The sequence below is a fragment of the Dendrobates tinctorius genome, unplaced genomic scaffold, assembly GCF_039654945.1.
Source record: "Dendrobates tinctorius isolate UK_male_01 unplaced genomic scaffold, ASM3965494v1 ptg000265l, whole genome shotgun sequence".
Lineage (NCBI taxonomy): Eukaryota > Metazoa > Chordata > Amphibia > Anura > Dendrobatidae > Dendrobates > Dendrobates tinctorius.
This window is the reverse complement of record NW_027361932.1, coordinates 16,805,990-16,944,801: the sequence shown is the minus strand read 5'-3', so window position 1 is coordinate 16,944,801 and position 138,812 is coordinate 16,805,990. Positions and strand designations below refer to the sequence as shown.

General features: G+C 45.5%; 1 protein-coding gene across 2 annotated transcripts; it reads right to left on the bottom strand.

Annotated features, from left to right (window-relative positions):
* Positions 1–24,336: 24,336 nt before the first annotated feature.
* Positions 24,337–130,739, bottom strand: LOC141069531 (solute carrier family 2, facilitated glucose transporter member 9-like). 2 transcript variants are annotated; one of them, XM_073559171.1, is made up of 12 exons: positions 130,612–130,739; positions 122,901–122,999; positions 70,524–70,684; positions 70,047–70,171; positions 68,239–68,368; positions 67,464–67,612; positions 57,135–57,322; positions 54,166–54,276; positions 29,893–29,994; positions 29,708–29,783; positions 26,638–26,765; positions 24,337–25,349 (listed from the first exon to the last, which is right to left on the bottom strand). In XM_073559171.1, exons 1-12 carry the CDS (start codon positions 130,633–130,635, stop codon positions 25,164–25,166), a joined length of 1,479 nt encoding a protein of 492 aa, XP_073415272.1. In that variant the 5' UTR covers positions 130,636–130,739; the 3' UTR covers positions 24,337–25,163. The 2 variants fall into 2 exon arrangements, with proteins under 2 accessions (XP_073415272.1, XP_073415273.1); XM_073559172.1 differs by having other exon boundaries at positions 70,524–70,721; positions 130,612–130,649.
* Positions 130,740–138,812: the final 8,073 nt, after the last annotated feature.

Genomic DNA, 138,812 nt, shown 5'->3' with positions numbered 1-138,812 from the left:
CAACAACGATACGACCCAGTCAGGATTGCTGGTGCATCGCTAAATGGCCGCTAGTGAGCTGCCAAACAGGCAGATCTCACCAGCGATGCAGCAGCGGTCGGCGGTCGTCACTTACCTGTCACACACAGCGAGGGTGACGTCTTCCGCCCGCGTCCATGGAGTCGCTCGTCGGCGCCAGCAGGAAGCCGACGACGAGAAATGAACCATCCCATTCCCGCGCGATTGCGATATCCAGTGGGGAGCCAGGTCGGAGGTGAGTGTCACATGTAGCGAGATCACTGGCGACATCGCTGTTGCGTCACAAAATCGGTGACGCTTTATCGATATCGTTAGCGATCTCGCTATGTGTGAAGGGGGCTTTACTGTCAGTGAATGTAACATTGACTCCTGAGGATGAACTGACAAGCAAGCAAATCACTTATAAAACACAGGAAGAAAATATCTAATAAAATAAAAATAAACCGGTGCTCCGTGCTGGAAAAAGTCTCTATCTCTTAGAGCTGCGGACTCGGCTCTACGTCCATTTGTACTATAGTCTTTAGTAAGCGGCCATGTCCTCACAGTTTGTATAAAAATTGTGTCCAGTTTTCAAATAACCCATTATGAAATTAGTAGAGGAAAATTCCAAGGTTAGAATAGTCAACTAGAGCTGGGAGCAGCGGCAAAGAGCATCAGTAACTGAAGAACCTGGCAAAACAAATGTGCCTGCCATCTTGTGGCTACAGCTGATTATAGCTATGCAATGGACAACAAATATGATAACATGTAAGACAGTGGTCCTCAAACTTTCTTACCTTAAGAGCCACATTTTGGTCTAAGAGTAACGGGGTCTCGAGCCACATGCAGAACCCCCAGAGCAGTGATATCCATTTCTTGCTTCCCTCCTCTCACAATAATTACACCCATAGCTTCGTTATAATGACATCCAAAAGCTGCCACACCAAGGCAGTATATTTATATCCAGTGGATCCCACCTTACCCCCATCCCATATTCTCTCACCAAGCTCTCCCACCACACTATTACATCCAGACTTATGTACCCACCTGACCAGCAGTATTGTAGGGAAGGTGACCTGACGGATGGACAGACGTGTCAGAATGGAGAAAGGAAGGTTTGCACAGATTAGACACGGTGGCTCAGTGGTTAGCGCTGCAGCCTTGCAGCGCTGGAGTCCTGGGTTCGATTCCCACCAAGGACAACATCTGCAAGGAGTTTGTATGTTCTCCCTGTGTTTGCGTGGGTTTCCTCCGGGCACTCCGGTTTCCTCCCACACTCCAAAGACATACTGATAGGGAATTTAGATTGTGAGCCCCATCGGGGACAGTGATGAAAATGTGTGCAAACTGTAAAGCGCTGCGGAATATGTTAGCGCTATATAAAAATAAAAAAAAGATTATTAAAAAAAAAAAAAAAGATTAGACAGGTGTCAGTTACTACAGTGGGGAAACACCTGAGAAAGTGTAGTGGACGTGCAGTACCCTGGGTTGACCATTAGAGGGCAGGTAGGAGTGTGAGCAAAGGACTTGTCATCAGCTTAGGGCTTAGGAAACAGTTGGTCAGGGGGGGCTGAGTTACAGGGAACCAGGAATGATATAAATTTGACAGAAGGGTTCCAGAAAGTTCCAGTCCCCAGGGGGAGCTCCAGTGACAGGAGGACTACAACAGTTTGTGCACTGTGAGGAAAACCAAACCAGGGGGACTGAGGTGAAAGGAAGTCAGGGGGGTGGTCCTGGCAGGAAGAACCGCAGTATAGACGAGGCTCTGGGTGTAGGACACCGTATTTGGAACGACGAGACTGACCAGTAAAGTGCTGATGGTGTACGGGCCTAAGGCGGCCACAGTGACTGAGCTGACAGGATCGTCACAGAGTGAAAAAGGGGCGGTACGTATAAATACGTCCCTGGTGTAAAGTACGGTGTGTGAAGCAGCCCTGGACACGGAGGGCTGTGAGAAAGATATTGCAGAGTGCTGTGAGGGCCGTCAGTTGGACGGTGGAAAATAAACTTGCACCTGTTGCACCCGAAACTTGCCTCTATCTTGTGTCTGTACGTCACTGCACGGTATACAGAGGGACCACCCCCTAGCCCGGCCCACGACTCTACAGTATCATTCAACCTCATCCAGATCTGCCCTTTTGTGTGGGGCTACTCAGAAAAGTCACCATCTGGAGACCTGCTCTTCATAGCTGGTTTCTAGATCTAGTGCTAATGCACCGATCTGGCAGACAAGCGTGAGCCACACATCATGGGCCCGAGTGCCACAGATTGGGGACCCCTGATATAAGATTTAAAAAGAAACTATCACCAGAAAAAAACGCTATTAACCTGCAGATATTGGCATAATCTGCAGGTTAATCACGCAATTAACCTGCCCGATGCCTTCACTTAGCCAAATGCGGGGGAAGAAAATTAACCTTCCCCCTTGCAACGTTCCGTTTTTAGTCACGAGAGCGGCGCCAGCGCTGGTTCAGTCAATGCTGTTAGTATAGAGCGCGGCAGCTGTAGCTGCACCTCCAGCCCTGACTGACACTGGCTCTGCACTGGGGCCAGCTGTCAGTAAGGGTCAGGGATGCTCTTACAGCCGCCGCTCTATATACTCAGAGCAGTGATTGAACCCAGTGACTGAGATGGAACGTTGCAGGTTAGGGTGGTTTCACATTAGCGTTTCAGGGCGCAGCGACGGCCTGCGCACGGCCGCCGCTAAGCCCCGCCCCCTGCCGCACCTCCTCTGGTAGCTCTGTCTACCGGCACATGACGCTGCATGCGTCCTGCGTCCCCTATCTTTATCACTGGGGACGCAGGCCGTGCGCTGTATGCGTTTGGCGGCGCATGCGTCCTTTTGACGGTGCGCCGACCAGCGCCAAACGCAACCTGTGATAAAGATAGGGGAGGCAGGATGCATGCAGCGTCATGCGCCGGTAGGCGGAGCTACTGGAGGAGGCGCAGCAGGGGGCGGGGATTAGGGGCGGCCGTGCGCAGGCCATCGTTGCGCCCTGAAACGCTAATGTGAAACCAACCTTAGTAACGCTATTAACCTGCAGATTAATCCCATATCCCAGGTTCCTTTTAAGTCTTGAATGATTCACATACAGCAGATTTGTTTCTGCAAATACTTATTTTATTGTCTCATTAATCTGAATAGAACTTGCAGTAATGTAAGAGTTTGTCACTAAAACAAGAAATGATTGGAACTGATTTTCAGCTACTTAAGCCACCCTTAATAACATATAATGATTTTTATGAGAGTCAAATCAATGTGCAAGTAGGAGACAGAATGAAAAACTGATGTAAACTGTTGTTAATTTGTCATGTTTTCTAGTCAAGCTAGATCAGTTTCAGGGCAGCTGCAAATGAGTGTATGAAAAATCATCTGAGTTTCATGCAGAAAACTCATACAATTTTTGTCTAATTTACATCTGATTTTCATTCTTGTGTCATCCATGTAGCCATTGTCATGGGTTTACCGAGTCAGAGAGGAGCTAGAAAACCGCAGTGTCTGATTTCTCCTAATTCTGCACTGTTTAGAAGCACTTCACCTTCATATTAAATGGTGCACCTTTCTTTTAGCAGTGCAGGGGTTAATATGCCCAGTTCGAGAGCTCTTGGAAGCTCTCCTGCATTAGGGGTCTCCGCTGTGCACTGTTAGTGAATCCCATCTCCTATATAATCTTGGCCCTGGGCTAGCAATCATTGCCAGAGTTAGCTTATGCTGCATGGTTGGAGAAGGTTATTTTGTGGCTGTTGTTTGAGAAGGTGTGTGCTAATTCCCCTTCTTCTCCTACTTTTGCTTTACCCCATCCTCCACTCCCCGATGTTTACCTCTGCTGTTTGTATGAGTATATTTGTATTATTGGAATTTCCTTTATCCCTGTTTGTATTACCTTGTTAGTCTGGTTGGTATATTTCAGTAAACTACTAGTCTCCTCTTCCCTGTGTGGAGGAAGGTTACAGGCTGAGGGTGGATTCAGGAGCTAAGGCAAGGTTCATGGCCCCAGCGTCTACAACATCAGAAGTAATCCAGGGAACAGTAAAGCTAGGGCACCACTAGTGTTAGGGACAGAGAAGGAGCCCCTGGTCCTGGGACACCAGATAACAGTCGTGACAGCCGTTCTTTACATCCGTGTGACATCGGCGTGATATCCGTGAGACATCCGTGTGATCTGTTTTCATACATCTATACTAATTAATGTACAAGATCAAATAGAGTTTCCAAGATATATAATAGAAATTTATCCGTAAAAATAGGATGCCACTTGGCTGATCCTTGTGGTATCTATATATTTTTACGCACACATAGACTTGAATAAGTGAGTTTCAATTGAGAATCATAAGAAAGTAGTGCATGTTGTGATTTTTTTTTTCTCACCAACAGTCAGACTGGGATAGAAATCATTCATCTAAACAGCCTATTGAATAACATGGGTCAGTGTGCTGTCTCTGTGCTGTCAGCCAGCACACGTCCAATTTATACTCTTGTCTGCATGAGTCCTCAGAGTTATGAAAAGCAAGTATGAACCCAGCCTAAAAATGGTGGTGGGAGGACAGTTCAAGATGGCCGTGTTGTTCCAGTAGTTTTGAGGAATAGAGGAGATGTGATTAGGGATGAGCGAGTACTGAAGTATTCGGACTCGCTATACTTGTACCGAATATACCCTAATACTTGGGTATTCGGTACGAATAGCGAGTGCAATGATAGTCAATGGAAAATGCGAGTAATTATATGCTGGACCCTTCAAATCGGTCTGGGGGCTGAGGAAAACGCTAAAAAATGTGTAAATGTTAAAAAATGTATACTGTAAACAAATGCATATAACATGGGGGCACCTGGTTAGGGGCTGCACAATTGTTTTTACACCACTGCTTCACTTGAATGTGCAAACTATTTTAAGTCCTTTGGTTTTTTGCCGGAAGAGCAGGACTCGTACGCCACTTATGCAGTGCCAGTCAGTGATATGGGTCACCCTCACACCCAGGGCTGTGGGGTACTCGGTACCGGGCCGGTGTCAGGGGGAAAGTATCACGGCAGCTGTGACCCGGTCCGTGGCGCTGGGCGCCCAATGTCAATGGTGGTGTGTGGTTAATGGAATTGAATAGTTCGTGACGCCACCTGTGGTGTTCGGCAAGGGAGATGTTAAGCCGACGCTGCAGACAGATCCTCTGGGACAGATGGTGGAATGCAGCAATGGTGGTATAGCCCTCCACAGGCAGGGCTGTTGTCCCAGGCCAGTGTAGATGTGGGGACACCTTGATGGTATAGTGTCCGGCGCAGGGAACGTAGCAGTGCTGGCGGACGCAAGAAGGAATGGAGGACAGCAGGGATTGCAGTTTCAACGCTTTACTCACAGTTCTTGGTAACCACTGGTGCCCGCTTCCATGCCGTGTCCTCCGGGTCAATCAACCTCCCGGGTAAGTCAGGCTTCTCCTCTACAACACTCCGCCAACATGTACCTGTCCTGAACGACTCTATTGCGCCTTTAGTGTGAAGAGCTCCAGTACCGTGGTTACTCTGAAGTTCCTCCTGTCAGATGTTCCTAACAACTCTACTTGTATGACAGACAGCTGTAGCCTGATCAGGGACCTCCTGGATCCCGGCTCTCTATCCGTGTTGCTGTTGTGTCCCAAGTCTTGGATGGGAGTAATGCATTTACAGCCAACTACTCCACCGGTGTCTGCTGCAGAACCATAAGTGTCCATACAACCTCAGGGACCGGGCCCCGGCCTTGCTCTGAGAACCTATAGGCAGGGTTCCTCTTCCAACCCACAACTCCTCTCTGTTCTCCTACTCCTTCGTTCCACGCTGTTCCTTCTCTCTCTTATGGAAGCTTAGGTTGCAGTTCTACGTCTCTTTCCTTCTGTTCCTTTCCTAGGGAGCTCGTTCCACTAAGACCAGTCCTCAGTCTCTCCTGACTGCTTTCCTCCGCCTTGAGCTCCCCTCAGGCTGACCTCTTGTCAGCCTGCTCTCTGACTCAGACTCCCCATCTGACTGACCTGTAATTCTAAACTTTCCCACTCTTTTATATCTAACTCCACCCACCTCCCAGCACATCTCGTGTTACAAAGCAAGGACCCACGAAAGGTGCTCTGCTACCCTCTAAGCGTGGAGCCGCAATCTGGTCCATTGCTGAACTATCCTGTGTGTGGGTGCAGGTGTTGGAGTGTGGAAAGGAGTTCCCAACTTACCTAGTTGGTGGGGCACTACACCGTAGGAGAAGGTGCAGTACCTCTGCGGCGACTGAGCCTCAGGGGCTCCACATACCCCTCGTTAAACACAGCACGTCCGCGGGCTGCAAGACAACAAAGTAGACAGCAAAGAAACATACAAATTTTTATAATGCTGCATAAACATTTCTTATACTAATCTTCCTAGTATAGGAGGTACTCATCTTGAACATTACAAACAATCCTATCTTAAATTCTATCTAAAAATTTTAATTCTAAGTGCAATTCTCAATTCAAAGTGCTATTCTCTGTAACACATTTTCTCTCATTTTCATTGTCTCTAGTACACATTTATTTCTCTACTTTTACTGTCTCTTCTAGACGCAAGACGCTGACCGCAAGTACCTGGTCCGTCACCTGTCTACTTTCAATTCTTTATTCACATCACTCATCTCTAGATCAGACATTCCTAATTCTTCTATAAAAGCCATTTCTCAGTTACTAATACTCTTATAAAACACATTATCACATACTTCACAGTAAAACATTCAACAATTATTCTTGTAAGTGCTGGACACCGCTTTAGATTGTTTAACACGTGCTGGTGTAACGTGGGGACGGCACACCGAGAAAAATAGTGCCGGCTGGGAGCCGAGTATCGTGGGGCAGCCACAGCCAAAAGATCATGGAAAGACTCTGTCCCCACAAGCCTAAACAGCAACATCTCCATGGCTAGCAACTTGGCAATGTGTGCGTTCAGTATTTGTGCTTGTGGGTGCGTGGCTTGGTAATTACGCCTCCTTTTATACATCTGGGGCATGGACAATTGGACGCTTTTCTGGGGCAAACAAGTGGATGAGCTTGTTGTGGCCTGTGTCTGTGCAACCGCAGCTTGTGAGCAAGAGGTATGATGAGCACCTGTTTCCTGCCCAGCAGATTGATGAGGCCGTATCACAAACGACATGGCAGTGGTTTGATCCGCAGTCGCAGACACTGATTTGGTACCCTGTTTTTCAGCCCACCGACTAGGGTGCTTGGCTGCCATGTGTTTCTGCATACTGGTGGTGCTTTGGTTGCCTTTGCCCTGGCCTCTGCTCAGCTTCCTATGGCAGATGCTACAGATGACATTTGGTTCAGAAGGACTATCGGAAAAATTTTTCCAGATAGCTGCTGAACGCACCCTTGCCTTTACTTAGGGCACAGAGGGATTGCTCTTGGCAACAGTTGACACACTTCGCACTCTGCTCAAACCAGTAGCCCTTGGTGCCTTTGTTGGTGCTACGTATCCACCTTCATCCTCTGTGCTGCTGTGCTGGCTATGCGTGCAAACGGCCCAGGTCGGATCGGTGGTCTCATCATCGACCACCTCGTCGTCCATGTCATCCTCCTTCCGTGTTGATAATGGCGCTTGGACAGATGGCAACTGTGTGTCATCACCATCAGCCTTCACCTCTTCACCCGGTATATCATGTGGATGAAAGTGGCTTTCTTCAGGACGTGGGGTCAAATATTTGGCCATCTTCAACAGACGATACCCCCTCAGAGGCAACAAAAGGAAATGGATCAAACAGATCCTCGGAGTGACCAAGGTTGGGGTCAAATGTTTCCTGTGACTCCTGACCGGGTGATGAACTAGGAACAGGTTGAGAATAGGATGACCCAGCATTCTCTGTATGGACAGTAGACTGTTTTGTCATGGACGATTGGGTGCTGCTAGAACATTTCGTGAAGGCCTTATCAGCCATCCAAGACAATATCTGCTCTTGTTATTCTGGCTTCCTGGCCCGTTTATGTTCCAGACCGGGAAATTTCGCCAGGAAACTAGATGCATCAACCTTCTTCAATCTCCCAGACTCTGTGCCTTGTTGGGCACCAGCGACCCCACGTCCACATCCCTGTCCCTTCACAACAGCCTTTTTAGGAATTTTGGATTTTTCTGCCATAGTTGTAGATGTTCAGAATCAGATATTGGGGAACAAAGAGCTGTTAGTGCTTTGTGGAAGGTAGCACTACAGCCTAGTACTGCTTTGTGTTTTACAAACAGTACCGCAGCAGCAGAAAAAAATTTCCCTGAGGTTAAAGGTGAGATTACGCACCCCAGTCACCACAGAAGACAGCGATGCTGGCTGCGTGTCAGTTGTGCGGTACCGTGCATACTATTTGCTGTGATTATGTGAACGCAGCACGGCAGCAGCACAAAAAAACTGCCCTGAGGTTTAAGGCAAGAATACATACCCCAGACACCACACAAAACAGAGGTGCTGGCTGCCTGTCAGTTGTGCAGTACCGTGCGTGCTATTCGCTGTGAATGCAGCACAAAAAGCCTGCCCTGCAAGGGTTAATGTGACCTAAAAAAAAGCTGGGAAAATGTCACTACTTGGTCCCTGACCTTATATTTTCAGCTCTGAAAAGAGCTTTTGGGAATCACAGAGGATTTCTGGCTCATTTGAACCAAAAACCACAACTCTCTCTAGCAGCTGCTCACACTCTCCCTACACTAGCTGTGTTCTGCATGCAATGTGCAGAAAATGGCGGCGGCAGGCAGGGCTTAGTGCCAGGCTATGATTGATGACTCATAGGGAGCTGGGCGGCCAGCCAATTATAGTAATGCCACCCACAACCAAGAAGTGTGCGGCGTTACCGTGATTGGCAACTGCAGGGCGGGAGAACCGAATAGCGAGGCGAGTAGTGAAATACTCGCTATGTTTCGAGTACCGCGAGTACCGCACTACTCACCGAGTACCGAATACCCATGAATATGCTCGCTCCTCCCTAGACGTGATATGAGGCGATAGCTAGATACTGAGGATGGGTGAAGGGATGGGTTTTGGAGGATGATTATGATCGAGGCATGTTTGTAGCATGAGGAGAAAACATCAGTTCTTAGTGATTGGTTGAAGAGATGGGTTAGGGTTGGGAGGAACACTGTGGTGAGGTTTGGGATGAGGCAAGAAAGAGACTATGCAAAAAACTTTTTTACACACATGGATGAGACCTGTCAGTCACCTGGAGTAGTATGGGTAATAGTTGGTTATGGGACGCAGCGGACAATTCACTCCCTATAGACCCCAGCCAACTTTTCAAAGGATGTATTTTCTGGGTAAAAGATACCTCACTGCAGTCGGGCATCCAGGCTGTGATTCATACTGCCCGTGGTTTGGGCACAATTAATCTAATGACAGGTTCCCTTTAACAATGTTCTTGTCAGTGGAATGTGTTACTAAGCACTGATACTGTGAGCACAGTTTGGATAGTGTGCACAGGGTCATGTCTCATTGACAAGGGAATGCTCACACCTCTTAGTCAATTTATTATTATATTTTCAGGAGGAATAAGAGAGAAATGATACAACGCAAATTTCAGAGAAAATGCTCTCTTTTATGAAAAATGCAAGCACTAAAACAGACATTTTAAGATAGCTGACAGTTTTTTTTTTTCATGGCAGTTTTGTTGATTATGTGCAATAGCAAACAGAAGAAGTGTGAATGCAGCTCTGGAGTATAATACATGCATCAACTTTTTTTGACATACAAATATATATATCCTAGTTTATTATTATTATTAGTTTCTCAAGGTCTATAGAAATGATGACATATCCTCAGTATAGGTCATCAATATCAGATTGGTCAGATCCCAGCGGCCCCTGAAGTAATGGAAAGTACGCTGAACTAAAAATGGGTACTATACATTGCGTTGAGCACTGTTCCAACTTGATACACTATGTACGTCTAGGAATCTGCTAACACTTGATCGGATATTGATATATTAATAACCCATCTTAAAGGGGTTGTCTAGCTTAAAATGCTAAGTCTGCAGTCACTCTGTCTCACTGCAGACTTATGATTTTCCTCCAGCGCACACACTGTGTGCTGCGAGGATTTGCCAGTTTATGAGCTGGGACCAGTAGGTGCATATGCGTGTGTGGAGCCCTTTAGGGATAGATCAATAATATCATAATCCTGGAATACGCCTTTAAGTGTTTTCACATTAATTAAATATTAAGAATTTGTTTCTGTGGTAGCTCTGGATTCTGCATTGTGTCTTGTGTATGTGTCAGATCCTTGTTTCAGAGCCAATTGATGAACATTATTATTACGGTATCTTGCAATGTATAACAATTCTGCTCATACAGACACAGTGTATGGTAACAACATGACATAAAAGTGCCGCTGTTTGATGAGAGAATTTTTTCATTGTTAACATGTTGTTCACTTGTTCCGTCTGTAAAACTTGACCAATCACTCATTACATGAATAGTAACTGGAGGAAAGGTGTGACAAGTGACCTGCTAATAAGTAACTTTTTCAATTCTACCACATCAACGTGACTCAGCAAAGCAATTTATCCATCTAATATTCCTCTGTTAATATCACTAACTGTAGGTCTAATGTCATGTCATGATGACCAGAGTCACAAGAAATAATAGAGGAACCAGAAGAGCATATGTCTAAGAAACAGATAAAATTAAAAGTATACGACTGCATCAGAAGCATAGCCAAGCCTCCCAACCGTCACAGATCTAGCGGGACAGTTCCAATTTTTACAGCCTGCCCCGCTGTCCCGGGTAGGAGCTTATTTTTCCCACACTTCACTGAGCCGCCATACCCCCCCATTCACCGACCCCATCCATTCCTCGCCCTCCCAGAGACACATCGCAGCCCCTCACTGTTAAATCCCAGCAATGATGTCGCTGGGCTGATCTGTGCACACAGGACCTGTAATGAGGTCACAGGAGGGGAGGAGTCAGGGTCACATGATCAGGGGCCTCAGTGTATGCAGGACTCTGCTGTGCTGGTTGAGGGGAAGTTTATGTGTGGGGTCAGGATGGGGTTTACAGGGTAGATGTAGCAGATTTTGAGAGTCTGCCCCGCTGTTCTGAATGGGAGCTTACTTTTCCCGCAGACACAGGAGTACACGGCGGAGCCCTGGGGAGCACTTTAAAACTCGCATGTGACGTTTCACCGGAACTGATGTGCTGGAAGCTGACTGGAAATGAGGTAATTTCGGGAGGAGATTGTCAAGGAAGCATGGAGGCACTTCAGGGAATGCTTCGGATCCATCACCGTGTCCTCCTCCGACAGCGCGGACAGCGGGATTGCCTTGGAATCAGGGATGCAGGCCATGTGAGCGGACAATGATATGTCCTGCATCGGGTGGCTCAGGTGGGCATTACAATGGGAGGCGGGCTGCTATAGTATCTTTATATAATCTTTCTTTCTTTTTCTCTCTGTTTCTTTCTCTCTCTCTGTTCTTTCTTTCTCACTGTTCTTTCTCTCTCTGTTCTTTCTTTCCCTCTCCAATCTTTCTTTTCTTTCTCTCTGTTCTTTCTTTCTTTCTCTCTCTGTTCTTTCTTTCTCTCTCTCTGTTCTTTCTTTCTTTCTCTCTGTTCTTTCTTTCCCCTCTTTCTCTCTCTCTATTCTTTCTCTCTCTCTCTGTTCTTTCTTTCTCTCTCTGTTCTTTCTTTCTTTCCCCTCTTTCTTTCTCTCTGTTCTTTCTATTTTCTCCTCTTTCTTTCTCTCTCTCTGTTCTTTCTTTTTTCCCTTCTTTCTTTCTTTCTTTCTTTCTTTCTCTCTCTGTTCTCTTTCTTTCCCCTCTTTCTTTTTCTCTCTGTTCTTCCTTTCTATCTCTCTCTGTTCTTTCTTTCTCTCTCTCTGTTTTTCTTTCTTTCTCTCTGCTCTTTCTTTCTTTCCTTCTCTCTCTGTTCTTTCTTTCTTTCTCTCTGTTCTTTCTTTCTCTCTCTGTTCTTTCTTTCTCTCTCTGTTCTTTCTTTCCTTCTCTCTCTCTGTTCTTTCTTTCCACTCTTTCTTTCTCTCTGTTCTTCCTTTCTCTCTCTGTTCTTTCTTTCTCTGTCTGTTCTTTCTTTCTCTCTCCTTTTTCTTTCTTTCTTTCTCTCTGTTTTCTTTTTTCTCTCTGTTTTCTTTCACTCTCTGTTCTTTCTTTCCCCTTTCGTTCTCTCTGTGTTCTATCTTTCTCTTTCTGTTCTTCCTTTCTCTCTCTGTTCTTTGTTTCTCTCCTGTTCTTTGTTTCTTTCTCTCTCTGTTCTTTCTTTCTCTCTCTCTCCTTTCTTTCTCTCTTTGTTTTCTTTTTTTTCTCTCTCTCTGTTCTTTCTTTCTTTTCTTCAGTACCAGTCAGTGTGCCCACAGTACCAGCCACTGTGCCCATAAGGCCAGTCACTGTGCCCTCAGTGCCTGTCAGTGTGATGAGCAGTGCTAAATTTGTGCAGTTGGAGCGTGGACATTGGTGTGACTAGTTGTGAAATGGGTGTGGTTGGGCGTGGCCTAAAATTTGCCACGGCGCTCTGTGCGTGCCACAGCCTTTGTCCCTCTTTCCCTTCTTCAAAAGCTAGGAGGTATGGCATAGCTTGGGGTTTGGTTTAGGGGGCAAAACTTCTAAGTGGGCCCCTAACCAGTTAACCATGATTACAACTATGGTGGTGCACCCTTATAGTAGTGGATGTAAAAGAACCTCAATGAATGACCACGCTGTAACTGAAAAAAATCTCTATACAAAGACCAACGCTGATATTACTGCCATATGGTGACATATAGTTGTAGATCCCAGTGCTGCAGAACATACAAGAGATTACAGTACAGCTATTGATGGTGTCTTACAGGTGACGTTCTTTCTGGTGGAGTCATTCACTTTTCTTGTATTTTCAGGCCCAGGCGACATGGCAACTTCTTTCAGCCAATCCTCTGCTGAAGAGATAACAAATACACATCTGACTTCTCATATTTCCATCACTGTCCTCTTCTATTCTCAACCTGCACAAACTTCTGCTGATAGCCCAATACTGAGCCGCTGCTGCGGTATGTGTCCCTATTACTAGACCTACTGTGTGGTACTGTGTGCCATCTAATATTCCTCCTACTGGAGCCCTAGATTCACCTTTCATTGCACTCATAAATTATGATGCCAACAAAAGTGCTCCACAAACATAGATACCCTCATAGTGAATTGCTTCACAGTACCCTTCACATACAGTATGATGGCCCTACTGTACCCTACCCTTCAATTCCCCCGGAAACGTATAGTGACCCCAACACAGCATGATCCTCCTATGATGACCCCCAGACAGCCCATCATGCTATATGATGGACCCCACCCAAACATTCACACTGTATAATTGCTTGCATATAGTATAAAGGCTCCCACATAGCCCTCAAAATATTATAATAGCCCACACATAGTGACTGCTTGAGAAAGGTTCATTTGAACTGAAAGGTCGTCACGACATATGAGATAAATAAGTCCACTTATTTTGGTAACTGCACCAAATAGAGAAAATTGGAAGCATAAGCCATAAAATAGATAATTTTATTCAAAACATTTTTAAAATACATTAAAAATATGGGGACATATATGTCAAAAATATGCCACAGCATCAATCCCAAGATTATTTACAAAAGCCAATGCTATGGCTAGGTCACAAGAAAATGTCACACAATCTAATATATAAAGCTCAAAGTGTGTATGTATGTGTGTATGTATGTATGTGTGTGTGTGTGTGTGTGTGTGTATGTGTGTATGTCCGGGATAGGCATCCGCACCGTCGCAGCTACAGCCACAAAATTTGGCACAGTCACACGTCTGGACCCCGAGAGCGTCCTAAGCTATGTTGTGAGGCGAAATTTTAACCCCGCGTGTTCTAATTCACCAAACAATTTTGCCCCGTCTACATACTGGGGAAAAAGTGTGTGCGCGTCAAGCCCCGCCCCTCATTATGATGTCATAATGCCCCTATTTGCATACTGGGGAAGCAGTGTGTGCATATCAAGCCCCGCCCCTCATTATGATGTCACAATGGTTGCCATGGCGACGCTGATGTCATCATAGGTTGCAAGCCCTGCCGCCGCTCATTATGATGTCATAATGGTTGACTATGAGATGGAGGATGTGTGATGGGTATATGGGCACGGGACTATGGGATGGAGGATATGTATGACGGGTATATGGGCACGGGACTATGGTATGGAGGATATGCATGATGGGTATATGGGCACGGGACTATGGTATGGAGGATATGTATGACGGGTATATGGGCACGGGACTATGGGATGGAGGATATGTATGATGGGTATATGGGCACGGGACTGTGGGATGGAGGATATGTATGACGAGTATATGGGCACGGGACTATGGGCTGGAGGATATGTATGACGAGTATATGGGCACGGGACTATGGGATGGAGGCTATGTATGACGGGTATATGGGCACGGGACTATGGGATGGAGGATGTGTGATGGGTATATGGGCACTCGACTATGGGATGGAGGATGTATGATGGGTATATGGGCACTCGACTATGGGATGGAGGATATGTATGATGGGTATATGGGCATGGGACTATGGGATGGAGAATATGTATGATGGTATATGAGCATGGGACTATTGGATGGAGGATGGGTATATGGGCACTCGACTATGGGATGGAGGATATGTATGATGGGTATATGGGCACGGGCCTATGGGATCGTGGATGTGTGATGGGTATATGGGCACGGGACTATGGGATGGAGGATTATTATAATTTGTTATAACTAACCACAGTTAGTTACTATGCCCGGGCAGCGCCGGGCTCTTCAGCTAGTTTTGAATAAAATACATAATATATACAGTTGTGGCCAAAAGTATTGACACCCCTGCAATTCTGTGGGATAATACTCAGTTTCTTCCTGAAAATGATTGTAAACACAAATTCTTTGGTATTATTATCTTCATTTAATTTGTCTTAAATGAAAAAGCACAAAAAGAATTGTCCTAAAGCCAAATATAATTCCACACCAAACATAAAAAAGAGGGTGGACAAAAGTATTGGCACTGTTCGAAAAATCATGCGATGCTTCTCTAATTTGTGTAATTAACAGCACCTGTAACTTACCTGTGGCACCTAACAGGTGTTGGCAATAACTAAATCACACTTGCAGCCAGTTGACATGGATTAAAGTTAACTCAACCTCTGTCCTGTGTTCTTGTGTGTACCACATTGAGCATGGAGAAAAGAAAGAAGACCAAAGAACTGTCTGAGGACTTGAGAAACCAAATTGTGAGGAAGCATGAGCAATCTCAAGGCTACAAGTCCATCTCCAAAGACCTGAATGTTCCTGTGTCTACCATGCGCAGTGTCAACAAGAAGTTTAAAGCCCATGGCACTGTGGCTAACCTCCCTAGATGTGGACGGAAAAGAAAAATTGACAAGAGATTTCAACGCAAGATTGTGCGGATGTTGGATAAAAAACCTTGACTAACATCCAAACAAGTTCAAGCTGCCCTGCAGTCCGAGGGTACAACAGTGTCAACCTGTACTATCCGTCGGCGTCTGAATGAAAAGGGACTGTATGGTAGGAGACCCAGGAAGACCCCACTTCTTACCCCGAGACATAAAAAAGCCAGGCTGGAGTTTGCCAAAACTTACCTGAAAAAGCCTAAAACGTTTTGGAAGAATGTTCTCTGGTCAGATGAGACAAAAGTAGAGCTTTTTGGGCAAATGCATCAACATAGAGTTTACAGGAGAAAAAAAGAGGCATTCAAAGAAAAGAACACGGTCCCTACAGTCAAACATGGCGGAGGTTCCCTGATGTTTTGGGGTTGCTTTGCTGCCTCTCGCACTGGACTGCTTGACCGTGTGCATGGCATTATGAAGTCTGAAGACTGCCAACAAATTTTGCAGTATAATGTAGGGCCCAGTGTGAGAAAGCTGGGTCTCCCTCAGAGGTCATGGGTCTTCCAGCAGGAAAATGACCCAAAACACACTTCAAAAAGCACTAGAAAATGGTTTGACAGAAAGCACTGGAGACTTCTAAGGTGGCCAGCAATGAGTCCAGACCTGAATCCCATAGAACACCTGTGGAGAGATCTAAAAATGGCAGTTTGGAGAAGGCACCCTTCAAATATCAGGGACCTGGAGCAGTTTGCCAAAGAAGAATGATCTAAAATTCCAGCAGAGCATTGTAAGAAACTCATTGATGATTACCGGAAGCGGTTGGTCGCAGTTATTTTGGCTAAAGGTTGTGCAACCAAGTATTAGGCTGAGGGTGCCAATACTTTTGTCTGGCCCATTTTTTGGAGTTTTGTGTAAATGATCAATGTGTTGCTTTTTGCTTCATTCTCTTTTGTGTTTTTTCATTTAAGACAAATTAAATGAAGATAATAATACCAAAGAATTTGTGTCTGCAATCATTTTCAGGAAGAAACTGAGTATTATCTGACAAAATTGCAGGGGTGTCAATACTTTTGGCCACAACTGTAAATCTAATTGATTAAGAGAATGCTTGCACTTCAGTAATAAATAAATGTAAACAAATGGCCTTACATAATTGAAGCAGCAATTAGATAAATAATTAGGTGTGCTAGTCACATAGCAGCATCAGATACCAAAGTCAATGACGTATAGTGCCAGTATATTAAATAATAAAAAATAATGACGTTATATCACAAATCAGTGCACAAATATAAGGTAGGTAAAAATTATTACCATACCATGAGTCCAATTGGCAGGTATTAAAGACAGAATTGTCTCAAAGTGTAGTGCAGGAATGGGTGTTAGTAAATTGGCAGTGCAAACTAACACTAAAACATAAATTGAAGGTATCAGTAAAGTGCTGAGATGGTGAACTAACCATAAGAGAGGAGTTGCAGTGGCACATACAGACCCCGACGCACGTTTCACATTAGCTTGTTCTCTCACTTCCCCTGAGCCGCAAAACATGCATCGGGAGGATCAGAGCACTATTAACCCGCAGATTAACACCATATATGCAGATTAATAGCGTTTTTTCAAGTGACAGGTTCACTTTAAGTAATAAGCTCAGAGTGCCGTTATATTAAATAACATTGCCCTGACGGCCCCATGATAAATAATAATGCCAGCAGAGTACTACCAAAAAGTAATTAATATGCCTCTATTGACCCTGCAAAAAATAATGCCCTGAGTGCCCTCTAACAAATATTAGTGCCTGTCTGAAAGTAATAACGCCTCATAAAAAATTATAAACTCACCCCAAATTCCCAACAAGCCCATCGACAAATTCTTCTCCTTCTTGTAACATCCAAGTGCAGAGGTTGTAATGCGATGATGTCATCATGTTGCCTATTGTCGGATGCCGACATCCTGTCTGTGCCCCTACTGGCATGTAAGTTGAAGGCCTTAAACAGCCTGTAGCATACAAAATAGAGATGTCACGTGGACCCGTCCTGTGTGACGCGACCAGCAGGCCGGTAACTAAAACAACAGGACGCGGCACGTGATACTGTCCTGTGTGACACGGCTTGCAGGCCGGTAACTAAAACAACAAGACAAGGGGTGTGGAAACAGTTACAACGGTGGGCCTTGCGATAGGGAAAGGGGACGTGGAGACCTCCTGCACTCCCCTGAGTGAGTGTCCCTAACGTTGCCTATGCCGGTTCCGCACCGGACGCCGATCAGGAACCTGTCGCCCTAGCATACCCTACACCTATCCCTTGCTAGGGAGCTGGGTGGCACAGGCACTGGCCCCACCGCTGTACTAATACACACTAAGGAAAAAACACAAATGGGGAAACACAACTTAGCTTTACTCTGTTGCTCTTGCTCCTGGCAACAGAGTCCACCACCAGAATGCAGCTCTCCTCCTGAATCGCTGCCACCAAGCTCTGTCAGAGCTACAAGGAAATCCCCTATGATTCCTTCCACACCAGGACTAAGACAGTGCTGCAAGGAACGCTCTCCAGCTCCTTCCTCCACCAAGGATGGTTGAAATGAACACTATCACCAACACTGATTGCAACACCTGTGACTCTTTTATAGCAGAACCAGCAATCACGCCTGCATTATAATCATGTGCACTTAACTAACGAAACTAGAGTGCAATGACACTCACCACCACCGGGGGCAAACTTAGAACAAACGACACCACAGTGCAATAATCCTAATGGCCACCGGGGGCAAAAACCAACCTTAAGCACAGCTTAGGGAAAAAAAAGGTTACCTGTGCTATGTATCAGTCCTGATCTAGCATGGATCATGACAAGAGAGTAGTGAAGAAATAATTTTGCAACTTTTGGCATTTTACACCAGTCCTGGCTATGACCTGTTCTGACAATGTAGGAGGGTGAGTCAAAGGTGAGTAGAACACCAAAAGTGGAGTTAATTATGACAGAAAGGTACATCAGCGCTTGCCAAGGGTACAGTTCTTGCGGTGGCACACCATAGTAGACAGATGCACCAAATTCATCAAAGTGTCACATTCCGCTCAATTTGGTGCATCTAACTCCAGTGCTCTCTTTATTAAGACTGATGTGTAAAATGCAAGTCTTAAAGGGTTATTCCCATCTTCATATTAGGATATTATTGGGTAGTGCTTGCAGATATAAACAATTTTGCAATTAGCTGCATATTAAAAATGTCATCTGTTTTTGAGATCTTAAAACTTTTCTTTAGTTAATAACTTGTTTCCTTGAAAACCGACCACTGCTGCTAAACAGCAAAACATGCGCAGTGCTTACAAGCTCTTTTCTATTCTCAATAGTTCAAGATCAGCTGCAAATTTTAATAAGTCGTTAATTGCAGGAGGTCGTATTTTCAGTAGCACTATCCATTAACATTAATATGTTAAGATGGGAATAACACTCAATGAATTGAGGCCATAGTGTGTTTTTCAAATGACTGTAAAATGATCTGTGGACTTTGTATATCTCCCATCTCAGAGCTGTATCATTAGATTATCTCAGAGCAAATTTGTAATTTGTACTGCTGTTCCACCTGCAAACACTGGAGGTATAATTAATGAAAAAGGCTCCCCCATGCGATTAAGCCAGGGGGAGATGTGTGGCAACCCCCTACAATAGTATAGTCCTAATTCCCTCCCCTACACACCTTTTTACTCCATACTTGTACCTTCTGAGATTGTTGTAGGGTCAAGCTCTGTCCACCACGAGCTATTTCCAGAAGATTCTTCAGAGGGTTCGTGCCATTCTAAAGTTGTTCCTGATTGGGCCATTGGAGCTTTTAGCAGAAAGATTGATTTCAAATGGCGCTGTCGTACAGGGTCCGCTACCTGAACATTTCCAACAGTGGAAGAATTCCTGCCCTCCTGCCTATATGATATATCCAACTCGGAACGATCATGATATTTATTACGTGGCGATTAATTGGCCTAGCTAATTCTGGTGGACACGGTAGATTTGATGCTTTCATTGATTTATCGGTACGGTTACATTTTTGATTTATTATATTTTTATAATTTAATGGTTATCCTTAATAAACACGGTGACCTCATTTTTATCCAAAGTTGGTGGCTTTTCGTGTTATTTGTTAGATGTTTAGTTTAGGGGTTCGTGTCACCTTGTTGCTCTGATGGTGCAATATGTTCTACGGATGGTGACATACAAGCAAACAGGGAAAAGAAAGAAGTTAAGTTTTTATTTATTTTAAAATTTCAGGCTTAGAAAAGAGATGCTCTCCACAAATATACGTCACAGAGGGGATTAATAAATGTACTGCAAAGGAAAACTAACAATTCTTAATATATACAAACCTTTTGAACGTTAAAGTAGCATTTTGATTAGCTGCTATGATCATCTCTTCTTCAGGTTTCCTTTACGTGGGTTCGGATAAATCTCCCACTTTAAGTATTTCTTATATTATTGATAACCAGTATGGTGGATATTGCCGCTGCCAGATTATAAATAGGTCATACAGAGATTTTTAGCTTCCACACCTCATTCCTCACACCAGTTTACACACTGCTCTCTCTACATATACAATATATAGGTATATTGTTTGCTTACGTGAGTGATCTCTTTGTGTCTGCCTGTATGTGGCAGTATAGCTTATAGTATGTCTGGTCCTTAGAGATACTAATACAGGGTGATTCACTCTCTACTTTACCCAGAAAAATTGCCGTAACTTCTAAAAGAAACGGTCGACCATACTTAGATTTGGACTGTACATACTTAATAATAATAAATAGTAATAATCTTATTTATATAGCCCCAACATATTCCGCAGCGCTTTACAGTTTAACAGTTTCAAAACGCAAGTCATAAGTAACAACGTTAACAATGCAATAATTAAAGCAAAATAAGACGACCCTGCTCGTGAGAACTTACAATCTACAATGAGGTGGGGGAGATACAAAGTACAGGTGTGTATTTACAATGATTTATTTACAATGATGGTCCAGCCATCTTGAGGGAGTGAGAGATGGATGGAGATAGTGAATGGGCTACACATGCACACATACACATAGAATAACTTTGATTAGTGAACGTGATAGGCTGCTCTGAACAAATGTGTTTTGAGGGAGCGCCTGAAACTATGCAAATTGTGGATAGTCCTAATTTCCTGGGGTAGAGCATTCCAGAGGGTTGGCACAACACGGGAGAAGTCTTGGAGTCGGGAGTAGGAGGTACGGATTAGTGCAGAGGTTAGTCAAAAGTCGTTTGCAGAGCGCAGCGGTCGGTTAGGCCGATAGACAGAAATGAGCGAGGAGATGTAGGGGGTGCTGCACTGTGGAGAGCTTTGTGGGTGAGATCAAGTACTTTGAATTGGATCCTATAATGAATGGGCAGCCAATGTAAGGACTGGCGAAGAGCGGACGTGTCCGACTACCGATTAGCCAGATAGATCACCCTGGATGCTGCATTACGTATGGACTGGAGAGGGGATTGTCGAGTAATGGGGAGGCCAATTAATAGAGCGTTGCATTAATCCAGGCGGGAGTGGATCAATGCTACAGTGAGGGTTTTTTGTTGTTTCCATGGTGAGAAAAGGGCGGATTTTAGAGATGTTCTTTAGGTGTAAGTGGCAAGAGCGGGCAAGAGATTGCGTATGGGATGTGAAGGAGAGATTGGTGTCAAACATAACACCCAGACAGCGCGCCTGCTGCCGGGGTGTTATTGTGGTGCCACCCACGGAGAGGGAAATGTCAGATTTAGGGAGGTTAGTAGACGGCGGGAGCAGAAGAAGTTCAGTTTTGGAGAGGTTGAGTTTCAGATAGAGAGCGGACATGATGTTGGTTACTGCGGACAGATAGTCACTGGCGTTCTGTAGTACAGCAGGGGTAAGGTCAGGGAATGACGTGTATAGTTGTGTGTCATCAGCATAAAGATGATACTGAAAGCCAAATCTGCTGATGGTCTGTCCAATTGGGGCTGTGTAGAGAGAGAAGAGAAGGGGGCCAAGGACTGAGCCCTGAGGTACCCTGACAGCGAGAGGAAGAGGAGATGGTTCTTGAGAAGTGAGAGTGCAGCGAGAAACATTCACACTCTGAGTGGTCTCACCGACTTGTCGCCCCGCCGGTCGTCTCCACTATGAGATAGACTTGCATGCCATTATGCATGTTGGTAGTTTATGACTATGCTCACACAGTGGACATTTTCTACACCTGCTTTAAAACATCAGTTTCTCATTAACCAAGGCGGAAAGTATTCAGACCCTTTTAAATTTTTCACTCTTTGTTTCATTGCAGCCATTTGGTAAATTCAAAAGAGTTCATTTTTTTTCTCATTAATGTATACTCTGCAACCCATCTTGACTGAAAAAAAATGTAGAAATTTTTGCACATTTATTAAAAAAGAAAAACTGAAATATCACATTGTCATAAGTATTCAGACCCTTTGCTCAGCATTGAGTAGAAGCACCCTTTTGAGCTAGTACTGCCATGTGTCTTCTTAATAATGATGCAACAAGTTTTTCACACCTGGATTTGGGGATCCTCTGCAATTATTCCTTGCAGACTGTCTCCAGTTCTGTCAGGTTGGATGGTGAACGTTGGTGGACAGCTATTTTCAGATCTCTCCAGAGATGCCCAATTGGGTTTAGGTCAGGGCACTGGCTGGGCCAGTCAAGAATGGTCACAGAGTTGTTCTGAAGCCATTCCTTTGTTATTTTAACTGTGTGCTTAGGGTCATTGTCTTGTTGGAAGGTGAACCTTCTGCCAAGTCTGAGGTCCAGAGCACTCTTGAAGAGATTTTCATCCAGGATATCTCTGTACTTGGCTGCATTCATGTTTCCTTCAATGGCAACCAGTCATCCTGTCCCTGCAGCTGAAAAACACCCCCATAGCATGATGCTGTCACCACCATGTTTCAGTGTTGGGATTGTATTGGGCAAGTGATGAGCAGTGCCTGTTTTTCTCTACACATACCACTTAGAGTTATCACCAAAAAGGTCTATCTTCATCTCATCAGACCAGAGAATCTTATTTCTCAATGTATCTGAGTTCTTCATTTGTTTATTAGCAAACTCTATGCGGGCTTTCATATGTCTTGCACTGAGGAGAGGCTTTCGTCGGGCCACTATGCCATAAAGATTTGACTGGTAGAGGGCTGCAGTGATAGTTGACTTTCTCCCATCTCGTTACTGCATATGTGGAGCTCAGACACAGTGATCTTGGCATTCTTCTTTACCTCTCTCACCAAGGCTCTTCTCCCACGATTGCTCAGTATGGCTGAACGGCTAAGTCTAGGAAGACTTCTGGTGGTCCCAAACTGTGCTCTTAGGAACCTTGAGTACTTTAGAAATTCTTTTGTAACCTTGGCCAGATCTGTGCCTTGCCACAATTCTGTCTCTGAGCTCCTTGGCCAGTTCCTTTGACCTCATGATTTTCATTTGGTCTGACAAGCACGGTGAGATCTGAGGTCTTATATAGACAGGTGTGTGCCTTTACAAATCAAGTCCTATCAATTTAATTAAACACAGCTGGACACCAATGAAGGAGTAGAACCATCTCAATGAGGATAACAAGGAAATGGACAGCATGTGACTTAAATATGAGTGTCTGAGCAAAGGGTCTGAATACTTATGACCATGTGATATTTCAGTTTTTCTTTTTTAATAAATTTGCAAAAATTTCTACATATCTGTTTTTTCAGTCAAGATGGGGTGCAGAGTGCACATTGATGAAAGAAAAAAATGAACTTTTTTGAATTTATCAAATAGCTGCAATGAAACAGAGTGAAAAATTTAAAGGGGTCTGAATACTTTCCGTACCCTCTGTACAGTCCAAATTTCAGTACAGTTGACTGTCTCTTTTAGAAGTTACAGGAATTTTTCCGGGTAAAGTAATGAGCGAATCACCCTGCGCTTCCACAGTTTCTGACAGCAGTCTGATGTCTATTGGCATAATTCTGGCTCTACGAAGTCTACTATAAGGGAAAATTGGACATGTAATTTATTTCCTATCATTTGTTTCCCTTAAGTGAAAATGAACGAAGGGAAACTCATTTACAGATTCCATATACAGATTGTGAAACTAGAAGATAGGTTGGTACTTTGATATATACATTTCTTACTGATTTCTAGATAATATTTCAATACATATTATTACACTGATGAGCAGATTAAAGTATTAGGCTGGAGTCACACACAACCATTAAAAAATCGGTGCGATTTTAACGGTACGAAATCGCACAAAGATTTCTTGTCCAGGGATCCGTCTGTCATCCCATTTTCCGGCGATGAACCGATTTTATTCGCATCTAAGCATCAAATTGACATCCAATGTCAATGCCTGATGCTCTTTCCTGTTGACCTGGAGAAGTCTTGCGATTTAATCGCAAGTCACACGTGTGGTGCGTTTTCAATGAGATTAAAAATCGCATCCATAGACTTGCATTGGCGAATCCGATCCGAAAATCGGTGACAATCGCAGCATGCTGCGATTGTCTCGGTCCGAGGAACGGATCCGATAAAAAAACGCATGATGGGAGCAGCAACATAAAATAACATTGGGACGAATGCAATGCGATTTTTTATCGCATTGCATTCGTCCGATTTAATCGCTAATGTGACTCCGGCCTTACTCTCATGTTTGTTAATGGGAAATATTGCAAATTCTTTTGAAAAAGAAGCAACTTTGCATATATTATTATTAATCCTCTGCATCCTCAAGAGCAAAGTAATGTTGTATGCTACATTACTTCTCATTGCCTAGGGAACTTGCCAATGTTGCAGTCTAGCACCGGTGGCCAAAATGTGCAACGCTTACAAACTCTTTCCAACATAGTTTGTAGGTGCTGCTCTGAAGCGGGCAGAATCGCAAGAATGCCTCTGCTTGCAGCTTCGTAAAGCGCTTAGTTCAAGCCAGTGAGATGATGCCACTGATCTAAACTGTCAAAATAGCGGGAAGCCTGGGGAATTGTGCCCCCCTGCGGCAGATGAGACAACCTCTTTAAGGAATAAAATTACAAATGTATTATTTTTAAAAAATATGTTTTCTTTAATAATCCATGTAGACCAATGTGTACAGGAGCACTAACATGTTATAGCTGAAGTAACATTTTAATGCACATTTACATATATGGTAGCATTGTAGACCTGACAGACATGTTTTAAATGTTTCGACAGGAGGGATAGCAGAAGAATCTTATGTTCTGGGCAGCACCGCCTCCCAGAAACCCTTCCATGCAAAGCTGATATTTTGTCATGAATCCGTTCATTTTATGCTCATTCATTGCTTGTGCTATATACAGAATCAACTTAATGCATGTACTCTGGTATAACAGGAATGGCATGATTATATGCTGCATGCATCTATAAAGCTGGTAAGGGGATTTCTGTGTTCTCTATGTGACTGTAGATTACTGAATCATGACAGTGAGCATGCAATTCGTACACTGTCATGATTCACCTGTATTCCCAGTGCAAGTGGGTGGTAATTTATGTGTTCTGCATTGATTCTAGCGCCCACTGGATTCTCATCAGCTTATCTCAGTGTTCTGTTGAAAGAAGCAGATGAGAATTTAGTCGTCACATAACCACAAGTATTCAAGTCGCATGCTTCCAGTCTTGTGACTGGGATTACAGGGAAATTGTGACAGTGATCACATTGCACGCTCTCACGATTCGGTAATCTGCAGTCATGCTATGGTTTTTTTTTTTCTAGGCCTGGGAAATCCCCTATAAAGCAGTGAATATATTGGGTCTACATCATTTCACAATGTATTGTATTCTCCAAGCCTGTCCATATTTCATACACAGGACAACAAAACCCACCCCAGTGACAAGACGATTAATAGTTCATCATAGACTGGTGGAAAACTCTATAGGTTCTTGCAACTTTTTATTTTTAAAATTGAGTCTGTTGAATTCTGCTGTGATTTGCTGTAATGTCTTCCCCTTTGTCTCCGGAAGATAGAAAAAAAGGAATATACCTGAGATTACAAGACTGGCAAAAAAGATGAGGAAACAATAATAACCAAGAGCAGCCTAAAAATGAGAGAAATATAAATGAGAGAAATGAAGGACATGCCTACCACCAAAGTTACCCAGTTACAATCCAATGGAGCTCGATTGTGATTTTAGCTTTCCATAAAGAAGTTTGCTGTACTGGGCAATTTCTGCAGGTAAGACCAACCTGGATACCTGGAACGCTCCCGATAATCAGCTGTTCGGCGGCGCAGCTGCATGTGTTGCGGCTTTGTGACAGTCACAACACATGCATGGAGGGTCTGTTTGTTGGGCTCTCCATGCATGTGTTGTGACTGTCGCACAGCTGCGGCGCTGAACAGCTGATTATCGGGAGCGCTCCATGTATCTGGGTTCCCGATGCAGCTATTTGGTAAGCGCTATAGCTATTCGGATAAGCACTTATCAAAAGCTAATCAACCCTAGTATGGACATCTCTTCCTTGACATCTGCTACTGGAATCTTAGATTTCAGCAAGCTTCATTCTTTGTTTCGGCAGAAGAAAAGTTGCTGCGAAAGTTAGACTGTTCCTCTTTCCCAATTAAAATAAACATACAAGTTCAGTTAAAGGGAGCCTGTCGTACTGCTTTTTGGCTTTGCCTGCAGTTCGGCAAACCATGCTGCGCACGCGCGAGAACCCATTTGAATGCGCACGCGTGAAATCTCTACGCTATCTGCGATATTCATGGCAAGGACTGCATACAGCAAGCCGAGGAGGGGTGGGGTGAGGGAGCCGAAGCAACGCCCATCGGACCGGACCAAACACATAACCATACGGCGTGGGAGCAATAGAAAAGGGTTTTTATGGGTGATTTATGGGGAGTCAGGGGGTTTCAGAAGTAGTTGTGGAATGCATAGCTGACTCTCAATTAACTGATATTTTAAGCTGGTAGGCCAAAAAAGAGGTGACAGGTTCCCTTTACGCCATGCATGCTTGCCAGTAGAGGTGTGTAAGTGTGAGTATTTCTGCAAAAGGCGCTTATACTTTAAAATGAATAAACTAAAATGCCTTGAAATATTTGTTTCCATTTTGTAATCATTTTCATATCATTAGCATATCTATCTATCCTGTGATTTCCAGAGCTCTATGACATTTCCTTTTACATATTATATATAATGTCAATATCGAAGAGAGTATATAAATACAGACTGATCTAAACTGTGCATTCAGGGACTTGGAAACTCTAATTAGAGAGCATATATGCTAGCCTGAAACTGCAGTGCGATCTATGGACCCCCATTTGCATTCTCCTATTGAATTTACTAGTTATAAATCAAGAAATGTGAAATCTGAAAAGTGTATACTCACCTCAACGTATGGAAATATCATTCCTATCACATATAGTCCGAACCAGTTGATACAAGTAATGATTACAAAAATGGCAGCACGGGAAGAGTGACTGCATATTTCTATAACTATTGCAATAGTTAATGTCCCTGGAGAGTAAAAAAAAAAAAAAAAAGTCAGGAGTGTCATGAGATTCATCATATTACCAACATGAACAAGAAAACCGGGAAAAAGGTCATGGCAGTGATATCCAATAACATTACAAGTGAAAGAAAAGAGATGGATGCACTTATCACACTTACATAATATTCACGTAAAAACATGGTGGGGAAAGTCAGGAGCGCAGTCCGCTATTACGTTCAAATGTCTAAATTGCAAGGCAAAAAAATGAAAAAAAAACAACTCCAGGTCCTTTCAGGACAACCCTACTGCACCAGTTGTGGTTACGCCAACTCTTTTATCGAGTCTTCTGGTTCCAGTTCTACCCCACCTGTTGCGGTGCAGCCACTACAGCCTCTATTGTTCATATTGAACTTTCTGGCTGCATCAACGTCATGTGTCCGTGCTGCACTACAGGTACTTATTTAGACCAAGGACTTTAGGGATCCACCTCACCAAATAAGACTAAACAATCACAAGGGTCCTTTTAAATCAGAGGAAAACCATGAAAAATAAATATGATACAATCTTTCATGATTGCCCTCATGGCCCTCTTGATCAGTTGAATTAACCACTAGAGAGCAATTTTTTTGGGTGCAGTTACAGCCATGACCATATTTGCCATTAGTTACTAGATATGACAAGGTGTCGGCGCAGAGCCAGATGACCGAACAGTTTCTGACTATGAACATTTTTCCTTATCTCCTGTGAGACAAGGAGAAAGAAAGGGAATTGGAAGTGGGTGAGACTATAGAAGATAGCACAGGAAGAACAGTAAAGCTTCCTCTCCTTTTCTGTCATGCGAGTGTCGATTGGTGCATCAGTCTTCTTGCTGCTCTGCCCACCACTATAGGAGCCTCAGAAACTCACTCCAGAGAGGAAATGGCTGCCATGGTGTGCTCATGTATACATGTATGCTGACACCTTTTACTAGTAATTTAGATTCCGTCAGCAGTTTTAGTCTATTTGGCCATCAGTTTTATTCAGATCAATGCACAGAGCCGGAGCCAGGGTGCACAATACTAGCATAAATCAGCAACTTATGGCCTCATTGTGTCCCTCCTGTCTGAGAAGTGATGAGAGGTGCCCTTTGAGAAGAAAAGGGCTGATTTTGATAACAAAATTGATTGGGTTTTTCACTATATCCAAGACTTAAGACGGAAAAAAAAGTGTGTCAGTAGGCAGGCCTTCACAGGCCGTGTGAGCTGAGCCTAATTATACTATGGGCCTGGGGTTATAAAACTAAAGATGCCCATATCTTACCTGCAAAAATTCAGGAACCACTGCAATTAAAGTTTTGGAAACAATTAGGTAGGGACTACTGCATTTAAAGTTTAGGATAATGTCAGATCTGTATGTGACATGTATGCGGAAACTGATGATTGAATTATCATAGATTTTTTCTTTTGTAAGAGGTAGAGTGAGACTTAGTGATCTCTACACAGGAGATGTGGGCTCCCTTCATGACAGTCTCAGTGGCCTTCAACTTAGAAGGAAATGCAAGTAGATTATTTACCTAATATTTATGGTACAACTGTGCTGCCATCTATTATATAATCGTCTAATTCTGTCTGTAACGGAAATCCCGCGTCGCTGATTGTTCGCACCCGGCCGGCCGCGACCAATCAGCGACGTGGGATTCCGTTACAAACAGAGAGACAGACAGAATTAGATGAGGCCGCCCTCCTTTCCCCACACTGGCTGCAGTGGACTGAGGACCGGGCATGCAGTGGAGCAGGGAGCTTTGGCCGCGTCTGCACCGGAGGCAGGGCCAGCGTCAGCACCCGGCGCACCCGGGCAAGTGCCGGGGCCCTGGCGAGATGGGAGGGCCCACTCACGCTGTCCGGGATACCTGCCACCACGCCCCCCCATGCACCGACCCATCCTCGCCCTCCCACCGTTTTCTTCTGGCACAGGACCTGTGGTGAGGTCACAGGAGGGGAGGAGTCAGGGGTCACATGATCAGAAGCCTCGGTGTCTGCAGGACTTTGCTGTGCTGGTGGTCGTCATGGTGCTGGATGAGGGAAGTTTATGCGTGGGGTCAGGGGGGGTTTACATTGCGGATGTAGCAGAGCTGTGCGTGTACGGAGCAGAGCCGTGTGTCTATGAGGTGTACGGAGCGGAGCCGTGTGTGTACAAGGTGTACGGAGCGAAGCCGTTTGTGTGTACAAGGTGTACGGAGCGGAGCCGCGTGTGTACGAGGTGTACGGTGCAGAGCCTGGAGCCGTGTGTGTACGAGGTGTACAGAGCGGAGCCGTGTGTGTACGAGGTGCACGGAGCAGAGCCGCATGTGTACAAGGTGTACAGAGCGGAGCCGTGTGTGTACGAGGTGTGCGGAGCGGAGCAGTGTGCTTACGAGGTGTACGGAGCAGAGCCGCGTGTGTACGAGATGTACAGTGCGGAGCCTGGAACCCTGTGTGTACGAGGTGTACAGAGTGGAGCCATGTATGTATGAGGTGTATGGAGCAGTGCCGTGTGTTTTCGAGGTGTATGAAGCGGAGCCGCGTGTGTACGAGGTGTACGGAGCGGGAGCGAAGCCGTGTGTGTACGAGGTTTACAGTGCGGAGCCTGGAGCCGTGTGTGTGCGAGGTGTATGGAGCGGAGCCGCATGTGTACATACATACATATTCTAGAATTCCTGTTAGAATCGGGCCACCATCTAGTAAACAATAATTAATCAATTAAGATGCATTTCCCTATAATGCGACAGCCGCTGTCAACAGTGTGTGACCCCACTCTTAAATTGATCAATTATCATTACAATTGTTCAGAAATGAGCAAGTCATTATGATACTTGAGGACTTTAATGAGGGTTTGTTCAAGGTTGATACCTAGAGCAGCATGAGTTGTACATACAACACTAATTACTGGACAAAAAATGGCAACATTTGAAGAATATTCCACATTTTTCACAAGAGAAATTAATAAATACCTGGACCCATTCCATAGAAAAATATGAATAAGAAAATGAGCACTGCACTGCAATATGGCATCCAATGAGTCCAGCCCTGGAGTGAACAGATAATATACACTGTTTCATTATGCTTAGGATATCTTTTATATGTTAGGATGGGGATGGGAAGCAGTTTTGAGAGATGGACATTAATTTTTACTTGCCTGAATTGACAGAGTGACTGTGACACCACCTATCATAGTAGCCATCATTGCATAACTCCCAAGCAATAGGACTTTTCTTCCGTAGCGCTCTATCATCACACTCTAAAGAGAAAACCAGATGTAATAGCAAAAATAATTATTAACAGAAGAAAGACTTTAAGATCACATTCACACTATCAGCATTTGGTCAATATTTTCTATCAGTATTTTTAAGTCAAAACCAGGAGTGGGTGATAAAGGAAGACGTGGTGACTAGAGATGAGCGAATATCTTCGGCTCCCTCTTTATTCAGCAAGCTATAGTGCTTTCCTAACAAGCTGCCAAGGAGCTACAGTGATTGCTTCTGCTGATCCGCTGTTCGGCACCGCAGCTGCCTGTGTCGCGGCTGTGTCACAGTCACAGCACATGCATGGAGAACCTGTTTGTTGTGCTCTCCATGCATGTGCTGTGAGTGTCACACAGCCGCGACACAGGCAGCTGCGGTGCCGAACAGCGGATCAGCAGAAGCAATCCAGGTATCCAGGTTCCTCGGCAGCTTGTTCGGAAAGTGCTATAGCTTTCCGAATAAGGAGGAAACCGAAGATATTCACTTATCTCTAGTGGTGACGTGTTTCTATTATTCTTTTCTGCTATACTTTTCCTCTGCTTGTTCCATTCCGGAGAACTTGACCTACGAATTATACAATAAAGTCATTTAAAAAAAAACATGAAAAAGAAAAACTTTTCTGTAACAAAACATATTTTAGTTGGTATAGTTTTCACATTTTTATCAGCATTTAAAAAGTAAAATATAGGATTTGTAAGAAATGCCAACAAACCAACCACTTTTGGGAGAGGTTTGCCAAGTCGTGACTATTGACAAGTATCTATTTAATTTAGTTCTTTATTTTCAAATCTATCATATTTAACATCTATCTATCTATCTAGATACTGTGCCTTGCAAAAGTATTCAGCCCCCTGGAACTTTTCAACCTTTTCCCACATATCATGCTTCAAACATATGGATACCAAATGTAAATTTTTGGTGAATAATCCTCAATAAGTGGAACATAATTGTGAAGTTGAACAAAATTTATTGGTTATTTTAAATTTTTGTGGAAATACAAAAACTGAAAAGTGGGGCGTGCAATATTATTCGGCCCCTTTACTTTCAGTGCAGCAAACTCACTCCAGAAGTTCATTGTGGATCTCTGAATGATCCAATGTTGCCCTAAATGACTAATGATGATAAATATAATCCACCTGTGTGTAGTCAAGTCTCTGTATAAATGCACCTGCTCTGTGATAGTCTCAGGGTTCTGTTTGAAGCACAGAGAGCATCATGAAGACCAAGGAACACAACAGGCAGGTCCATGATACTGTTGTGGAGAATTTTAAAGCCATATTTGGATACAAAATGATTTCAAAAACTTTAAACATCCCAAGAAGCACTGTGCAAGTAATCATACTGAAATGGAAGGAGTATCATACCACTGCAAATCTACCAAGACCCGGCCGTCCCTCTAAACTTTCATCTCAAACAAGGAGAAGACTGATCAGAGATGCAGCCAAGAGGCCCATGATCACTCTGGATGAGCTGCAGAGATCTACAGCTGAGGTGGGACAGTCTGTCCATAGGACAACAATCAGTCGTACACTGCACAAATCTGGCCTTTATGGAGTGGCAAGAAGAAAACCATTTCTTAAAGATATCCATAAAAAGTGTCATTTAAAGTTTGCAACAAGGCACCTGGGTGACACACCAAACATGTGGAAGAAGGTGCTCTGGTCAGATGAAACCAAAATCGAACTTTTTGGCAACAATGCCAAATAATATGTTTGGCGTAAAGGCAGCACAGCTCATCTCCCTGAACACACCATCCCCTCTGTCAAACATGGTGGTGGCAGCATCATGGTTTGGGTATGCTTTTCTTCAGCAGGGACAGGGAAGATGGTTAAAATTGATGGGAAGATGGATGGAGCCAAATACAGGACCATTCTTGAAGAAAACCTATTGGAGTCTGCAAAAGACCTGAGACTGGGAAGGAGATTTGTCTTCCAACAAGACAATGATCCCAAACATAAAGCAAAATCTACAATAGAATGGTTCACAAATAAACGTATCCAGGTGTTAGAATGGCCAAGTCAAAGTCCAGACCTGAATCCAATCAAGAATCTGGGGAAAGAGCTGAAAACTGATGTTCACAAGCGATCTCCATCCAACCTCACTGAGCTCGAGCTGTTTGCCAAGGAAGAATGGGCAAGGATTTCAGTCTCTTGATGTACAAAACTGATAGAGACATACCCCAAGCGACTTGCAGCTGTAATCACAGCAAAAGGTGGCGCAACAAAGTATTAAGGTAAAGGGGCCGAATAATATTGCACGCCCCACTTTTCAGTTTTTGTATTTCCACAAAAATTTAAAATAACCAATAAATTTCGTTCAACTTCACAATTGTGTCCCACTTGTTGTTGATTCTTCACCAAAAATTTACATTTGGTATCTTTATGTTTGAAGCATGACGTTTGGGAAAAGGTTGAAAAGTTCCAGGGGGCGAACACTTTTGCAAGTCACTGTATATGTTATCTATCTATTATCTGTTATCTATCTGTCTGTCTCTATAAATCTGTCTGAATGTATTTATCCATCAAGACAAAAAAATGGAATAGCACACTAAGAGTAAAGAGGTGGGTGCAGGGCCCCCTGAACAATTATCTAGATGTAAGACAAACAAAAATTTAAAACAGCAGGCAGCATTCCAGGTATCATTTTGAAAAAAGGCAAGATGGTGCACCACCACATTATGGGTGTCAGGTCCGAGCATTCCTACAAGGAATCTGGCCCCCTTAGACTAGCATTTCTTCTGCGGTGTTGCTATCAGTGTGTCAAGAGTGGGAGAAGAATGTTGCATTGACAATCCAACACAGTGGGCAGCACTTTGAACACATTCTATAAGTGGTCATAAACTTGTAAATAACTCATAAAAGAATAAAGTTATGTTAAAGCCAAGCACACATTGCTTTTCTTGTGAAGTTCTCAATAAGTTTGATGTGTCACATGACCCTCTTCCCATTGAAAAAAATAAGGTTGAATCCAAAATGGCCGATTTCAAAATGGCTGCCATGGTCACCACCCATATTGAAAAGTTTCCCCCCTTCCATATACTAATGTGCCACAAACAAGAAGTTGATATCACCAACCATTCCCATTTTATTTAGGTGTATCCATTGTGGTGTGACGGGTGGTCGTGTGGTTAATGGGAGGTATATGTCACATGGATGGATGCTCCCTGCGATGCAAGTATTTTGTCTATAGTGTACATGAGCACTAAAGATGTCATTTAGTGCACTGGGTCCGGGTTGCGGGTAGCTATGAGCGATGGGAGGGTCTGGCTACCCATATTGCCTCAACCTTTGGGTGAGGGTGCGGACTGTACCTCATTTTGCCTGAAGATATGTGTATGTTCAGGACCTGTGGTGAGGTCCTGACCATGTGACCAACTCATGTGATCCATACCTCACCTATGAGTGTGGTTACACGGCTATGTATTTGAGGTGTTTAGCACATGTGAGTGAGTGTAAGGGAGTCTGTCAGAGTGTGGACAGACTTCCATGTGTCCAGGTGGGACACTGCAAAGTGGTCTGTGTTCTAAGGAAGGAGAAGCCTTCCTGTGTCTGCGGCTGCAGATAGAGCTCTGTTATGGACATTGCCCTGGCCTGTGTGCACAGGACCTGAGGGAACACAGCCCAGCTAAGGACTGTTTATGTTGCTTTTGACTGCTGTGAAGGCTGGAAACCGTGTTTTGTTACTTTGAGGTTTATGGAGCAAATAAACCGAAAGGAACCGTTTTAACTCTGAACGTGCCAGTGTTTACCTCCAAGACCTCCAAAGTGGGTAATCCCCGTCCACTCACATGGTGGAACGCTACACCATATAAATGGCCCACATAGTAAGATAGTAACATAGTTAGTAAGGCCGAAAAAATACATTAGTCCATCCAGTTCAGCCTATAAAATTCTGTCAGAATAAATCCCCAGATCTACGTCCTTCTAAAGAACCTAACAATAACTGTAAGATATAATATTGTTATGCTCCAGGAAGACATCCAGGCCTCTCTTGAACCCTTCAACTGAGTTCGCCATCACCACCTCCTCAGGCAGGGAATTCCAGATTCTCACTGCCCTAACAGTAAAGAATAGTGTTGAGCATTCCGATACCGCAAGTATCGGGTATCGGCCGATATTAGCGGTATCGGAATTCCGATACGGACTTCCGATACTTTTGTCATATCGGATTCCGGAATCGGAATCGGAAGTTCCCATCATGCTATGAGCCTGCTTGCTTTGATTAAGCCAATGGGAATCCTCCGAAGTGTGGGCACATCCTGTTAGGCATGTAGGCATGTTAACTATTGGCATGGCTCTGATTGGCTGCCGAAATGATGTCATGATGCACTATAAAAGCCACCGCAGCCGCCATTTCTGATCACTCTGCTGTGAATTCAGTTAGGGACAGGCTGCTGTAGAAGACTGTGAGGGACAGTTAGAAATAGCAATTCCACCAAACATCTAGTGCTTTACCCAGGCTACATAAACCACCACTGTAGCCTTCTTTGCCCTAGCAGCAGTGTTCACAGCTGTCTGCAAGGGCTGTGTGAGTGCAGCTCACGCTGTGGAGTGGGTCCTGCAGCCACGTCAGGCTGTAGGCCACCCAGTGTGATCACTGCTGCCTCATACATCTTTTATTTTTTGAGCTGCATTTTTTACATAATTTCAATCTAGTGTGCTTCCATCCGTATCCATATACGTTGGTTGCAAACACTAGTAGTAGACAGCGGAGCCTTTCTGCAGCCTTTCAGTGCTAGTGTCCACTTTGCTGCACTGTTCACGGCTGTCTGAGAGGTCTCTGACTGTGTGTGAGTGCAGCTCACGCTGAGTAGTGTGTCCTGCAGCTACGTCTGGCTGTAGGACGCTCAGCGTGCGTCAGTGCCTCACACATATTTTTATTTGAGTGCAGCTCATTTTTTCTTCTATTAGTGTGCATCCATCCGTCTCCATCTACGGTGGTTGCAAACACTATATAGGAGTACACAGCGGAGCCTTTCTGCAGCCTGTCAGTGCCAGTGCCCACTTAGCTGCACTGTTGACGGCTGTCTGAGAGGTCTCTGACTGTGTGTGAGTGCAGCTCACGCTGAGTAGAGTGTCCTGCAGCTACGTCTGGTTGTAGGACGCTCAACGTGCGTCACTGCCTCACACATATTTGTCTTTGAGTGCAGCTCATTTTTTCTTCTCCTATTAGTGTGCATCCATCCGTATCCATCAACATTGGTTGGTTGCAAACACTATATAGGAGTAGATAGAGGAGCCTTTTTTTCTGGCTTGTGCCCTGCCGGCGCAGCCAGATTAGTATTACCCAATTTTTTTGGAGCCTCATCTTTTGCATTGTAGGTTACCTGCCTGCATTGTAATAGCTCCAAAAAGTTGGTGATACTATCAGTTTCAATTCTTTGTTCACATACTTTGAGTTTGTTTCCAACAAAGAAACCACAAAAAAAGTTCACCAAACACTACATTTGGAACTTGTGTAGGCCACATCAGCTCCTATTAAAGTGTAGTCCACACACACACACTTCATAAAATTAGTGTTTCTTGTACCTGTAACCAGCTGTTCAGGAATAAGCACACTAAGGCCCCCCTTTGTACTTTTCTGCCTATCTTAAGCAGTCTTGCAAGATGAAGAAGGCAGGGAGTAAGGCGCGTGGGCGTGGGCGTGGAGTTTCAGCAGGGAGAAGACGTGGGGATTCTGCAGGGAGAGGACGTGGGGATTCTACAGGTAGAGGACGTGGGGATTCTGGGCCTGCTGCGGGCACCAGTGGATCAGCATCCCCCAGTTTTAGCAGGCAACAGTCCTTTATGTGCAGCTTTGTAGGACCTCAACGTACCCCACTGCTGCGGGAGGAACAAATTGAAGCCGTTGTCAGATGGATGGCAGCTAACGCATCGACTTCAATTACTTCCGCATCCTCTCAGGGTCAGAGCACCGAAGAGCAACCATCTGTCTCTTCACCACCTGCCAAAGTGCCCAGGCAGTCAGAGAGACATGGACAGGAGCCATCACAGTCTCTACTTCTGTTCTCGGAATCTGTTGGCTTGGAAAGAGGGGGCCAGCCAAGCAGCATTCCTGAATGTGAAGAAGAGGGAGTATGCAGTGATGCGCAACTTCTTTGTCCCTCTGAATCTGAAGAGGCGAGTGGGCCAGTGCCTATGGTCAGCACACCTCAGTACGCATCAGATGATGACGAGACTCAGTTGCCACTTTCTGGTGCGTACGGTGCTGGCGAGACAACCCCGGAGAAGCAGCTGTTTGAAGAGGGGAGGGAAGATGATGAGGTCCTTGACCCATCATGGCGTGAGGAACAGGAAGGTGGTGGGAGCAGCTCGGAGGAAGAGATTCCCCTACCGGCCAAAACAGGAGGCAGAGGGAGGGGGAAGACTTGGTTGCCTGTACCCTCCACTTCGGCACCCGTTAGGAGCATTCCTCATTCCAAAGGCAAACCGGGCGCTCCCAAGAGTTGCAGTGCGTGGTCCTTTTTTGACACAGTTGCAGATGACATTTGCTTTGTCAAATGCAAGCTGTGTCATCAGAGAGTCAAAAGAGGGAGAAATGTCAGCAACCTCAATACCACAAATATGTGGAAACATGTGCGCACCAAGCACGAGTTGGAGTTGCAGAGACACCCTGAAGACGTAGGCCAACGTACAGCACCACTTACCACCTCTTCAGTTCGTGTTGGGGCCTCTTCCTCCAGCTCACACACTGCTGGTTCGGCTTCCTCACAGGATCGCCAAGGAAGAACCTCTGCCACTGTTGTCCGGAGACCCTGTCAGATTACACCCATAGCAGCACGTTCCCATCCATCACAGCCATCGGTAGCACAGGCATGGGATAAAAGGCGCCCTTACTCGGCAAACCATCCCCGAGCACAGTCTCTGAAGGCTGGCATTGCCAAACTTCTGGCAGTTGAAATGCTGTCATTCAGGCTGGTGGACACTGACACCTTCCGGGACTTAATGGCATTGGCAGTCCCCCAATACAACGTGCCCAGCCGCTTTTATTTCAGCAGGCGAGCCGTCCCTGCCCTGCAGAAACATGTTGAGGGCAAAATAAAACATGCGCTACTAAACGCCGTTAGTAGCAAGGTCCACCTGACCACCGATGCGTGGACCAGTAACCATGGACAGGGACGATACCTTTCCCTCACTGCCCACTGGGTCAATGTTGTGGAGCCGGGTACGGATCTGGAGAGTGGCGCTGTACGTGTTCTTCCAACGCCATGGATTGCAGGACTCCAGTCTGTACACATAGACTCCTCCTCCTACTCAAGTTCCTCAGAAACAGCAGAGCAGGAGCCTGTTACGACCGATATGAGCACAGCCGTGGCCAAACATCAACAGGCTGTACTCAAATTAATTTCTTTGGGGAATCGAAGCCACACAGTGCAGGAGCTCTGGAATGCTATCAAGCTGGAGAGCGATGTGTGGTTTGGGCCAGCGAATCTCCAGCCGGGCTTGGTAATGTGTGACAATGGCCGAAATCTGGTGGCAGCTCTTGGCCTAGGCAACCTCACACACATCCCATGTCTGGCACATGTTCTTAACTTGGTCGTGCAGAGCTTTCTGAGGGACTATCCGGATCTTGATGAACTGTTGCACAAGGTCCGCATAGAGTGCGCTCACTTGCGACGTTCCAGCACGGCAAGATCGTGCCTCGCTGCTCTGCAGCGACGATTTGGCCTTCCGGAACATCGCATCATATGTGACCTACCCACCCGGTGGAATTCAACGTTACATATGTTGGAGCGGTTGTGTGAGCAGCAGGCAGCAGTCATGGAGTACCAGCTGCATCAGGCACAAACAAGTCGCACTGTGCGCCGTTCACACTTCAGCACCATTGAGTGGGCCTCTATGAAGGACATCTGCCTCGTTTTGCGTGCCTTCGATGAATCCACGCGGATGGCGAGTGCAGATGATGCACTAGTCAGCATGACTGTCCCCCTTATCTGCCTGCTTCAACAAACACTGCAAGCACTAAGGGATGAGGTTTCAGAAGAGGTGGAGGATGAGGAGTCCCAAATGCCATCTGCTTCTGGACAGTCTGCGCTACGTGTTTCCTCACAAAGGCCTAGGCAGGGGACACTTTGTGAGGAGGATGAGGAGGAGTCGATGGAGGAGGAAGACATCTCTCCAGAGGAGGGAGGTACACAAACCTCTACTCAGTATGTACAGCGAGGGTGGGGTGATGCAGAGCAGGCCGAGGTCACGCCTCAAACAGGGGACAGCGGTTCTTTGGCAGTTGGGAGTCTGCAGCACATGGTTGATTTCATGCTGCAGTGCCTGAGAAAGACCGCCGCATCGCCCACATTCTCGTCTCGGCTGATTATTGGGTGTACACCCTCCTAGATCCTCGCTACCGGGACAGCGTACAAAGCCTCATACCAACGTTGAACCGGGAGCGTAAAATGCGGGAGTACGAAGAGTCACTGGTGCAGTCCATAATGTTTTCCATTCCACCCGACAGCATTGTTGCTATTGCTTTAAAAAGCAGCTCTGTGCGTTGAGGCAGTGGAGGAAACTCTGCACAAAGAGGGAGCAGAGGCAGCGCCGCAGCACAAGGCAAGACCACTATGGCCCAAATGTGGCAAAGTTTTGTGTGTCCACCACAATTGTCTACACCATCAGCGACGCCTCGAGTCAGCAGGAGGCAACGCTTCCGTCAGATGGTGTCAGACTACATGTCTTGCCCTGTCGCTGTACTCCCAGATGGCTCTTCCCCCTTCAAGTTTTGGGTCTCTAAGCTGGATACATGGCCAGAGCTTAGCCAGTATGCATTGGAGGTGCTGGCTTGCCCTGCTGCCAGTGTATTATCGGAACGTGTCTTTAGTGCCGCAGGTGGTGTACTAACAGACCGTCGCACGCGACTATCTTCCGATAATGTTGACCGGCTGACTTTTCTGAAAATGAACAAGGCCTGGATCTCAAAAGACTTTGCCATTCCTCTTACAGACTAAATTAGTGGTTGGCAACTGTATCCAGGTCTGCTGGTGTGTTCATTTTTCTACCAACTGAACTATAATCCCTGTGCTTCAACACAGCCAGTTGTCGCTCAGATGTGTCGTCTGCACAGAGAAACACACTAGCTCCTGTGTTAGTGGGGTTCAGTAATGCCAGCTGATCCCCTGCTGTGTGGACGGCAAAGTCACCAGCTCCATCAACATTCAAACCACTACTGATTTTTAACCGTGCCCAACTTAGGTCTCTGGCTCCACTGTCTCTACTATTTCCCCTGACCTCCAACCCCGCCATCTACATCTCTGAAGTGGCGTCAGCACAATCTACACTTGTTCCTGTGTTCCTGTGGCTCAGTCCCATCAGTTTATCCCCTGATGTGTGTCCGGCAAGGTCTCCTGCTCTGTCCACATTCCCATAACCAGTAGTGGGAATGAGGACAGAGCTGGCGAACTTGCCGGACAAACATCAGGGGATCAACTGACGGGACTGAGCACCAGTAACACAGGAACAAGTGTAGATTGTGCTGACGCCACTTCAGAGATGTAGCTGGCGGGGTTGGAGGCCAGGGTAAATAGTAGAGACAGTGGAGCCAGAGGCCTAAGTGGAGCATGGTTAGAATCAGTAGTAGTCCACAACCTCCATAAAAACCGCTGCCCATTGGCCTCTGCATGCGGCATGCGTAATCCTGGGCTCCAACAGTGTCAGTTGGTGTTCAGAAGTGTCGTCTCCACAGAGCCAAACACATTCGTTCGAGTGTTAGTGGGTTTCAGCACTGCCAGCTGTTCCCCTGCTGTGGAGATGGCAAGTCTCCTGCTGCCTTCACCTGCCAAAAACAACAGGCCCCAGCCTGCTCCTCGCCTAATCCTGGGCTCCAACAGCGTCAGTTGGTGTTCAAAAGTGTCGTCTCCACAGAGCCAAACACATTCGTTCAAGTGTTAGTGGGGTTCAGCACTGCCAGCTGTTCCCCTGCTGTGGAGATGGCAAGTCTCCTGCTGCCTTCACCTGCCAAAATCCAGTAGGCCCCAGCCTGCTCCTCGCCTAATCCTGGGCTCCAACAGCGTCAGTTGGTGTTCAGAAGTGTCGTCTCCACAGAGCCAGACACATTCGTTCGAGTGTTAGTGGGTTTCAGCACTGCCAGCTGTTCCCCTGCTGTGGAGATGGCAAGTCTCCTGCTGCCTTCACCTGCCAAAATCCAGTAGGCCCCAGCCTGCTCCACGCCTAATCCTGGGCTCCAACAGCGTCAGTTGGTGTTCAGAAGTGTCGTCTCCACAGAGCCAGACACATTTGTTCGAGTGTTAGTGGGTTTCAGCACTGCCAGCTGTTCCCCTGCTGTGGAGATGGCAAGTCTCCTGCTGCCTTCACCTGCCAAAATCCAGTAGGCCCCAGCCTGCTCCACGCCTAATCCTGGGCTCCAACAGCGTCAGTTGGTGTTCAGAAGTGTCGTCTCCACAGAGCCAAACACATTCGTTCAAGTGTTAGTGGGGTTCAGCACTGCCAGCTGTTCCCCTGCTGTGGAGATGGCAAGTCTCCTGCTGCCTTCACCTGCCAAAATCCAGTAGGCCCCAGCCTGCTCCACGCCTAATCCTGGGCTCCAACAGCGTCAGTTGGTGTTCAGAAGTGTCGTCTCCACAGAGCCAGACACATTCGTTCAAGTGTTAGTGGGGTTCAGCAATGCCAGCTGTTCCCCTGCTGTGGAGATGGCAGTCTCTCCTGCTGTCTCCGCATTCCAAAGACAGTAGGCCTCTGCCTACACCCTCCTATTTCCTGGGCTTCAACTCAGCCAGTTGTAGCTCGGAAGTGCCGTCCACATGGAAAGAGATACTTGCTCCCGTGTCTCAGTGGGGTTCAGTAACGTCAGCTGATCCCCTGCTGTGTGGATGGCAGTCTCTCCTGCTGTCACCTCATTCAAAATACAGTAGGCCTCTGCCTACACCCTCCTATTTCCTGGGCTTCAACACAGCCAGTTGTAGTTCGGAAGTGCCGTCCACACGGAAAGAGATACTTGCTCCCGTGTCTCAGTGGGGTTCAGTAACGTCAGCTGATCCCCTGCTGTGTGGATGGCAGTCTCTCCTGCTGTCACCTCATTCAAAATACAGTAGGCCTCTGCCTACACCCTCCTATTTCCTGGGCTTCAACACAGCCAGTTGTAGTTCGGAAGTGCCGTCCACACGGAAAGAGATACTTGCTCCCGTGTCTCAGTGGGGTTCAGTTACGTCAGCTGATCCCCTGCTGTGTGGATGGCAGTCTCTCCTGCTGTCACCTCATTCAAAATACAGTAGGCCTCTGCCTGCACCCTCCAATTTCCTGGGCTTCAACACAGCCAGTTGTAGTTCGGAAGTGCCGTCCACACGGAAAGAGATACTTGCTCCCGTGTCTCAGTGGGGTTCAGTAACGTCAGCTGATCCCCTGCTGTGTGGATGGCAGTCTCTCCTGCTGTCACCTCATTCAAAATACAGTAGGCCTCTGCCTACACCCTCCAATTTCCTGGGCTTCAACACAGCCAGTTGTAGTTCGGAAGTGCCGTCCACACGGAAAGAGATACTTGCTCCCGTGTCTCAGTGGGGTTCAGTTACGTCAGCTGATCCCCTGCTGTGTGGATGGCAGTCTCTCCTGCTGTCACCTCATTCAAAATACAGTAGGCCTCTGCCTACACCCTCCAATTTCCTGGGCTTCAACACAGCCAGTTGTAGTTCGGAAGTGCCGTCCACACGGAAAGAGATACTTGCTCCCGTGTCTCAGTGGGGTTCAGTAACGTCAGCTGATCCCCTGCTGTGTGGATGGCAGTCTCTCCTGCTGTCACCTCATTCAAAATACAGTAGGCCTCTGCCTACACCCTCCAATTTCCTGGGCTTCAACACAGCCAGTTGTAGTTCGGAAGTGCCGTCCACACGGAAAGAGATACTTGCTCCCGTGTCTCAGTGGGGTTCAGTAACGTCAGCTGATCCCCTGCTGTGTGGATGGCAGTCTCTCCTGCTGTCACCTCATTCAAAATACAGTAGGCCTCTGCCTACACCCTCCAATTTCCTGGGCTTCAACACAGCCAGTTGTAGTTCGGAAGTGCCGTCCACACGGAAAGAGATACTTGCTCCCGTGTCTCAGTGGGGTTCAGTAACGTCAGCTGATCCCCTGCTGTGTGGATGGCAGTCTCTCCTGCTGTCACCTCATTCAAAATACAGTAGGCCTCTGCCTACACCCTCCTATTTCCTGGGCTTCAACACAGCCAGTTGTAGTTCGGAAGTGCCGTCCACACGGAAAGAGATACTTGCTCCCGTGTCTCAGTGGGGTTCAGTAACGTCAGCTGATCCCCTGCTGTGTGGATGGCAGTCTCTCCTGCTGTCACCTCATTCAAAATACAGTAGGCCTCTGCCTACACCCTCCAATTTCCTGGGCTTCAACACAGCCAGTTGTAGTTCGGAAGTGCCGTCCACACGGAAAGAGACACTTGCTCCCGTGTCTCAGTGGGGTTCAGTAACGTCAGCTGATCCCCTGCTGTGTAGATGGCAAAGTCTCCTGCTGCCTACACAGTCGTACCACTACTGATTTTTAACCGTGCTCCAATTAGGCCTGTGGCTCCACTGTCTCTCGTATTTCCCCTGTCCTCCAACCCTGCCAGTTACAGCTCCGAAGTGGCGTCTGCACAATCCACACTTGTTCCTGTGTTACAGGTGTTCAGTCCGGTCAGTTAATCCCCTGATGTGTGTCCGGCAATGTCGCCTGCTCTGTCCACATTCCCATTATGGGAATGTGGACAGAGCAGGCGACATTGCCGGACACACATCAGGGGATTAACTGACCGGACTGAACACCTGTAACACAGGAACAAGTGTGGATTGTGCAGACGCCACTTCGGAGCTGTAACTGGCGGGGTTGGAGGACAGGGGAAATACGAAAATCAGTGAAGCCACAGGCCTAAGTGGAGCTTGGTTAAAATTAGTAGTCTACAACCGATCTTAAAATTTCTTCAATGCAGCCTCAGCCTGCTCCGTGCTTGTCCCTGGGCTTCAACACAGCCAGTTGTTGCTCGGAAGTGCCGTCTTCACAGAGTAAAACACTAGCTCCTGTGTTTGTGGGGTTCAGTAACGTCAGCTGTTCCCCTGCTGTTTTGATGGCAATCTGTCCTGCTGCCTCCCAATTGACAGCACATCAGGCCTCAGCCTGCTAAGTGCTTGTCCTGGGCTCCAACATCGCCAGTTGCTGCTCATAACTGACTTTGGCACGGGTACTCCCTCCTGCCCAGCTTGGTTCCAGCCCTGCCTGCTGTTTCCGGGAAGTGTCAATGTCAGTTTGCCACCCCAAGTTGCCATGTCGTGTTGCGGTTGGGTTAGCCGAGGCTAGGGTGCCAGCAGTTTAGGTGCTTCATATGTGGACTGCGGGTTCTGGTAAGAAAGGCTTGTTCCATAGTGCCAGTAGGACAAGCACCCCCTGTAGGACTGTGTGATTCGGTAACTGCGGCCAGCTTGCGGCATGCCAACTTTGCTTTTCAGGGGTAACTTCTGTTACCCCTCCGGGTTCCAGCACCGTCAGCTGGTTCTCGTCAGAGCCTTTGGCCTAGGTGCCTCCATCTCGGTATCCGAGTTCCGGCAACGTCTGCTGGTCCTTGGTAGTGCTTTGTAGCACAGGTACCTCCTGCTTAGTAACCGGGTTCCAGCACCGTCAGCTGGTCCTCGGTTGTGCCATTGGCTCTTATTCCTTCTGCTGCCCCTCCGGGTGCCAGCACTGTCAGCTGGTCCTCGCTATTTACATTTGCTCTTGCAGCTTATGCTACCCCTCCGGGTTCCAGCACCGTCAGCTGGTTCTCGTCAGAGCCTTTGGCCTAGGTGCCTCCATCTCGGTATCCGAGTTCCGGCAACGTCTGCTGGTCCTTGGTAGTGCTTTGTAGCACAGGTACCTCCTGCTTAGTAACCGGGTTCCAGCACCGTCAGCTGGTCCTCGGTTGTGCCATTGGCTCTTATTCCTTCTGCTGCCCCTCCGGGTGCCAGCACTGTCAGCTGGTCCTCGCTATTTACATTTGCTCTTGCAGCCTATGCTACCCCTCCGGGTTCCAGCACCGTCAGCTGGTTCTCGTCAGAGCCTTTGGCCTAGGTGCCTCCATCTCGGTATCCGAGTTCCGGCAACGTCTGCTGGTCCTTGGTAGTGCTTTGTAGCACAGGTACCTCCTGCTTAGTAACCGGGTTCCAGCACCGTCAGCTGGTCCTCGGTAGTGCCATTGGCTCTTGTTCCTTCTGCTGCCCCTCCGGGTGCCAGTACCGTCAGCTGGTTCAAGAGGACAAAGAACAGGAAGACAACCACCAAGATGCAGAACAACAAGAGAGAGAAGACAAAGAAGCATAAAAAAAACAAAGCAGAAGAACATTAAGCATAAGACTAATACTCTGAGCAAATGATATTATCTTATTTATAAGCAGAAGAAGACTAAGCAGTGTATGGGGGTGAGTCCGTTCCTCCTCGTGGTGCCCCTGGAAAAGGCCTGCTGCTGCAGGCCAAACTGAACGCGGACAAATCCTGTTGTAAATCTTTTGTGACAGGCAGAACGGAAGGTGTAAACTTCTAACTTTTCTAGATAACAACTACAGGAATGCCTGACACAAACAAGAATATGATGAAGAAGAATAGGAAGAAGATGAAGAAGTTGAATATGTAGAATAATAATTGTTGAATAAGAAGAATATGAAGAATGTAAGAAAAGGAAGAAGAAGAAGAAGAATGTAAAAAAAGGAAGTAGAAGAATTTAAAAAAGGAAGAAGAAGAAGAATGTAAAAAAAGGAATAAGAAGAAGAATGTAAAAAAAGGAAGAAGAAGAAGAATGTAAAAAAAGGAAGTAGAAGAATGTAAAAAAAGGAAGAAGAAGAAGAATGTAAAAAAAGGAATAAGAAGAAGAAGAAGAAGAAGGTAAAAAAGGGAAGAAGAATAAGAAAGAAGAAGAAAGAAGAAGAAGACATACATGTCTGGCAAAATATAAATGAGGCTAACATAGTCAATATCTTTGTAACTCCTAACGTCTTTAAAAAAAAAGTTTAATTCCTGCTATTCCTTTTGATTGGGCTAAAACTCTATGGCTTTAATGTCTCCTCCACCTCCCACAATACATTCTACATTATTCTTAGTTGTTTTTCTTCATGTAGAATTAACCTACAAGGAAAGAAAGGGTTTTTTTTAATTCCGATATTTTGGCCCCATTGACTTGCATTGGTTCCCGGTATCGTAATCGGCGATACCGATATTTTTTTTTAAGATCGGCCGATCCATTCCGATCCGATATTTTCAAGTATCGGCTGGTATCGCTCAACTCTAGTAAAGAATCCTCTTCTATGTTGGTGGTAAAACCTTTTCTCCTCCAGAGGCAGAAAATGCCCCCTTGTGACCGTCTCCTTCCTTGGTACAAACAGATCCTCTGAGAGATATTTGTATTGTCCCCTTATATACTTATACATGGTTATTAGATCGCCCCTCAGTTGTCTTTTTTCTAGACAAAATAATCCTAATTTTGCTAATCTCTCTGGGTATTGTAGTTCCCCCATCCCCTTTATTAATTTTGTTGCCCTCCTTTGTACCCGCTCTCAGAGGCGTATCTAGGCTTTCTGGCACCCGGGGCAAGAATTCGGTTCGGCGCCCCGCCCAAGTACATATGCGACTTGAACACTTAGCCATGTAACCATGAGCTGCTCTTCCTAATGCTCTCAATGTTCAGTAAAAAACTGAGAGAAGCAGGAAGAGAAGCTCGTTGTCACAGGACCATACCTATGAAAATCGCATATGAGTGAAGTGTCCATGTGATGACTACGGCAACCTGCAGAGCTGAATCCTGACATTGCAGCTTCTGAATTCTCACAACGAATGCACTGCACACTTTTAGGATTCTCCCTTGCCGATGTACAGTCATGTCAGCACAAGTATGTGATTTGTATACTTCTGGCCACATTCCGACTAGACGTGCCCGGCCTCGCTCTGTTCATTTTCATTGAGTGAGGCCACACACGTCTAGTCAGCATGTGACCGCATGTATGTAAATTACCAGCACGAGAGAATCCTGACAGCGTTCAGTGAGCACTGTGAGAATTCAGAAGTCTGCAGTCACATAGAACGACTGCAGACTCAGCACAAACCTGGAGAACCCCTATAATGTTCCTAACAAATAAAAACATGAGAATTAGTCAGTATCACAAATAACATTTACATCCAAGTACCTTATAGATGACGTCGTCTCTGCAGTCAGTCACCTTTTCTTCTAGACCCCATGATGAGTTTTCTCATCCACATCTCGTCTCTGTAGACGTCCATCTTCTCCGGTCTTCTGCAGCAAATCTCCACACGACGCCCTTAAAGATAGAAGTGTCATTATAATGCCCCTAAATAAAAATATCTGCAATATACTGTCTCCTCACACTATTCCCCTCTAGCATCCCACCTGTTCACTATACTGTCTCCTCATATATTTACCCCCTCACTCTCTATACTGTCTGCTCACACATACCCCTGACTCCCCATACTGTGTCCACTTACATTAACCCGTTCGCTCCCCATACTGTTTCCTCATACATACTCTTTATTTTGTGTCCTCAAATCTCCCCACACATTAAATCTCCCCATCCCCAATCCCCCACACACATTAAGTACCCCCCATCCCCAATCCAAATCCCCGCCACACATTAAATAACCCCCATCCCCACTCCAAATCCCCCCACACATTAACCCAATCCCCACTCATTAACCCCCATCAGCACTCCAAATCCCCCCACCCCCACTCCAAATACCCCCACACATTAACGCCCCCATACATTAACCCCCATCCCCATTCATTAACCCCCGCACACATTAACCCAATCCGCACTCATTAACCCCCATCAGCACTCCAAATCCCCCCACCCCCACTCCAAATACCCCCACACATTAACCCCAACCCCACTCATTAACGCCCCCGTACATTAACCCCCATCCCCATTCATTAACCCCCACACACATTAACCCCCATCCCCACTCATTAACGCCCCCACACATTAACCCCCATCCCCATTCATTAACCCCCATCACATTAAATAACCCCCATCTCCACTCCAAACCCCCCCACACATTAACCCCATGGCATCCCCACTCATTAACCCCCACACACATTAACCCCCATCCCCACTCTAAATACCCCCACACATTAACCGCCATCCCCTCTACAAATCCCCCCCATCTCCACTCATTAACTCCCCCTCATCTCCCATCTTCAGTGGTTCTTCAGCTCCACAGAGGAGCACACTTACCACCAGCGTTCGCTCTGGGCGCCGAGGAGTGACGTCAGCAGCGTGATCACATGACCTGATCACGTTGCTGACGTCGCTCTGGCCCGGCGGTCAGAGCTTCAATTGTACTGGCGTCTGTATAGACGCCAGTACAATTGCTCCCTGGGAGCCAGCACGCGCTCCTTCTCTGCGCCGGCTGTCAGCTTGACAGCCTACACAGAGAACCGCCGACTCTCAGGCCGGGTGGCGGCAGAACGCAGCCGCCAAGGAGGACATTGCGGACCGCTGCATTAGGCGGCCCGACTGCGCCCCCCTGCTGGCTGCGCCCGGGGCAACTGCCCCGGCTGCCCCCCCCTAGATACGCCCCTGCCCGCTCTAGTACCATTATATCCTCCCTGAGCACCGGTGCCCAAAACTGTACACAGTACTCCATGTGCGGTCTAACCAGAGATTTGTACAGAGGCAGCATAATGCTCTCATCATGTGTATCCAGACCTATTTTAATGCACCCCATGATCCTGTTTGCCTTGGCAGCCGCTGCCTGGCACTGGCTGCTCCAGGTAAGTTTATCATTAACTAGGATCCCCAAGTCCTTCTCCATGTCAGATTTACCCAGTGGTTTACTGTTCAGTGTGTAATGGTGATATTGATTCCTTCTTCCCATGTGTATAACCTTACATTTATCATTGTTAAACTTCATCTGCCACCTTTCGGCCCAAGTTCCCAACTTATCCAGATTCATCTGTAGCAGAATACTATCTTCTCTTGTATTGACTGCTGTACATAGTTTTGTATCATCTGCAAATATCGATATTTTACTGTGCAAACCTTCTACCAGATCGTTAATAAATATGTTGAAGAGAATTGGTCCCAACACCGACCCCTGCAGTACCCCACTGGTCACAGCGACCCAGTTAGAGAATATACCATTTATAACCACCCTCTGCTTTCTATCACTAAGCCAGTTACTTACCCATTTACACACATTTTCCCCCAGACGCAGCATTCTCATTTTGTGTACCAACCTCCTGTGTGGCATGGTATCAAACGCTTTGGAAAAATCAAGATATACCACATCCAGTGACTCACCTTGGTCCAGTCTATAGCTTACAGTACCTCTTCATAAAAACTGATTAGATTGGTTTGACAGGAGCGATTCTTCATAAACCCATGCTGATATGGCGTTAAACAGTTATTCTCATTGAGATAATCCAGAATAACATCCCTCAGAAACACTTCAAATATTTTGCCAACAATAGAGGTTAGACTTACTGGCCTATAATTTCCAGGTTCACTTTTAGAGCCCTTTTTGAATATTGGTACCACATTTGCTATGCGCCAGTACTGTGGAACAGACCCCGTCGCTATAGAGTCTCTAAATATATGAAATAATGGTTTGTCTATTACATTACTTAGTTCTCTTAGTACTCGTGGGTGTATGCCATCCGGACCCGGAGATTTATCTATTTTATTCTTATTTATCCGGTTTTGCACCTCTTCTTGGGTTAGATTGGTGACCCTTAATATAGGGTTTTCTTTGTCTCTCTGCATTTCACCTAGCATTTCATTTTCCACCGTGAATACCGTGGAGAAGAAGGTGTTTAATATATTAGCTTTTTCCTCATCATCTACAACCATACTTTCCTCACAATTTTTTAATGGGCCTACACTTTCACTTTTGATTCTTTTACTATTGATATAGTTGAAGAACAGCTTGGGATTAGTTTTACTCTCCTTAGCAATGTGCTTCTCTTTTGGCAGCTTTAATTATTTTTTTAGATAAAAAATGTTTCTCCTTATAGTTTTTTAGAGCTTCAACGGTGCCAACCTGCTTTAGTAGTTTAAATACTTTCTTTTTACTGTTAATTGCTCCTCTTACTTTTTTGTTTAGCCACATTGGGTTTTTCCTATTTCTTATCCTTTTATTCCCATAAGGTATAAACCGCTCACAGTGCCTATTAAGGATGTTCTTAAACATTTCCCATTTAATTTCTGTATTCTTATTTCTGAGGACATTGTCCCAGTCAACCAGATTAAGGGCATCTCTAACCCGGTCAAACTTTGCCTTCCTAAAGTTCAGTGTTTTTGTGACTACCTGACATGTCCCCCTAGCGAAAGACAAGTGAAACTGTACAATATTGTGGTCGCTATTTCCTAGATGCCCAACAACCTGCAGATTTGTTATTCTGTCAGGTCTGTTAGATAGTATTAGGTCTTAAGGGCCTGTCACACTAAGGCCGGTTTCACATTTGCGCTTTATGGCGCTGTGACGGCCTGCGCACGGCCGCCGCTAAGCCCCGCCCCCTGCTGGCTCCCTGCCCTCCCCATCCGGTCATCGCCGCCTACTAGCGCACATGGACACTTGCGATCTGCGCACCCTATCTTTAGCATAGGGTGCGCAGATCGTGCGCTGGCCGTGCGCTAGCAGGATTTTGCCGTGCGCTGCGCAGTTTTGAAGGTGCGCTTGTGTGCACCGAACGCAGCATGTTGCAGATTCACCTGTCCCCATTCCACCACCGCATGCCTCTGTGTCTTCCGTGTACTCTGGCTGTGATGTTCAGGTCAAGGGCACGATGGCGTGCTTAGTGCGTGCCCTCTGCCTGAACAGTCACTGCAGAGAGCCGGAAGACACTGTGGTGCACGGCGGTGGAAGGGGGACAGGTGAATATCGCAAGTGCCGGGGGCCTGAGCAAGCCACGACACCGGCACCGGCACAGGCCATAGCGCGCCTGTGTCCCCGTATGCTCAGGACATGGGGCGTATTTTGTATGGAGCATATTATTGGGCCCATTATGAACTGTATGGAGCATTATATGAGGCTCCTGATTCAATATGGATATTCAAAAACATTTAACCTACTGATGTCTCAAATAATTTTACTTTATTGGTATCTATTTTTATTTTTTAAATTTACCAGCAGCTGCTGCATTTCCCACCCTAGGCTTATACTCGAGTCAATAAGTTTTCCCAGTTTTTTGTGGAAAAATTAGGGGCCTCGGCTTATACTCGGGTCGGCTTATATTCGAGTATATACAGTAATTGACATTGTTCCTCCTCAGGGAATAGGTTGCTTGCATTAGGGTTCATCTTTTAAAATGTATAGAACTTGAATGGATATATAAACTAAAAACCCTCAGACCTAATGGTCTGAATGTAAAATGCAAGGTTAATACAATTATCTAGGAATGCTATTTGTCCATATACTCAGATTCTTCCTTTACCTTTTAGTAGTATAATAAGAGAATTATTTTTTACGAATATCTCTAGACATTGTACTTACCTTTTTTCCCTCACAGAATTATGCAAAGGATTTTATTTATTTTTTGTCTTTCACAGATCACTGATATATATATACACTATGAATTTTCTTGGGAGAAACTGATTCATCCACACACCCTAAAACGGTTAATTTACCTTTTCATTAAAGGACATCTGTCAGCAGATTTTTGTTACTTCATCTGAGAGCATTCTGATGTAGGCAAGGAGAAGTTGAATCCAAGGATGTATAGCTTAGATTACTTGGTGAAGCAGTTTGGACAGAGTTTTTAGATTTAGCAATACAGCAGAGCTGAGGAAGATAACACCGCCCACACCAGGCTCTGTTTAAACAATGTCCATAGACAGTGAGCTGCCTATCACAAGATGGAATGTGTCGGACTACCATGCAACCGCTGCTGTGTCCCTGCAATGATAAGTCCCTGGTGCTAAAAACAATCATTACAAGTAAACTAAACCATGGAGCTTGATAAGAGAGGCATTGCCGAGATATATGTTTTAATTCCTGGTCCAAAATGGCGATCGCAATTCAAGAATCTCAAATGCGTGTGCACCGCCTCTTTTTGAACCTCAAGTTTTCTTATTGTATGTTTGTCTTGCTGTTAACTAGCATGCCTTCTCAGCAGCCTTCTCAGCACCATCCTAATCATTGCGAACACTGCTCTGCTACTTCTCATGTCAGGTCGTCTTGCCGAGTTTGCCTCTTACAGCACTCCTAGAACTGCTGCATGTTCCTTCTGTCTCAAACTGGCTAAGGGAGGCATGTCTAGTGTCTGCAGGAATTTAATCCTGCTGTGTCCTGCAGACATTAGCCTTTGTCCTATCCCTTGACATCAGGGGATTTATTAAGCAACTCCTTCCTCCACTCATTGCCTGAGCTTTGGTTCCAGTTTGCAGTTTGCATCTAGTTCAAGTCAAGATGTTTTGTTGCTAATCACTCCCATTACTGGCCCGACTTGTAGACCCTTTCTGCCTGATCTCTCTGTTCCTGACCTTCGCTTTGTATTCGAAACCTGTACTGCCTACTCCGACCTTGGACTATCTGACTATATCTCTGCCTGTACCCTCTGTTCCACGTATTCCTGCCTTGACTCATTGGTCAGCAGCTGCAGGTCTGGGGACTGCCCTGGAGTGGCACCTGGTTGCTACACTGTGGCCCAAGCCTATCCTCACCATCAGGCTCCCTTCATACGAGCTCTCGTACATCCACTTAAAAAATGCATGCATTGGACAGTTCATTTTTACTATCTGTGTGGTTTTATGTTGGCCATCCATGTGTACAGGTGTACCATCCATGTGCCATCCATGCGTACGTGTGTACCATACTTTTCCTGTCCATGTGACACGTAATGGAATAGAATACAGAATAGAAATTACAGATTTTTATGTGTTATAGATGTGCAAAGATATAGATAAATAATAGGTAGATAGATACAATACATGAAGTCAGCATTGCCAAAAAGGAAAATTAGAAAAATTTAACAGCCTATAGTGACGGCAACATTTCGATCCAATTGAGGGCCATTCTTAAGCTTAAAAAAAAAAGATGTGGGGTTCCACCCATTTTTGGTAACAAGCAAAGGTGAAGCAGACAGCTGAGAACTGATATATCAGGCTGGGAAGGTGCCTTGTAATTGGGTCCTTCCAGGCATAAAAATACGAGCCCGCAGCCTCCCCATGTGTCAAATTTTCAGCTCGTTTTTATCTTTTCCCAGTATCTATCTATCCATCTATCTATAATTCACTAACTTTACAGTAGCTCACACTATGCTGCTTTATGTGGTCATATAACTTATGTGCCTCAATGTAAATCCAAATCTAAATAATTTCAATGTTACCTTATAGCCCCATATATCAACATAAGTCAGATATCTAATTATGCAGTTGTATATTAAAAAGCATAGAATTAAACATTGTGTGCCAATAATTACTTGTATATCTTTATTCTTATAAGTTTTGTTGCCAAACATATTAAGTATGATCTTTTTATGCATTAAAAGAGAAAAGAACAGAAAAAATTCTTGTGTTTGAACTTATCATTTGCCTGAGCCTAAATACTTATGCCACCTATTTTGGCCTGGTAGTGCTCTCTTCAGGCAGGATACACTCACAGCACTCTTGAGAAAAAAAGTCATGGATTTATGTGTGGACCGATATTCACTTTCATAATGCAAGTGTGATATCCGTGCCAGCACCTATCCCCTTGATTCCTGCTTCGCTCATTGGCTGATACAGACTGACGATTCAGTAACCGTGTTTTATTCTTGGGACTTGTGGCTCTGACCAGTCCAGAAGCCATGGGTTTAATTTTTTTTAAATTTGTGTTTCTGCCTCCTATCAGCATTGGGTGGGGCTTCTCACTATTTAAACCCCTGAGAATCATCAGCTCTCGCAACCAGTCAATAAGTTTTACTTACCTGGTATAGCCCTACTGTTTGCCCTTGCAGTGGTTTCCTGATTAATCCTGTTCTCTGACATGGCTTGCATTTTGGCTACCTGCTTTCCTTCTGATTTTGTCTCTGACATGATCTCTTGGTATTGGCCCCACGTGACAATCCTTCTTGCCGTCAGCTTGCTCTACCGGGCGGCAGCTAACTCTGTGGCCTCATCCCCTGGGTCTCAGTGTAAATTCAAATCCCTGTACAGGGTTTAAATTGTGAAAGCCAGGCAATCCCTGGGATCTGGTAATCAGAGTGACTTGCGTTAAGACTGTCCATGGAAGCCGTATTAACAGCTGCCAGGCTTCGACGAACAGTGCAACTTTGACAATAAGTCTATGAAGCGGAAAGGAGTGACTCTGGAAAATGGGGAAGATGGCAATAGGTACAGTATGTATTTTAATGCACATACACTATATTACAGACAGGAATTAAGTTAGAAACTTTTGCTGTTAGTGCTTCTTTAAGCAAATGAATAATGAATTGATTTTAACAGGGAAAAATGCAAAGTACTACATCTGGGCAATAAAAATGAAAAAAGCATATACAGAGTGGGAGGTATAGGGCTAAGCAACAGCACATGTGAAAAAGACTTGGGTATACTAATAGATCACAGACTGAATATGAGTCAACAGTGTGATGCAGCAAAAAAGGCAAATGCAATTCTAGGATGTATTAACAGAAGCATACAGTCTAGATCACGTGAAGTCATTATTGCCCTCTACTCCTCTTTGGTCAGACCTCATCTGGAATACTGTGTCCAGTTTTGGGTGCCACATTTTAAAAAAGACATCAACAAACTGGAGCAAGTTCAGAAAAGAGCGACCAGAAAGGTCACCGGTCTGCAAACTCTGCATTATGAGGAAAGGTTGCAGGATTTGGGAATGTTTAGCTTGCAGAAGAGAAGACTGAGAGGAGACTTAATAGCTGTCTACAAATATCTCAAGGGCTGTCACATTGTAGAAGGATCATCTTTATTCTCATTTGCACAAGGAAAGACTAGAAGCAATGGGATGAAAATGAATGGGAGGAGACACACATTAGATATTAGAAAAAACTTTTTGACAGTTAGAGTGATCAATGAGTGGAACACACTGCCATGAGAGGTGGTGAGTTCTCCTTCAATAGAAGTCTTCAAATGGTGGCTGGACAGACATCTGACTGGGATGATTTAACGAATCCTGCTTTGAGCAGGGGGTTGGACCAGATGGCCCAGGAGGTCCCTTCCAACTCTACGATTCTATGATTCTATGATTTTTGTTTATTTGCTTAGTAAAAATACTCACACATAGCATGACAGCCATAAGCTCAAAACTTCCCATTCCTAGAACTATATAGGGAATTTTCTCTGGAGGCAAACCAGCCCTGAGAAAAACAATTCTTGCATAATAGAAAATCTGAAATACAGTTAAAGGAGAAACAAATATCAGTACAGGTCGCCAATTACAACAGCCTCAAGTTACAATATTCCCTGGTTATTGTCAATTGTGGGTGATGTCAGAGCCTGGGTGGGTAGAAATATACTGACTCAATCATCAAAATATAAATGTTGTTTATTTGCCATACTTAATATAGCATAATCATATTGGGCAGCACTTTACAGACTTTGTCACTGCTGTCCACATTGGAGCTCACAATCTAAATGTCCTTTCAGTATGTTTTTGGAGTTGGGGAGGAAACTCACAAAAACACAGGGAGAACATATAAACTCCTTACTGATTTTGTGGGATTTGAAACCAGGACCCCAGCAAAGCAAGGGAACAGTGCTAATCACTGAGCTACTGTGGTGCTGGCTTAATATTGATATTATACAATTAGTTTATGAAATTACTTTATAGGAATTTAGGAAAGTATTATTTTTTGACCATGTAAAACACACTAGAAATGGTTAATTTGTATACAGTGTCAGATTTTTGGTAGCATAAGGTTGGGTCCATATGCAGTTGCTGGAATCAATGTATCTGTCAATGATGTGTGAATATAACATTTAGTATGTGCAAATTAAAGGGATGATTTGTTTAACTTCTTTTATTGAATATTGTACAACATAACAAGGCTAGTTCGTAGAACAAAAGAACAAACAGCATTGCTCATTTTTGCAAAGCTAACCTTGCCCTTAACATACCATGGATCTCATATTTTAACAAAAAGCACGCCAGGCACCAAATATCACATACTTTAATCATGAGAAAATACTCCTCATCACCTGGGAACTAATGTGAGTGAAAGGACCATCAAACCAAGGTTTCCATACCTTATCATATTTTTGAAGATAATATATTTTTACATACCACCCTCTCATAGGAAGCTGCAGTATGTACCATATTGACCCAGTGTGAAATTCATGGGGAGTAGAGTTGAGCGAAACAGGTCGGTCAGATTCAAAAGTCGCCGACTTTCGCCAAATTGGGTTTCACCGAGCGAAACCCGACCATAGCGTGAGGTCAGCCATGCGGTCGTCGACCCGAGTGCCAAAGTCGGATTTCACAGAATGCTTACACGTAACTTTTTTTTCAGCCATTGAGCAAGGACGTACACTGTGGGCAATGAGATGACATGTGCAGCGTCCGGAGAGAAATTTTGCGCACTTTAAAAAAGCGGTCCGGCATGTAGGTGTCCTCCACTCCCTGCCAACTTTGCTTCCCCATTGACTTGCATTGGGTTTCATGTTTCAGTCGGACCTTAGACTTTTCCCGATAGTCGGCCAATTTCGTTCGACTCGACTTTTGAGAAAGTCGGGTTTCATGAAATCCGACTCGACCCTAAAAAAGGCAAAGTCGCTCATCTCTAATGGGGAGTCATCTATCCATCCATTTCATGGTTATAACCTTGGGAGCCAAAAACAATGTTTCCCTGAGAAGAGTGTGAGGGTAGTGAGGCCAGGTTTCCTCATCACGGATTCCTAATAAACACACCTTTGTGCAGAGTAGTACTGGGGATTGTGTGATCTTGTTGAGGATAGCTATGGCCTCTTTCCAAAAGTCTGTAAAAGGTGGGTGATATCTAGAGTCTACTAGAATAACTAGAGTCTGATGGACCCCGATGCCAAAATTAGACCGAGCCCCACTTTATCCTGATATATAAATTCCCTCTTGTTACAGATTCTCTCATCTCTTGGCATCATAGATTTGGCCCTATCCTGGATCTCGTCGTATCTAACAGACCGGACGTTCAGTATCTCCCTCTCCCACACCACCTCCTCACCTTGCCTCCTGTCTGTAGGTGTTCCTCAAGGCTCAGTTCTAGGACGCCTACTCTTCTCCATCTACACCTTCGCCCTGTGACAGCTCATAGAATCCCATGGTTTGCAGTATCATCTCTATACTGACCACAAGCAGATCTATCTATCTGGGCCTGACATCACCTCCTTGCTGAACAAAATCCCACAATGTCTGTCCGCTGTTTCATCTTTCTTTTCTGCTCGCTTTCTAAAACTGAACATGGACAAAACAGAATTCATCATCTTTCCCCCAGCTCACTCCACCCCTCCATCGGACCTAACCATCAATGTCAATGGCTGCTCACTTTCCCCAGTCCCGATTGCTCGGTGGGGATCCATGTAGTATAATGCACCTTCATATTAATATAATACAAAGCCCATATCCTTCATATACCTGTAATATAATGCACAACCCATAGTCATCCATGTAGTATAATGCACAGCCCATAGACATTCATTTAGTATAATGCACATCCCTTAATCATCCGTGTAGTAGTATGGCCACCGTGTTCTTACTGATTTTTTAAAAAATAAAAATACTCGCCTTCCCTACACTCCCTTACTGTGCAGCATCTTCTTATGAAGCTGGGAGCTGACTTCAGCGTGCAAGCGATGGGAGCACATGATGTCACTGCCATGTGCCTCTGGTCACGTGCACGCCAACGTCAGCTGCTGCTTTTTGGCCTATGATTGTCCAGTAGCATGTATTGCCGCACAAAGACACGAAAGGTCTGTGCACCGCAATACACTTCAGCTCAATATGCCTCCGAGGATGCACATCCAGATGAAGTATTTGCTGGTGTTGGCGGGCCCCTGTCTGTGCCAGTGTCTTGACCTCTAAGTTCAACCAATACTGAGCATTCTTGGGAATGTAGACATTTGAAAATGGCCCTTTCGTGCCATAGTTGGACTCATCTACTGTGTTAAAGGAATGATCTTTAAATCGTAAATATCTGAACATGGAGACATCAGCCAGATCTTCTGGCTACAACCTGAGAACATGTTTATCATGAATATATAGACAAATTACTTAACTGCATTGATACCCGACATCTGAAGAGTAAGTGTAATAACAATCACAATGTAAAGCTGCCAACGCAGAGATGGCGCTTTCACCAGCTCCATCACAGTCATGCTCCTAGACTGCTGGCGCATCTCCTGCTCAGCCAAAATTTCTTTCATCATGATTTGATGGTCTCCAGGTCCCCAAATTCTTTGCATAGCTGAAATTTCAGAAAAATAATTGAATTACAACTATACTAAATCTATATAGTGTCATAAAATTTAGTATAATAAAATACTCAATGAAATAGCAACGTACTACACAATGGATTAAAATTTTTATATTATAAGCTATAACCCATTGCGCTTAAAGGGGTTTTACCCACAAACAAAGTTAATTTTAATTAACATTGTAATCAATAGAGCTTTGAATAACAATAACAGTCACACAATTGGATGTGTTTAAAAAAATGTTCTGTGCTGAGATACTCTTATACATGTGCCCTGCTGTGTACTGTGTAATGGATGTGTCTGACCATACAGGAACATGGTCTGATCATACCGCAGCTCCTGGGCAGGGGAGGAAGCAAAAGATTAAACAGACACTACAGCATGGGATCACAGCTGATTTTTTCTTTCAAGTAAAATATTGTTTAACCCCTTAATGACCGGAGCTTTTTCGGTTTTGCATTTTCATTTTTCGCTCCCCCTTTTCCCAGACCCAGAATTTTTTTTATTTTTCCATCACTATGGCCGTGTGAGGGCTTACTTTTTGCAGGACGAGTTGTACTTTTGAACGACACCATTGGTTTTACCATGTAGTGTACTCGAGAACGGTAAAAAAATTCAAATGCGGTGAAATTGCAAAAAAAAGTCCAATCCCACACTTGTTTTTTGTTTGGCTTTTTTGCTAGGTTCACTAAATGAAAAAACTGACCTGCCATTATGATTCTCCAGGTCAGTACAAGTTCATAGACACCAAATATGTCTAGGTTCTCTTTTAGCTAAGTGGTGAAAAAAAATTCCAAAATTTGCTAAAAAAATAAGCGCAATTTTCCGAGACCCGTAGCGTCACCAATTTTTCGTGATCTCGGGTTGGGTGAGGGATTATATTTTGCCTGCCTGGCTGAGGTTTTTAATGATACCACTTGTGTGTAGATACATTCTTCTGATCGCCCGTTATTGCATTTTAATGCAATGTCGCGTTGACCAAAAAAAAGTAATTCTGGCATTTTGATTTTTTTTCTCGCTAAGCCTTTTAGCGATCAGGTTAATCCTTTTTTTATTGATAGATCGGGCGATTCTGAACGCAGCGATACCAAATGTGTGTAGGTTTGATTTTCTTTATTGTTTTATTTTGATTGGGGAAAAAGGGGGGTGATTTAAACTTTAATTTTTTTCATTTTTTTCATTTTTAAACACTTTTTTTTTTACTCTTGGCATGCTTCAATAGCCTCCATAGGAAGCTAGAAGCATCCCATTCTTGATAGGCTCTGCTACATACAGGCGATGCTCAGATCTTAGATCGCCTATATGTAGCAGAAATATATATTGTTATGAGCGCCGACCACAGGGTGGCACTCATAGCAATATGCCGGCAACAACCATAGAGGTCTCTATGAGACCTCTGGTTGTCATGGCAATGCGTCGCTGACCCCCGGTCACGTGACAGGGGTCGGCGATGCTCTCATTTCTGTCCGGGCACCAGAAGTACTAGTTAAATGCCCACTGTCAGCGTTTGACAGTGGGATTTAACTAGTTAATAGGCGCAGGCGGATCGCGTTTATAACAGCTGACATGTCGCGGCTTTGTGGTAGGCTCACCGCCGGACCCCACCTCAAAGCAGGGGATACTGACCGCTGATGTACTATCCCGTCAGCGGTCAGTAAGGGGTTAAAAACAGGCAGTGAAATGTTTTGCCAAAAATAATCAGCTGTGATCCCCTGCTGGAGTGTCTGTTTAGTCTTTTGCTTCCTCCCCTGCCCAGGAGATGTGGTATGATCAGACCATGTTCTTGCATGGTCAGACACAACCATTACACAGTATACAGCAGGGGCACATTTATAAGATGATCTAAGCACAAGAAAAAAGTTTATTAACACATCGAATTGTGGAACTTGTTTTTATTCCAAGATCTATTTATTAAAATGTACTTTGTTTGTGGGAAATCCCTTTAACCCCTTTCTGCCATATTTTTTTACTATGCCGTCCATGTGCCCTGGGACTTCACTCCCAAAGACAGAATAATACGTCATATGTGATCAGCTGCCCTCACGGGGGAAGCGCGGCTGATCGCATCCTGGTGTCAGCTGATTATCACAGCTGACACCCAGCACTTATTGCCAGGAGCGGTCACGGACTGCTCCTGGCACTTTGACCCCCGACACACTGCGATCAAACATGACCGCAGCATTCCGGGAGCAGGCAGAAGGGTTGTCAGCTGTGACAGCCCCTCTGCCTTTGGATCGGAGACCCCGTGCCATGAAGCGAGGTCCCAATCGCTGCCATGAACACCGGATGTCGTCACGACAACATTCGGGTCTCCAATGCTGAGAGACTTCCTGTCATGCGCAGTGATGACCAGGAAGTCTCTCATATCAGTGTGCAACTTTGTGCAGCGCTGACAGCTTCTATAGCATGCAGATCTGCATGCTATAGAAGTGATCAGCCTGCACAAAATGAGTGTTCCATTGTGGGACACAGTGTAAAAGTAAGAATTAAATAAAAAAAATTAAATAATTGTAAAAATATTTTAAAAAATAATAAAAAATTTAAAAAATCAATATTTATTCAATCAATAAATAAATATTTAAAAAAATCTACTCAATAAAAGTACACATATTTAGTATTGCCGCGTCCGTAACGACCCGCCTTATAAAACTATCCCACTAGTTTATCCATTTAGTGAACACCATTAAAAAAAAGGCAAAAAAATGCTTTATCATCATACCGCCGAACAAAAAGTGCAATAACACGCGATCAAAAAGACGAATATAAATAAACATGGTACCACTGAAAATGTCACCTTGTCCCGCAAAAAACAAGTCCCCATAAAGTGTCAACAGCGAAAAAATAAAAAAGCTATAGCTCTTAAAATAAAGCGATGCAAAAATAATTATTTTTTATATAAAATAGTTTTTATTGTATAAAAGCGCCAAAACATAAAAAAGATATAAATGAGGTATTGCTGTAATAATACTGACCCGAAGAATAAAACTGCTTTATCAGTTTTACTACACGCAGAACGGTATAAATGCCTCACCAAAAGAAATTCATGAATTGCTGGTTTTTGATCATTTTGCCTCACAAAAATAACAAGCGATCAAATGTCATGTGACCGAAAATGGTACCAATAAAAACGTCAACTCGTCCCGCAAAAATCAAGACCTCACATGACTCTGTGGACCAAAACATGGAAAAATTATAGCTCTCAAAATTTGGTGATGCAAAAACTATTATTTGCAATAAAAAGCGTCTTTTAGTGTGTGACAACTGCCAAACAAAAAAAACGCTTTAAAAACCCACTATAAGTAGTAAATCAAACATCCCTCTATCACCCCCTTAGTTAGGGAAAAATAATTAAATAAAAAATGTATTTATTTCCATTTTTTCATTAGGGTTAGGGCTAGGGTTAGGGCTAAAGAAAGGGTTAGGGCTGGGGCTAAAGTTTAGGGTTAGGGTTGGGGCTAAAGTTAGGGTTAGTGTTACAATTACGATTAGGGTTAGGGTTGGGATTAGGGTTAGCATTGGTATTAGGGTTAGATTTGGAATTAGGGTTAGGGGTGTGTGATGGTTAGGTTTGCGGTTAAGATTATGGTTAGGGTAGGGATTAGGGTAAGAGGTGTGTTGGGGTTATGGTTGGAGATAGAATTGGGGGGATTCCACTGTTTAGACACATCAGAGGCTCTCCAAATGAGACATGGCATCTGATCTCAATTCCAGCCAATTTTGCATTGGAAAGTCAAACGGTGCTCCTTCCCTTCCAAGCTCTGCCATGCGTCCAAACAGTGGTTTACCCCCACATATGGGGTATCAGCATACTCAGGACAATTTGCACAACAACGTTTAGCATCCAATTTCTCCTGTTGCCCTTGGGTAAATAAAAAATTGGGGTCAAAAAGATAATTTTTGTGAAAAAAATATGATTTTTTATTTTTAAGGCTCCACATTATAAACGTCTGTGAAGCACTTGGGGGTTCAAAGTGCTCACCACACATCTAGATAAATTCCTTAGGGGGTCTACTTTCCAAAATGATGTCACTTGTGGGGGGTTTCCACAGTTTAGGCCCATCAAGGGCTCTCCAAACACGACATGGTGTATGATCTCAATTCCAGCCAATTTTGCATTGAAATGTCAAATGGCGCTTCTTCCCTACCGAGCTCTGCCATGCGCCCAAACAGTGGTTTACCTGCATATATGGGGTATCAACGTACTCAGGACAAAATATACAACAATTTTTGGGGTCCCATTTTTCCTGTTACCCTTGGTAAAATAAAACAAATTGGATCTGAAGTAAATTTTTGGTGGAAAAAAGTTAAATGTTCATTTTTTTAAACATTCCAAAAATTCCTGTAAAGCACCTGAGGGGTTAATAAACTTCTTGAATGTGGTTTTGAGCACCTTCAGGGGTGTAGTTTTTAGAATAGTGTCACTTTTGGGTATTTTCTATCATATACAGTGGGGCAAAAAGGTATTTAGTCAGTCAGCAATAGTGCAAGTTCCACCACTTAAAAAGATGAGAGGCGTCTGTAATTTACATCATAGGTAGACCTCAACTATGGGAGACAAACTGAGAAAAAAAAATCCAGAAAATCACATTGTCTGTTTTTTTTCATTTTATTTGCATATTATGGTGGAAAATAAGTATTTGGTCAGAAACAAAATTTCATCTCAATACTTTGTGATATATCCTTTGTTGGCAATGACAGAGGTCAAACGTTTTCTGTAAGTCTTCACAAGGTTGCCACACACTGTTGTTGGTATGTTGGCCCATTCCTCCATGCAGATCTCCTCTAGAGCAGTGATGTTTTTGGCTTTTCGCTTGGCAACACGGACTTTCAACTCCCTCCAAAGGTTTTCTATAGGGTTGAGATCTGGAGACTGGCTAGGACACTCCAGGACCTTGAAATGCTTCTTACGAAGCCACTCCTTCGTTGCCCTGGCGGTGTGCTTTGGATCATTGTCATGTTGAAAGACCCAGCCACGTTTCATCTTCAATGCCCTTGCTGATGGAAGGAGGTTTGCACTCAAAATCTCACGATACATGGCCCCATTCATTCTTTCATGTACCCGGATCAGTCGTCCTGGCCCCTTTGCAGAGAAACAGCCCCAAAGCATGATGTTTCCACCACCATGCTTTACAGTAGGTATGGTGTTTGATGGATGCAACTCAGTATTCTTTTTCCTCCAAACACGACAAGTTGTGTTTCTACCAAACAGTTCCAGTTTGGTTTCATCAGACCATAGGACATTCTCCCAAAACTCCTCTGGATCATCCAAATGCTCTCTAGCAAACTTCAGATGGGCCCGGACATGTACAGGCTTAAGCAGTGGGACACGTCTGGCACTGCAGGATCTGAGTCCATGGTGGCGTAGTGTGTTACTTATGGTAGGCCTTGTTACATTGGTCCCAGCTCTCTGCAGTTCATTCACTAGGTCCCCCCGCGTGGTTCTGGGATTTTTGCTCACCGTTCTTGTGATCATTCTGACCCCACGGGGTGGGATTTTGCGTGGAGCACCAGATCGAGGGAGATTATCAGTGGTCTTGTATGTCTTCCATTTTCTAATTATTGCTCCCACAGTTGATTTCTTCACTCCAAGCTGGTTGGCTATTGCAGATTCAGTCTTCCCAGCCTGGTGCAGGGCTACAATTTTGTTTCTGGTGTCCTTTGACAGCTCTTTGGTCTTCACCATAGTGGAGTTTGGAGTCAGACTGTTTGAGGGTGTGCACAGGTGTCTTTTTATACTGATAACAAGTTTAAACAGGTGCCATTACTACAGGTAATGAGTGGAGGAAAGAGGAGACTCTTAAAGAAGAAGTTACAGGTCTGTGAGAGCCAGAAATCTTGATTGCTTGTTTCTGACCAAATACTTATTTTCCACCACAATATGCAAATAAAATGAAAAAAAAAAACAGACAATGTGATTTTCTGGATTTTTTTTTCTCAGTTTGTCTCCCATAGTTGAGGTCTACCTATGATGTAAATTACAGACGCCTCTCATCTTTTTAAGTGGTGGAACTTGCACTATTGCTGACTGACTAAATACTTTTTTGCCCCACTGTAGATCCATCAAAGTGACTTTAAATGTGATGTGGTCCCTAAAAAAAATGGTGTTGCAAAAATGAGAAATCGCTGGTCAACTTTTAACCCTTATAACTTCAAAACACAAAAAAAATTTGGTTCCAAAATTGTGCTGATGTAAAGTAGACATGTGGGAAATGTTATTTATTAACTATTTTGTGTGACATATTTCTCTGTTTTAAGAGCATGAAAATTCAAAGTTGGAAAATTGCAAAATTTTCGCCAAATTTCCATTTTTTTCACAAATAAATGTAAGAAATATAAAAGAAATTTTACCACTATCATGAAGTACTATATGTCACGAGAAAACAGTGTCAGAATAAGCGGGATCCATGGAAGTGTTCCAGAGTTATTACCTCATAAAGGGACAGTGGTCAGAATTGTAAAAATTGGCCTGGTCATTAACATGCAAACCACCCTTGGGAGTAAAGGGGTTAAAGTAATTCAAAATATCAAGTAAAGGTAGTGCAGGTAATTATCCTACTGGGTGCTTTATCGCCAAATGATCACCTTTGCTCCCATATGCTGATATATTATGTGACCTACAATTTGACCATCAAAATAAAATTATGTGGTTTGGACTAGGATTATTCGCTCTATGCATTCCTATAAGTCTAACAACAAGGCAGATGAGTAAGATATTCAAAGAAATCTAAAACCTAACTAAATTAAATCCCCCCCGGATAAAATAAATAAAAAATATGTTGCTTACAGTCATATAACCAATATGGGCTTAAAATGCAGACTCTCAGCTTTCATTTGAGATTATTCACATCCTAATTGGAGTAAGGGTACAGGAATTACAGCTCTTTAATATAGCGCTGCCTCTTTTTCAAGGGACCAAAGGTAATTTATTTCAAAAGCTCTTTAATGGACTGCATAGACCTTTCCCTTGTTAATCCATTATCAGTTAAGCAGTTTAAAGGTTGGAGCTGATTCCAGGTGTGGCATTTGCATTTTGAAGCTGTTGCTGTGAACCCACAACATGTGGTCAATGGAGCTCTCAATCAACATGAAAGAGACCATAATTAGGCTGAAAATAGTTTAAACCTATCAGATAGATAGCAGAAATGTTAGGAGTGGCTAAATCACCAGTTTGGTACATTCTGCAAACATAAAGAAAATTGGCAAGCTTGAAAAATATTAAAATTTGAGAGTCTTCAGTGGTTGATACATTTTAATGGCTAACTCAAAAGATGGTAATAAATATTAAGCTTTAGAGACTACTCAGATCTTTTCATCAAACTCAGTATAACAGAAAATCTGAAGAATCCATTACTCCGTTACTCCATTACTGAAGAAACCCGCTCTCGACCCTTCCTGCACAAGCAACTACAGACCAGTCTCCAATCTCCCCTTCATCTCTAAATTTTGGAGTGCCTAGTCTACTCCCGCCTTACCCGTTACCTCTCCACTCAGTCCCTCCTAGACCTTTCACAGTCTGGCTTCCGCCCACTACATTCGACAGAAACTGCACTCATCAAATTGACCAACGACCTGACAGCAAAGTGTAACGGTGACCACTCTCTGCTCATTTTTCTCGACCTTTCTGCAGCTTTTGACACTGTTGACCATTGTCTCCTCCTCTCTAGGCTCCAGTCACTAGGCATTAAGGACACTGCTCTCTCCTGGTTCTCTTCGTATCTTTCTGACCGCTCCTCAGTGTTTTGTTTGCTGGCTCCACTTCATCTCCTCTTCCTCTCGTTGTCGGCATATCTCAGGCTTAGTCCTTGGCCCCCTTCTCTTCTCTCTCTACTCGGCCCCAATTGGACAGACCATCAGCAGATTTGGCTTTCAGTACCATCTTTATGCTGATGACACACAACTATACACATCATCCCCCGACCTTACCCCTGTGGTACTACAGAATGCCAGTGACTGTCTGTCCGCAGTCTCCAACATCATGTCTGCTCTCTATCTGAAACTTAGCCTCTCAAAAACTGAACTTCTTCTGCTCCAACCTCTCTAAATCTGACATTTCCAGGCGCGCTGTCTGGGTGTTATGTTTGACACCAATCTCTCCTTCACACTGCATATACAATCTCTTGCCCGCTCTTGCCGCTTACACCTAAAGAACATTTCCAGAATCCACCATTTTCTCACCATGGAAACAACAAAAACCCTCACTGTCGCATTGATTCACTCCCACCTGGACTACTGCAACGTACTATTAATTGGCCTCCCCGTTACTCGACTTATCCATCTGGCTAATCGGTATTCGGACGCATCCGCTCTTCCCCAATAGTTACACTGGCTGCCCATTCATTATAAGATCCAATTCAAAGTACTGTTCTCAGAGTGCAGCACCCCCCTACATATCCTACCTCATTTCTGTCTATCGGCCTAACCGACCGCTGCGCTCTGCAAACGACTTTCGACTAACCACACCCGACACCAAGATTTCGTCCGCGCTGCGCCAATCCTCTGGAATGCTCTACTTCAAGAAATTAGGACTATCCACAATTTTCACAGTTTTAGGCGCTCATCAAAACGCATTTGTGCAGAGCGGCCTATCACGTTCACTAATCAGTCATTTTATGTGTAAGGGCCCCGTCACACATAGCAACGCACCAGCGATCTCGACAATGATATGACTTTGTCAGGATCGCTGGTGTGTCGCTACATGATCGCTGGTGAGCTGCCAAACAGGCAGCTTCACCAGCGATCAGCACCAGCGACACACGGGTAACAAGAGACGCACGTCGCTTAGTTACCCTCTGTGTACCTTAGTTACCAGCACGCTGGTGCAGGGAGCTGGTAACCAAGGTACACATCGGTTTTCTAAGCGGCACGCGGCACTTAGAAATCCGATGTGTACCTTGGTTACCAGCTCCCTGCACCAGCGTGCTGGTAACTAAGGTACACAGAGGGTTTCCCGCTGGCAAGCTCGCTGATCGCTGGTCTCCCGCCTGTCGCACGCAGCGATGCGTGCTGGCCAGCGGCAAACCAGCAATCAAAAAAATGTCCTGGCCATTCCAGGACGATCAGCGATACCCGGCAGAGGGGCCGGTCGCAGGTAAGTGTCACACACAGCGATCTCGCTGGTGAGATCGCTGTTGCATCACAAAACTTGTGACTCAGCAGCGATCTCGCTAGCGAGATCGCTGTGTGTGACGGGGGCTTAAGTGTGCGTGTGTAGCCCATTCACTATCTCAATCTATCCCTCACTCCCTCAAGATGGCTGGACCATCAATGTAAATACATCATTGTAAATACACACCTGTACTTTGTGTCTCCCCCACCTCATTGTAGATTGTAAGCTCTCACGAGCAGGGTCGTCTTATTTTGCTTTCATTATTGTATTGTTAACGCTGTTACTTATGACTTGTGTTTTGAAACTGTAAAGTGCTGCGGAATATGTTGGCACTATATAAATAAAGATTTATTATTATTATTAATAAGAATCCCATATGTATACACAACAGGACATAGGAATATTGCAGTTTATAAGACAGATGACGTGAAGCAGAACTATCAATGTGGGAAAGGGAGAAACAGTTGTGCCAGTAAATAATTGATCAGTTTATTGATAAGGAGTGCAAAAGTTTTCTTGTTCTCTGATTGAGGTCTGGCCCAGGGATTTTGATGACCCCACAAGGTCTGAGGAGCACATTGCTTAACTGAAAAATATATAAATCCATGCCACTTATTCATTCCTTCTCTGAATGCACATTCCCCAGGGTGTTGTGAGATAATGCTCTGGGTAGTCACCTACTTGAGCCTATCCTTTGTCCGTGGCCTGCATGTGGCAGAAAAGCACAAAACTAACGGCAAAATTACAATGATAAGGATCCCATATGTATGATATTTGCATCCGGTGAAAAAACTTAACCTTAGCTCATTGTTCGTCCTATAGATTTTAAATAAAGTTGTACCATACATACATGACTATTGCTCCATTCAAATGGGGGCCAATAGACCTCCATTCTCATAATCATTGAGGGAGACTGGTGGTGGAACTTATAGTGATCAAGTACTTGTCGTCTAATGTTAATAAATCTTGTCAATTTTTGCTGTAAATTCTATTTTACAAAGGCAACCAAAATTATAGTAATTTACATTTTAGACAGCGATCTCGGTCTTTTTTCACTAATAGTAGATACGGCGGTGTCTCTGGGTAAAAGTTCATTACAATCAGTTGTAGCAATTCAGTAACTCCACACAGTGACAGCATCAAGGGCCACAGTGTCTCTGTCCCCAAAACTTCACTGAAAAAGAGCAGTATGACAAATTACCAAAACAAAATTAGTACATTTACAGAAAGTTTATGTTAATTTGCTTTTAATTAATGTTACGTTTTGCTATGTTTCTCCATGGAAGAAATGTATAGAGCAAGGAAAACAAAGGATTTAGCAAATTATAATACTGGTATGGGTGAAGAAAAACAGTAAAAGACAAAATTGGAAGGTACCAAATGCTGTAATTTCAATGTTAGAGGCAGTGCTGAGTAGAATTTGTATTTGTGATACATTGAAATAAAAAATTAGTTTAGGTATAGGGTTATCCCAGTTGTATTGTTAAATTTACATGAGTTAAGGATTGAAGGTAATGTGATAGGACAACTCCTATTCCCAATCTTCAATAATTTAGCCTCATTACATAAGAACATAGAGGGTCCTAAAGCAAACAATAAAAATGGTGCCAATTTCTGGTCCTGATTCCCAGTTTAAATAAGGAGAAGGCGGGGAGCTTAGCCCTTCCCAATGAAAATGACGACCCTACTGTACAGTGTTCAGAAACAGGTCAATTGTAATATCAGATATTGGTCACATAGATTGAGGTCATTAGCCTATGACTAATTATGTTTTATATTGTATTTTATTCTGAATCTTACCTAAGTCCAACAATTTGACCAATGAGCTTTCCTGTAGTTACAAAGATTGGGGCTGTAGTGTTAGTGAATCCTCGAAGTTTACTCGGAGAGATCTCTCCAAGATACTGAACATATATGTTAAGTGCCAAACCTGTAAGAAAAAAAGGAATGTGAATTTTTTGGATGACAGCACAGTGGTTTATGGTTTAATGCAATATCTTTGTAACTATGGTTAGTAATAACTATGCCAAGAGAGAATATTCACTATGTACTGACAAATAAAAGGTTCAGAGACAAACTAAGAAAATCCAAGGCAGAAGTTTTTTTTACTGTAACAAGTGTTATAATAGGCAAGTGTCAGTATTATGACTTTAGTTATTTAATTACTAGAGAAAGGTCTTTGATCTGGGAATTTATTCTAATTGTCAGATTACAAATTGAGAAAGAACTTTTATCTTCTGCCTTGTGGGTTTACACCTTTATCTAGATCAACTTTGTAAGAGAATATGTAAACCTAATATTAACCTTAATAACTTTCTTATTACAGATTTTAGTTAAAAAAAAATCATATACAATTAACTTTGTTAAATAAGTCTGAACTAAGGAGATAAAATAATGTATTATAACTTTCATGATGATTTGTGTTTTGGTAAGTAATAAAAAGGGGTGGTGGCTCAGTGGTTAGGTCAGTTGTTTTGCATAACTGGGGTTCAAATCCCACCAAGGAGGACATCTGCAAGGAGTTTGTGTGAAGAATATGGATATACAATTTCATGTCAATAATTTGCATCCTTGGTGGAGTGAGATAATAAAACCCCCTTCAGTGTGAGATTGTAGCAAAACACCTAGACCCTCTTCAGTGTGCAGCTAGCTCAAGAGGGGGGTTCAAGCCTCAAAGGCTGCGAGTGACAGATCCCACACATTGACCAGCATAGAGCAGGAGTAATGTGCCGAGACGGGACCAAGGAAACAGCTGGAAGCCCATGTCCCCGTGGCCCAGCATACACTTGATTGAACATCAACCCGGTAAGACATATATTTTGCTTATATCGCTTGCCCTACTAATATCTGTATGTGCATATTTGACCATTGTATATGTGTAATCATCATGTATATAGTGTATTGTCTAGTGTGCCCTTAAGGCGATTAAATATACAATTTAACCTTGGGCTGTTCTTTTATCTCGATCCATGAATCCACACGTCTATTTCTTGATTTAACTTTACATGCTACCGGGGCTGGTTTCTGACCTGATATGATCCTGTTAATGGATCAAGCTTATATCTAGCGAAGAACTGTTTTAGTCCTACCAGGCTGGCAGTGCTCTGTTTCACTGATACTAGTGAGAGGACTCTTAGCCTATCAGGGATGTGAGCGAGTGTGGTGCTACATCAGTGACTTTGTGGGCCACATCATCTCACTCCCCGTGCCTCCCAGGGCCCATGTGGACAGGGTACGTCTGTTTAAAATTGTACCAAGCTGACCTTACGTGTACCCAGGGGGTGCGGAATCTCACTTTAGTGAAAGTGGGGAAACCACATTATGTGATCCGTCTGACGTAATAGTGACATCAGGCGGGGTGGCGAGATGCAGGATCCTTCACATGTGGTGGCACCGGTGGGATTTGGTGTGATCTCTCCGGTGTTATCCTTCACAATTTGTATGTCCTCCCCATGTTTACGTGGGTTGCCTCCAGGTACTCCAGTTTCCTCCTGCACTCCAAAGACAGACTGGCAGGGAATTTAGATTGTGAGCTTCAATGGGGATAGTGATAATGATATTTGTAAACCACTGTGAAATTATTGGCATTATATAAATGAGTAAAATACCTAATGTAAACCCATAGAGAAACCGTCCCACAAAAATCATTTCATAGGATTCACTAATCTTGCTGAGCCCAAAACACAGAGAGGCTGTTATTCCCAACAGGTCGCTAAATATGTGACACCGTCTCCTGTAAAGAAATAAAAAGGAATCTTATAAGATATCACACTTCACTTTCTTGATTGCTTCATATGGCTCAGTCAGTAATGCATCAGCAGGATACATTTAGAAATCTATGAACTTTTTGCTTATTAATGTAAGGCCATAATTATTTTAGAAAAACAGAGGTCGACCATCGTAAAGATATATTAATAAATAAATCAGCAAGGACATTTTGGACCAAAAATATATCATGGTTAAAGATGGAGATTCTTTTGAAGAATATTTATAAATTATGGGAATGCAGCAGAGATGGTTTTATAAGATGTAGAAAAATCCACTGGCAGATTTTGAACATGGGATAAATTGTGGAGAGTACTTACTTGCCAAACCTTCTGCTCATGTACCCAGACACCAGTGATCCAAGTAGTCCACCAACGCTATAAACGGAAATTGCTACAGACCACAGCAGGGTGACTGTTTCCTGAGGGATGGCTGATCCATACCTTCTTATCCAGGTTTGGTTCATAAAACCCTTGACAAACTGCGGAGGACATGAATTGAGGTGTTGTGGCAATGCACTGGCCAGAGAAAAGAGAAGATTATCTAATGACCGTTTGAGAGCACCAGCACATGTTACAAAATAGATTCCGCTGCCCATGTCCGGCGTGTTTAGTTACAGCTTTGATAAATGTGACTGAGAAATCACATTTGTGGCAGACAATAGACTTTCTTGCATCACATGAGTTCTTCAAGTGTGGGGTGATAACATGTCTGCTCTTTCTTTTGAGTATTGAACAAGCGAAAATACAGTTCTGTTATTGTATGGCAGCAAATTTCTTATTCATCCTATATATTTCTGAAAAGGATGGAGATATCTAATATTGACATAAATGTTAATTATAATACATTAAAAATTAGTTAAAATTCACCAGGAGCTACTATCATATGTGCCAATCGCAGCACAATAAATTACATGAATCCACCATATTTTTTTTTATGTTTGTGTGTCCTTTTGCTGTATTTCAGGACAGTGGATAATTGCATGGGTCCACTTAATAATTGCATTCATTTAATAATATAGAAATTAATTTAATAAAAGCAGCACTCCAAATTCCAAAAAAAGAGGACTTTTATTAGCCAAACAGCAACGACATTTCAGGCCAATACTTGCACTTTTTTTCAAGCAGCTATAGTATACGAAAAGTGTATATTTATACAGCCACAAGTGAGATTGGTTAAAGGGGTTATCCAGTCAAAACCGAAAACACTGCAGTCACTCTGTGTAACTGGAGACTTATGATTCCCCCACAGTGCACGCACTGGGCTCTGCTGGGATTTGCCGGTTTCAGACTATGGACCAGAGGGTATGTATGAATTATACATTCCCCTGGGCATTGGGCGTGGTCTCACTCTCCATCCACTTGTATGTACACTTGTACAAGAAGTGTATGGGGAGTGAGGCCAATCCCACTAGCCAAGGGTATGTATAACTCATACATACCCTCCTTTCCTGAGTCTGAAACCGGCGAATCCCCGCAATGCACATTGCAAACACTGGGGGTATTCATAAGGATGCACTCATATAGAGTGACTGCTGACTTATCAGGTTTGACATGACAACCCCTTTAAATATAAACATGAAATATAAATGCCTGCAGTGTAACGTTATACAAATATATAATATGATGTTATCTCATAACGTTATACATATTGATTCAAAAGTACTGTCTATTGTAATTATAAATAATGTGAAGTGATAGTAGAATTAACAGATGCATAATCTAAAAACACTATCATGCATACTCACTGTGACTACCTCGCCACCTCGCCTGATGTCACTATTATAACAGAAGGATCATGTACCCAAAAAAACGCGCGTCGGGGTGTGCTGTGCACGCTCATCATCTCTCCCAGGTACTTGTTATATTACAATATATTTTATTATATTGCAGCACATCCCTGTGCAGGGCCTATTCCCCACAGATGCTTTGCCCTCTTTGCACAATTGTTGGCACCATTGCACTTTATGATTAATTCATTTTATTTATTTAAATTGTGTGATTTAATATTATTCTTTCCTGTTATATATATATATGTATTAGTATGTAATATGACTGGTTGGTCATTGTATTTAAGCACTTTAGCACTGGTCACTTTGCATGACTATTAATCACATTTCTCAAGGCCCCATTTGGTCTGTGCTGCTTCATTTTTAAGAACTATTGTTTATATATGTATTCTTGTACACTGGTGATTCCATATATATTTTAATATTCCAATGTTTTAAAAAAATGTTGTGTGCACAAGCACTTTTCTATGTAGAATACTACTTACCATCAATAATAAAGGTATTTTATCTTCCACTTATATTGGTTGCTTTTATGATGTATTAATTTTAGGTCATGTCCAGGGTTTTTTCTTTTTGGGTACACTTCACTGGAATGGTTCGCCATTCAGTTTGACACATCATTGAATATTGGTTATTTTATTACTCCATTACTATTATATTTTATTTTATTCTAATTAATTTTATTCATTGGTGTGTATTTTATGTGCTTTATGACAGAAGGTTCATGTAGTACAGTCTCATCACGTGTAGTGGCAGCAGTGCGGGTTCATCACATGTGGTGGCAGCGAGGTGGGATTGGGATAATAGTGTGTGAGTGTGGGACCCATACTACCAGACACTAAAGACTACCAGCAGTAGCTTTTGCCACTGGGGTCTTAAGATCAGCTCAGCACTATACAGTCCACGTGCAAATACTGTAAGGTGTGTGGGGTGCATCAGGTTGCAGCTCTGTGTCAGAGACAAAAGATTGCAAAGATGGCCAGTGGCACCAGGGACAAACCGGGGGAGGTGGCCAATGCTACGGACGGTGGGGAGGAGGTGGAAGTTGATGTTGCTGAAGCAGAGATGGAATCCAGCCCAGGCTCCCCAAGGGGCCAGCTACCGGCGGTCAGTCCCGCAGTGAGCTGCTCACCCTGCCCGTCCCTCCAGATACACGCCTGCAAACTGCCATGGCCAGACTCAAGGGAGCAGCAGTTCATCGCAAGACAGTGCCAGAATGTCACAAGGAAGCTGCAGAACATCAGCGGGAGTGTGAGCACCAGCGACAAATGTTTCAGCTCCAACTCCAGCTCCAGTAGCAGACCCCAGCCAGTGGCGAATCCCTTGAGATCCAGGTCCTGAAGCTATGAGCGGAGGACTTCCCCTTGCGGACTTGGATACTTTCTTCCTAGCATTTGAAAAATCTTAGTACCATCTGCCTGTGCACTAGTGGGTCCGGTTATTAACCCCTTACCTCAGGAGTAAGGTCCTGGAAATCATTGGGTATCTGCCCAGCAAGACCACCCTGAGCTATGAGGACATTAAAAAGCTGTGGTCTGGCAGTATAACTTGACCCCTGAAACATACCTGAAAAAGCTCTGGAGTATGCAGCAGGGTTCTGCAGACAGCTGGGCCGATTGCATGCGGGCCCTACTGAGGGTGTAATAACGCGGTTGCCGGGGGTTAGCCTCCTCAGCCGCTCCAGTACTCACTGTGCTGGAGGCTGCTTCATTCCTGGTACAATCAAAGTAATAATAAACATGCCTAGATTCATGACGACTTCCTTATATCAAAACATCATACAAATGATATTTTTTTACAGCAATATGACTTCTCAATTCATTTGTATGATGTTTTCATTCCTGGTACATTGGTCACTCTTTCTGGCTTTCAAAGAATTGGAGTCAGAGGCCGGAATAGACTTAAACAGTTCAACTTTATTCTCCTCAGGGCACAGCACATCCACGATGCCTTTAGGGCTCTCAACACAGTACCATCGATACATCTTCTACAGCAGCACCTCACTTCTTCAGACACACTTAGGCGGACCACACGATAAACACGGAACAAGAAACACGGTGAATGCGGCTCTTCGTCTTCCCTCCTGGCAACCGACTACATTCCACGAAGGTAACCGTCTTCTACGCTGTAGCTCACTCCTTTATGGCACTGGTAATTCTTTCCATGCACTAGGCTAGTGGCCCCACTCTACTGCTTGCTCAGCTCCACACACTAGCTGACACTTCCACAGGGACTCTCTCACTGATCTCCCTGGCTTGACCGCTTCCAGATTCAGGATGACTTCGACAGACTGGCTTCAGTGTCACTTCAGCTTCCATACACACGCTGACTTGACTCCAGAGGCTTCTCCTACTGGCCTCACTAGCACATTAGCTCCCAGTCTCTAGCTAATGGCCTCCAGTGACTCTCTCACTGGCTGCTGCTGTTGTAGGCAATACACTCCACTCACTTCTCAGTATGGCTGAGGGACTCTGCTTCACCACTTGTCTCTGTCAGCTAGGCTCATCAGAAATTCTGCCTCTGCATCTGTACCATGAGGCTGCCCCCAGCTGAACTGCACTGCTCTCCTCTGCATGCAAGCAAGAAATTTCTCTCTCATTAGCTCCCCGCTAGTCACTCCTCTAATTTCCCCTTAGTTAACCCTTCTAGTGCCCACCCAAAGGCTTCCATCTCAATGTACTCAGTGCTCCCACCTTGTGTCCCTTTTCTAGTACTACACTACCTAATGCCTCTACTTCAAAGCCATGTGTCCCCAGCTCCATAAGGTCCCACCCCTGTTCCAGAAGCACTGTTTTGTGTGTGGATGGGGGGTGGTGGGATGTCAACTTTCAGCCCGTTACTATAAGCCAGGCCATGGCCATGGGACTACGGGGCACCGGTGCTGAGATGACTCTTGTGCGGCCAGAGCTGGTGTATCCGAAGGATTTAGTACCTGGGAGAACTCTTGTTGTCTTTGGGATTGGAGGAGTTGAACCGGCACTGCCCTTCACCAAAGTTTATTTGGACTGGAGTGCCAGGAAGGGAGTGCAACAGATGGGGTAACCTTCAATATTCCTGCAAGTGTTTTGCTTTGGACAGACAAGGGGCAGCTAGTGTCCCAGTATGTGCCGCTGAACCCCCGAGGCCTGATCCTCCAGATAATAGTGTAATGTCCACTCTTATTGATGTCAAAGTGATTAACATGCCTACTGATGGGGATGTAGGGGTGGGTGATGGACTGTGACCATCTCCCCTGGGGGTGAGAGCAATCAAGCAAGCGGTACTAATGCCTTAGAGTGTGGCCAGCCAGCACACTGGTACCAGTTGTCCTGTGAGGAAGAGACAGACAGGGGGCAGACAGGTGGAGAATGTCAGGATCCTGTCAGTGCCGGAGTGCAGCCTCCGCTGAGTAGGGACTCACCTGCACTGTAGGGGTACCGGGGTCAGGCACAGCCAGAAAGTACCGATACACAGGACCTGTGGACGCTGAAGTTTAGCAAGCAGACACAGGACCTACGGTCATGTGACCGCAAAGGGGTGGGGCTTAGCGTCCTGCTTAGTGAGATGGCAAGACACTATACAGAATTACTCAGAGTCAGGCAAAACGGGGTTCATACACAGAGATAGCAGTAACGTACCAAGGATGAGATAGAACGGATAGTCAGGGCCAAGCAGAAGTCAAAACCAAACAGACATAGAAGGTACCAAGCAGAATCCAAAGCAATATCCAGAGAACAGACCGAGTCGTACACAGATTATCAAGCAACCAGAACACAGCACAAACACACTCAGGGGTCACCACACTATGCCAAGGGCAAGAGTATAACTGACGGGGGATGGGAGCTTCCTGCGGCTATAAGAAGCTTTCCCAGAATCAATGAGAGGCAACCATAATAGGTCCCAGGTGAGCAGGTAAGAGTCTGCACTGAGATAAAAATATTAACTCCAGAAGTGCCGGTCCACCAGCACTGGTATCATGACAGAGAGTAGGAGCATGCAATTGAGGGTGGTGCTGTCCCAGGAAAGGTAAAGCTCCCAGGTAATGCCTCATTGCAGGGTTCCTCCATGTCCGGGATGTCAGAGGGCCAGGTAAGTCAGTCTGGACTGGCGACTTGGTCGGAAGCAGAGTAAAAGCAGGCACGACCCGCAGTTGCAGTAGCCGTGGCCAATATCATGTGTAGTGGTAGTGCCGGGGCCCACAGTGGCCCCTCCAGGGTCTGATAGCTTCCCCCTTCCTACCAAGTGACTGCCGGGTCAGGCAGAGACCAGGAGATAGGTCCCAGGGAACTGACAGAAGACATGGCCGGTCTTGTCTATTCTGGCTACGTCCAGTCAGGGGTTTCAGGTGGCATTGGGAACTGATGACAGCCTGAAAGCTCTCATGGAGCAGGTAGAACAGCCTTCCTCAGAGTCAGACCTCGAGTGGGTGGTCTGGGACCATAGAATCATAGAATCATAGAATCGTAGAGTTGGAAGGGACCTCCTGGGCCATCTGGTCCAACCCCCTGCTCAAAGCAGGATTCGCTAAATCATCCCAGTCAGATGTCTGTCCAGCCTCTGTTTGAAGACTTCCATTGAAGGAGAACTCACCACTTCTCGTGGCAGCCTGTTCCACTCATTGATCACTCTAACTGTCAAAAAGTTTTTTCTAATATCTAATCTGTGTCTCCTCCCATTCAGTTTCATCCCATTGCTTCTAGTCTTTCCTTGTGCAAATGAGAATAAAGTTGATCCTTCTACAATGTGACAGCCCTTTAGATATTTGTAGACAGCTATTAAGTCTCCTCTCAGTCTTCTCTTTTGCAAACTAAACATTCCCAAATCCTGCAACCTTTCCTCATAAGACAGGGTTTGCAGACCGGTCACCATTCTGGTCGCTCTTTTCTGAACTTGCTCCAGTTTGTTGATGTCTTTTTTAAAATGTGGTGCCCAAAACTGGACACAATATTCCAGATGAGGTCTGACCAAAGAGGAGTAGAGGGAAATAATGACTTCACGTGATCTAGACTGTATGCTTCTGTTAATACATCCTAGAATTGCATTTGCCTTTTTTGCTGCTGCATCACACTGTTGACTCATATTCAGTCTGTGATCTATTAGTATACCCAAGTCTTTTTCACATGTCCTCCCATTCTATATATGCTTTTTTCATTTTTATTGCCCAGATGTAGTACTTTGCATTTCTCCCTGTTAAAAACCATTCTGTTACTTGCTGCCCACTTCTCCAGTTTATTTAAATCGTTTTGAATCCTCTCTCTCTCTTCTCTAGTATTAGCTATCCCTCCTAGCTTTGTGTCATCAGCAAATTTAATCAGTTTACCCTCAATTCCTTCATCTAAATCGTTGATAAAGATGTTGAACAGTACAGGGCCCAGGACAGAGCCCTGTGGTACCCCACTTGAGACATTCTTCCAACTGGATGTGCAGCCATTTACGACCACTCTTTGGGTCCGATCACTAAGCCAGTTATGAATCCACCTAACAGTTGCCTTGTCCATTCCATACTTAGTCATTTTTTCAATAAGGATTGTATGAGAGACTTTGTCAAATGCTTTGCTGAAGTCAAGATATACTATATCTACAGCATTTCCTTGATCCACCCAATCAGTGATACAGTCATAGAAGGAAATTAAGTTAGTCTGATATGACTTATTAGTTACAAACCCATGCTGACTCTGTTTAATCACTTCATTCTTATCCAGGTATTGACATACATGTTGTTTAATAATTTGTTCAAAGATCTTTCCTGGTATAGAAGTCAGACTCACCGGCCTATAGTTGCCTGGGTCCACCTTCTTCCCCTTTTTGAAGATAGGAACAACATTTGCTCTTCTCCAGTCTTCTGGCACTTCTCCTGTCCTCCAAGAATTTTCAAAGATTATGGAGAGGGGTTCAAAAATTTCTTCTGCTATCTCCTTCAGTATTCTGGGGTGTAATTCATCTGGACCTGGAGACTTGAATTCATTTAGGTTAGCTAAGTGTTTCCTCACTATCTTTCTGTTTATAGATATCCTGGATTTTTCTATTCCCTTAATAGGACAGTGAATAACAATTGATGTTACATTTCCTTTCTGAGAGAAAACAGATGCAAAATAGGAATTTAAAAGTTCAGCCTTCTCAACATCCTGTCTTACCATTTCATCATTTTCATCCTGTAAAAATCCTATAGCATCTTTGACTTTTCTTTTACTTTTGACATATCCCCAAAATCCTTTATTATTGCTTTTGACATCTCTTGCAAGCCTCAATTCATTTTCAGCTTTAGATAATCTGATTTGTGCCCTGCAGGTTCTGCAGACAGCATTATATTCTTCTTTAGATATGCCTCCCTCTTTCCATTTTATAAACATTTTTTTCTTCCTTTTTAGCATGTGCTTAAGTTCTGTGTTCATCCATCCTGGTTTCCTTAAATGCTTCCTATCGTTCCCTCTTTTCGGAATTGATAACAACTGTGCTTTGAGAATTTCATTTTTCAAGATTTCCCATCCTTCCTGGACATTTTTGTCTTTAAGGATATCCAGCCATTGGAACCCTCCAATTCTGTTTCTGAATCCCTTAAAATCTGCCTTTCTGAAATCTAACCTTGACGTCTGACCAAGGACAGTTGTTCCGGGTAACGGTCCAGCAGGGTTCACCGGAGGAGTGGCCTAGGTACCAACAGTTGGTGGTACCCTATCCGTTTTGGTGGAGTTGTTATGGATTGCACACAAGATTCTGATGGGTGGACATCTAGGGATCACTAACACAAAGGCCAGGCTAGCTCAGCATTTCTACTGGCTCTGGATGGGGGTCAATGTGGCTGCCTACTGTTGTTCGTGAGACACTTGTCAGAGGGTAGGGAAGGCAGGCGGCATCCTAAAGCCCAACTGGTAACTCTGCCGATTATTGAAGAGCCTTTCAGGAGGGTGGCTGTGGATTTGGTTGGCCCGATGTCCACTACCAGCACCTCCGGGAAATGCTTTGTACTGACTTCAGTTGACTATGCCACCCGGTACCTGGAGAGGTAGCCTTGTCGTCCATTTGGGCCTACAAGGTGGCCACCGCCTTATTGGAGATTTTCTCCCAAGTGGGTTTTTACCAGGAAATGTTCACCGACTGGGGGACCCAGTTCATGTCACAGCTGATGGAGTTCCTCTGTAAGTAGATACAGGTTCAACATCTGGTGACAAGCCCATACCACCCACAGACCAATGGCCTGTGCGAATGGTTCAATGGCACCCTGAAGCAGGTGCTTAAAATGTTGGTCAACTCCCACAGGAGCAGCTGGACCTGCAATTTGCCCACCAGGAGGTTCCACTGGCCTCAATGGTGTTCTTTCTCTTCAAGTTTGTTTATAGGCGACGTGTGTGGGGGACCCTTTCTATGGTGAAAGAGGTCTGGGAAGGAGTCTTAGCCATTCCTGGAGTATCAATCATCGAGTATGTTGTGCGCTATCGTGACAAGATGCAGACCTTGGTGCAGCTCATGCACTATAAAATAAGACAAACCCAGGCCAACCAGAAGCATTGATACAAATGCTTGTGAGTGGACCTACCAGGTGGGTCAAAAGGTGTGGGTACTGGTTCCTATACCTTAGGAAAAGCATCAGGCAGACAGGGAAGGCCCATTCCTCATGCACCAGCAGCTCAACGCCGTAACATACCTGATCACCCTATCACCCTGGACCACACCCAAGGAAGGCGTAAAGCCTTCCATATGAACATGATGATGGCACATCATGAGCGGGAGGCCTGAGCCTTCCCTGTATGCCACCTGCCAGAAGAGGAAAAGGTGGAGACCCTCCCGGATATGCTCGCCCAAGCTAGGGTGGGAGGGACCATCGAGGACAAAGGTTTGTCACCAGCTCTTGTCAGATCAACAGATCCAGCTGTGGGCAACCCTACACCCCTTCTGAGATTTGTTCAGCAACAGGCCCAGAGGGAACATCACGTAGACACCGGGGATTACCCCCAATCCGAGGTTCAGAATATTGAGTCTCCATGGAGGTGCAACAGCACATGCACCATGAGATTGACGAGATGGTCAATCAACCATCCAACAGCTTTTGGTCCTCGCCCATAGTCCTCATCTCAAAGAAGGTCTTCTTCCCCTGGTGCTGGGTTTGTCTTTGGTCAGGTGATTGTATCACCCTTTATTAACCTGCACCTGTCTCCTATTCCTTGCTGGACAGCAGTGTTAATCCACTTGAAGTCTGGCTTGGAGCCTTGCTTTGCCTTCTGTGTATTTAATTACTGCAGTTCTAGGATCTCTGGTTCTGCTAGTCTTAGTTTCTGTTTTCAGTTTGTTTCTTCAGCCTTCTCTTTGTTTTCTATTAGGAGGTGGCCCATTTTCGTACCCAGTCCTTAGATCTTTCAGGGACCCCCTTCCCCCTTTCTATAGGTCTCCACTTGAGATTAACCTAGGATCGTCGGTGGGTCTATTCACAAGGAATGGGTCGCCCACTCCATCATAGGCTATCAGCCTAGTCGCAGTGTAGGGTCAGTTTTCCCCCCTCCTACCCTAGTCCTGTGCTGCAGTACCGTTACAGTTTGTCCAGCCCGAGAAAGCATAAAACCCTCCTGGATTTCTGCAATATGAACAGCGTCCAAGATCTCGCTCAATGCCTGCAACGGTTAATGTTGGAAGTTTCCAGTTTACGACAGCACATGAGTAATTGCCCAGGGGTCTGCCCTGAAGAGCCTAAGGTGAGTTTGCCTGAATGTTGAGCTTGCCTGAATGTTTTTCTGGTAAACGGCAGGAATTTGTTTTCGTTCAAAAATGCATGTTTACTTTATTTTCGGCTTAGATCCAGGTCTTCAGGGGCTGAATTACAGCGTGTGGGGATTATTATGTCCTTATTGCGAGGGGAGCCACAAGTTTTCATTGCGTCCAGATGACCCTTGTTTGGTGTCAGTAGAAACGTTTTTTTCTGCTATGGGGTTAATATATGACGATCCGGATCGGGTCGCTACAGCTAAACTCAGACGGCTGAAACAGGGTTCTGGTGACGCTGAGGGATATTGTACCCAGTTCAGACGATGGTCTGCAGAAGTCAGCTGGAATGATCAAGCACTCAAAAGTCAGTTTTTAGCAGGTCTGAATTACAGGGTTAAAGACTTAAGGCCCCGTCACACATAGCGATCTCGCTAGCTGAGTCACAATTTTTGTGACACAACAGCTGATCGCTGCAGGAAAGGCCAGGACTTTTTTTTGGTCGCTGGTCTCCCGCTGGCCACCACGCATCGCTGCGTGTGACAGGCGGGAGACCAGCGATCTGCTGGTAACTAATGTATACATCGGGTGTCCAAGGGACGTGCGTCCCTTAGATACCCGATGTGTACGCTAGTTACCAGAGCGCTGATGCAGGGAGCTGGTAACTAACGTACACATCGAGTATCTAGGGACACATGTCCCTTGGATACCCGATGTGTACGTTAGTTACCAGCTTCCTGCATGAGCGCGCTGGTTACTAACGTGCACAGCGATGCCGGGCGCTGGGTGTCGCTGTGCTGATCGCTGGTGAAGCTGTCTGTTTGACAGCTCACCAGCGATCACATGGCGATTCACTAGCGATCCTGACACACTGATATCATTGTCAGGATCGCTGGTGAGTCGCAATGTGTGACTCCAGCCTTACTCATTGCATACCCTGCACCTGCTACACTTGAGGCTGCAATGCAGTTAGCCATCAGGGTGGATGGAAGATTGAGAGACAGGCAGAATGAGGAGAAGGCTTTAATTCTGCTGGGTCCTGTCTCTCAAGAGACCGCCCTGGACTATGGGCAACCGATGCAACTTGGCCCATGGTCCTCTCATTCCCAGAAAAGGGAGAGAAGGTTCTCTGAGGGGCTATGCCTTTATTGTGGTAAGACTGGCCATTTTATCAAGCAATGTGAAGGTCACATAAATCAGGAAAAGAAAAAAAAAGGGAGCAGAGTAACCCTCCCGTTCGTATTGCATTTTTACGGTCTGCAGGAGTTTCTTTTTCTGGTAGTTCTATCTGTCATGGTCATACTATGGAATTTCAAGAGATGGGGGACTGTGGGTCTGCACTGAATTTGATCGATCAACAATTTCTAGACAAGTATAAGATTGAGTCTGTACCTTTGTCATCCCTTTTCCTGTAGTGGCGATTGATAACCCTCCGTTAGAGCATGGGTGCATTTCTCGAAAGGTCACCGGGTTTCCATTCACTGTGAATATGGAGCACCAGGAATCTTTAGATTTATTTGTACTTGATAAATTGCCTTTTCCAGTCGTCCTGGGGTTGCCCTGGTTAAAAGTGCACAATCATGTACTGGACTGGTCGTCAAATACTATAAGATCCTGGGGTCAGGGGTGTTATGGGAAATTTTGAGATGTACACATAGCTGCTGTGGTGAAAAATGAGCTACCTGAAGCCATTCAGGAATTCTGGTAAGTATTTTCTGAAGTTGAGTCACAAGCTCTACCACCGCATAGAGATTACGCTATTGAGTTCGTCCCAGGTGCTACTCTCCCTAAGAGTCGTTTATTTAATCTGACGATCCCCGAGAGGGAGGCCTTAAAGGAATGCCTGCAGACTAGTCTTGCTGCAGGTCATATAAGACCCTCCAAGTCCCCTGTGGCTGTGGGATTCTTTTTTGTCAAAAAGAAAGATGGGGCCTTGGGGCGTGCTTGGATTTCAGGGAGATTAACAAGATCACTGTGCGCAATCCTTGCCCCTTGCCACTAATTCCGGATTTGTTAAACCAATTAGCTAGAGCCAAGTGGTTCTCTAAGATTGATCTCCATGGGGTATATAATTTGCTGCGGATTAAAGAAGGCGATGAATGGAAGGCAGCCTTTAACCCCTTCCTGACATCAGACGTACTATCCTGTCCATGGGACCTGGGCCCCTATGCCCAAGGACGGGATAGTACGTCTCAGCGATAAGCGGCGCCCACGTGGTGAGCACCGCTGATCGCGGCCGGGTGTCAGCTAATTATCACAGCTGACACCCCGCACAATACAATGTGTCAGATGCGGTCACGGACCACCCCCAACACGTTAACCCCTTGCACACCGCGATCAAACATGATCGCGGTGTACCGGGGGTTAAAGGGAAGCATCGGCAGGGAGAGGGCTCCCTCCGTGCTTCCCTGAGGCCCCCTACAGCAGCGCAATGTGCAGCGCTGCTGTGGGGGGCTCCTTCCCTGCTGGCCCCCGAATCCAAGATGGCGACGGGGGCCTTTGGGGGCCTGCAGGGAGCCGGCTTCCTCAGTGCCTGCAAAGCGCACGCATGAGGAAGTCTGCAGCAGTGTCTGTGACAGATCGCTGATCTGTCACAGTGATCTGTGATGTGACAGATCAGCGATCTGTCACAGGACAGTGATGTCCCACCTGGGACTATGTAATAAAGTTAAAAAAAAAAAAAAAAGTGTTAAAATAATTTTTAAAAAATCGCCAAATAAATTAGAAAAAAAAAATTCCCCCAATAAATCCATTTTTTGGAAATAAAAAAAAACAATAAAAGTACACATATTAGGTATCCCCGCATCCGTAACGACCCGCCCTATAAAACTGTCCCATTAGTTAACCCCTTTAGCGAACCCCTTAAAAAATAAAAAACGAAGCAAAAAATAATGATTTATTATCATACCGCCAGACAAAAAGTGCAATAACGCGCGATCAAAAAGACGCATATAAATATCCATGGTACCGCTGAAAACGTCATCTTGTCCTGCAAAAAACGAGCCACCACACAGCATCATCAGCTAAAAAATAAAAAAGTTATAGCTCACAGAATAAAGCGATGCAAAAATAATTATTTTTCACATAAAATAGTTTTCATTGCATAAAACCGACAAAACATAAAAAAATGAAATAAATGAGGTATCGCTGTAACCATACTGACCCGAAGAATAAAACCGCTTTATCAATTTTACCGCACGCGGAACGGTGTAAACGCACCCCCACTAAAGAAATTCATGAAACGCTGGTTGTTGTTCATTCTGCGTCCCAAAAATGGGAATAAAAAGCGATCAAAAAATGTCACGCGCCCAAAAATGGTACCAATAAAAACGACAACTCGTCCCGCAAAAAATAAGACAACATGACTCGGTGGGTCAAAATACGGAAAAATTATAGCTCTCAATATGTGGTGATGCAAAAACTATTTTTACAATAAAATGCATCTTTTAGCGTATGACAGCTGCCAAATATAAAAACCGCCATAAATAGTAAATCAAACCCCCCATTATCACCCCCTTAGTAAGGGAAAAATAATAAAATTAAAAGAAAATGTATTTATTTCCATTTTCCCATTAGGGTTAGGGTTAGGGCTAGGGCTAGGGGGTTAGGGCTAGGGTTAGGGCTAGGGTTAGGGCTGAGATTAGGGTTAGGGGTGTGTTGGCGTTAGGATTGGAGTTAGAATTGGGGGTTTCCACTGTTTGGGCACATCAGGTGCTCTCCAAATGCAACATGGCGTCTGATCTCAATTCCAGCCAATTTTGAGCTGAAAAAGTCAAGTGGTGCTCCTTCCCTTCCAAGCTCTGCCATGCGCCCAAACAGTGTTTTACCCCTACATGTAGGGTATCAGCCTACTCAGGACAAATTGCAAAACAACTTTTGGGGTCAAATTTCTTCTGTTACCGTTAGGAAAATAAAAAATTGGGGGCAAAAATATCTTTTTTGTGGAAAAAATACGATTTTTTTATTTTCATGCCCGGGCATTATAAACTTCTGTGAAGCCCTTGGGGGTTCAAAGTGCTCACCACACATCTAGATAAGTTCCTTAGGGGGTCTAGTTTCCAAAATGGGTCATTTGTGGGGGGTTTCCACTGTTTAGGTACATTAGGGGCTCTCCAAAGGCAACATGACACCCGCAGACCATTCCATCAAAGTCTGCATTCCAAAACGTCACTACTTTCCTTCCGAGCCCTGACGTGTGCCCATACAGTAGTTTTCTCCCACATAAGGGGTGTCAGCATACTCAGAACAAATTGGACAACAACTTTTGGGGTCCAATTTCTCCTGTTACCCTTGGGAAAATAAAAAAATTGTGGACTAATTGATCATGTTTGTGGAAAAAATACGATTTTTTTATTTTCATGCCCGGGCATTATAAACTTCTGTGAAGCCCTTGGGGGTTCAAAGTGCTCACCACACATCTAGATAAGTTCCTTAGGGGGTCTAGTTTCCAAAATGGGGTCATTTGTGGGGGGTTTCCACTGTTTATGTACATTAGGGGCTCTCCAAAGGCAACATGACACCCGCAGACCATTCCATCAAAGTCTGCATTCCAAAACGTCACTACTTCCCTTCCGAGCCCTGACGTGTGCCCATACAGTAGTTTTCTCCCACATAAGGGGTGTCAGCATACTCAGAACAAATTGGACAACAACTTTTGGGGTCCAATTTCTCCTGTTACCCTTGGGAAAATAAAAAAATTGTGGACTAATTGATCATGTTTGTGGAAAAAATACGATTTTTTTATTTTCATGCCCGGGCATTATAAACTTCTGTGAAGCCCTTGGGGGCTCAAAGTGCTCACCACACATCTAAATAAGTTCCTTAGGGGGTCTAGTTTCCAAAATGGGGTCATTTGTGAGGGGTTTCCACTGTTTAGGTACATTAGGGGCTCTCCAAAGGCAACATGACACCCGCAGACCATTTCATCAAAGTCTGCATTCCAAAACGTCACTACTTCCCTTCCGAGCGCCGACATGTGCCCATACAGTAGTTTTCTCCCACATATGGGGTATCAGCGTACTCAGGACAAATTGCACAACATCTTTTGGGGTCCAATTTCTCCTGGTACCCTTGGGAAAATAAAAAAATTGGTGACTAAAAGATCATGTTTGTGGAAAAAATACGAATTTTTTATTTTCACGCCCGGGCGTTATAAACTTTTGTGAAGCACTGGAGGGGTCAAAGTGCTCACCACACATCTAGATAAGTTCCTTGGGGGGTCTAGTTTCCAAAATGGTGTCATTTGTGTGGGGTTTCCACTGTTTTGGTACATCAGGGGTTTTCCAAACACGACATGGTGTCAGATCTCATTTCCAGCCAAAAACGTCAAATGGCGCTGCTTCCCTTCCGAGCTCTGCCATGCGCTCAAATAGTGGTTTACCCCCACATGTGGGGTATCAGCGTACTCAGGGCAAATTGCACAATAACTTTTAGGGTCCTGTTAGCCTTGGAAAAATAAGAATTGAGGGTGAAAAGATCTTTTTTTTGGAAAAAATATGATTTTTTAATTGTACGGCTGTATGTTATAAACTTCTGTGAAGCCCTTGGGGGTTCAAAGTTCTCACCACATATCTAGATAAGTTCCTTGGGGGGTCTAGTTTCCAAAATGGGGTCACTTGTGGGGGGTTTCCACTGTTTAGGTACATCAGGGGCTCTCCAAACATGACATGGCGTCCGATCTGAATTCCAGCCAATTTTGCATTGAAAAAGTCAAACGGTGCTCCTTCCCTTCTGAGCTCTGCCATGCGCCGAAACAGTGGTTCCTCCCACATATCAGGTATCAGCGTACTCAGGACAAATTGCACAATAACTTTTGCCATCCAATTTCTCCTGTTACCCTTGGTAAAATAAAAAAAATTGAACCTGAAGTATTTTTTTTGTGGAAAAAAAGTTAGATGTTCATTTTTTTTTAAATATTCAAAAAATTCCTGTGACGCACCTAAAGGGTTAATAAACTTCTTAAATGTGGTTTTGAGCACCTTAAGGGGTGCAGTTTTTAGAATGGTGTCACTTTTGGGTATTTTCTATCATATAGACCCCTCAAAGTGGCTTCAAATGTGATGTGGTCCGTAAAAATAAAATCGTGTTGCAAAAATGAGAAATCGCTGGTCAATTTTTAACCCTTATAACTTCCTAAAAAAAAAAAATTTTTGGTTCCAAAATTGTGCTGATGTAAAGTAAACATGTGGGAAATGTTACTTATCAAGGTTTTTGTGTGCCGTATCTCTGTGATTTAAGGGCATAAAAATTCAAAGTTGGAAAATTGCGAAATTTTCAAAATTTTCACCAAATTTCCATTTTTTTCACAAATAAACGCAAGTTATTTGAATGAAATTTTACCACTAACATGAAGTACAATATGTCACGAGAAAACAATGTCAGAATCACCAGGATCCATGGAAGCGTTTCAGAGTTATTACCTCATAAAGGGACAGTGGTCAGAATTGTAAAAATTGGCTCGGTCATGAACGTGCAAACCATCCTTGGGGGTGAAGGGGTTAATACCCCAGAAGGTCATTTTGAGTGCCTAGTAAAGCCTTTCGGCCTTACAAATGCTCCGGCGTTCTTTCAAAATTTTATCAACGATATTCGGAGGCCGTTGATTGATAGGAGTGTTATCGTTTATTTGGATGATATTTTGATCTACTGTCCCGATCTGGAGTCGCAGTTGCAGAGAGTCCGCAAGGTTCTGCAGATTCTGAGAGAAAACACACTTTTTGCTAAACTGGAGAAATGCAAGTTTGCTGTACAGAAAATTAGCTTTTTGGGGTACATTGTTTCCAGTGATGGGTTTGAGATGGACCTGGTGAAGGTTCAGGCGGTATTGGAGTGACCTAGACCTGAATGCTTGAAGTCAATTCAGAGATTCTTGGGGTTTGCTAATTATTACAGAAAATTCATAAAGAATTTTTCTGTTATCGCCAAACCCCTTCCTGATCTGACTAAGAAGGGTGACAATACTGTCCAATGGTCCCCTGAGGCTCTTAAGACCTTTGAGCATTTCAAGGAGAAGTTTAGCTCTGCTCCTGTGTTGATCTAGACAGACATGACTAAGCCCTTTCTGGTAGAGGTCGCTGCCTCATCAGTAGGAGTGGGGGCTGTTCTGTCACAGGAGGGAGAGGATGGGGTACATCCCTGTGCATTCTTTTCTAAGAAATTTTCGGAGGCGGAGCTCAACTACAATGTTGGGAACCGAGAATTGCTGGCTATTAAGCTTGCATTTGAGCATTGGCGACATTTTTTGGAGGGGGCTAGACATCCTATACAAGCCTTTACTGATCATAAGAATCTGATCTATCTGGTTGCTGCTAAACATTTAAATGCCTGTCAAGCTAGGTGGGCATTGTTTTTTGCCCGGTTTCATTTCTCTGTGACATATATCTCTGGGACAAAGAATGTTAAAGCTGATGCTTTGTCTTGAAGTTTCTCCCCAGTGGTTAATACTGAAAAGGAGGAATCTATTCTGCAGAAAGGGGTGGTGGTGGCAGCTATAGATTCTGAATTGAAAATAGCATTCTTAAAGCCCAGGATGCAGCACCAACCAACACTCCGTATGGGAAATTATTTGTGCCTAAAGCCCTGAGGAGAGCTTTGTTTATGGAATGTCATGAGTGTTAGGGTTTGTGGATCGCACCTAATATAAATTATGAAAAGGTGCGATCACAACCCGGGGTCCACCATGCAGAGATGGTATACTGCTGCTATACAAAAACGGACAGCGAGTAGTAAAATGCTTACTTGACACCGGCGGGTAATTACTGACCCGGTGTGATAGGAAATGGGCTCTGTTACTGCACAGAGTCTGCAGAAACCAATGCCGAACCCTGTTAAACCTCACAGGCTACGGCTAGAGGAGCGCTAGCGAGAGGTCACAGGACACTGCTTCTGAGACACGAGAAGCGTGCCCCTCTATCCCACTAGCGCCTGGAACCACTACTGCGGAGCCAGGGAAAGTTCCCCCTGGAACGCTGTGCCCTGTTAAACGTCACAGGGTGCAGCAAGCATTAGCCTACCGCTCTGAGCGTGTACTGCGTCTGCACTTGCGGTCGCCACTAACCAGCCTGAGCTTAGTGCTGGAAAGCACACTATCTGTGCATGGCACCGTACAGACGGACGATGCAACATATGCGGTACTGTGATGCCTGTGCTGACTGGCTCCCACTGATGCTGATGGATAAGTGAGCTGAATGCACTGCGGCGCTAGGCAGTACCAGTACTAAGTGCTGACTCTAACCTCTAAACCCTACTAACACGAGTATCAAAGGGAAGGGATTTCATAATGAGTCATTCACCTGTCTCATACATTCATCATCACACACACCACTATAAACCTAAGAACTAATGTCTATCATAGCGCATGGCGGGGCGGCCATGCGAGGCTTTTTTAGCCTCGACCTTCCGAGACCTTGCTGATGATCCAATCAGAGCAGAAGCAGGACCTGAGCATGTGACCTCTGATCTCCAATGAGAGATCGTCCCACGGGCATGCTCAGTGGACCGAAAGGAGGACTTAGTCCCTGGAGTTGTTAGCTGCTGTCCAGCATTCGTTGCTATAGCTGGACCAGAGGTTTCAGCAGCAACCAAACCCACAATGCTAGTCTGAGCAGAGCGCCGGGATTGACAAGTCTGCTGAGGAATGGGAGACCGCAGAAGGCAAGGCTCGAGAATCCTGCTGTGCAGCAACAGGAACCTGACGCCTAACAATGAGTCTTGTTTGGTGGGTCATCCAGGGATTGCCGAAACTAGGTAAGTCGATCGGCTGGAATTTCTGGTTGCCGGGGTGGCGAAGAGAAATCATCAAGTGAGTGCATCAGTGTACCGTGTGTGCTAGGTCTAAGGCTTCTCATGCTCCAGTGGCAGGGTTGCTGTGCACATTAGAGGTTCCTAGTTCCCGATGGACGCATCTTGCAATGGATTTTATCACCGTCTAAGGCTTCTCATGCTCCAGTGGCAGGGTTGCTGTGCACATTAGAGGTTCCTAGTTCCCGATGGACGCATCTTGCAATGGATTTTATCACCGACCTGCCGGTCTCTGAGGGTTTTTCTGTTATCTGGGTTGTGGTAGACCGGTTTAGTCAGATGTGCCATCTGGTCCCGTTCAATAAATTACCCTGCGCTAAGACACTTGGCAGGGCATTTGTGAAAGAGATTGTCAGACTCCATGGTGTCCCCACGGACATTGTCTCCGATAGGGGACCGCGGTTTGTGGCTCGATTTTGGCGTGACTTTTGTGACAGACTTAAGGTTCATTTGTCATTTTCGTCGGGTTATCATCCGGAGTCCAATGGACAGACCGAGAGGAAGAACCAGGACTTTGAGCAGTTTTTGAGATGTTTTGTAGCAGACAATCAGGAGATGTGGTCGGAATATCCGGAATATCTACCATTAGCTGAGTTTGCGCTCAATAATCATACGTCTTCTTCGGCTGGGTGTTCTCCTTTTTCGGTCCTTTTTCTAGGTCTTACGGGCTGGCGGAACGCACCAAATAATAAAGAAGGGGTTTAGGTGCGTTCGCAGCCCGGGGTCCACCGTGCAGAGATGGTAACTGCTAGAGTTGAGCGAAACGGGTCGAAAAAATTCAAAAGTCGCCGACTTTTGGCAAAGTCGGGTTTCATGAAACGAAACCCGACCCTAGGATGAGGTCGGCCACGAGGTCGGCGACTTACGCGCCAAAGTCGCGTTTCAAAAGTTTGTTTTGCGCTCTTTTTCAGCCAATCAGGATCCACGGACACTGTGGGCAACGTGATGACATAGGCACGGGTCACCACCATCTTTCAGAAGGGCATGCAAGTGATTGGCTTGCTTTGGCGGGTGTCACAGGGGGTATAAAAGGGCGTGCATGCCGACCGCCATCTTACTTCTGCCGATCTTAGTATAGGGAGAGGTTGCTGCTGATTCTGTAGGGAGAGCGTTAGGCAGGGAAGAAGACAAAAAAACTGCTTCTGCTGCTAGCGATTTGGCCTGCACAACACACAAGTCACTGTGTGTGCAGTGCAAGGGGAGGCTATATTGTGGTGTATCAGTGGTGTTGGTTGTTGGGCTGCCTTCTAAGGCTTCCTGACACCCTGGCATTGCTGTTTACCCACTGCTCCGCAAACTGCTTTTTTAAAAGCAATCCAATCTCCCTTATCCTCTCGTCACTTTGGTCACAGGCAGCTGTGCCATCGAGCGTGTCACATAGCGCTCAGATATCAGTGGGCCGCACACAATCCACAAGTGTCCACTGTCCACAAGTGTACGCAGAGATTCAAAATCTCCATTATCCTCTCGTCACTTTGGTCACAGGCAGCTGTGCCATCGAGCGTGTCACATAGCGCTCAGATATCAGTGGGCCGCACACAATCCACAAGTGTCCACTGTCCACAAGTGTACGCAGAGATTCAAAATCTCCATTATCCTCTCATCACTTTGGTCACAGGCAGCTGTGCCATCGAGCGTGTCACATAGCGCTCAGATATCAGTGGGCCGCACACAATCCACAAGTGTCCAGTGTCCAAAAGTGTACGCAGAGATTCAAAATCTCCATTATCCTCTCGTCACTTTGGTCACAGGCAGCTGTGCCATCGAGCGTGTCACATAGCGCTCAGATATCAGTGGGCCGCACACAATCCACAAGTGTCCAGTGTCCAAAAGTGTACGCAGAGATTCAAAATCTCCATTATCCTCTCGTCACTTTGGTCACAGGCAGCTGTGCCATCGAGCGTGTCACATAGCGCTCAGATATCAGTGGGCCGCACACAATCCACAAGTGTCCACTGTCCACAAGTGTACGCAGAGATTCAAAATCTCCATTATCCTCTCGTCACTTTGGTCACAGGCAGCTGTGCCATCGAGCGTGTCACATAGCGCTCAGATATCAGTGGGCCGCACACAATCCACAAGTGTCCACTGTCCACAAGTGTACGCAGAGATTCAAAATCTCCATTATCCTCTCGTCACTTTGGTCACAGGCAGCTGTGCCATCGAGCGTGTCAGATAGCGCTCAGATATCAGTGGGCCGCACACAATCCACAAGTGTCCAGTGTCCAAAAGTGTACGCAGAGATTCAAAATCTCCATTATCCTCTCGTCACTTTGGTCACAGGCAGCTGTGCCATCGAGCGTGTCACATAGCGCTCAGATATCAGTGGGCCGCACACAATCCACAAGTGTCCAGTGTCCAAAAGTGTACGCAGAGATTCAAAATCTCCATTATCCTCTCGTCACTTTGGTCACAGGCAGCTGTGCCATCGAGCGTGTCACATAGTGCTCAGATATCAGTGGGCCGCACACAATCCACAAGTGTCCACTGTCCACAAGTGTACGCAGAGATTCAAAATCTCCATTATCCTCTCGTCACTTTGGTCACAGGCAGCTGTGCCATCGAGCGTGTCATATAGCGCTCAGATATCAGTGGGCCGCACACAATCCACAAGTGTCCAGTGTCCAAAAGTGTACGCAGAGATTCAAAATCTCCATTATCCTCTCGTCACTTTGGTCACAGGCAGCTGTGCCATCGAGCGTGTCACATAGCGCTCAGATATCAGTGGGCCTCAAACAATCCACAAGTGTCCAGTGTCCACAAGTGTACGCAGAGATTCAAAATCTCCATTATCCTCTCGTCACTTTGGTCACAGGCAGCTGTGCCATCGAGCGTGTCACATAGCGCTCAGATATCAGTGGGCCGCACACAATCCACAAGTGTCCACTGTCCACAAGTGTACATAGAGATTCAAAATCTCCATTATCCTCTCGTCACTTTGGTTACAGGCAGCTGTGCCATCGAGCGTGTCACATAGCGCTCAGATATCAGTGGGCCGCACACAATCCACAAGTGTCCAGTGTCCAAAAGTGTACGCAGAGATTCAAAATCTCCATTATCCTCTCGTCACTTTGGTCACAGGCAGCTATGCCATCGAGCGTGTCACATAGCGCTCAGATATCAGTGGGCCGCACACAATCCACAAGTGTCCACTGTCCACAAGTGTACGCAGAGATTCAAAATCTCCATTATCCTCTCGTCACTTTGGTCACAGGCAGCTGTGCCATCGAGCGTGTCACATAGCGCTCAGATATCAGTGGGCCGCACACAATCCACAAGTGTCCACTGTCCACAAGTGTACGCAGAGATTCAAAATCTCCATTATCCTCTCGTCACTTTGGTCACAGGCAGCTGTGCCATCGAGCGTGTCACATAGCGCTCAGATATCAGTGGGCCGCACACAATCCACAAGTGTCCAGTGTCCAAAAGTGTACGCAGAGATTCAAAATCTCCATTATCCTCTCGTCACTTTGGTCACAGGCAGCTGTGCCATCGAGCGTGTCACATAGCGCTCAGATATCAGTGGGCCGCACACAATCCACAAGTGTCCAGTGTCCAAAAGTGTACGCAGAGATTCAAAATCTCCATTATCCTCTCGTCACTTTGGTCACAGGCAGCTGTGCCATCGAGCGTGTCACATAGCGCTCAGATATCAGTGGGCCGCACACAATCCACAAGTGTCCACTGTCCACAAGTGTACGCAGAGATTCAAAATCTCCATTATTCTCTCGTCACTTTGGTCACAGGCAGCTGTGCCATCGAGCGTGTCACATAGCGCTCAGATATCAGTGGGCCGCACACAATCCACAAGTGTCCAGTGTCCAAAAGTGTACGCAGAGATTCAAAATCTCCATTATCCTCTCGTCACTTTGGTCACAGGCAGCTGTGCCATCGAGCGTGTCACATAGCGCTCAGATATCAGTGGGCCGCACACAATCCACAAGTGTCCAGTGTCCAAAAGTGTACGCAGAGATTCAAAATCTCCATTATCCTCTCGTCACTTTGGTCACAGGCAGCTGTGCCATCGAGCGTGTCACATAGCGCTCAGATATCAGTGGGCCGCACACAATCCACAAGTGTCCACTGTCCACAAGTGTACGCAGAGATTCAAAATCTCCATTATCCTCTCGTCACTTTGGTCACAGGCAGCTGTGCCATCGAGCGTGTCACATAGCGCTCAGATATCAGTGGGCCGCACACAATCCACAAGTGTCCACTGTCCACAAGTGTACGCAGAGATTCAAAATCTCCATTATCCTCTCGTCACTTTGGTCACAGGCAGCTGTGCCATCGAGCGTGTCACATAGCGCTCAGATATCAGTGGGCCGCACACAATCCACAAGTGTCCAGTGTCCAAAAGTGTACGCAGATATTCAAAATCTCCATTATCCTCTCGTCACTTTGGTCACAGGCAGCTGTGCCATCGAGCGTGTCACATAGCGCTCAGATATCAGTGGGCCGCACACAATCCACAAGTGTCCAGTGTCCAAAAGTGTACGCAGAGATTCAAAATCTCCATTATCCTCTCGTCACTTTGGTCACAGGCAGCTGTGCCATCGAGCGTGTCACATAGCGCTCAGATATCAGTGGGCCGCACACAATCCACAAGTGTCCACTGTCCACAAGTGTACGCAGAGATTCAAAATCTCCATTATCCTCTCGTCACTTTGGTCACAGGCAGCTGTGCCATCGAGCGTGTCACATAGCGCTCAGATATCAGTGGGCCGCACACAATCCACAAGTGTCCACTGTCCACAAGTGTACGCAGAGATTCAAAATCTCCATTATCCTCTCGTCACTTTGGTCACAGGCAGCTGTGCCATCGAGCGTGTCACATAGCGCTCAGATATCAGTGGGCCGCACACAATCCACAAGTGTCCAGTGTCCAAAAGTGTACGCAGAGATTCAAAATCTCCATTATCCTCTCGTCACTTTGGTCACAGGCAGCTGTGCCATCGAGCGTGTCACATAGCGCTCAGATATCAGTGGGCCGCACACAATCCACAAGTGTCCAGTGTCCAAAAGTGTACGCAGAGATTCAAAATCTCCATTATCCTCTCGTCACTTTGGTCACAGGCAGCTGTGCCATCGAGCGTGTCACATAGCGCTCAGATATCAGTGGGCCGCACACAATCCACAAGTGTCCACTGTCCACAAGTGTACGCAGAGATTCAAAATCTCCATTATCCTCTCGTCACTTTGGTCACAGGCAGCTGTGCCATCGAGCGTGTCACATAGCGCTCAGATATCAGTGGGCCGCACACAATCCACAAGTGTCCACTGTCCACAAGTGTACGCAGAGATTCAAAATCTCCATTATCCTCTCGTCACTTTGGTCACAGGCAGCTGTGCCATCGAGCGTGTCACATAGCGCTCAGATATCAGTGGGCCGCACACAATCCACAAGTGTCCACTGTCCACAAGTGTACGCAGAGATTCAAAATCTCCATTATCCTCTCGTCACTTTGGTCACAGGCAGCTGTGCCATCGAGCGTGTCACATAGCGCTCAGATATCAGTGGGCCGCACACAATCCACAAGTGTCCAGTGTCCAAAAGTGTACGCAGAGATTCAAAATCTCCATTATCCTCTCGTCACTTTGGTCACAGGCAGCTGTGCCATCGAGCGTGTCACATAGCGCTCAGATATCAGTGGGCCGCACACAATCCACAAGTGTCCACTGTCCACAAGTGTACGCAGAGATTCAAAATCTCCATTATCCTCTCGTCACTTTGGTCACAGGCAGCTGTGCCATCGAGCGTGTCACATAGCGCTCAGATATCAGTGGGCCGCACACAATCCACAAGTGTCCAGTGTCCAAAAGTGTACGCAGAGATTCAAAATCTCCATTATCCTCTCGTCACTTTGGTCACAGGCAGCGGTGCCATCGAGCGTGTCACATAGCGCTCAGATATCAGTGGGCCGCACACAATCCACAAGTGTCCAGTGTCCAAAAGTGTACGCAGAGATTCAAAATCTCCATTATCCTCTCGTCACTTTGGTCACAGGCAGCTGTGCCATCGAGCGTGTCACATAGCGCTCAGATATCAGTGGGCCGCACACAATCCACAAGTGTCCACTGTCCACAAGTGTACGCAGAGATTCAAAATCTCCATTATCCTCTCGTCACTTTGGTCACAGGCAGCTGTGCCATCGAGCGTGTCACATAGCGCTCAGATATCAGTGGGCCGCACACAATCCACAAGTGTCCAGTGTCCAAAAGTGTACGCAGAGATTCAAAATCTCCATTATCCTCTCGTCACTTTGGTCACAGGCAGCTGTGCCATCGAGCGTGTCACATAGCGCTCAGATATCAGTGGGCCGCACACAATCCACAAGTGTCCACTGTCCACAAGTGTACGCAGAGATTCAAAATCTCCATTATCCTCTCGTCACTTTGGTCACAGGCAGCTGTGCCATCGAGCGTGTCACATAGCGCTCAGATATCAGTGGGCCGCACACAATCCACAAGTGTCCAGTGTCCAAAAGTGTACGCAGAGATTCAAAATCTCCATTATCCACTCGTCACTTTGGTCACAGGCAGCTGTGCCATCGAGCGTGTCACATAGCGCTCAGATGTCAGTGGGCCTCACACAATCCACAAGTGTCCAGTGTCCACAAGTGTACGCAGAGATTCAAAATCTCCATTATCCTCTCGTCACTTTGGTCACAGGCAGCTGTGCCATCGAGCGTGTCACATAGCGCTCAGATATCAGTGGGCCGCACACAATCCACAAGTGTCCACTGTCCACAAGTGTACGCAGAGATTCAAAATCTCCATTATCCTCTCATCACTTTGGTCACAGGCAGCTGTGCCATCGAGCGTGTCACATAGCGCTCAGATATCAGTGGGCCGCACACAATCCACAAGTGTCCAGTGTCCAAAAGTGTACGCAGAGATTCAAAATCTCCATTATCCTCTCGTCACTTTGGTCACAGGCAGCTGTGCCATCGAGCGTGTCACATAGCGCTCAGATATCAGTGGGCCGCACACAATCCACAAGTGTCCAGTGTCCAAAAGTGTACGCAGAGATTCAAAATCTCCATTATCTTCTCGTCACTTTGGTCACAGGCAGCTGTGCCATCGAGCGTGTCACATAGCGCTCAGATATCAGTGGGCCGCACACAATCCACAAGTGTCCACTGTCCACAAGTGTACGCAGAGATTCAAAATCTCCATTATCCTCTCGTCACTTTCGTCACAGGCAGCTGTGCCATCGAGCGTGTCACATAGCGCTCAGGTATCAGTGGGCCGCACACAATCCACAAGTGTCCACTGTCCACAAGTGTACGCAGAGATTCAAAATCTCCATTATCCTCTCGTCACTTTGGTCACAGGCAGCTGTGCCATCGAGCGTGTCACATAGCGCTCAGATATCAGTGGGCCGCACACAATCCACAAGTGTCCAGTGTTCAAAAGTGTACGCAGAGATTCAAAATCTCCATTATCCTCTCGTCACTTTGGTCACAGGCAGCTGTGCCATCGAGCGTGTCACATAGCGCTCAGATATCAGTGGGCCGCACACAATCCACAAGTGTCCAGTGTCCAAAAGTGTACGCAGAGATTCAAAATCTCCATTATCCTCTCGTCACTTTGGTCACAGGCAGCTGTGCCATCGAGCGTGTCACATAGCGCTCAGATATCAGTGGGCCGCACACAATTCACAAGTGTCCACTGTCCACAAGTGTACGCAGAGATTCAAAATCTCCATTATCCTCTCGTCACTTTGGTCACAGGCAGCTGTGCCATCGAGCGTGTCACATAGCGCTCAGATATCAGTGGGCCGCACACAATCCACAAGTGTCCACTGTCCACAAGTGTACGCAGAGATTCAAAATCTCCATTATCCTCTCGTCACTTTGGTCACAGGCAGCTGTGCCATCGAGCGTGTCACATAGCGCTCAGATATCAGTGGGCCGCACACAATCCACAAGTGTCCAGTGTCCAAAAGTGTACGCAGAGATTCAAAATCTCCATTATCCTCTCGTCACTTTGGTCACAGGCAGCTGTGCCATCGAGCGTGTCACATAGCGCTCAGATATCAGTGGGCCTCACACAATCCACAAGTGTCCAGTGTCCACAAGTGTACGCAGAGATTCAAAATCTCCATTATCCTCTCGTCACTTTGGTCACAGGCAGCTGTGCCATCGAGCGTGTCACATAGCGCTCAGATATCAGTGGGCCGCACACAATCCACAAGTGTCCACTGTCCACAAGTGTACGCAGAGATTCAAAATCTCCATTATCCTCTCGTCACTTTGGTCACAGGCAGCTGTGCCATCGAGCGTGTCACATAGCGCTCAGATATCAGTGGGCCGCACACAATCCACAAGTGTCCAGTGTCCAAAAGTGTACGCAGAGATTCAAAATCTCCATTATCCTCTCGTCACTTTGGTCACAGGCAGCTGTGCCATCGAGCATGTCACATAGCGCTTAGATATCAGTGGGCCGCACACAATCCACAAGTGTCCACTGTCCACAAGTGTACGCAGAGATTCAAAATCTCCATTATCCTCTCGTCACTTTGGTCACAGGCAGCTGTGCCATCGAGCGTGTCACATAGCGCTCAGATATCAGTGGGCCGCACACAATCCACAAGTGTCCACTGTCCACAAGTGTACGCAGAGATTCAAAATCTCCATTATCCTCTCGTCACTTTGGTCACAGGCAGCTGTGCCATCGAGCGTGTCACATAGCGCTCAGATATCAGTGGGCCGCACACAATCCACAAGTGTCCACTGTCCACAAGTGTGTGCAGAAATTCTAAAACTCCCCTGTCCTATAGACACCTTGTACCTTGTTTTACATTACTATATAGTTTGTTGGATTTTGTCTACATTTCTACCAAAAATGAGGAAGGCTGGTGGAAGAGGCCGTGGAATTGGGCGGGGGTTGGCAGCTGGTAATGATGGTGTTGGTGGTGGATCTGATGGTAGTGGCAAGAGCAAAATAGGACCAAATGCAGGAGGTGCTGACCCGGCGTCATCGTCTGTCTACATAAGGCCTCGAACGCTTAGTTTTCTAGGAGTTGGCAAACCGCTTTTAAAGGCAGAGCATCAGGAAAAAGTTTTGTCTTACATTGCTGACTCAGCCTCCAGCTCTATCGCCTCCTCTTCTTCAGTTGTAAAAAGTAAAAGCACTGAGTCGTCATTGGAGGCTCATGTTCATGAACCACACCTTTCCTTGTGTCCTTCACCCCAACCAAGATTGAAGGATGACGCAGGCCATACTACTGATTACTCCATGGAGCTGTTTTCACATACCATGCCTGGATTATCAAGTCAAATGGTGAATTACCCAGGCCAAGATGAATCTGACATGGAGTGCACTGATGCACAGCCGCTGATGGATGATTCTGCTGGTACATTCACTCAGAGCACTACATTGTCCTCGCAGTGTACAGAGCCAGATTTTGACCCTGATGAGACTCAGGTGCCCCTTCCCGCACACTATACCACCATACACGGTGACACAGAGAAAGGTGCACATGACATAGAAGAGGAGGTGATGGATGACCCAGTTGTTGACCCAGATTGGCATCCATTGGGGGAAGAGGGTGCTGCTTTCAATAGCTCAGATGAGGAGCATCCACAGCAGACATCGACATCGCAACATCTGTTATCTGGCAGGCCCGGAGCACTCCAAAGACAGGTTCCAAACATCAAAAGAGTTGCTGGACAGCTTGTCCAGAGGGTCAAAAGATCACAGCGTGCTAGGCCGCAAAATGTCTGCCAAAGTAGGAAGAGTGCAGTGTGGCACTTTTTTGAACAAAATCCTCATGATCAGGCCAAGGTTATCTGTAAGAAGTGCGCAAAGACCTTTAGCCGAGGGAAAAATCTGAAAAATTTGAATACCAGTTGCATGCTTAGACATTTAACCAGCATGTACTTGCAAGCGTGGACACAACACCAAACCTCAAGTGCCACATGTGCAACTGATCACAACGAAGGTAGTCAGCAACACTACATTGTTTCCCCCACTGTAAGCCCACCGGTTAGCACAGCAGCAAATGTTGAGGTGTCGTTGCAAGGCCACAGCAGTCAGGGAATCCCACTGTTATATCAACGAAAGACTGATTCTAGGCCATCAGCAAGAACACCAACTCCATCACCATCATCAACCCTCTCTCAGTCCGCCCTGTCCACCGCTACTTCCACCATATGCAGCTCTCAAGTCCAGCTCACCCTCCCAGACACTATGAGTAGGTCAAGAAAGTACTCAGTCTCTCATCCGCGTACACTGGGTTTGAACGCCCACATTGCCAAACTAATCTCGTTTGAGATGATGCCCTTTCGGTTGGTGGAAAGCACAGCTTTCCGCGAACTCATGGCCTATGCAGTACCACGCTATGACCTACCCAGTCGCCACTTCTTCTCTCGCAAAGCCATCCCAGCCCTCCTCCATCATGTGAAAGACCGCATTGTCCATGCACTCAAGCAGTCAGTGAGCGGAAAGGTGCACCTCACAACTGATGCATGGTCCAGTCGGCATGGCCAGGGCCGTTACGTGTCCATCACTGCGCACTGGGTTAATGTGGTGGATGCAGGGTCCACAGGGGACAGCGGTGGTGGGACAGTGCTGCCTAGCCCTCGGTCTAGGAAACAGTTGGCTGTAGGCGTTCGACCCTCCTCCTCCTTCTCCAGAAGCGACAGCTCGTACGAGCACTCCATCTGCAGCTGCCACTGTTGCACACGATGTGTCCCCCTATCGAGCAGCTAGTGGAAAGTGTCAGCAGGCTGTGTTGCAGATGATGTGTTTGGGCGACAGACACACCGCCGAGGTGCTGGCCGAGTACTTGAAGCGACAAACTGAGTCATGGCTGGGCAGTGTACATCTTGAGGCAGGCAAGGTAGTTAGTGATAACGGCCGTAATTTTGTGGCAGCCATAGCCCTTTCAAAACTCAGCCACATACCTTGCTTGGCTCACACCTTGAACCTGGTGGTGCAGTGCTTCCTCAAAAATTATCCGGAGTTAACAGCCCTGCTCCAGAAGGTGCGAAGACTGTGCGCGCACATCCGCCGGTCGCCTGTACACTCCGTTCGTATGCAGAAGCTGCAGCGATTGCTCCACCTTCCCAACCACCGCCTCATTATCGACATTGCAACAAGGTGGAACTCCACCCTGCACATGGTGGAGCGGCTGTGCGAGCAGAGGCAGGCCATAATGCATTTGTGGGAGGATACACGGCCAGGCACTTTGAGAGCAGACATGGAGTTGACAGGCGTGCAGTGGTCGAAGCTGAAAGACCTTTGTAAAGTCCTTCAGTGTTTTGAGGAATGCACACGGCTGGTAAGCGCAGACGACGCCATCCTAAGCATGAGCATCCCACTTATGCGTCTGCTCATGCAAACTTTGACGCACCTTAAGGAGCAGGCGTCTGCAGCCAATGTTGATGAGGAGGAAGAGGAGGAGGGAATCCTTGATGACATTCAGCCATTGTTTGCTCAGGGACCTCTCCTGGACGAGGTGGAGGAAGAAGAGGAGGATGATGGGGATGATTACTTAGGGGAGGAGGATGCATCTCGTGGGGCAAGTGAAAATGATGGCGTGGCAAGGTCTGGTACAGGGTTTGTGCGTGACTGGAGGGATGTGGATTTGCCAGATAGTGCTCCTCCACCCAGCAATCGCAGTGCATCATTGACACCGGGAACATTGGCCCACATGTCAGATTATGCCTTGCGGATCCTAAAAAGGGACCCCCGCATTGCCAAAATGATGAACGATGACGACTACTGGTTGGCCAGCATCCTGGATCCACGCTATAAAGGCAAATTACAAAACACCATGCCACAGGAGAACCTTGACCTAATATTGGCTAATAAACAAGCAACTCTGGTAAATCGGTTGCTTGAGGCATTCCCAGCACACAGCAGCGGTGATGGTTCTCACACGAGCCGTACGGGCCGGGGGCAGCTTGGCAGAGGTGTTCGTGGTGCACACAGCAGAAGTGGCGTTGGAGACAGGGGTTTCATGACAATGTTGTGGACTGATTTTTCAAATACCGCTCACACAACTGGTAATACTGCATCGATGGAAAGTGACAGGAGACAGCAGTTGTCAACTATGGTTACAAACTACTTTTCCTCCCATATCGATGTTCTCCCACACAGGTCATTCCCCTTTGACTATTGGGCCGCTAAACTGGACACCTGGCCTGAATTGGCCCAATATGCCTTACAGGAGCTCGCTTGCCCAGCTGCAAGTGTGCTATCGGAAAGAGTCTTCAGTGCAGCTGGATCAATCCTGACAGAAAAAAGGACCCGTCTGTCAACCCAAAATGTGGATGATCTAACCTTCATTAAAATGAACCACGCATGGGTTTCCAAGGATTTTGTCCCACCTTCCCCTGATGACACATAGGGTGACAGAAAAATGGCTTGCTTTGGTCAACCTCTTCCTGGTACTTCACCTATTTCGCCTTTTGCATCAGTTGAATGTCCAACATCAACATATGCCACTTTCTAAAACTCCCTAACTGTGCTGCCTCCCCCCCCATGGCCGGGGTCACCACCTAGCGCACGACACCGTGCGAGTGCCGTTGCCCTGGACAGGTGGGTAGGCCGACTCTTGGGCGCGGGCACTGGCACAGGGTCCCTCATAGTGCAATCAAGTGTCTCTGACGGTGGTGGTGCACACCCGCCGTCAGACACACCGCTGTACTATGAGGGGCCCAGTGCCAGTACCGACGCCCACGAGTGGGCCCCCCTTGCTTGGCCAGGGCCCCAGCATTTGCAATCTTTACCTCTCCCTGCTCCTCCGCTGTGTAATCTGGGCCGTCAAATCCATACTGTGCCTGACACCGTCTGAGCCTGCCTCCTGATGTATAGACATATATTTTGAATGTGTACGCTATCCATACATGTTATTCGGGGATACGGTACCCTTTCTAACCTTTGTGCAATGACGTGCAATCCATACTGGGCCTAACACCGTCTGAGCCTGCCTCATGCTGTATAGACATATATTTTGAATGTGTACGCTATCCATACATGTTATCCGGGGATACGGTACCCCTTCTAACCTTTGTGCAATGACGTGCAATCCATACTGGGCCTAACACCGTCTGAGCCTGCCTCATGCTGTATAGACATATATTTTGAATGTGTACGCTATCCATACATGTTATCCGGGGATACGGTACCCCTTCTAACCTTTGTGCAATGACGTGCAATCCATACTGGGCCTAACACCGTCTGAGCCTGCCTCATGCTGTATAGACATATATTTTGAATGTGTACGCTATCCATACATGTTATCCAGGGATACGGTACCCTTTCTAACCTTTGTGCAATCACGTGCAATCCATACTGGGCGTGAGAACGGCTGGCGAGTTGTTAAGCAAGCTACAGCACCTGTCCAGACAAGTACAGGGATTCCCTAGCGAGGAGACTTATTTGATTGTTTTCTATGTTGGGACAGCAATTTTTGGGGAGCACTATACTCTGGAGAATGATAGATGGGGCCCACCATACACTGGAACATTCCAAAGGTGGACATCAGACACTGGAGCAGCATTTACAGGGCCCATTATACACTAGAGCATTAGAAATGGGGCCCATTATGTTTGGAGCATTATTTGGGCCCATAAGACAGTGGAGCTTCATCCATGGGGACCAACATATACTGTAGCATTATGTGGAGCTCATCATATACTGTTTCAAACATTATATGGGACCAATGATTTTGTATGGAGAAATAGATGAGCCTCGTCATGAGATGTAAAAAGTGAGGTATTTTTCATTGTACTATACCGCTATTTCTCTGCCGTATCGGAGCATGATGAGTTGTGGTATGTGTTAAAGGGGCGCTCTTTCGCCCAGGGCACATGAAAACCTGCAGCCAGCCCTCCCCCCCACAAATTTAGCCAAATAACCCCCATTTTTCAGTGCGTAACTTGTATTATGAAGTTAATTAAGGTTGACAAGCTTAAGTAAGAAGAATTGATGCTTTTGGCATTCAAATGGGCACTGTAGGTGTGTTTCCTGTCCTCCTCTCACTGCCGACTTTTATTCCCCATTGACTTACATTGGGTTTCGTGTTTCGGGACGATCCCGACTTTTCCCTATAATCGGACGATCTTGCTCGACCCGACTTTTGGAAATGTCGGGTTTCACGAAACGAAACGCGACCCTAAAAAAGCAAAAGTCGCTCAACTCTAGTAACTGCTGCTCGGTAATGGCGAACGCTATATGGCGGTACAATTGAAGGACACACTGGGTTAACTCCACACTGTGTGTACCGAGTTGGACTCTGTTACCTCACAGAGCCGCACGGCCGCCAAACATATATGCTGTGGTCTGATTATGCTCTCAGAGCACGGCAGTGTGAACACTAGTGTATAGTCACAGGACTCTACCCCAGAGATACTGGATCAGAGTCCCTCTAGACACACTAGCGCTCGGCACCGGAGCTGCGGTGCCAGGAGAGAGAAAGTAAATAGATAAAGCGCACTATGTGCACACAGCACCGCTCTGGCGAACGCCACTAACCACCCGGACTAGGGAGGAAAGCGCTAACCTTGCGCACGGCGCCGCACAGACGGTGGCTATAACTGGATGTGGTACGATAGTGCCCTGCAGTGGGCGACACCATCGGACGCTAGTGTGTGAAGTGTAGCAGGTGCACAGTGGCGTGAGGACAGCCACCCAGTGGCGCTGACTCTAACTCTGTATCCTTATAACCACAGTCACAACCAAGGGTAGGGGTTTCAAATGAGTCAGTCACCAGATACATGCATCCATCATCATACACACATGGGCATTAGAGTCTATACTAGCGCATGGCCATGCGACTCTTTTATAGCAGCGTCCTTCCGGGACCTTCCTGACCTTCCTGATGGTCCAAACCGAGCTGGAGAAGGACCTGAGCATGTGACCTCCGATCTCCAATGAGAGATCATCCCACGGGCATGCTCAGTGGACCGAAAGGAGGACTTAGTCCCTGGAGTAGCTCGCTGCTGACCAGCCTGTGTTGCTATAGCTGGACCACAGGTGGCAGCAGCAACCAAACCTAGAGAGCTGGTCTGAGCAGAGCGCCTGGATTGACGAGTCTGCTGAGCAGCCTCCTCTGCAGCCAGAGAGGAATGGGAGACTGCGGAATGCAAGGCTTGGGATTCCTGTTGCGCAGCGACAGGAACCCAACGCCTAACACTAGGATTGGGGCAGAGGTGCCTGAGGAGGAGAGGTTTTCTGGAAATTTGGAAAGGGCTTGGACCAGTTTGCGCCATAATCTGATTCAGGCTAATAGGAGGTCTAAGAAATATTTTGACAAGAAAAGAAGGGAGGTGAGGTTTGTTGTTGGGAACATAGTTTGGTTGTCCTCTAAGAATCTGCATTTAAAGATACCTTCTAAAAAGCTGGGGCCTAAGTTTGTAGGACCCTTCAAAGTGGTTCAGATTGTCAACTCAGCAGCGGTCAGATTGAACATTCCTTCGTCCTGAAAAATTAATTCAGTTTTTCATGTATCTTTGCAGAAGAAAGTTGACACGCCTGATAAGGTGAATATGCCGTTTGCTCCTCCAATTGATGAGGACTGTGAGTTTGAGATTTCACGCATTCTTGATTCCAGGTGGCACAGAGGAGGCTTACAGTATCTCGTGTCCTGGAAGGGTTTCGGTCCCGAGGACAATTCCTGGATAAAAGCTGTGGACGTCTCAGCCTCAAGATTAATTAAGGCTTTTCAGAGGAGATTTCCAAATAAGGCTCAGCCTAGAGGATCCGGGGGATACTCGTTAAATGGGAGGAACTGTTAAAATCTGTTCAGTTTGTGACTGTCACGATGCCTGTCTTGTGTGGTGCGACCCGCAGGCCAGTAACTAAAACAACAAGATGCGGCACGTGCTACTGTCCTGTGTGACACGGCCCGCAGGCCGGTAACTAAAACAACAAGACACGGGGAAAGGGGAAACAGTTACAACGGTGGGCCCTGCGATAGGGAAAGTCAGTGTCAGTGAGTCCCTGAGTCAGTGTCCCTAACGCTCCTAACGTTCCCTATGCTGGTTCCGCACCGGGCGCCGATCAGGAACCTGTCGCCCTAGCACACCCTACACCTATCCCTTGCTAGGGAGCTGGGTGGCGCATGCACTGGCCCCACCGCTGTACTAATACACACGAAGGAAAAACACAAACAGGGAAACACCACTTAGCTTTACTCTGTTGCACCAGCATGCAGCTCTCCTCCTGAATAGCTGCCACCAAGCTTTGTCAGAGCGACAAGGAAATCCCCTCTGACTCCTTCCACACCAGGGCTAAGACAGTGCTGCAAGGAATGCTCTCCAGCACCTTCCTCCACCAAGGATGGTTGAAATGAACACTATCACCAACACTGATTGCAACACCTGTGACTCTTTCATAGCCGAGCCAAAGCAATCACACCTGCATTATAATCATGGGCACTTAACTAAAGAAACCAGAGTGCAATGACGCTCACCACCACCGGGGGCAAACTTAGAACAAACGACACCACAGTGCAATAATCCCAATGGCCACCGGGGGGCAAAAACCCAACTTAAGCACAGCTTAAGAAAAAAAAAGGTTACATGTGCTTTTATTCAGTCCTGATCCAACATGGATCATGACAGTGACTATCTGCCATTTTCTTGCAGTGTTCTGGCTGCTGGTCTTTTTCCCCTGGTGCTGAGTTTGTCTTTGGTCAGGTGATTGTATCACTCTTTATTAACCTGCAACTGTCTCCCATTCCTTGCTGGACAGTAGTGTTAATCCGCTTGAAGTCTGTGTTGGAGCCTTGCTTTGCCTTCTGTGTATTTAATTACTGCAGTTCTAGGACCTCTGGTTCTGCTAGTCTTAGTTTCTGTTTTCAGTTTGTTTCTGCAGCCTTCTCTTTGTTTTCTATTAGGAGGTGGCCCGTTTTTGTACCCAGTCCTTAGATCTTTCAGGGTCCCCCTATCTATAGGTCTTCTCTTGAGATTAACCTAGGATAGTCAGTAGTTCTATTCACAAGGAATGGGTCACCCACTCCATCGTAGGGTATCAGCCTAGTCACAATGTAGGGTCAGTTTTCCCCCCTCCTACCCTAGTCCTGTGCTGCAGTACCATAACACATGGGGCTCAACACTGTCACGGTTACCAATGCGTACCCAATGTCCTGCACTGATGACCTTAGCTCGATTAGTTGGCCAGAGCCAAGGACCTGACCATCCTGGATCTGTGCTGGGGATATTAGTAGATGCCCCTAAACCATGAGGCAAGGGAATGCTCTGCCTTTATCACCCCATTCAGACTGTACAATTCCACAATAATGCCATTCGGCATGACGAATGCCCCCGCTCCTTTTCAGCAATGGTAAATACGCAGCTCAAGGGAATTGAACGGTGCGCAGCTGCGTACCTGGATGACACTGCCATCTTCAGTCCCACTTGGGAGGATCACCTAGAGCATCTGGTGTCTGTGATCGGGCTAATCCCCCAGGCAGCTTTGACCATTAAGCTGGAAAAGTGCCAGCTGGGTATGAGTGAGGTCCACTACCTGGGCCACCGGGTAGGTGGAGGGGCTCTGAAATCGGAAGGTGGATGCCATTGCATCCCGGCACACCCCCTAGGACCAAAAAACAGGTGATGTCCTTCCTGGGCACCGCTGGGTACTGTATTAGATTCAATCACTATTATAGTAGCCTGGTGAAGCCCCTGATGGGCCTTACCAAGAAGAAGCTGCCCTCTGCAGTTGATTGGACAAATCATTGTGAGACAGCCTTCCAGGTGCTGAAGACCGCCCTTTCCATCTTCCTGGTACAACAAGCAGCCGACTTTTCAAAGCCGTTGGTAGTACAGATCAATGCCAGTGACTTTGGTCTCAGTGCTGTGTTCAGCCAAGTAAAACCTATGGGCCAAGAACATCCCATTTTTGTACCTGAGCTGGAAGTTCCTACTGAGAGAGATGCCCTACTCCATGAAGGAGAAGGAATGTACAGATGCCAATTCACCGTGGAAACAGACCACAGCCCCCTCAGCTGGTTACACATTGCATCCAAAAAAATGGGAGGTTGCTAAGCTGAAGCCTTGTGCGCCAGCAGTACCACTTCGCCATTCTCCACAAAAAGGGCCATGACCATGGTAACACTGGTGGGTTATCAAAATGAGGGGAAGTTGCAGATTGGCGAGCTGGGGAACACCGGAAAATACTTCCCCCTAGCACCCTCTAAATGGGGGAGGTGTGAAGAATATTGGAGATATAATTTCATGTTAATCATTTGTATCTTGTTTGGCAAGGGATTATAAAAAACCCTCCCATGTGCAGCTGTAAAAGGACACCTAGCTCACAGGGGGTTAAGCCTAAAAAGGCTGTGAGTGACAGCTCTCACACCTTGAGCGAGCTAAACTCAGAACAAAGGGCTTGCTTGCAAAATTGATGCCATAAGATCTAATTGCTTTGTTTAGTCAGCTATGATTTCATAAGGAGAATATGGACTTATCATAGGTCCTGGTCAGCCACCAGTTACATTTTCGAGATCTCTGGACCAGACCAAAGGCCTTACTGGGTCTCAATCCTTTCTAGTACCACAGGGTGGGGAAATACGTAGAATGGCTAATAGGAATCAGGTAGCAAAGCTGAGTTTGGTCTCAACGATTAGCAGGGGCCCATCCGGATCCCTAGGACCATCCATTAAAAAATTATGACCTATCTTTGGTTTTGGTGTTTTTATGTTCTAGAGGTAAGTGGTGGGGATTTAGCGTCAGCCCAGAGGGCAAGAGGGGAGTGACCCAAAGGGAATGAAGGCTAATGTAAGGCCATGTGGTCTCTCTCTGTTATGCTTGCTGTTCACTTCAAAAGTGTGGGTCATGTCAAGTAACGAGCTATGAAGGAACGAGGAACCAGCTGGTAGCCCATGTCCCCAGCTGCCCAGCGCACCAGACATATGGTCTAACATTGACATAATCATCTGCTTATATCTTTTGTACTACCACTATTTGTATTTGCATATCTAACCATTGTACATATATATATATATATATATATATATATAAAAAAATATAAGAGAATTGGGATCCAGCAAAAAGATGAAAGTTCACCAGAATTATAAAATCTTCTTCTTTATTAATCCATTAAATCATACAAAAAATATATGAGGAACTCCAATCAATTGGTAACATTCCAGCAAGGGACTACATGTTTCAGCACTATGTGCCTTCTTCACGGTCCTATTTGACCTAATAGGACCGTGAAGAAGGCACTTAGTGCTGAAACATGTAGTCCCTTGCTGGAATGTTACCAATTGATTGGAGTTCCTCATATATTTTTTATATGATTTAATGGATTAATAAAGAAGAAGATTTTATAATTCTGGTGAACTTTCATCTTTTTGCTGGGTCCCAATTCTCTTATATTTTTATTTGTTGGGGCATACTCCCTGCCTGGATCCGTGCAGAATATAAGGTGAACACCGACTATTGCATTAAGAGGAACTCCTTTATGGTGAGCTGGCTATATGTTTTTTACATTGTTTGGATATATATATATATATACTGTATATACAGTATATATCCATTGTGTACATCATGTATTGTCTACTGTGCCCTTAAGGCAATTAAATATATAATTTAAGCTTGGGCTGCTCTTTTATCTCAATCCACGAATCCCCATGTCTGTTTCTCAGTTTCACTTTTCATGCTACCAGGGCTAGTTTCTGAACCAATATAATCCCATTAACGGATGGGGCTTTAATCTAACAAGGGACTGGTGGCAGTCCTACTGGGTTGGCAGTGCTCTGTGTTTCACTGGTGCTAGTGAAAGGGGCCTCTCAACCTGTCAGGGTTGTGAGCGAGTGAGGTGCCACATCAGTGACTCTGTGGGCCATATCCTCTAACTCCCTGCACTTCTTTGGGCCTGTGAGGACAGAAAGTTTCTGTGTAAAATGCGCTAAGCTGACCTTATGTGTCCCTAGGGGCTGCTGAATGTCACATTGGTGAAAGTGGGGAGACCGCACTACGTGATCCTTTTGACTTAATATTGACTTTAGACGGGGTGACAAGGTGCAGGTTCATCACACTTACTATTCATACCTACTGCGCAACTTTGAAATCATCCTCCATAGGTGGATCTATACAGCGTACCAAACATAATGCAGCACCCCAATAGATTAAAGAAAGACATATGATCAGTGTGATATACAGTATCTTATATCAGGAACATACAGGATGAGTACAGGAACACAGGACAGCCTCAGGTACGGGATCACAGGTGTATGTGTGTAGGTCCTATTAGTAAGCAAACGCCAAGGGAGCATGGACAGGTAAGTGATCACGTCGGGAAGGGGATATTTACTAACAGCCCCCCCTCCTTATGCCCCCTCTTCTTCAAGCCTGCTAAGAATTTCTGTAGAACAAGTGGATCGGCGTAGAGGAATTGCTGTTGCCAAGGCTATTCTCTTCTACCGACCCTAGGCTGGGGTCTAATGAGGTGTCCAGTATCTCCACAATAGGCTTGGCGGATCTCCTGCTGTTGCACAGCCAGCTCCATGTTGTTGACTTGCATAGGTTCAAGAGATGCTGCGGCCATGCAAGACTGGGCGATGAGAGGCCTTTGGAAGGACGAAGTCAGGAGAAGTGGTTTTCTCTCATGGGCTGTCTCTCAGGAGCAATCTGGAGGTCGAGTCAGATCACCAGGGAAACTAGATCATCCAGTATCTCGACTTGCTAGTTCATCCTTGATCCTTCCAGATAATCCCTCCCAAAAGGCAACTACCAGTGCATTGTTAGCATATTGGTCTATGGATAGACTGGCTTGACATAGTCTGAGGAGATATGAGGTCACAGAAGTAACTCAGTCAGGCTCATCAAACTCCTTGCGGAATGCTTCCAGGAAGATCTGTAGATATGAAATTGTCACATCTCCCCTCTCCCACAAAGTGTTGAGCCACGCCAGGGCCTTTCATCCAAGATGGGGAATTAGAAAGGCTACTTTCTCCCGATCAGAGGGGAACTGGTGAGCCAGCAGTTCAAAGTGCAGCACGCACTTGTTGATAAAACCTTGGCATTACTTCAGATCTCTATCAAAACTTGATGGTGCCAACAGACGGGGTCCAGGATATGGAGCATGACTTGCGGACTGAATAGGCGATAAGTGAGACAGTCCAAAGAGGAGTGCCAGCCAGGTGTGATTAAGGAAAAGGTGCAGCTCCAGCCGGGAACCTCAACAGAGGAAAAAATGAACCTGGTCTAAAGGAGTGCACACACATTGATCAGAGATGCTAGATCCCTTGGAATTTTAAACCTAAAGGAATTCAAATTCCTTAATATTTCCAAGCTTAAACTACCGTTCTTTTATTTTTTACCTAAGATCCACATGGATCAAAAAAACCCCACTGGCCGTCCTATTATTTCAGGGATTAAGTCCATTACTTGCAATCTCTCTCATTATATAGATCTGTTCCTACAAAAATATGTTTCAAACCTGCCCTCATCCCATCTGATTGACCTCCTTTTGTCTCTACCGAATATGGCTAACTGCTTTCTACTAACCCTTGATGTTCATGTTAGGCATCGGATTCCTGATGCTGCACAGCAGGAATCCAGAGCCAGACATCCGGTGGTCCCCCATTCCGCTCCGACCGCTCGGACTCCTGCTCAACAATCACGGCGAGCCAAGCATTCTGCTCTGACTCGTTCTGTGAGCCTGGATGTTGCTGCCACCTCTGGTGCAGTAATGGTAGCGCAACCTGCTCTGCAGGGAACCGCTCCAGAGGCTAAGTCCTCGTGCCGTGCTACTGGGCATGCCCGCAACTTGTCCTCTCAGTGGAGAGCAGGGGTCACATGTCCAGGTCCTGCGTCGGATCTGATTGGTTCTTCCCAGGTTACTGGAAGGTCCCGGAAGCGCATGGCTATAAAAAGCCCGCATGGCGGCTCGGCCATGTGCTAGTGTAGACCTACTATGCTATGTGTGAATGGTGATGGATGCATGTTCTGGTGGCTGACTTATTATGAAACCCCTACCCTCTGATATTATGAGTGGCGACCAAGTGTGTATAGTCTGCTCCAGGTAGTGGCTAGCTATTTGCCACTGTGCTTCCGCACCTAGCACTAGCGCCCGTCGGTGTCCGCCCTGTCGGCACCGTCGTCTAGCGGCGATAGTTACCGCCACGCCTGCGCTTAGCAGTTCTGCCGCGCTGCGCTTAGCAGTCCACTGGCGTTCGCGGTTGCGACGCCACCCGCTGGTTACCTTGTGCGTTTAACAAGGCCAGCGTTTCTGTATTTATTTGTTTAAGGTTCTCTGTGCGTGAACAGAGCCTACCTTAGCCGCTCGGGTGACGTTAACCCGAGCGCACTACTTCACTCATTGGAGTATCTGCCGTTGTCCAGCAGCGGTCTTGTCATCTTACGCACGGTGGACCCCGGGCGGCGAACGCACCTTGTATTATTTTTATTAAGTGCGTTCCGACGTCCATAACAGTTCAGGCCCTATATACCAACATTCCTCATGATTTGGGGGTGGAGGCGGTTCAACAGTTTCTCTTGACTGATAACCTTTTATCCCATTTACAGAAAGATTTTTTAAAGAAGGCCATAATGTTTGTCCTCAATAATAATGTTTTTTCTTTTGAGAAAACGTGTTACCGCCAGGTGAGGGGCTGAGATTTGCCCCCAGTTATGCCAATCTGTTATGGGGGCTTTTGAGTCCAGATTCATCGCGCAGTCCCCCCTGGCGGTTGGTAAGATAGCAGTGTATCGATGTTTCATCGAAGATCTTTTTATAATATGGACCGGTACCGAGTCAGAAGCACACGCTTTCACTCAGTCTTTGAATTTGAATAATTGGGGTTTGAAATTCTCCTCTAACATATCCAACACACAAATTCAATTTCTGGATCTCTTGATTAACGTTGATCATCATGGCCTTATCTCCACTTCCACTCATTTTAAAAAAGTGGACAACAATAGTTGTCTAAGTTTCTCTAGTGGCCATCTCCCAAAATGGATCTCTAACATCCCCTATGGGCAATACTGGAGGGTCCGCAAGAACTGTACCAATGACACCGACTTTCTAAAAGAGGCCAAGATCCTGGAAGATCGATTTATAAATAAGGGTTATCCCAAGAAACTATTGCAAGATGCTTTCACTAGAACCAGTAGTTTCACACAAAAAAGCTGTATTGAGAGAATTAAAAACAGAAGTAAAAACAGAATTGACCCACAAAAGAAGGCCAAATCTTCCGATTTTGTGAAGTGGAGCCCTACCACCACTTTTAATAAATCCCATACCTATATACAACATCTACTCAAGAAGTATTGATTTATTTTAAAGGGTGATCCGATCTTGTCCGGACACTTACCAACTCAACCTATCACCGTTTTCAGGAAAAATACAACTCTTCGGAATCTTGTGCCTCCCAGCAATACTTCTGTGAGGCAGCCATTCCTCTCCACTTCCCAGGGTTCACCTAATCCAGGTTGCTTTGCCTGTAGGTCCCCCAAATTCCTCTGTTGTACTTCCATTTTAAATGGGGTACAACATTTTAAATCTCGTACTACTGGAACTACTTTTAAAATCAATTGCCATGTCACCTGTCAGTCCAGCTATGTTATTTATCTTATCGAGTGTGACTGTGGGTTACAATACGTGGGTAGAACCATCCAGGCCATGCATAACAGACTTAATAAACATCGCCAAAATATTAAGAATGGATTTTTATTGTATAGTCTGTCTAAACATTTTCTTTTAGTACATAATAAAAATCCGAATTCATTAAAACTCACTATTATAGATCACGTGACAGATCGGTATACTAATCTGATTAGAAGAGAGAGTTTTTGGATCTTTAACCTTGGCACTCTAACCCCTGAGGGGTTAAATCTCACAATTGAAAAAACTAGTTGAGGCCCGCTGGTTATCTATATGTCTCTTTTCTATCTCTTTGAATATTTTTATTGCCTACAGCTGTATTTCCTTTTTAAGTTTATTGTGATTGTTTTTACTTTTTATATACTAATTTTATGGCTTTATTTGTTTTATCCTGATTTTAAAATGTATGATGTCATTAATTGCCCACTGCCCCTCATTGGTCACTATTCCTTTCAATATTTGTTCCCTGTCCAATGTTTGTACACTGCCACCTGAGGAAGACAGCTTCTGTCTGTCGAAACGTGTTGTGGATATTTAATAAAGGACTGTAATTTTATACTTCTAACACCCTTCCAGTGTGTGCGCTCCTTTAGACCGGGTTAATTTTTAGCTTTGCAGACTGAATAGTCACTGCTGAGGTTGCTGCAGCTTGAAGATGCGGCGACTGATATCAGAGCGATCAGGCAGGTGTTAACTGTCCATAGATAAGATAGGATTTTGTCTTCCTGATCTCTCTGACAGGTCATTTCGTGGTATAGGTCTGAGACTGGAGGGGTATGAGAATCAGCGGGTGCCATGGTCTTAGCAAACTGTTATGTGGAACCACTGTGCCACGGTTTGGGGATAGGCTAAGCCACCTCCCAATAGGGGAGGGAGCGTTAAATATCAGACATCTCCAAGCTATTGGCTGGTGATATTTTCAGAAGGACACGCACTGGCCATTTAAGCTGGGAGCACCCCCTAAGCACGCTATCTGTGTGCTGTGTGAAGGTCCTGGGAGGAAGCAGACGCCGAGGGAGCATGGATGGGTAAATTAACACACAGGCGTCTCTGCAGGGAGTGCGAAGAGGATTCCCGCAGAGGTGCCTGTATTATTCTAACAGTATCATATTAAGGTGTGTACACTTTATTAATACTAATAGAAGGCAATATTCAAGTAAACAGTAAATATAATACCTATAAATACAATATAAAACATATGCTTCTAAACATAAATACTAACATTCAGGACTGAGACAAGCTATTTTGGTAGCTTAGGCAGATGAAGCCCCAAAAAATTACTGACAAGACAAAGGTATGTAGGATTATTTAGCAGTAACATAAGTGCAATGTCCATACTAAATACTATAAAGATATGTCTCTACAGCTCAAAAGTTTACATAACCTGGAAGTGGAGAAAAAGTTTTGGTGTTATCTGTTAGCGTGGCTGGTCTGGAGCTGGAATCTCCAGGAGTGGACCCTCTGGGCCGTGGCACCGAGGGGCCCCGGGCGAGCTGCCAAGTAGAACTGACCCCTATACAGGGACCGTTAGGAGCAGGCCCAGGGGTTCGAGTACCACGGTAGCTGGTACCGAGAGGGGCGGCTCAGGATGGACTAGAGTAGGATTGTGGGACTAAAGAGTAGATGACAGAACAGAGCTGGATCACAGGGGACAGGAGTGGAGTAAGACTGTAGACTGGACCGTGGAGGGATGGCTGGAGCAGGAACACAGGAGACAGGATTACAGGAGGACGGAAGGGCTGGAGCAGGATGGAACTGGAACACCGGAGGCAGGACTGGAGTAGGACGGAAGGACTGGAGCAGGTGGAACAGGAACACCGGAGGCAGGACTGGAGTAGGACGGCAGGACTGGAGCAGGATGGTACAGGAACACTGGAGGCAGGACTGGAGTAGGACGGCAGGACTGGAGCAGGATGGAACAGGGACACCAGAGGCAGGACTGGAGTAGGACGGCAGGACTGGAGCAGGATGGAACAGGAACACCGCAGGCAGGACTGGAGAAGGACGGAGGGAGCACTGGGGGCAGGACTGCGGAATACTGCAGGGAACTCGGATAACAGGACTGAGAGGTTGTTGCAGGGAGCAGACGAGAACGGGACTGCAGAGAGCACACGATGAAGCGAGGCCCAGTGTGCTAGGAAACACAACGATCAGGCGCCTCCCTCAGGGGGAATGGCCTGATATGCCCCTGTCTGGTCTGCCATTGGTCAGGGGGTGCTTCCGGGTCAAGTCATAGCCGGAGCACAAGAAGCAGAAGGGAGACGCGGTCGCGGCCTATGGCGCATGCGCATTACATGCAAAGATGCCGTCGGCCGCGCGCCTGTCAGAGGTGACCGCCGTGGCTGTCGGGCGGCGAGGGGCTGCGGCGTGGGAGCGATGGCCGGGTGAGTATGCAGAGACGGCGTAACATTATCATTCATATTCTCTGAAAAAAGGCCAAGAAAACAAAAATTCTGCCTGGGTATGTAAACTTCTGAGCACAACTGTATGTAAGTGACACATCCTCACAGTGGAAGCATATATCAGATAATGAATTCATATATACTGTGTTCCAAATGATTATGCAAATTAGATTTAAGTGTCATAGCGATGTATTTTTTTTTGTTTTTCCAATAAACTTATGGATGGTATTGTGTCTCATGTATCTTTGGATCACTAAAATCAATCTCAAACACCTGTGATAATTAGTTTGCCAGGTTAGCCCAATGAAAAAAAAACTACTTACGAAGGACATTCCACATTATTAAGCAGGCCACAGGTTTCAAGCAATAGGGGAAAGAAAAACTGTCTATCTGCTTCCAAAATCATCAAATAGTGCAATGTCTTGGACAAGATAAAAACAATTAAATGTTTCTCGAAAAATTAAGCGTGATCATCCTATTTTGAATAGCACAGATGGGTTTTGGGCAGGTCAAGGCATAATGAGGAAGACTTCTGCCAGAAAAATTCATCAGATTAAGAGAGCACCTAGAGGTGTAGGAAACTCCAGAGACTTGCAGTTATGTATAAACCTACTATTCAGTTACCCCTAAAAGGTAATGACAAGCATAAATGGTTGCAGTGGACCTAGACATATATGAAGGCTAATTTTAAAAGTTTTCTTTACTGATAAGTGCTGTGCAACCCTGGGTGGTCCTGATGGATGGACTAGTAGATCGATGATGGATAGCCACCATGTCCCAAGAAGTCTGCGATGTCAACAAAGAAGTGGCAAAGTCATCTTTTGGACCATAATCATGGGGAGAGAGCTGGTAGGCTCATTTAGGGTCTCTGAATGTGTGAAAATATCCTTGGCAAAGTATATAGAGTTTCTGACTGACCACTTTCTTTCATAGTACAAAGCGAAGAACCGTGCCATCCGTAGCAAAATCATCTTCATGCATGACAATACACCATCTCATGCTGCAGAGAATACCTCTGAATCAATGGCTGCTATGGTTATAAAAAGTGACAAACTCATGGTGTGACCACCACTCTCCCCTGAACTAATCCCTATTGAGAAACCCCGGGAGTGTCCTCAAGCAAAAGATCTATGGGGGTGGAAGGCAGTTCACATCAAAACAACAGCTATAGGAGACTATTCTTGACATCAAGCAGAAACTATCAAAAAACTCAAAAGTTCAATGGATGCAAGAATTGTGAAGGTGATATCAAAGAAGGGGTCCTATGTTAACATGTAACTTGGCCTGTTGAGATATTTTTGATAGAAGAAGCTTTTGATTTCAATAAAAGTGACCTCTTAATGCTTCAAATTCAACAAATGACCAATTTCAGTTCCTTACAACCTAAAAAATGTTTGGAAACTATTGTACATAATAATTTGGAACTGTGCATTTTGTTTTTTGCTTTTTTCATTTTGAAAAAAATACTGTTATCATTGGGAGATTTGTCTAATAACATTTGACTTTTACTGTCTGATGATTTGAACATTATGTTAACTCATTTGCATTGACCATTCAGGAAAATCAGAGAAATATAGTATGTGCAAAATAATTTGGAATGCAGTGTATAATGAATCCAATGCATTGGCTCGCTTGCAGGTACAGAGGGGAAAAAAGTATTTAGTCAGCCACCAATTGTGCGAGTTCTCCCACTTAAACAGGTGAGAGAGGCCTGTAATTGACATCATAGGTAGACCACAACTAAGAGAGTCAAATTGAGAAAACAAATCCAGAAAATCATCTTGTCTGATTTGGCAAGATTTATTTTTCAAATTATGGTGGAAAATAAATATTTGATCACCTAAAAACATACAAGATTTCTGGCTCTCACAGACATGTGACGACTTCTTTAAGGGGCTCCTCTATCCTCCACTTATTACCTGTAGTAATGGCACCTGTTTGAACTTGTTATCATTATAAAAAACACCTGCCCACAACCTCAAACAGTCACACTCCAAACTCCACTATGGTGAAGACTAAAGAGCTGTCGGAAGACACCAGAAACAAACTTGTAGCCCTGCACCAGGCTGGGAAGAGTGAATCTGCAATAGGCAAGCAGCTTCGTGTGATGAAATCAACTGTGGGAGCAAAAATAAGAAAATGGAAGACATACAAAACCACTGATAATCTCGATCTGGTGTTACACGCTAGATTTCACCCCGTGGAGTCACAAGAATGGTGAGCTAAAATCCAAGACCCACATGAGGGGACCTAGTGAATGACCTGTATAAAGCTGGGACCACCGTAACCAAGGCCACCATCAGTAACACACTATGCCGCCAGGGACTCAGATCCTGCAGTGGCAGACGTGTCCCCCTGCTTAAGCCAGTACATGTCAGGGCCCATCTGAAGTTTGCTAGAGAGCATTTGAATTATCCAGAAGAGTATTGGGAGAATGTCATATGGCCTGATGAAACCAAAGTAGAACTGTTTGATAGAAACAAAACTCATCGTGTTTGGAGGAGACAGAATGCTGAGTTGCATCCAAAGAACCCCATACCTGCTGTGAAGCATGGGGGTGGCAACATCATACTTTGGGGCTCTTTCTCTGAAAAGGGATCAGGAAGACTGATCCGTGTACATGAAAAAATGAATGTATTGTGAGATTTTGAGTGCAAACCTCCTTCCTTCAGCAAGGGCATTAAAGATGAAACGTGAATGGGTCTTTCAGCATGATAATGATCCCAAGCACACAGTCAGTGCAATGAAGGAGTGGCTTCGTAAGAAGCATACGAAGGTCCTGGAGTGGCCTAGCCAGTCTCCAGATCTCAACCCCATAGAACACCTTTGGAGGGATATGAAGTCCGTGTTGCTCAGCAACAGGCCCAAAACATCACTGCTCTAGAGGACATCTGCATGGAGAAATGGGCCAACATGCCACCAAAAGTGTGTGCCAACCTTGTGAAGACTTACAGAAAACGTTTGACCTCTGTCATTGCCAACAAAAGATACATAACAAAATATTGATATTGATTTTTGTTAATGACAAAATACTTATTTTCTACCATAATTTGCAAAATAAATCTTTCCATATCAGACAAGGTGATTTTCTGGATTTGTTTTCTCATTTTGACTCTCATAGTTGTGGTCTATGGTCGGGGTCACACTTGCGAGTGTGATGCGAGAAACTCACGCGAGTCTCACGCATCAATACCTGGCACTGCCGCCGGCACTCGGACCGGAGTGTGCGGCGCAGGCCCGGATTGGCAATATAACCAACCGGGCATTTTCCCGCTGGGCCACTGTCACGTGGGCCGCGGGCGGCAGCGCCCGATCATCTGGCCGCTTGCCAGCTGCTGCGGCCACTGTTGCTCCTGCCGCCGGCCCGCAGTTTCAAGTTCCTCCCGCACTGCAGGGAGATAATCCACCACGCCCCCCCACGCACCCCATCCTCGCCTTAGCATGAGATGAGACCCCCTCCCCCCCCGCAGCCACTCACAGCGTCGCACTCGCTTGCCTGCTCGCTCTGCTTGCAGGACCTGTGATGAGGTCACAGGGGGAGGAGTCAGGGGGGTCACATGATCAGGAGCCTTTGTCCAGACCCCTGATCATGTCACCCCTGACTCCGCCCCTCCTGTGACCTCATCACAGGTCCTGTGCGCTTAGCCTTGCCTCTACCGTCTGCAAGACTCTGCTTTGCTGTTGTCATGGTGCTGGTTGAGGTAAGTATGTGTGGGGTCAGGATTTACAGTGTGGATGTAGCAGAGCTGTGTGTGTATGAGGTGTACGGAGCGGATCCGTGTGTGTACGAGGTGTACGGAACGGAGCCATGGGTGTACGAGGTGTACGGAGCGGAGCAGTGTGTACGAGGTGTACGGAGCGGAGCCGCGCGTGTACGAGTTGTACGGAGCGGAGCCGCGCGTGTACGAGGTGTACGGAGAGGAGCCGCGCGTGTACGAGGTGTACGGAGCGGAGCCGCGCGTGTACGAGGTGTACGGAGCGGAGCCGCGCGTGTACGAGGTGTACGGAGCGGAGCCGCGCGTGTACGAGGTGTACGGAGAGGAGCCGCGCGTGTACGAGGTGTACGGAGAGGAGCCGCGCGTGTACGAGGTGTACGGAGAGGAGCCGCGCGTGTACGAGGTGTACGGAGAGGAGCCGCGCGTGTACGAGGTGTACGGAGCGGAGCCGCGCGTGTACGAGGTGTACGGAGCGGAGCCGCGCGTGTACGAGGTGTACGGAGCGGAGCCGCGCGTGTACGAGGTGTACGGAGCGAAGCCGCGCGTGTACGAGGTGTACGGAGCGGAGCCGCGCGTGTACGAGGTGTACGGAGAGGAGCCGCGCGTGTACGAGGTGTACGGAGTGGAGCCGCGCGTGTACGAGGTGTACGGAGAGGAGCCGCGCGTGTACGAGGTGTACGGAGCGGAGCCGCGCGTGTACGAGGTGTACGGAGAGGAGCCGCGCGTGTACGAGGTGTACGGAGAGGAGCCGCGCGTGTACGAGGTGTACGGAGAGGAGCCGCGCGTGTACGAGGTGTACGGAGCGGAGCCGTGTGTACGAGGTGTACGGAGCGGAGCCGTGTGTACGAGGTGTACGGAGAGGAGCCGCGCGTGTACGAGGTGTACGGAGAGGAGCCGCGCGTGTACGAGGTGTACGGAGAGGAGCCGCGCGTGTACGAGGTGTACGGAGAGGAGCCGCGCGTGTACGAGGTGTTCGGAGAGGAGCCGCGCGTGTACGAGATGTACGGAGAGGAGCCGCGCGTGTACGAGGTGTACGGAGCGGAGCCGTGTGTACGAGGTGTACGGAGCGGAGCCGTGTGTACGAGGTGTACGGAGCGGAGCCGTGTGTACGAGGTGTACGGAGCGGAGCCGTGTGTACGAGGTGTACGGAGCGGAGCCGTGTGTACGAGGTGTACGGAGCGGAGCCGCGTGTGTATGGGGTATACGGAGCGGAGCCGTGTGTGTACGGAGTGGAGCCATATGTGTACGGGATGTACGGAGCGGAGCCAAGTGTGTACAAAGCATACAAAGTGGGCTTTTCCCACGGACACAGGAGTACACGGCGGAGCCCCGAGGAGTGATGTGCTGGAAGCTGACCGGAAATGAGATAATTTCTTGAGGAGATTGTGACGGAACTAGGAATGCTTCAGATCCATCACCGTGTCCTCCTCCGACAGCGCAGACAGCAGGATCGCCTTGGAATCGGAGATGCCGGCCATGTGAGCGGATCATGATATGTCCTGCACCGGGAGGCTCAGGTGGGCACTACAATGGGAGCCGGGCTGCTATAGTATCTTTGTAGAATCTTTCTTTATTTCGTTCTCTCTTTTTCTTTCTTTCTCTGTTCTTTCATTCTCTGTTCTGTCTTTCCCTCATTTTCTTTCTCTCGCTGTTCTTTCTTTTTTCTCTCTCTGTTCTTTCTTCCCCTCTTTCTTTCTTTTTCTTTCCTCTCTTTCTCTCTGTTCTTTCTTTCTTTTCTTTACTTCTTTCTTTCTCTCTGTTCTTTCTCTGTCTCTCTCTGTTCTTTCTTTCTCTCTCTGTTCTTTCTTTCTCTCTCTGTTCTTTCTCTGTCTCTCACTGTTCTTTCTTTGTCTCTCACTGTTCTTTCTTTCTTTCCCCTTTCTTTCTCGCTCTCTCTGTTTTCTTTTTTCTCTCTCTCTCTGTTTTCTCTCTTCCTTAGTGCCAGTCAGTGTGCCCATAATGCCAGCCACTGTGCCCTCAGTACCAGTCAGTGTGATCAGCAGTGCTAAATGGGTGCGATTAGGTGTGGACATGGGTGTGACTAGTTGTGAAATGGATGTGGCCGGGCGTGGCCAAAATTTGCAGCGGCGCGCTGCGCGCCGCAGTCTTTGTCCCTCTTTCCCTTCTTCAAAAGTTGGGAGGTATGATAGGGGCGGCTATGACCAGGGGGTCTGGTTGCCCAATGGATAGCAGTTCTGCCAGGAATTCTGTAATCATGCATACAAAAGGGGACAGAGCTTTGGGAGGAGTACTGTACCTAAAAGCAATAAATAGGACTGAGCTGAAATACTGGGCACAGCTGTGACTACATGTTATATAGTCGTGTTAATCTCCTCTCACTTCTTGTAAACTACAAGTGTACAAAGATATTATATAGTCACCGTGTGACTAGTGGGCCTGTGTAACTTCAAATGCCAGGGCTGTATTTTAGTCCCAGTCCGGCCCTGGTGCGGCTGCATGTATTTCTATGCGAATTTCTCGCATCACACTCGCAAGAATGTCCCCGGCCAACCTATGATGTCAATTACAGGCCTCTCTCATCTTTTTAAGTGGGAGAACTTGCACAGTTGGTGGCTGACTAAATACTTTTTTTATATACACACACAGAACCATAATAGCTAAAAAGTGACCCTGGAATCTGGATGCAGGTTTTTGCTTTATAATCTGACAATAGCATAAGGTAGGGACAGAGATCTTAACTGCAGTGATACATCACTTAGTTTACTAGGTGTAGCAGCTATGATAAAGTCACAGTTTTCTAGCAGAGCTCATTTGTTGAGCTGTGTATAACCCGCCCACACCACAGCTTTCTGTGCAAATTGTATAGTAACAGAGAGATAGTAATCAGTGGTGGGGGTAGCGTTAGACTACCCTGCACGTGCCAAATTGTCCTGTAATGATAATCTCCTGCTGATAAAACACTGGTTGTACTTTAAACAGTAAAACACAGCCCAGTATGTGACACACCATTGCAATCAGGGTCTCTGCTCCTACACTATGGTGCTGTGAGATTACATAGCAAAAACCTGCTAATAGCTACCTTAAAAATAGTTAATAATCAAACAACCTCTATATCGCCCTCAGAAAAAAAGAGATAGCTAACCTGGAATATTCAATAAATATCTAATATTACTTGTAAATCTGTAAAGTTATGTATGTCATTGTGTTAAGATAGAGATAGTTAAAAATAAGGGGAAAGGAAATGGAAAATTTTCACATTCGTATTTATTTGGATTAGAAAAAAAAATGAGAAAATGTAAATAATTAAATAAAAAGCTATAACCATTGAAACAAAGAGGTTAATTTGATGTGGATGAATGCTGAGCTTTATCACTTTTGGCTTTATAAAAATCTATAATATATAAGTCCAATTCTGGACTGAAACGTCACTTGTTGGGCAAATAAAAGTTTTCCCTTTTGCCTTGGAATTTTGAGTGCTGCCTTTTTTTATTCATTGTTATATTAGATAGATAGATAGATAGATAGATAGATAGATAGATAGATGGATGGATGGATGGATGATGGATAGATAGATAGATAGATAGATAGATGGATAGATAGATATATAGATAGATCAGCAGATAACTGTGGTCCCTAGATATTATACATTACTTGATGGGTAATAATAAAAACTATGATCATAATTAAATTTACTTGAAAATGTTTCAATGCATGCTGTATCATTATAGTTATTAAACAAAGTATCATTTTGTTGGATGATAGTTGCTTACTGAGGAAGATTTTGCTTACCAAAGAAGAGGAGCTGATCACTGTTAGTTGGTAGCCAAATGGCAGCCCATTGCCAAGACCTAGCACAATAATCAGTGGAAGAAGTCTCCAGTGTTTGACCTAATATGTGACAAAGTGTTTTATTAAAACTTTGTAATAGATCACAGAACAGTACCGGCTTAGGATATGTGCACACGGTCAGTATATTCAGCAATTGAAATCTACTTCAAATACTAGAGTAGGCAGGAAAGGCACTGCGTAAATATAGTTAGGTCCATATATATTTGAACAGAGATAACATTTTTCTAATTTTGGTTCTAGACATTACCACAATGAATTTTAAACAAAACAATTCAGATGCAGTTGACGTTCAGACTTTCAGCTTTCATTTGGGGGTATCCACATTAAAATTGGATGAAGGGCTTAGGAGTTTCAGCTCCTTAACATGTGCCACCCTGTTTTTAAAGGGACCAAAAGTAATTGGACAATTGACTCCAAGGCTATTTCATGGACAGGTGTGGGCAATCCCTTCATTATGTTATTCTCAATTAAGCAGATAAAAGGCCTGGAGTTGATTTGAGGTGTGGTGCTTGCATTTGGAAGGTTTTGCTGTGAAGGAAACATGCGGTCAAAGGTGCTCTCCATGCAGGTGAAACAAGCCATCCTTAAGCTGCAAAAACAGAAAAAACCCAGGCGAGAAATTTCTGCAACATTAGGAGTGGCAAAATCTACAGTTTGGTACATCCTGAGAAAGAAAGAAAGCACTGGTGAACTCATCAATGCAAAAATACCTGGACGCCCACGGAAGACAACAGTGGTGGATGATCGCAGAATAGTCTCCATGATGAAGAGAAACCACTTCACAACAGCCAACCAAGTGAACAACACTCTCCAGGAGGTAGGCGTATCAATATCCAAATCTACCATAAAGAGAAGACTGCATGAAAGTAAATACAGAGGGTTCACTGCACGGTGCAAGCCACTCATAAGCATCAAGAATCAAAAGGCTAGACTGGACTTTGCTAAACATCTAAAAAAGCCAGCACAGTTCCGGAAGAACATTCTTTGTACAGATGAAACCAAGATCAACCTCTACCAGAATGATGGAAAGAGAAAAGTATGGTGAAGGCGTGGTACAGCTCATGATCCAAAGCATACCACATCATCTGTAAAATACGGTGGAGGCAGTGTCATGGCTTGGGCATGCATGGCTGCCAGTGGCACAGGGTGACTAGTGTTTATTGATGATGTGACACAGGACAGAAGCAGCCGAATGAATTCTGAGGTATTCAGAGCCTTACTGTGTGCTCAGATCCAGCCAAATGCAGCCAAACTGATTAGTCGCCGTTTCATACTACAGATGAACAATGACCCAAAACATAAAGCCAAAGCAACCCAGGAGTTTATTAACCCCTTCCCAACCTGTGACACAGCGTATGCGTCATGAAAGTCGGTGCCAATCAGAGCGATAGTAATATTTCATCAATGAAATTTGATGAACTATTACAATCCAGCCATGGCCGATGCTGAAATAGCATTGGACATGGCTGGAGACACTAAGTAAACACCCCCCGCCGACTGACGGCGCCGATCGGACCCCGCCACCAACTGACGGCGGCGATCGGCTGTCACAATCTGCGCCCCTCCCCCTTCCCTCCGCTCCCCCCACCTTCCACTCCCCCCACCTTCCGATCCCCCCACGATACTCACTACCCCCCCATGGCCGTTCCAGTGTCCCGCCGTCCCGCCGTCCCGGTCCATGGGCGCCGCCATCTTGGAAAATGGCGGGCGCATGTGCAGTGTGCCCGCCAACATTTCCCGGCGGCAGATTAATTTTTTTTTTATTTGATCACTGTGATAAACTCTCACAGTGATCAAAATAAAAAAAAGTTAATCACCGCCCCCCTTATCACCCCCATAGGGACAAATAATAAAATATTTTTATGTTTCAAATAGGGTTAGAAATAGGGTTAGGGTTAGAAATAGGGCTAGGGTTAGGGCTAGGGCTAGGGTTAGGGTTAGGGCTAGGGTTAGGGTTAGGGCTAGGGCTAGGGCTAGGGTTAGGGTTAAGATTAGGGTTGGGGTGGGTTGGGGTTGGGATTAGGGTTAGGTTTGTGATTAGGGTTAGAGTTGGGATTAGGGTTAAGGGTGTGTTGGGGTTATGATTAGGGTTGAGATTAGGGTTAGGGGTGTGTTGGGGTTAGGGTTGTGGTTAGGGTTATGATTAGGGTTGCGATTAGGGTTAGGGGTGTGTTGGGGTTAGGATTGGAGTTAGAATTGAGGGGTTTCCACTGTTTAGGCATATCAGGCGTCTCCAAACACGACATGGCGCCGCCATTTATTCCAGCCAATTTTGCGTTGAAAAAGTCGAACAGTGCTGCCTCCATTCCGAGCACCGACGTGTGCCCAAACAGTGGTTTACCCCCACATACGGGGTATCAGTGTACTCAAGAAAAATTGCACAACAACTTTGGGGGTCTAATTTCTCCTGTTACCCTTGGGAAAATTAAAAATTGGGGGCTAAAAAAATAATTTTTGTGGAGACACATCTAGATTAGTTCCTTGGGTGGTCTAGTTTCCAAAATGGGGTCACTTGTGTGGGGTTTCCACTGTTTAGGTACATCAGGGGCTCTGCAAACGTAACATGACGCCAGCAGACCATTCCATCAAGTCGACATTTCAAAACGTCACTACTTCCCTTCCGAGCCCCAACGTGTGCCCAAACAGTGGTCTCCCCCCACTTATGGGGTACCAGCGTACTCAGGACAAACTGGACAACAACTTTTGGGGTCCAATTTATCTTATTAGCCTTGTGAAAATAAAAAATAGTGGGCTAAATATCATTTTTTGAGGGAAAAAAATATTTTTTATTTTCACAGTTCTGCGTTATAAACTTCTGTGAAGCACTTGGGGGTTCAGAGTGCTCCCAACACATCTAGATAAGCGCCATAGGGGGTCTAGTTTCCAAAATGGGGTCATTTGTGGGAGAGCTCCAAAGTTTAGGCACACAGGGGCTCTCCAAACACGACATGGTGTCCGCTAATGATTGGAGCTGATTTTCCATTCAAAAAGTCAAATGGCGCTCCATCCATTCCGGGCAGTGCCGTGCGCCCAAACACTGGTTTATGACCACATATGAGGTATTGGTGTACTCAGGAGAAATTGCCCAGCAAATTTTAGGATCCAGTTTATCCTGTTGCCCATGTGAAAATGAAAAAACCGAGGCTAAAAGAACATTTTTATGAAAAAAAGTCCTTTTTTTACGGATCAATTTGTGAAGTGTCATGGTTAGGACATGGTTAATGTCCTGTTCTCACAGGGTTAACTTTTTCCGGCCTCTCTTTGGATCTGGGAGGGGTATTTATACTCACTTCAGACTAGCATTCTCTGTCAGCTATACCGTTATTCTGGCTGTGTGTCTGACCGACCCCCCTGGTGTGCGTGTATTCTGCATTGCTTGTTTAATTCCTGTGTTCCCTCACTCTGTACTCCGTCTCTCATTTTGTTACTATTGTCTTCTCCGGTTCTGACCTCCTGGCTTGGCTATTGTTACTTCGTTGCAGTTTGTCCCTATTGTACCGTCTATTGCCCGTTCTGGTTTTCTGACCTATTTCTACATCCTGACTATTCGCTCTGTCTAACCCTTTGGTACTGTCCTGCTATCTCGTGCTTTGACCCGGCTTGATCTGGTTTCTGTCTCTGTCTATGCCCCTTGGTAACATTGCCCTGTAGTTACCTTTCTAGGAGTTTCCCTGCAGCTCCTAGCTCTGTGGAGCTTAGGCCATGCCCCCAGCAGTCACGTGTTTCAGGTCCTAGGGCATGCATCGTCACCGCTGCTGCCCGCTCCACAGGTATCTTTGAGCACTGTTTTTTGTACTCAGGACACGCTCACTGGCTCAGTGAGCAAGTGTAGTGCGGTGTTCCTGACATGAAGCACCTGGGCGTTCAAATTGCTCATTATGCATCTAGATAAGTTCTTTGGAGGGTCTAGTTTCCAAAATGGGGTCACTTGTGGGGGAGCTCCAATGTTTAGGCGCACAGGGGCTCTCCAAACACGACATGGCAACCGCTAAATATTCCAGCATATTTTCCATTCAAAAAGTCAAATGGCGCTCCTTCCCTTCTGAGCCCTGCCATGCTCCCAAACAGTGGTTTTTGACCACATATGAGGTATCACTGTACTCAGGAGAAATTGCCCAACAAATTTTAGCATCCATTTTATCCTGTTACCCACGTGAAAAAGAAAAAATTGATTCTAAAAGAAAATTTTTGTTGGAAAAATTAAAATGTCCATTTTTTCCTTCCACATTGCTTTAGTTCCTGTGAAGCACCTGAAGGGTTAATAATCTTTTTGAATGTAGTTTTGAGTAGCTTGAGGGGTGCAGTTTTTAGAATGGTGTCAATGTTGGGTATTTTCTGCCATATAGACCCCTCAAAGTGACCTCAAATGTGAGGTGGTCCCTAAAAAAATGGTTTTGTAAATTTTGTTGTAAAAATGAGAAATCGCTGGTCAACTTTTAACTCTTCTAACTTCCTATGAAAAAAAAAATTTTGTTTCCAAAATTGTGCTGATGTAAAGTAGACATGTGGGAAATGTTATTTAGTAACTATTTTGTGTCACATACGTACTTCTTTGGTTTAACAGAATAAAAATTCAAAATTTGAAAATTGCAAAATTTTCTAAATTTTTGCAAATTTCCGTTTTTTCACAAATAAATGCAAAAATTATCGACCTAAATTTACCACTAACATGAAGCCCAATATGTCACGAAAAAACAATCTCAGAATCGCTAGGATGCGTTGAAGCATTCTTGAGTTATTACCTCATAAAGGGACACTGGTCAGAATTGCAAAAAATGGCCAGGTCATTAAGGTCAAAATAGACTGGGTCATGAAGGGGTTAAAGCAAAGAAGTGGAATATTATCGAATGGCCAAGTAAGTCACCTGATCTCAACCCAATTGAGCATGCATTTCACTTGTTAAAGACTAAACTTCAGACAGAAAAGCCCACAAACAAACAGCAACTGAAAACCACCGCAGTGAAGGCCTGGCAGAGCATCAAAAAGGAGGAAACACAGCATCTGGTGATGTCCATGAGTTCAAGACTTCAGGCAGTCATTGCCAACAAAGGGTTTTCAACCAAGTACTAGAAATGAACATTTGATTTACAATTATTTAATCTGTCTAACTACTTTTGGTCCCTTTAAAAACAGGGTGGCACATGTTAAGGAGCTGACACTCCTAAGCCCTTCATCCAATTTTAATGTGGATACCCTCAAATGAAAGCTGAAAGTCTGAACTTCAACTGCATCTGAATTGCTTTGTTTAAAATTCATTGTGGTAATGTCTAGAACCAAAATTAGAAAAATATTGTCTCTGTCCAAATATATATGGTCCTAACTGTAGGTGCATTTTTGACAATTTTTTTCCCATTCATTTAAATGTATGAAAAACATTGCAAAAAGGCTGAATGAATTGACATGCTACAGATTAGAAACTGCTTCAAATCTGCAAGGAAAAAATAAGCAGCGTATGAATGAGATTTCAGAAATCTGATTCACTTTTGTGGTATAGTAAAATGCTGCAGTTTTTTGCAGAAAAAAATATGGAGGAAAACTCTGCAAAAATGTTCATTCCATAAAAGAGATGAAAGCAGCACTCATGAAAAACAACTACAGCTTCTTTATTGCATCATCCTGGTCACAGGAGGTGAGGAGTACAGAAAACAATGCCTACATAAACATCCTATGACCGAGATGATGCAATAAAAGCACGTTCCCACGATGAACTTTTGGTGAGTTTTGGATGTTGCAGATTTTCTGCACCATTTATACACTTGTTAAGTAAGAAAAAAAGTTACTTGCAATTTTTCAAAACTACGCAGCATAAAAAACTCACCAAAAACTTATCATAGGAACATAGCCTACGGGCAGCACGGTGGCTCAGTGGTTAGCGCTGCAGCCTTGCAGTGCTGGGGTCCTGGGTTCAAATCCCACCAAGGACAACATCTGCAAGGAGTTTGTATGTTCTCCCCTTGTTTGCGAGGGTTTCCTCCGGGTTCTCCGGTTTCCTCCCACACTCCAAAGACATACTGATAGGGAATTTAGATTGTGAGCCCCATCGGGGACAGTGATGAAAAATGTGTGCAAACTGTAAAGCGCTGCGGAATATGTTAGCGCTATATAAAGATTATTATAGCCTAATAGTTTTGCATCCGTGTTGAGTGCTGCACTGCTGCATGTTTTCTTTCATGGCGTGGAATTTGCAATGTGTCTATGATATGCTGAGTGCGATTGAGGACTGTGACAGCTACTGAGAGGTAGCACACTGCAATGTAGTGTGTTTAGAAAAATGTCGGCTTTTTTTCTTATTCTGTTGCATCTAAAACCTAAAAAGTATCTAAAAAAAGTAAATATACTAAAAAGTATTCCTGGCATTGGCCCAGATTAGTTGGGTATAGCGTTAACACACATATGTATGAAGCTTCCTAAGGCTAATAGTGTATGACATTGCGTGAAAGAACTTCACATGTTGTAAAATCTGTGAGCACATCTTATTCTTTTCTAAACTAAAGGTAATGTACAGATCCCTGGTTGTGGATACATATTTAGGGTATCCCTAATTTAGGCAAAGATTCGCTTTGCAGCCCCAGCCCTGTATCTAAATAGCTTGGCTATTGTTGCGCAGAGAACTTAGAGAACATGACCTGCTATTAGCCCTTTACTTTCCCTCTTGTTCTGTTACTGTTACTGATATAATAAGGAATCTTGGGACAGGGAGATGTCTCACCACCAGTTATGCATGGCCTGCTCATACATAACAGACACATAAAGGTGACATTCAGGACATAACATCGGGCACTGAAAAAAGCCCAGCAACCAGAGTAGATTTAACCATAAATCTTTATTATCATATAAAATGTGATCAAAGTTCAAATTCAAACACAATGCTGCTATATAATACGGGGATCAAAACTCAATTATCGTAGCCATAATTTTATCCTTGTAAATTCTATTACAGTGGTTTTTAACAATCAATATAAAATTGTACTAATGAGAAATTCCATATATTTAGCACATTCAAACCACATATTTTCATATATTCATACATGAAGAAAATGACAGGCAATTATAAAGTGCAAGTGCAAATGATAACAGTCAAAATTGTGACTATAATAACACAATAAAATATACGATTTATCAGTATCTGAAAATTATAAAGTGACAAATGTATTTGTATGTTCTAAATGAGTCCATGCTGGGTTTAACATAAAGATTCTAGCATAAAAATAAAAATTTTCACCTAATTTATGAATTTCAGTGTCAAAAAAGAAATTTATTGAATATGCAATAACATTGTATTGATGTTAATATTATTGCCATCATTAATACATTTTAATAATGGTTTAAACGATAAGCTATATGTTTGTGATCAAAAAAGTAGACAACCATAATTAATCTGATAATGCATAACTTTAGAGAAGTGCTTAACGCCTGTTCCCCCTTAATGACATTAGTGAAGCTGAAAATATCTCAATAGCCCAGTTTTGCAAGTAAGATTTGCATTAACAATCTGCATATAGATTATATTGCTATCCATTCAATAATTGTCTAAAACCGACTGTAAATATCCTTTAAAATCAAGTACACTTATTTTTACATTATTTTTCATATTGCATTGCTCAAAATGCATTTTACATAATGTAATAACTAATGATATAGATGTACTCACAAGGTCTGAGAGAAACCCAGCCATATCGTAGATGATGAGATGGTCAATGTCACGTTAATGAAATGTGCTGAGAACTTCATCCCAGGATTCAGAAAACATTGCAAAGGGTTATCAGTGTTTGACTTGGATTCATCAATAGTCATCTAGAGCCAGATACATGAACCAATGACAACATTGTACTGTACATCATTCTGTGAAATCATTGCAACACTCAGGGTTATTGTAAACCTGCAGTTTAGAGCTCACTGAGCATGCTCTGGCTATGGCGAGTAATATGGAGAAGGATGGAGGTGGGGAACATCAGGACCCAGAAGTAGGTAGCTGGGTGACAGTTAGAAGAAAGGGTGGAGGGAAAAGTGTCAGGGAGCCTAGTTCTGATCTGGCACAACCTAATATATATGCCAGTTTGGCTGATATTAGGAATGCAAGCCCAGGACTGCGATCACTACAGCAGGACGTTGCTCCTAGCAACTAGGAAAATGAAGGCTGTAAGAAAGAGGGAAATAGGAATGCAGCAAAGGCCAGACAGATGTTGATAGGGGACTCTATAATTAGGTAGAGGGACAGGGTCATTTGCTGCCATGAATGCTGAACAGTGTGTTGTCTGCTAGGTTCTGGGGTTTGGCTTACTGTGGATTGGATAGACTGATCGTTGGGTGGGCCTGGGGAAAACCCAGCAGTCATGGCACACATTGGTACCAATGACAAAGTTAGACGGAGGTGGAAGGTCCTTAAAAATGATTACAGGAAGCTAACAGAGAAGCTGAAGTTCAGGACCTCCAAGGTGATGTTGTCAGAAATGCTGCCGATGCCATGAGCGTCACTAGAAAGACAGCGGGAGCGTAGGGAGATAAATAAGTGGCTTAGAAGTTGGAGTAGGAAGGAAGAGTGTGGGTTCACTGAGAACTGGGCCGACTTCTACAGGCTATATGGTAGGGACGGGCTGCATCTTAATGAGGAACCTGTACTGGGGGAAAAATGGTCAGACGGATAGAAGCACTTTTAAACTAGAATTTGGTGAGAAGGAGGGTAGTTGTGCAAATAAGAGGGTAGAGTAGACAGAGAGATTGCAAATAGTATTAAATATCTGATGGCAAATGCAAGAAGTCTTACAAACAAATTAAATGAACTGGAGACTACAATGTTGTGAGCGTTACGGAAACCTATCTAGATAAAAGCCATGACTGGGCAACAAACGTATATGACAAACACATGTACATGGTACACTTTTATATACACACACACATGAACATAGCGCCCGCTTACATACACACGTACATGGCACACACATGTACATGGCTCATACTTATGAACACACGAACATGGCACACAATTATACACACATGTACACACTTATACAAACACATGTACATGGCACAAACTTATACACACACGTACATGGCACTCACAAACACATGTACATGGCACACATACAGTACATGTACATTGCACACACATACTGCACATCAAATGCTCAGTAGATAGACACTTTATATACAGCACATGTATGCAGGACAACAAATGTTAATATAAACACAAAACGTATCTCACAAACAGCACACCACACATACCTGAGATACACACACTGTATGTAGCAGAATTTCTGACTTACTATGAGCGTTGTCCACCAGGCGGCGCTCATAGCAATCCAGCAGTGACAACCATAGAGGTCTTCTGGAGACCTCTGGTTGTCATGTCGACCCGCGATCATGTGATGGGGTCACCGATGGGCAGGATTTCTAGCACGCTTAACGGAAGTGCAAGTTAAATACTGCTGTCAGAGTTTGACAGCGGCATTTAACGGGTTAACAGCCGCTGGGGGATCGCGATTCCACCCGCGGCTGTTAGAGGCACATGTCAGCTGTTCAAAACAGCTGACATGTGATGGAAAAGATGTGGGCTCAGCGCCGGAACCCACATCAAAGGGAGGGTGTCCGACATCAGCGTACATTTACACCCGATGTCGGAAATGGGTTAACTGGCATCGTCTGGGCTCCGAATCTTGATCTGTGTGGGTCTGGTCTTTGAGGCTTGACTGGTGTAGTCTAGACTCTGGAGTTGCCTGGCACAGGACTAGTCTGTGGGCCTTGACCGGCATTGTGTAGCTTCTGAGGCTCGTCTGGCTCCGCCTGGGTTTTGCTTCCAGGTGCGCCACAAGCCACAGGTTTACGCTTCCTATCATGACTTGGCACCCCAGCCTCAGCCTCTTCCATGAAACACATCCTGTGCTTCACTTCTCTTGGCACCAAATCTTCTCTCGTTGTGGTACACTGGCCTTTTATACAAGGGAACTGCATCATCAAGGTTTCTTGACCCAATGCTTCAGCTGAAATCGTCCCTCTTGAAAGTTTTCCTCTTCTGGTCGGTTCTGAAGGGTTCCATTTAGACAGTAGATGGCAATCCTCAGGCACATAATGCCGCACATCGATTGGAATTTTCATCCTTTATGTCACACCCTCCTACACATACATTAGAATCGGAGGTGTATATAGTATACGATCACTGTGAGATCCCCAATAACCAGGGTAGTAATGGAAACAGCAGCGGCCTCGTTCATCACTCTTCAGTTAACTGTGTAATTGCTGAGATAATTGGAGCCAGCAGAATTGCATTCCCCTGACAAACTGGTGGCAGCGGTGAGATCTGTATGATCTCTCCCGTGTCATCCGTTACAAACTGGTAGCAGTAGCAGAATCTGCGCGACCCCCCTGTTGTTATTCTAAACAGTCTAAGTCTGAGTTAATTAAATATTGACAAATCCCCCCTGCCAGATAGCACTCATGCACAGATATTGAGGGAATTGTGCTCAGGAATTGACACACTGTATCTCATCTTCGTAGATTGTCTTGTAACAGGGTTGGTGCCACACAATTGGAGGATGGCTGATGTGGTACCGATATTTATGAACGGTAAGAAGGTGGATCCAGGCAAGTACCGTCCAGTAAGCCTGACATCAGTAGTGTGCAAAGTATTTGAGGGCATTATAAGAGACTAGCTATGAACCCGTTCTACGCCCGGGTGGCGAGCATTTTAATTGGTATATGGTCTCCCATCCTGGTATGTGCTGCCACCCTCCTATCCTGATACGCATGGCACCCCTCATTCCTATCCTGGTATGCATGGTACCCTCACCCCCCCGTATCCTGGTATGCATGGCACCCCATTCTTCATCCTGGTATGCATGGTTCCCTCACCCCTCAATCTTGGTATGCATGGTACTCCCTGATCCCTATTTTGGTATGCATGGTCCCCTCACCCCCTATCCTGGTATGCATGGTCCCCTCACCCCCAATCCTGGTATGCATGGCCCCCTCACCCCCTATCCTGGTATGCATAGTCCTATCATCCCCCAATCCTGGTATGCATGATACCCCTCATCCCTCAATCCTGGTATGCATGGTACTCCCTCATCCCCCAATCCTGGTATGCATGGTACCCCTCATCCCCCAATCCTGGTATGCATGGTACCCCTCACCCCCCTATCCTGGTATGCATGGTACTCCCTCACCCCTCTATCCTGGTATGCATGGTACCCCTCATCCCCCAATCCTGGTATGCATGGTACCCTTCATCCCACAATCCTGGTATGCATGGTACTCCCTCATCCCCCAATCCTGGTATGCTTGGCCCTCTCACCCCCCCATCCTGGTATGCATGGTACCCCTCATCCCCCAATCCTGGTATGTATGGTCCTGTCATCCCCCAATCCTGGTAAGCATGGTTCTCTCATCTCTCCTATCCTGGTATGTATGGTTAAAAATTTATACTCACCCTTCTTTCCTGTGCTCCAGCGCTGTCACCATGTTCTGCTGGAGGCCGGGGGAGGAGGCTGGCGCCGGAGTATGCGCATGCCCATAGTGCTGTCCGGCGCCATATTGCTGAAGACACACTGCAAGTGTGTCTTCAGTAAAATGGCACCGGATCGCGCTATGCGCATGCGCGATTCCGGACGCACTCCCGCCCCGGTCTCCGGCCGAAGAGAAGCGCCGTGGCAATGCTCCTCCCGGTCAGGTAAGTATGTAAGTATGGTGTCGGAGATGGCGGTATGCAGTGTGTACGGTACCACCATCTCCGGCGCCATACATACTCCTCACCGCTGGCTGCCTCATTCTGTCTGGAGCTAGACTGTGCAGGTGCGTCGCACTTGCGCAGTCTTTAAAGGCTTCGGACTGTCAGGAACACCGCATTGCACTTGCTCACTGAGCCAGTGCACATCTCCTGAGTACAAAAACAGTGCTCAAAGATACAGTACCTGTGGAGCGGGCAGCATCGGTGATGATGCATGCTCCAGGACCTGAAGCACGTGACTGCTGGGGGCGTAGCCTAGGCTCCACAGAGCTAGGAGCTGCAGGGAAACTCCTAGAAAGGTAATTACTGGACAATGTTACCAATGGGCATAGACAGAGACAAACCAGATCAAGCCCGGTCAAAGCACGAGATAGTAGGACAGTACCAACACAGGGTTAGTCAGAGTGAATAGTCAGGACGTAGCAATAGATCAGAAAACCAGAACGGGCAAATGACGTACAATAGGGACAAACTGCAACGGAGTAACAATAGCCAAGCCAGGAGGTCAGAACCGGAGAAGACAATAGTAACAAAACGAGAGACGGAGTACAGAGTGAGGGAACAGGCCGGGTCATACACGGGAAGCAAACAAGCAATGCAGAATACACGCACACCAGGGGGGTCGGTCAGACACACAGCCAGAATAACAGTATAGCTGACGGAGAATGCTAGGCTGGAGTGAGTATAAATACCCCTCCCAGATCCAAAGAGAGGCCGGCAAAAGTTAACCCTGTGAGAACAGGACATTAACCATGTCCTAACCATGACAGTACCCCCCTCTTAATGGGGGGCCACTGGACCCCCAGGTTTCTCAGGGTATCTGGCATGAAAAGCCCGCACCAGTCGATCAGCGTGCACCGAACTGGCCGGAACCCATGACCGATCCTCCACGGAATATCCCTTCCAATGAATAAGGTACTGAAGTCTCCTGCGCACCCACCGTGAATCAATAATGCGCCCTACCTCATACTCCAGTTGACCCTCTACCAACACTGGTGGAGCCACAGATGAGGGATCTTCTCTAACTGTCCCCACAGGTTTTAATAGGGACCTGTGGAAGACATTAGATATTTTGAAGGAGGTGGGCAACTGTAATCTGTATGCCACCGGGTTGATCACCTCTACAATCTTGTATGGGCCAATACATTTTGGGCCCAACTTCGTAGAGGGTATTTCAAGTTTGATGTTACGGGTGGACAACCAGACTTTTTCCCCCACTGTTAACGCAGGACCTAACTCCCCCTCCTGTTCGCAAAATGTTTATACTTCTTCTGGTTCCCCTGCACCTCCCTCCAGAGGGTTTTTAACTGTTGTACCATCCCCTCAGCACCAGGGCAATCCGAATCCATACGGGAAAATTCCCCAAACTGCGGAACAAACCCATAATTGACCTGAAAGGGAGACTTTACGGTAGACTGATTAATACGACAGTTGAATGCAAATTCTGCCATGGGCAATACCTCACACCAGTCTTCCTGTCTGGAGGAGGCCAGGCATCTCAGAATATGCTCCAACGACTGGTTGGTGCGTTCAGTCTGTCCATTGGATTCCGGGTGATAGGCAGAGGAGAATGACAACGCGACCCCCAACTTCATACAAAGCGCTCTCCAAAACCTGGCCACAAATTGCACACCCCTGTCCGACACCACATTCACGGGCACTCCATGCAATCGAACAATGTGCTGTATAAACAAGCGGGCCAAGGTTTCAGCAGATGGTAACGCAGGTAATGGCACAGGGTTTGAGGTTAGTCAAGGTAGAGGGGCCCTGTGACAATACTGCCCCCACCCCCACCTCCGAAGCGTCGACCTCGACGATAAAAGGTCTTGACGAATTGGGTTGTACCAACACAGGGGCTGTGGTAAAACACTTCTTTAGTGTAAGGAAGGAATTTTTTGCGGCCACGGACCAATTTTTTACATCTGCCCTTTAAGAGTGAGGTCCGTCAAGGGTTTCATCACCTGCGAGAAACCTTTAATGAACTTTCTATAATAATTAGCGAAGCCCAGAAATCGCTGCAACCCCTTCAGGTCATGAGGCTGCACCCAGTCGGTAATGGCCTGAACCTTCCCTGGATCCATGCGGAATCCCTCCCCGGATACAATTACACCCAGAAAAGACAGTTCTTGCATAACAAATGAGCACTTCTCCAACTTAGCATACAAATGGTTCTCCCGGATTCTCATAAGAACCGTACGTAAATGGTGTAAGTGTGACTGACTGTCCTCAGAGTATATCAAGATGTCATCCAAGTAGATGACTACATAACGCCCAATCAAGTCAGAAAAAACAACATTAATGAAGTTCTGAAAAACAGCAGGAGTGTTAGTGAGGCTGAAGGGCATAACCAGGTTTTCAAACAGCCCCTCAGTTATCAGGAACGCTGTTTTCCATTCGTCCCCCTCCCGGATCCTTATAAGGTTATAAGCCCCTCATAGATCGAGATTAGAAAACCATTTGGCCCCCGTGAGTTGGTTGCATAGATCAGGAATCAACGGGAGAGGGTACGTGTTCTTAACAGTAATTTTGTTCAGTTCCCGAAAGTCGAGGCACGGTGGCAACCCACCATCTTTTTTCTTTACAAAGAAAAATCCCACTACCACGGGTGAGACCGAGGGCCGAATATGCCCATTGTGAAGGCTCTCTTTAATGTACTCTTTCATAGCTTGGTGCTCAGGCCCAGACAAATTAAACAAATGAGCCTTGGGTAATTTGGCTCCAGGTACTAAATCGATAGCACAATCAAATGGTCTATGTGGTGGGAGCGCCTCAGCCTTGCTTTCGGAAAATACGTCTTCAAAGTCTCTCAGGTACTCCGGAATACCCTCCAGACCGACAGACGACACAGATACAGATCTTATCGGATTGACAAAAGGAACAGGGTTACAACACAGACCATTATCATTACATCCCCATTGGATGATCTCCCCCTTCACCCAATCAATGAGAGGATTGTGGCGTTGCAACCAGGGCATCCCCAATACCAGTCCTGCAGGAAGATTATTCATAATAAAACAACTTAATTTCTCCACATGAATGGAACCCATTTTCATAGAAAAAACTTCAGACATAAAGCAAATTCCATCCCGGGTGAGAGGGGATGAATCAACAGCCACAATTTTAACAGGGTCTTTTAACCTGACTGTCCCTATCTTATTAAGAGTCACAACTTGGGCATCAATCAGATTAACGGAGGAACCACAGTCAACAAAGGCAGTAGTCATAACAGGACCGTCAGCAAGTTCCAATTCAACCTGGAGCACCATCTTTGTACATGAGAAAAAATGTACCTGGGAGTCTGGACAACCTCCTCGATTGTTGCCCAGACTCAGTCGTTTCTCTGATGGTTTCTCTGAAGAAGGGCAGGAGGGGCAATTCCTTTTCCAATGTCCAGAGGCTCCACAGTAAAAGCATAGTAGGTTGTCTCTATGGTGCCTTTTCTCTTTCTCCTTAACTGAGACTGACCCAACCTCCATGGGCTCAGATACAGGTGCAGTGTCACCCAATTTGGGGTACAAGGGAAACTCTTGTTGCATCATTCCTCTAGCACGGAGTCTCCAGTCCATACGGACTGCCTGCATCATTGCATCCTCCAGGGTATCAGGGGGAGGATGTAATGCCAGAGCGTCCTGAAGATGGTCAGACAGGCCCCTGCAGAACAACCCCCTCAGGGGTCAGCTATAATGTCAGGAACACCGCACTGCACTTGCTCACTGAGCCAGTGCGCGTGTCCTGAGTACAAAAACAGGGGTCAAAGATACCTGTGGAGCGGGCAGCAGCGGTGATGATGCATGCTCCAGGACCTGAAGCACGTGACTGCTGGGAGCGTGGCCTAAGCTCCACAGAGCTAGGAGCTGCAGGGAAACTCCTAGAAAGGTAACTACAGGACAATGTTACCAAGGGGCATAGACAGAGACAGAAACCAGATCAAGCCAGGTCAAAGCACGAGATAGCAGGACAGTACCAACACAGGGTTAGACAGAGCGAATAGTCAGGACGTAGCAATAGATCAGAAAACCAGAACGGGCAAATGACGGTACAATAGGGACAAACTGCAACTGAGTAACAATAGCCAAGCCAGGAGGTCAGAACCGGAGAAGACAATAGTACCAAAACAAGAGACGGAGTACAGA

Excerpts from the sequence above, each read along its gene's own strand:
- LOC141069531 (XM_073559171.1), bottom strand. The coding sequence starts at position 130,635 with ATGGCTGGGTTTCTCTCAGACCTT. Across the intron at positions 70,685-122,900 it reads TGATCAGCTCCTCTTCTTTG|TTTGTCAAGGGTTTTATGAA; the intron begins GTAAGCAAAATC and ends TGTCCTCCGCAG. Across the intron at positions 68,369-70,046 it reads TCTCTATGGGTTTACATTAG|GTTTGGCACTTAACATATAT; the intron begins GTATTTTACTCA and ends TTTTTCTTACAG.